General features: G+C 39.5%; 7 protein-coding genes across 10 annotated transcripts; 4 read left to right on the top strand and 3 right to left on the bottom strand.

The window, feature by feature from the left end:
• Nucleotides 1-23,140: 23,140 nt before the first annotated feature.
• On the top strand, nucleotides 23,141-35,993 carry hnrnpl2 (heterogeneous nuclear ribonucleoprotein L2). 2 transcript variants are annotated; one of them, XM_067450096.1, is made up of 14 exons: nucleotides 23,142-23,291; nucleotides 23,796-23,914; nucleotides 24,001-24,238; nucleotides 24,326-24,413; nucleotides 25,556-25,650; nucleotides 25,890-25,962; nucleotides 31,280-31,312; nucleotides 32,608-32,676; nucleotides 32,891-33,147; nucleotides 33,235-33,356; nucleotides 34,490-34,691; nucleotides 34,781-34,838; nucleotides 34,984-35,088; nucleotides 35,572-35,993. In XM_067450096.1, the coding sequence occupies exons 1-14, from the start codon at nucleotides 23,205-23,207 to the stop codon at nucleotides 35,628-35,630; spliced, it is 1,605 nt and encodes a 534-aa protein (XP_067306197.1). In that variant the 5' UTR covers nucleotides 23,142-23,204; the 3' UTR covers nucleotides 35,631-35,993. The 2 variants fall into 2 exon arrangements, with proteins under 2 accessions (XP_067306198.1, XP_067306197.1); XM_067450097.1 differs by lacking the exons at nucleotides 31,280-31,312; nucleotides 32,608-32,676 and having other exon boundaries at nucleotides 23,141-23,291.
• A 4,318-nt stretch (nucleotides 35,994-40,311) lies between these two features.
• On the top strand, nucleotides 40,312-55,621 carry chchd2 (coiled-coil-helix-coiled-coil-helix domain containing 2). Its single transcript, XM_067450095.1, has 4 exons — nucleotides 40,312-40,521; nucleotides 42,079-42,337; nucleotides 51,889-52,075; nucleotides 55,303-55,621. Exons 1-4 carry the CDS (start codon nucleotides 40,475-40,477, stop codon nucleotides 55,311-55,313), a joined length of 504 nt encoding a protein of 167 aa, XP_067306196.1. The 5' UTR covers nucleotides 40,312-40,474; the 3' UTR covers nucleotides 55,314-55,621.
• A 713-nt stretch (nucleotides 55,622-56,334) lies between these two features.
• Nucleotides 56,335-73,718, top strand: phkg1a (phosphorylase kinase, gamma 1a (muscle)). Of its 2 annotated transcripts, none has more exons than XM_067450094.1 (10): nucleotides 56,335-56,571; nucleotides 59,215-59,311; nucleotides 65,616-65,794; nucleotides 65,925-65,979; nucleotides 66,164-66,229; nucleotides 67,532-67,695; nucleotides 69,271-69,361; nucleotides 70,313-70,428; nucleotides 70,559-70,684; nucleotides 73,120-73,348. In XM_067450094.1, the coding sequence occupies exons 2-10, from the start codon at nucleotides 59,229-59,231 to the stop codon at nucleotides 73,206-73,208; spliced, it is 969 nt and encodes a 322-aa protein (XP_067306195.1). In that variant the 5' UTR covers nucleotides 56,335-56,571; nucleotides 59,215-59,228; the 3' UTR covers nucleotides 73,209-73,348. The 2 variants fall into 2 exon arrangements, with proteins under 2 accessions (XP_067306195.1, XP_067306194.1); XM_067450093.1 differs by having other exon boundaries at nucleotides 56,337-56,571; nucleotides 70,275-70,428; nucleotides 73,120-73,718.
• Nucleotides 73,719-76,055: 2,337 nt separating this feature from the next.
• On the bottom strand, nucleotides 76,056-80,204 carry rbp2a (retinol binding protein 2a, cellular). The gene is made up of 4 exons (XM_067450100.1): nucleotides 80,046-80,204; nucleotides 79,178-79,356; nucleotides 76,918-77,019; nucleotides 76,056-76,208 (listed from the first exon to the last, which is right to left on the bottom strand). The coding sequence occupies exons 1-4, from the start codon at nucleotides 80,116-80,118 to the stop codon at nucleotides 76,155-76,157; spliced, it is 408 nt and encodes a 135-aa protein (XP_067306201.1). The 5' UTR covers nucleotides 80,119-80,204; the 3' UTR covers nucleotides 76,056-76,154.
• A 2,952-nt stretch (nucleotides 80,205-83,156) lies between these two features.
• On the bottom strand, nucleotides 83,157-120,674 carry brwd1 (bromodomain and WD repeat domain containing 1). 2 transcript variants are annotated; one of them, XM_067450090.1, is made up of 42 exons: nucleotides 120,263-120,674; nucleotides 120,102-120,160; nucleotides 119,963-119,992; nucleotides 119,709-119,768; nucleotides 117,949-118,099; nucleotides 117,750-117,845; nucleotides 114,559-114,719; nucleotides 114,251-114,472; nucleotides 111,450-111,550; nucleotides 111,285-111,355; nucleotides 111,078-111,178; nucleotides 110,935-110,975; nucleotides 110,238-110,339; nucleotides 109,996-110,149; nucleotides 109,725-109,859; nucleotides 108,891-109,019; nucleotides 108,544-108,769; nucleotides 106,320-106,502; nucleotides 106,013-106,196; nucleotides 103,797-103,887; nucleotides 103,566-103,706; nucleotides 103,398-103,471; nucleotides 102,448-102,670; nucleotides 101,975-102,091; nucleotides 101,786-101,893; nucleotides 100,739-100,863; nucleotides 99,992-100,074; nucleotides 99,758-99,869; nucleotides 99,624-99,685; nucleotides 99,322-99,477; nucleotides 97,960-98,080; nucleotides 96,814-96,939; nucleotides 96,656-96,725; nucleotides 96,527-96,580; nucleotides 92,245-92,370; nucleotides 91,116-91,268; nucleotides 90,853-91,022; nucleotides 90,588-90,730; nucleotides 89,084-89,239; nucleotides 88,668-88,991; nucleotides 88,432-88,572; nucleotides 83,157-85,665 (listed from the first exon to the last, which is right to left on the bottom strand). In XM_067450090.1, the coding sequence occupies exons 1-42, from the start codon at nucleotides 120,309-120,311 to the stop codon at nucleotides 84,239-84,241; spliced, it is 6,558 nt and encodes a 2,185-aa protein (XP_067306191.1). In that variant the 5' UTR covers nucleotides 120,312-120,674; the 3' UTR covers nucleotides 83,157-84,238. The 2 variants fall into 2 exon arrangements, with proteins under 2 accessions (XP_067306191.1, XP_067306193.1); XM_067450092.1 differs by having other exon boundaries at nucleotides 89,102-89,239.
• A 1,646-nt stretch (nucleotides 120,675-122,320) lies between these two features.
• Nucleotides 122,321-125,747, bottom strand: hmgn1a (high mobility group nucleosome binding domain 1a). Its single transcript, XM_067450089.1, has 6 exons — nucleotides 125,555-125,747; nucleotides 123,929-123,955; nucleotides 123,789-123,818; nucleotides 123,663-123,698; nucleotides 123,442-123,576; nucleotides 122,321-123,334 (listed from the first exon to the last, which is right to left on the bottom strand). The coding sequence occupies exons 1-6, from the start codon at nucleotides 125,570-125,572 to the stop codon at nucleotides 123,278-123,280; spliced, it is 303 nt and encodes a 100-aa protein (XP_067306190.1). The 5' UTR covers nucleotides 125,573-125,747; the 3' UTR covers nucleotides 122,321-123,277.
• Nucleotides 125,748-126,145: 398 nt separating this feature from the next.
• Nucleotides 126,146-133,803, top strand: get1 (guided entry of tail-anchored proteins factor 1). Its single transcript, XM_067450088.1, has 5 exons — nucleotides 126,146-126,290; nucleotides 127,672-127,837; nucleotides 128,737-128,804; nucleotides 133,011-133,125; nucleotides 133,293-133,803. Exons 1-5 carry the CDS (start codon nucleotides 126,201-126,203, stop codon nucleotides 133,364-133,366), a joined length of 513 nt encoding a protein of 170 aa, XP_067306189.1. The 5' UTR covers nucleotides 126,146-126,200; the 3' UTR covers nucleotides 133,367-133,803.
• The last annotated feature ends 10,376 nt before the right edge of the window (nucleotides 133,804-144,179 follow it).

The raw sequence follows: 144,179 nt of genomic DNA, 5'->3' as shown, positions 1-144,179 counted from the left end.
TTTTCATGAGCTGTATGCCAAAATCATCAGTATTAAAACAATAAAAGAACTGATTTTTAGCTGGATTGCATGGAAGTAAACATGTCCCATCTTTCAAATTTAATCCGGATTTATTTTACTTTGGGTTTGAGACATTGTCTTTAAGTAATATAAATGGTATTGTTTTTAGTGCGTCAAATTTGTGCAGACACCTCAAGAATTTGCCTTTTTCTCCATATCAGATATGGTATGCTTTGCGAGACCGAGCTCATGAAAATGCGTATAAATAGTAGTATAAATAAGTGTGCAATCTTGTGGAATATATACGCTAAAATGAGTTTTGGTGTATGGTACACCGTTTTTCACGTTCTTATGATACACACTTTATGGCGTATTATACGTACGAACCCCCCACCCCACCATCCCCAACCTACCCAAGATCATGTCATATGCACGCCATAAAGTGCGTGTCATATGCACGCGAAAGACTGTGTAGCACGTGCATTATCTCAGTATACATTCCATACAATATACATTCCAGACGATATACATTAGACACAATTTCACACTATTGATACGCATTACTATGTGATCGTGTTAAGATGATGCATCTGAAATGCATTCAGGCTGGCTACGTGGTGACACAAGAGACAATCAGGCAATTGTTGAAAATACTGGATCAGTGCAATAGCAATGTCAAGCAGATCATAATGTTCTTTTCTGCTGTCTTGAGCTGTCTGCACAAAGTTGATGTGATAAGTGTTGATGTGATGCAATAAGCTTCCGTAAAGAACAGCTTTCAGTTTAGCTCTTAGTTTAAAAGTCCTCATATTTGGAGAAATATTGACATATCACGTTTGCAAAATATTTCGTCATACAGAATACCATTTCTATTCATTTCTCACGGAATTATTCGAGTTAAAACATGCGCAGACCTCTCTCCTACTGTCTCGGACATTTCCTCAATCTGGCTCTGTGAAGAACGGGCCTATTCTACATTTCTATGTGTGAACTAAGAAGCTAATAATCATACGATAACTATGGAATAAGGTTTTTGTGTGATTGTTCATGTGATTTCGGCTATTTTATATCAATAATGGATGTTTACATTATGACTGCTAACAGGTGTGGCGAGCTCCATATAAAATGATTAATATAACATATTATATTTATTATTATGATGACTACTGCTACTAAAACTCTATTATTACTATTTTCTTTCCCCCCCTTTTTTCTTTCTTTTTTTTCTCCTCCCTTTCTCCTCTTCTGTAAGTGTATGTATATCATTGATCCCCTACCTTGTAAAAGTTATTATTTTGTAAATTTGCAATTTTGCTCAATAAAATAATAATAATAATAATAATAATAATAATAATAATAATAATAATAATTTAAAAATAATAATAATATAACATATTTTAACATCGGGAGTTCGTGAGATATTGCAGACACTACGAGTCATTTAATTTGATCATCGCATCAAATCAGCTGGTACACGGCACGACTTTTTGCTGCTGCTATAGCTTCAGATACAAAAAATAAAGAACAATTGTGTGCAAATGATTTGTTGAAAAGCAAAAAACAGGTAAATAGTTAGATAACAGGGAAATAGACCATCTAACATATTGTAATTCAAACAGCAACAGTCACTAAAATAACTACTCAATGGTAGGCTGAAGCTCATTTAAAAATTGGGGTATTAGACTAGCGCTACATCTACTGGAGCAAGGTTAGGCATTTCATGCATTGCTATCTCCTGAATTAATTAATTAATCAGTCCCTCAATAATCATGTTAACTATGTCTGAATCCCAAGCAATTTACTAGCGTTGCCATAGGAACGCTTCGGCATGGTGAATTGTCCTATCCATTTGAATGCGCGCTTGCAGAGACGCTCTTCATTGGCTGTGTTTTTTTTTAAATCATTTTGTCGTAAATCTGGTTTGAACAAACATCTTGCGGTGGTGGGATTAAACCAAAGTGTTTCTTTCACGCGGTTGGTTGTCGTATAAAATCCAGCTAAATACAACAAAGACCAACCGTCCCATTCTGCTTGTGCAAAGTCAACAGTTGAAAACAAGCAGCATAATAACGACACAAAATAATTTAAAACAAGAGCTAGGCCAAATACTTTACATTGTATCAGCATTTTTATACAGAATCAATACAGAAACAAACTATCTGTGAAATGAGATAGGCCTAGCCTAACGCTGCCCTACCAAAACCCTCTCAAGCGCTCAGCGAGGCGTATTTAGCAGAGCACCTAACAGTTAGCGTTTTCAGATGGATAAAAACGCTTTGGTGGAAATGCGGCATAGGCTGTTTAAATGCGCTATCAAATGCCAACTCAAGCAAGAGAACTAATGAACAGCATCATGAGCTGTTTAATGTTACTTCCCCTGTTTTGTCCTAAATGTCAGGTTATGGCAACTGCCAAACTCTGAATACCGCCCCTCCGGTCTACGGGACACACATTAAACATTTACATAAAAGGGTTATTGAGTTTACACGGTCATAGCCTATACAATAAAAGAGCCTGCACAGCGACAGGAAATAACAATAAAACACATAAAAAAAACTGCCTACCTTACAACGCGCTTCCAACAACAAGACGTAACGTTATGGGAGTAAAGTTAACGTTAGAATGGACGTTGCAACGGCCAAAAATTATGATGTCACACTCTTTATTTACAAAAAATTGTAAATAAACAAAAATGTTGTTGCCTTTACAATCCTCTGAACACACTCAATATACTTTAAATGTCAACACATTCTCCACTCGTCACATATGGACGCTTGACCCGGACCCCTTGTCGTCACCCTCGCCAACAGTTACCTTTATCGTCAATTTTCGGTGCGTTGGATACTCCATTCATTTCAATGAGAAACATTTGGCGACATAGGCCTACACAGACGCACTGGGAATGGGAATATTATCGTCATGGTGAAATTTATTTTTTGAAATTATTTATTGGTTTATAATTTTGCCATTATGACATGTTGGAGTGTGCTTCTCAATTAAATCAGCAAGCATAATTTCATTTGCATTTATTTTATTTACGCTATTTAGACACATTTTAACATGATTTAATTTACATGTATTTTATTTACACTATTTAGACACATTTTAACATGTAACCCAACCCCATCCCATCCCTAAACCCATTTGTGTGAATATGATATAAAACACAGGATATAACACACGACTGCATCCACGAGTTATTCAAAAAAGTTAATTAAGCCAAGTTTTCCGATGCCAAACGATTGATTTGCATGAAGAAAATCCCCAAAAGCCATTCGGAGCCTGCATCCACAGTCCCGCACTCAGAGTCCCGCATTCTCCATTCTCAGACCCCTCGTTTTTAAGAAACAGCGCCTCCTGCTGCTCTGAAGATCGTATAACACCCATATCCAAATAAGATGTATTATTACTGTGTCGTAATAATGACTAAGAAAGTACCCAGTAGTTTTTGTTTTTTGTTTATTTAAATAAAAGAAAATTACTGATGGAAGATATACAATTACAGATTGAACTATACTTTGAAAAATGTTATGTGATATTATATTGCTACAATGTTTTTTTAAATTCCAATTCCAATGTTTCTTTCAGGTCACCTGTTGATATCTGGAATCCAAAGCAAAACTCAAACAAGAATAGACAAAACACCAATAATAAACAAATCTGTACAATTCAAAAATTGTATTACAGTAGTATTTACAGTAGTTATTATTTTACCCTATGCAATTGAAGATACAAAGTACAGTCACTAACACAATTCTTTCTTCCTTTTTTCTTTGCTTTGTCCTGTTTACGCAAGATGATGTTTAGGTGATAGTTAAAGTGCAGACTTGTTTATTATTGGTGTTTTGTCTATTCTTGTGTGAGTTATGCTTTGCATTCCAGATATAAAAAAATATGGTTTTGTAATGTTAGCATTGCGTATAATATGTTAATTAGACCATTAGCATGTGAACCTGAAAGAAACATTGAACAAAAAAAAAGAATTGTAGCGATATATCACATAATATTTTTCAGAGGATAGTTCAATCTAATTGTATTTTGTCCATCAGTAATTTTCTTTCAATTGCCCACACTCTTTATCAAATAAATAAATAAATCTACTGCGTACTTAGTTAGAGAAAACAATGACATCTTTTGGGAATGCAAAGATGTTTGCAAAAGCGTTATTTTGTGTAAATTTATTTTTAAATGAAACGATAACGTAATATTGCATCTTATTTGGATATGGGTGTTATACGATCTTCAGAACAGCAGGAGGCGCTGTTTCTTAAAAACGAGGGGTCTCTGAATGCGGGACTCTGAGTGCGGGACTGTGGAGGCAGGCTCCGAGTCTGCAGCTTCATGCTGTTGGTCTCCATCCGCCGAAGATCATGAACAAACACATCAAATTTCAAATATTGCCGCCCGTACTTCAGATTTCATAGTGAAATTGCATTGGCTCTCGTATGTCTTGTGACCAATTGCGTCATTACGTCAGCATTGATTGTAAAATGTAATTGGCTCTCCTGTGTCTTGTGACCGATTGCGTCATGTTAGAGAATTATTTGACTGAGATATGAATAGTTCGTTCACGGGGCAGCGGAATCATCATTTAAGCGATTAAAACATCAAGATCAACTCTGTTCTTCACATGAAGACATCGTATGACCTCAGAAGACTTGGAATGCAACATGAGTTAATACTTTTATACTGTTTTGGTCAGATTTTGCAATAAATACTTGTGACTGTACATTTATTTGCCTGGTATGTGTTTTATATTGTTAAGATGTGGGTAGGTTTAAGGGGGTCGCACACCGGACGCGGAGCTCAGCGGCGCTCGGCGGCACGCCACGCAGCGTCCCAGGTATCGCACACCGGACACGCACATTTTAAAAGGCTACGTTTATTATACATTTCCCCAAAATATGTTTAGACTTTATTCAAGTTGAACTCAGAATGTAAAACAAATGTGTCTTGTAGCAAAGGTTGAAATCAGTATACCTTAACGATAATATACTTTTAATATAAAGCCTTGAAATGGCGCTCTGTGGCGCGGCAGGATTTAGAACAACTTCCTGAGTCGCCGCGGACAGGCGCCGAATGCCGCCACCGGTGTGCGTACACTCATTGAAAACAATGTGTTCGAATTTTAAAGACGTGGCGCGCCGCCGAGCGCCGCCGAGCTCCGCGTCCGGTGTGCGACCCCCTTTAGGGTAGGAGTTGGGTTAGTTGCTCCAAAATATAAAAGTAGCCTTTAAATATTAATATAATCGTGTCTGCTTTTACAAACGTAAAGAATTAAATGCGTCTGTGTATGACGCCAAAGCATTTAATGAATGGAGCACCCAGCTTGTCGAAAAATGACGATAAAGGTACGCCCAGTCTGCTGTCTGTGGATGCGTAGCAGTTGTCATGGTAACTCTACTCTCTCATCTGCCATCCATAATTTAGAAATGCATCTCAACTGTTCAATGCAAACTCATTATAATACATTAAAGTAATAAAATAATTACATACATAGGCCTATGGTTACAAATACCATAAACCAAACATTTTCTTTAAAATTTGTGTGATGTTGCTGACATTTTTGGTAGAGACAGAAAATATAGACACAATTACTTTAAATATAATAATAATAATAATAATAATAATATTCTATAACAATCTGACTGGGTTGCAGTGAACTTAATTTCTTAATTTATGTCAGGAGTGCATTATTATCGATCTGTTATGAACAATATTTTGAATAGATTATCAGATGCACTTACATTCTTTCGTCTTCACTGGCTCATTTATTATATTTATTAGAAATATTGACATATCACGTTTGCAAAATATTTCGTCATACAGAATACCATTTCTATTCATTTCTCACGGAATTATTCGAGTTAAAACATGCACAGACCTCTCTCCTACTGTCTCGGACATTTCCTCAATCTGGCTCTGTTAAGAACGGGCCTATTCTACATTTCTATGTGTGAACTAAGAAGCTAATAATCATTCGATAACTATAGAATAAGGTTTTTGAGTGATTGTTCATGTGATTTCGGCTATTTTATATCAATAATGGATGTTTACATTATGACTGCTAACAGGTGTGGCGATTAGTTCCCCAGCCAACACACCCATGTGGGGCCCAAAGGGGTTGCACATGGGCTGATATCTGGGGCCCACCTGAGCTACCCAACTGGGACCCAGCTAATTTTGTCCTCAGTTTCAATGGAGGCCCTACATGGGTTAGCCCATATGGGTTGATGATGGGTCTCTTGATGGGCTCATACTGGGCCCACATGGGTAACCCAGGTCACACCCATTTGGGGCTTGCATGGGTCTGCCAATAAGGGTTAATGATGGGTCTCTTGATGGGCTCATACCAGGCCGATATGGGTAACCCAGGTCACACCCATTTGGGGCCTACATAGGTCTGCCCATATGGGTTTATATTGGGCCCACATGGGTAACCCAGGTCACACCCATTTGGGGCTTGCATGGGTCTGCCAATAAGTGTTAATGATGGGTCTCTTGATGGGCTCATACCAGGCTGATATGGGTAACCCAGGTCGCAGCCATTTGGGGCCTACATGGGTCTGCCCATATGGATTAATGACTGGACCCAGATAGGGTTTATGTAGGGCTCTTATGGGCTACAACGGGTATATATAGATGGGCTATTATAGTTTCTGTATGAGTTATCTTATAGTGAACCCCATAATACAAACATTACATGTAATCCTCTAAACCAGTGGTTTTCAAACCTGTCCTAGAGGACCGCCAGTCCTGCAAAGTTTGTATGTCTCCCTTATCAGACACACCAATTTAGTTCTTGCAGTCTCTACTAATGAGCTGATGAGTTGAATCAGGTGTGATAAATGAGGGAGACACAGGGCTGATGGTCCTCCAGGACAGGTTTGAAAAACACTGCTCTAAACTACACTAAAATGTTAAAGTTAATCAACAGAAACTTTATCATGCAAGGGTTATTTAGCATAATTTGAAAATGACTAAATTACAGTTACAACTTTATTTGACAAAAGTACCACAAAAAAGTAATATTTTTTTAGTGACATAATTTGACAAAACTTGTATTGTTTATATATGTACATCTGTACACTTAAAGTTTATGTATTTCACAAACAAAAATATAAAAACAGTGCAGCTCCTCACTCCCCCATAATCGCTCGCCCAACAGCCCTTTGAATTTTTTTTCAAAATAGTCAACCATTGTGTCCCTTTTTTTAAATTCTCTTTTTCACATTTAAAGCTTTTTGGTGCCCCACATCTAGTTGGTCTTGATGACATGGTCAGCAGGGTCAGACAAAAACAGATGGCGACGAAACGGCACAAACTGCAAAATAATTAAGGTGAAGATTTAAGTGTGAAAACATCAAACCCTTTAGTCTCCAGCTCCACCATTTTCCAGAACTGCAACCTACCTGGAGTCTCCAGAAGTGCAAGGTGTCAGGTTCTCAAAGATTTCAGCTAGTGTTGAAGAATCCTAAAAATAAAATAAAAAAAAATGACCCACTTAATAAGAATCACAAGTTAAGTGATTGGTTATTGGTGATTGCTTAACAAGTATTGGTTTATAATAATAATTAAAAAAAATAACCTTGTCTTACCACCAGCCCTGCAGATTTTGTATGTCTCACTATATCTGACACACCCAGGTTTTGAAATCTCTACTAATGAGCTCATGAGTTGAATCAGGTGTGATTGATGATGGAGACATACAAAATGTGTTAAGTATAAAGTAAAGATCCTGGTGTAACCTATTAACAATGACTCAGTATTACCTAACCCTGCAGAAGACATTCCAACTTATTTGGAACAGTATTCTAAAGACATTACTTATCGGAAACTAGTGGTTCTGTGCCTAAATAAAATTTATTAAAGATTTATTCAAAATTAAACATTTGAGAAAGGAAATATTTCACTTAATATGTACACTTTTATTATAAAAGCTAAAATGGTCCCTGTATGGCACTGCTCTGTGATCACAAAATAAACAAAATAAAATTGCTATTGTGTTGGAATTTTTAAATTTTGATTAGATTAAAGTCATATTAATTGTGTTCAAGTGTCAAAATAACAATACATTTTTTTCAAGGGTGCAAATTTGTGTACTATCTAACCTTTGGAATTGACTGTGTTTGCACTTGTCTTGACTGTGAATGAATTGGACCACCGAATAGCCCATTTTCCACCCATGTTCTCATTTCCCATTAAGCCTAGTTCACACTGCCCGATTTTTGCCCCGATTTTGAGTCGCCGACAGGTTTTGCGAAATCGCCGACAAATGCCCGAGATCACAGGCAAATCGGTGCTCGTGCACGCGAGTGACAATCACGCAGTGTGAATAATCAAAGACGCGATCAGAGAGAATCGCCGACGAGTCGCCGACGCCGGTGAGATATTTGGCATGCTAAATATCTGGAGCTGTCGGCGATTCAAACTCCTGCTGTGTGAACAGCGTTCTGACTGAAAATTACATCGGCGATGACCGACAGCCAATGAAAGAGTGAGATACAGGGCAGCAGGACGTTTAGGGAGGAGTTATAGAGCAGAATATCAGTATTTTAATAGATATATATTTACAATTCTATCAAACAGAAACAAAGGCCAAACATTTGCAGATCCAGCCACAGCAGCAGCACATTAAATAATTATTTATTTACCTCAAACTGTCTTTGCAGAACAAAATCCTGGCTCCCTCTGTCTCTCCAACAATTTCTTCCGCCATAATCTTTTTTCTTTTTCTCCACAAATCAGCGTACATACAATTTGAAGCAAACTTTGTGCAGTTTATCATTTTTAATAACAATTCCAAGTCTCGCGCGAGAACTCCGGTCTAACGCACGTGTGATCTCGCGTTGTTTACTTGTCACATCGCACGTGTGTTTGGGAAACGTAGTTTGCGCACCGGAGAGAGAGAGAGTTGTCGGCGATTCTTCCTCTTGTTCAGTCATGCAGTGTGAACTCCTCTGTCGTCAAACCATCGTGCAGTGTGAACACAGCAGTGACTGAATGACACCCCAGATAGTCATGCAGTGTGAATAGAGCTGTGACCCGACAAGTTTGAAAATCGTGCAGTCTGAACTAGGCTTTAGTGAACCAAAGGTCCCACATGAGGAGCCCAGCTGGGTTTGCCCATGTGGGACCTACTTGGTTCACCCAAGTGGGCCCCAGATGATGCCCATTTTGAGCCCATGCCCACTCTGTACCCCTGTACAGGAGCGTAGGCATCTTTTCAGAAGTGAGGGGGACAGAAATGTCATAATACCCAAAAAATATTTTTTGGGCAGATATAATTTATCTCTTGCTTTTATTTGGTAGGATATTGAATACACTGCTGAACAATAACCTCTAATATCTATAATATTTTTCTCGTATTTTTTATGCCAATTTTATGATTGGTTGATCAAAGCTGAATTTATCATCCTTACTCCAGTCTTCAGTGTCACATGATCCTTCACTAATCATTCTCAGATGAGGATCTGATGATCAACACACATTTATGATTATTATCAGTTGTGCTGCTCATGGTGATGCTTATTTTTTGTGGAAACCATCTAAACATTTGTGGTAAAATTAAAAAAGAGAGAAATTAAGACTTTTATTGATCAGACATGCATTAAATTGATCAAAAGTGATGTTTTTAATATTATAAAAGATGATAATTTATATAATAAATGCAAATAAATGCTGTCCATTGAACTTTCTATTCATCAAAGAATCATGAAAAATAAAATGTATCATGGTTTCCACAACATTTTAAGCAGCACAACTGTTTTCAACACAGATAATAATCACAAATGTTTCTTGTGGTTCTTAGGAGAATGATTGATTAGTGAAGGATCATGTGACACTGAAGACTGGAGTAATGATGATAAATTCAGCTTTGATCACAGGAATAAATAACATTTATTCGCATAGGGGAAAAGCTGTTTTAATTTGTAATAGTATTTCACAATATTACTGTTTTAACTATTTTCGATTAAATAAATGCAGCCTTGGTGAGCAGAAGATACTAAACATTAAAAAATCTGCATTATTCATATGATACTTTATTGTCAATAAATAAGCTACATTGAGATGGCTTGAAAAGCACACATAAAGCATATTTAAAAAAAGCTCCAGCGTGACAGGGTATTACTTCTACGAATACGCTTTTGGACTTTCTGTGAGAGTGCCCTCCTCCTATTTAGATGCGAATAAATGACATTGATTATTTTTTGTCTCTGAATTTAAATATTGATGTATTCACATTGGTTTCTATGTAAATACATTTGACCGTGACCTCAAGAAGCACGCTATCAACCGAGATTAGAGAAGGCTGTCTTTAGTGTCCCTGTTAATTTCAACATTATGAAGCTGCAGACTCAGAGCCTTCATCCACAGTCCCGCACTCAGAGTCCCGCATTCAGAGACCCCTCGTTTTTAAGAAACAGCGCCTCCTCTATTCTGCTATATAAAGAGTGTGGGCAATTGAAAGAAAATTACTGATGGACAAAATACAATTACAGATTGAATGAACTATCCTCTGAAAAATATTATGTGATATATCGCTACAATTCTTCTTTTTTTTTTTTTCAATGTTTCTTTCAGGTTCACATGGTCTAATTAACATATTATACGCAATGCCAACATGACAAAACCATATTTTTTATATCTGGAATGCAAAGCATAACTCACACAAGAATAGACAAAACACCAATAATAAACAAGTCTGCACTTTAACTATCACCTAAACATCATCTTGCGTAAACAGGACAAAGCAAAGAAAAAAGGAAGAAAGAATTGTGTTAGTGACTCTACTTTGCATCTTCAATTGCATAGGGTAAAATAATAACTACTGCAAATAATACAGTTTACAGTTAGTAATACAATGTTTAAATTGTACAGATTTGTTTATTATTGATGTTTTGTCTATTCTTGTTTGAGTTTTGCTTTGGATTCCAGATATCAACAGGTTTTTTAATGCTAGCAATGTATATGTTATTAGACCATTAGCATAGGTTGACCTAAAAGAAACATTGGAATTGGAATTAAAAAAACATTGTAGCAATATAATATCACATAACATTTTTCAGAGGATAGTTCAATCTGTAATTGTATATCTTCCATCAGTAATTTTCTTTTATTAAAAAAAAAAAAAAAAAAAAAAAAAAAACTACTGGGTACTTTGTTAGTCAGAGAAAACAATGACATTTTTAGGGAATGCAAAGATGTTTGCAAAATCGTTAATTTGTTTAGATTTATTTGGAAAACTTTAAATGAAACGACACAGTAATAATACATCTTATTTGGATAAGGGTGTTGTACGATCTTCAGAACAGCAGGAGGCGCTGTTTCTTAAAAACGAGGGGTCTGAGAAGAATGGAGAATGCGGGACTCGGAGTGCGGGACTGTGGATGAAGGCTCCGAGTCTGCAGGGTAACGTCAGTTCGAATTCCGCTCGGAGCGGGTCGACTAGAATCGGTGAGACCCAGTAAAAGTGCGGGGGACGAAAATACATTTTATCAAAAGTGAGGGGGACACGTCCCCCGCGTAATCTACGCCCATTCCCCTGTAGCCCATGTTTAATTCACGTGGGCCCCACATACACGTGTTGCCTGGGTCCATATAAAATGATTAATATAACATATTTTAACATCGGGAGTTCGTGAGATATTGCAGACGCTACGAGTCACTTAATTTGATCATCGCATCAAATTAGCTGGTACACGGCACGACTTTTTGCACCGCGAGCCGGCCGCGATCACACAAGCTTTCGTGTTAAACACAGACACCGGAGCTTTCAATGTTGCTGCTTTAGCTTCAGATACAAAAAATAAAGAACAAATGTGTGCAAATGATTTGTTGAAAAGCAAAAAACAGGTAAATAGTTAGATAACAGGGAAATAGACCATCTACGATAGCCTAACATATTGTAATTCAAACAGCAACAGTCACTAAAATAACTACTCAATGGTAGGCTGAAGCTCATTTAAAAATTGGGGTATTAGACTAGCGCTACATCTACTGGAGCAAGGTTAGGCATTTCATGCATTGCTATCTCCTGAATTAATTAATTAATCAGTCCCTCAATAATCATGTTAACTATGTCTGAATCCCAAGCAATTTACTAGCGTTGCCATAGGAACGCTTCGGCATGGTGAATTGTCCTATCCATTTGAATGCGCGCTTGCAGAGACGCTCTTCATTGGCTGTGTTTTTTTTTAAATCATTTTGTCGTAAATCTGGTTTGAACAAACATCTTGCGGTGGTGGGATTAAACCAAAGTGTTTCTTTCACGCGGTTGGTTGTCGTATAAAATCCAGCTAAATACAACAAAGACCAACCGTCCCATTCTGCTTGTGCAAAGTCAACAGTTGAAAACAAGCAGCATAATAACGACACAAAATAATTTAAAACAAGAGCTAGGCCAAATACTTTACATTGTATCAGCATTTTTATACAGAATCAATACAGAAACAAACTATCTGTGAAATGAGATAGGCCTAGCCTAACGCTGCCCTACCAAAACCCTCTCAAGCGCTCAGCGAGGCGTATTTAGCAGAGCACCTAACAGTTAGCGTTTTCAGATGGATAAAAACGCTTTGGTGGAAATGCGGCATAGGCTGTTTAAATGCGCTATCAAATGCCAACTCAAGCAAGAGAACTAATGAACAGCATCATGAGCTGTTTAATGTTACTTCCCCTGTTTTGTCCTAAATGTCAGGTTATGGCAACTGCCAAACTCTGAATACCGCCCCTCCGGTCTACGGGACACACATTAAACATTTACATAAAAGGGTTATTGAGTTTACACGGTCATAGCCTATACAATAAAAGAGCCTGCACAGCGACAGGAAATAACAATAAAACACATAAAAAAAACTGCCTACCTTACAACGCGCTTCCAACAACAAGACGTAACGTTATGGGAGTAAAGTTAACGTTAGAATGGACGTTGCAACGGCCAAAAATTATGATGTCACACTCTTTATTTACAAAAAATTGTAAATAAACAAAAATGTTGTTGCCTTTACAATCCTCTGAACACACTCAATATACTTTAAATGTCAACACATTCTCCACTCGTCACATATGGACGCTTGACCCGGACCCCTTGTCGTCACCCTCGCCAACAGTTACCTTTATCGTCAATTTTCGGTGCGTTGGATACTCCATTCATTTCAATGAGAAACATTTGGCGACATACACATACGCACTGGGAATGGGAATATTGTCGTCATGGTTAATATTTTTTTTTTTTTATTATTATTTATTGGTTTATAATTTTGCCATTATGACATGTTGGAGTGTGCTTCTCAATTAAATCAGCAAGCATAATTTCATTTACATTTCTTTTATTTACGCTATTTAGACACATTTTAACATGATTTAATTTACATGCATTTTATTTACACTATTTAGACACATTTTAACATGTAACCCAACCCCATCCCATCCCTAAACCCATTTGTGTGAATATGATATAAAACACAGGATATAGCCTAACACACGACTGCATCCACGAGTTATTCAAAAAAGTTAATTAAGCCAAGTTTTCCGATGCCAAACGATTGATTTGCATGAAGAAAATCCCCAAAAGCGATCAGCATCTCCATCCGCCGAAGATCACGAACAAACACATCAAATTTCATTTTTTTTTTTTAAATTTTATTGAAACATTTCAAATAACAAATTGGCATTAACATTATCAATGATAGACATTAACAATACAACCAAGCAGCCTATTGTAAACAAAATAATAAGAACATAACATAAAAAAATAAAAATAAAATAAAAAAATAAAAAACATGAAAGGAAAATTATAAGAGTAAATTAGATTTATATATTGCCAGTAATATTGCCAGTAATTTAGAGAGCTTTAAGGCACTTCTCATTTTAAGTTGTTTTAAGGATTTAAATAACATTTTAAAGTCATTTTTAAAAGCCTCAAAACATGGAGAAACTTTAACAAATCTACATTTGTGTATGTAAAATTTGGCTACAATCATCATATTATTACACAAAAATTCCATGGCTGCATTTCCCGAAACGTTCTTAACTCTACGTCATTCTTAAGTTATACCTTAAGGTATCCCTTAACGTTAATATGTGTTTCCCGAAACGAACTTAGTTAAGAATACCTTCTTTAAGTCATACTTTCGTAAGGTTGGTCTGGACCACTCTTAGCTATACCTTATCACTATTAAAAGTTAATTCCACTAGTGGCCACCACTGTGAAAAAAAGCTTCTTTATATGTCAGTCTATCCGAATATAATTCCGAAGTTGTAATATACACCCAGTGTTCAATTAGGCTAGTTGAATAGTTTTTTTTTATTTTTTTATGCAAGGATAAAAAATTGTTATACGAAATTTCATAAATTTCTTTGTCATAAAATTTCATTACAAACACTAATGGTTGTTAGCTTTTTAATGATATTATCCAAAGGTGCATCAGCTGGCAAACCATTAGACAGGAAAGGCTTAGGAGCCTATTTAAAGGGAATGATTGTGGAGGGGAGTTTAGTCAAACTTTGGCAGCGAGGCAGCGAATAGAATTGTGCTAAATCAAAGACGGCGCTGTCCGCGGAGCCATTAGCTGTGTCTCGGGGCTATAATAGAAGTCAATGGGGCAAAAACAGCCACGAACTGTAAGGCCGGAGACACACTGCAAGCGTGGCGTTTCTGCTGCGTGTCAGCCGCGGGGCGGCTGCGCAGGGTTTTCTCTGTCTTTGCACACCAGAAGTGTGTCAGACGCGGCGCTGCTGCTGCTGGGAAGCCCTATACTTTATGTTAAATATAAATATATTGCCTATTGATACAGCAAAGACAACGTCGGCAGTAGCCTATTGACCATACATATATATATGGCATTGACGGCAAAATAGGCTACAGAATATTTCGTTCTGTATTGACAGGTTTAATATTTCAAAACGATAATTATGTTGTTTTTTGTTATTACAAGTAGGCATATCTGCATTTATGTTAACCTAAAGACTTTCACACATGAAAATGTCATTTATTAATATGTATTTGTGTCAAAATGGCATATAAACTCCATTTCCTATGCTGTTTTGCCTAGAAACGCTTCCAACACGCTCGCGTGTCGCGTGAAAAATAGGCGACTCTTCTATTTGAAGCATGCACGCGTTTTCCGCGCGGCTCGGACCGCGCGTGAGCCGCTCGGCTGACGCAGGCTGTATGCAAGCGCTAACCGGTTAATATGGGAGCCGAAATAAAAACGGACATGCCACGCAGCCGAGACGCTCACGACACGCTTGCAGTGTGTCCCCGGCCTAACGGCCGTTTCACACCGCAAGCGTGAGCGGCGCGTGAGCAGCGCGTATTTTTTTCGGCGCCCATGTTAATCAATGAGTGCCTTCACACCGGGAGCAGGAGCAGCACGTGAGCGTCAAGCAGGAGCGTCGCGTGAGCAGCAGTGAAGCGGGGGTTTCGGCGGCGAGCCATATTTTTGCTGCGCTGCTGACGCTTCTGACGCTCAATTAAAGTGAAAGCACACTTTTAAAGGACAAAATAAATGTGATTTCACACAAAAAGTTCCTAAAATGCACACAGGAAGCACGTGTAGTGGATTTGAACAATAACTGGAGTATGTCAGAGAAGAAAACGAAGAATAAAAAATATCTGTGGAAGATTTTAGCAATTTAAACTTGTTTTGATTATTCAGTTTGGGTGAAAGTATGGTTATGATTATAAAAAATAAAGTAAACTAGCCAGAAAATGTAACAAACTTTCGTTTAGTTTAGTATTTAATACTCAGACAGGTAAAGGCTCTCGGTCTGCAGCTGCAGTCACGGTGTAAAGCGAAAGCACACTTTTGATGGACAAAATAAATATAATATCACAAAAGCGCTCAAAATGCCCACAAGAAGCACACGTGGTGTGTTTTAACAATAACTGGAGTATGTCATTAAATAAAACGAAGAATAAAAATCATCTGTAGAAGATTAACCCATTTAAACTTGTTTTAATTATTCAGTTTGGGTGAAAGTATTATAAAAAGTAAAGTAAACTAGCCAGAAAATATAATAATTTATTTTAGTTTAGTATTTAATACTCAGACAGGTATAGGCTCTATCATTGTGGGAGCCGCTGCTGTGACGCTGCACCAACGCTTCCAGTGTGAATACACTCGCGCGTCTGCAGCTGCAGTCACGGTGTAGTTACGCTGAAGTGCTGCTCACGCGCTGCTCACGCTTGCGGTGTGAAACAGGCGTAACAATGCATCAAAGCTAAAGTTGTTACTAATCTTTGACATGCCCAAGACTTTTATATATATATTGTATATTTAAAATAAGTCATTTTGTGTGTATGTTTTTTTTTCCAAATCTGTTTTGAAAATCATTTATGAACTTGGAAAATAAAGAGTATTATTATTTTGGTACTGGATAATTTGAACTGAAGAGCCTCATAAATTAATAGACTTATTAATAATCTTTGCGCACTCAGACAGCAACAGGTCAGCGCATGCCCGTCAGTCAACAATTTCAAAAGAAGTTAACGTTAGACGATGCGAAATTATCGGGAATTATGTGTCGTGACGTGCTACAGGCCGGTTTACTACACCAGTATATGCAATTCTGAAATTATGGTTTCTAGTTTTGGTGCCAACCCAAGATTTTAAGTGGCCCCATCTGGCCACCCCTATGAAAAATTTCTGGAGGCGCCACTGAATTCACTCCGTGCTCACTCGCTATAAATTATTTTATTCCCAACCCGACTGATCCAGCTAAATTTAGATTTTGTTTCCAGTCAGAATCTATCTTTTAAATTTCCCTTACAGAAAGAGAGACACTGGATGGGAATTGTCCGTGCAATCATTTATTTTTCTTATAGCCGGCTGTCACCGTAGCTAAAACAAATATCACAGAACAATAGGCTAAATCAAATGTGACATCTGTCACTCAGAATTATAAGAAAAAATGTAAATAAACGAAAAATGCTGACTTAGATGCTAAAATAAAGCTTTTTATATGAATGAATGAATAAACGTTCACTGACGACGGTCACCGAAAGATCAATCCTGGCTGAATGCGTGGCCGACACAGAACAATTTAAATGGCTAGGCTATATTATTAGTTTATTATTATTTTTTATGCAAGTTATTTGTAAATTAAACAAAGAAACTACGTCTATTGTTCATTTTCGTTAACTTCAAACGTAGGCTAAATTAAGGAGAAGTGGTTGTTCTGTATAGCCTAGGCTACATTGTTTATTTTTGTAATGCACGTTATCATTTTTAGCTACATTAAACACATTTAAATATGTTTATACATATATTTTCTTGTCATGTAATTTAAAATGTGTAAATGAAAATAAATTGGTCTATACATTACCCTTTTTACAACTATAGCCTATTTATAGACCAATAATATAACTTAAGTTTAACGTCAAAAACAACAGAAATTTTAATTATCAGCCAAACCAGAAGAAAAGTCTTTTCTACACTTTCATTGCGCTGAACGGGAGAAGCTGGAGCTGGACCGGGATGGGGAATAATGCACAAGAGACTCTGGTAAGGCCTGAGCGGGACATCATCTTCTGGGATGAGCAGGGCATATTTCCACTGTCCGCATTTGCGGGGCTGAATCGGTCGACGGCTGGCATGTCATCAAAAGTAGACAATGCATCTGAGATGAGTTGAATGAAAATAAGTAGGCCAACTTAAAAAGCTTGGACGTATAGGCCTATAGGCTAAATGTTTAAAATATATTGTAACAGTTACATTTAACATAAGAAATAAACTGTTAACTAATATTTGCAATATTTAGATTTACATGCTATGGTCTGGTATAATGCTATAAAGATGCATCGTCGCAGGCTTTATATATATATATATATATATATATATATATATATATATATATATATATATATATATATATATATATATATATATATATATATATATATATATATATATATATATATAAAATCTTCTCACGAACGTCCGCTCTCAGTTGTCATAACCTGCTATAGGCCATTAACGACGCTTACGCGGTTCATTGTTGCCAAGTCTGGAATGGGGCTGCATTTAGGCTACTGTTGCTTTGGGGTGTTTGTAGCCTATGGTACACAGCAGAGCCGGCCCGTTATATAGGCAGTACCAGGGCAGTATAGGCAAATGCTAAGGGCGCAATCTCGCTAGGGGGCGCCAAAGAGGCCAAGGGATAATTTTTTTTTTTTTTTTTTTTTATGTAAAAAAATTACAAACATTACCAAAATGCTGATATCTTTAGCAAACTAAACTTCGAAATAGTATTAATAATTTGTATTATATAAAAATCCAAAATAAGAGCATTACTACACCCGCCCCCAATTGATTGACACCTGGCTGAAGGATGGAGCCAGGCCCCGTGACCCGTGTGCCGATTTGTTTACTTTTGATAGCCTGTGCTGAATGAAGTGGCGACATGTCAAAACGACCTCATAAGTTATCTGGTGCGCAAGGAAGAATGCGACCAAGCCAGAGGTAAGACTGTGTGAAGAAAACACTGAATTAATTAATTGTGCGTGACGTGTGCACTAAGCTAACACACGTTAAACATAACTTTACAGATGAATATCTAGCATACATAAAAAATAACTCCAAATTAAGAGAGTTTTTGCTTAAAATAAGCAAAATAATCTGCCAGTGGGGTAAGTAAAATAATCTTAAAACAACATTATTTTACTTACCACACTGGCAGAGTTATTTTTTCCCAAAACAAGAAAATATATTTTAAGTGAGTAAGTTTTGTTTACTTGGGTTGGAGTGAGATTTTTTGGGGGCCGGGGGGGGGGGGGGGGTTGTGCGTAATGCTTTTGATCTTGATTCAGTATATACATAATAAGAAAAAATATGTTTGTTTCAGCACTAGTTTAAACATTTCTTGGGTCAAATTATATGTGCCATTCCTTAATATTCACTTGTGAGTGATTATATAAGTATCATTATTCATTAAAAATATTAGGATGCAAGTTATTCAAGTTTTGAAATTTCACATTTAAAGAAATCTAGTGTTTGATCATCATACCTAAATATTTATTAGAATGCAAAGACTGCAATACTTTTTTGAGCAACAAGATTAGATACATGGATATTTATTAAAGAGCCATAAGGCACCTACTGGTTCACCTTATGCAAGCTAGTAAAATTAAGCAAAGGATCAATGAGGCTCTCTCTGGGAGAAGGACATCTCAAACTGTGTTTCACGTGAAAAAATGTCTAAATAAATATATCACGTTGTGTAATGATGCTTTGGAAATTCAAATTAGGCCTACTCTGCTGGAAATGCCTTTGCCAGACCCTGAATACAATAAGCAACAACATTGGCTAGCACAGAAAACAGAGGAAATTAACAAATTTGAGAATGATGTGAGGAAATGGTTGGCTGACGCTGCTGAAACAAAAGATGATGAGAATCTTGATGTGTTCAATATAAGTTTATGATACTGGCCCAGTGATATATATATATATATATATATATATATATATATATATATATATATATATATATATATATATATATATATATATATATATACACACACACACATTTTTGTTTTATGTATTAGACCTATGTAGTTGTTGTTTTTTGTAGTTAAAAATATAAATTATATAGCCTATGTATAGCCTAAATACATTCAAAGGAATCTATATAAATATTGGTAACACTTTAATTTACAGTACTTAACGTTACAGTTATTCACACGTACTTACAAAAGTTACAAGTAAATTATGCACGCGCAACTACCCTAAACCAACCCCGAATCCTACCCATAGACAGTAAAAGAAAGAACCCTAATCCTATAGTCAGAGCTGCCAACTCTCACGCATTGGCCGTGAGACCATAGACTGTAAAGAGAGACACACGCATTTGATTGGTTTCACACGCTCACACGCCACACCCTTGATTTCTCACGCTGAAGTGTCCAGAGCTGCCAACTCTCACGCATTGGCCGTGAGACACACACATTTGATTGGTTTCACACGCCACACCCTTGATTTCTCACACTGAAGTGTCAACCCTGTCGGTCAAATGCCTGAAAGATAAGTTTATCTATAGATATACCTGATGAGCCCCTCGTAATCGATTAGTTATGCTTTCGGTGAGGGGGTTCAAGATAAATGTGCAACTAAATAAGTGTAGCGCGACCAAAAGCTACATTCCGTTTTGAGTTCTGACGAAAAGCTAACTTCTCTAGTCACTAGCTCTAGCTAACTATGGTCGCAAGTTCCATCATTAACGTTAAACGAGTCGGTGTTTCCCGAAACATTGTTCCAACAAACGTTTGCAAACTGCATCACAAAGTTGGTTGGAATGACAGCTCTCGACCTGTGATTAGAAGCAGAGTTTCTTGGTTTCATGACATGTGGACTTAAATGTCCATTTTTTAACTAAACAATTCGTAACGAAAATAAATAGTCAAGCAATGCGCACGCGAGCAGCTCATGACTCAGAGCGGTTCTGTTTGCGCTTCATCACTGCATGTGCTGTGAGTAACCTGCATCTTTAGCCTAATCCTGACTCTTGAGTATCTCATTTAAGTTGCATACATTTTGTTCTTGAACTGATGTTAAATTTGTAGCCATTTTGCACTTTGACAGACAGTTTGAGATATAGGCTATATTTCAGAATTTTGTGCAATAATTCAGACAGTTTTTCCCATTGAAATGACTGGGAAAAAGTGTTCCAATAAACCCGAATTCACCCCATACTCTGTGAAATCATAATTACATTGCATTATGTTGCTTGGAACCCCAAATATTACAACATTCTTCATTAACAGTTATTCAGTTATTTGTAACAGTCTCATTGTAAAAAAAAGAAGAAGAATAAAGTAGTTTCAATATAGCTAGCTACTTTTTGAAAGTATAGTGTAGCTACTTTTTCATAAGGGTAGCTTGAATGTTACTTAGCTACTTAAAGTGGTTTTACTACAAACATTTTTTTTTTAGATCAGCCACAGCAAAAAAAGAGCCGCACAACAGACAGGACAGATTTTTTCCTTTTTCTTCCCTGTATAAAGTATGCTGTAGGTTGATGATGTATAATCAATTTGTTCTATTTAGAGAAAATCATGGCTCTAGTCAGGGGGCGTAACTTCAGTGCAAACCTACCCACATTGCAAACGGGCCACTGGCGACAGTGACTCCACATGATATTGTGACACTCACATTTCAAATGAAATGCACTGGTTTCAGATTGGAAAATCACACGGCATTCGCACTCAACCGCCACGCTTAGGATACTGACCACCTTTTCATCAGAGCATGTGAGCGAAGCAGACTGGTGTGACGCTGCGCTAGATATTCCGTTGTATGCCAGTGCTCTCCACTCACACTTCCCTCTAAAATGTGAATTGTTTGATTTAAAAGTAGCAATTTCAAGCTTTCTTTAGCCGTATGTTTCATGTTTATGTCATGTGATAAGTATTCAGTGAGTTTCAGATTCTCTCGCAGACAGAAAGTGCACCGTTTTTATTTTACAAAAGCACAACGTTTTGTTGTTATTGTAAGTTTATTATAAATTATGTCTCACATTTATTTGTATGACCAAAAATGATATCCGCTATCATGATTAGTGAGGGAAAAAAAAACATCAGAACTCGCCGGCGCGATTGACGAGCGTAACGAAACCTCTTGCCTGTTTCTGGGGCCTTCCAGTAAAGCTGAAATGATAGGCTAAGTCTGTCTGTTTTTAATACATTTCTTGAATACATGTTTTAATTAGGCCTATAGATAGTTATTATATGTGTGCCTTTAAAGCAATAGGCTATGCTATATTTTATAAAGTGTAATAAATGTAACTTGTCTGGAGTGCTAAATTGCAGAGCTGGTGCAAAGTATCCATATTGATATGATCAGATCAGACGCTTTCTCTTTAAAATGTCCGTATTTGTTGTTGTTTTTTTATTGTTGTTTTTTTAATAATAATTGCACAGCACATATTCACATTTAGGCGATTCATCTAAACGGTGTCGGGATGTTCATTAACCGTATAACGCTGTGAAGGTAGCCAGTTTTTTTTAACCCCAAAGCAAAGTATGATCAAGAATACGAGCGTGTGTGTTGGAGAGAGAGATGCACGCAAAAAGAACTATACCAAACTAAGCTACTGATTTTAGTTGGTCTAAATCATGGGCGGCCAACTAAAATGGTCTAAATCAATTCCATTTGTAGCCTTAAATTAAATAGCTCAGTATTTTTTTCTGCCTGTATTGGGCATAAGATTAGTAGCCTAATGAATGTGTGCATATTGTGAATTAATTTAATAAATGTAGTTACCTTTCCAAGTAGCCTTCAATAAATTAACGTGTCTATGAAAATGATTCATAAAACATAAATATCAGTTAACCAGATTTACTTTCTTCACTGACGAAAATTGTCCCTGACATGGTTTTTAAGCTATTTTTATCAATTTTTTTTGGTCTTCAGAACATATTAAAATGCACATATGTAGATCATAGAAATCAAAATTTTCTCGGGGGTGCATGCCCCCGAACCCCCCTAACTACCTCACATTTGGAATCTCAGTGATTATAAAACCGTGTCTTTATTATGATTGAGGGATGTAGGTCCTATACAGAATAAGGCCTTAATTTTTGATTTATAAGTAGCAATAAACAGCCAATATCGCAATATAGAATTTGACGCTAAACTAAAGTGTTACCTTTTTTGTCATACCCTTACTGGCCTCACTGGGCCCGTCATTACTAAGTTACGCCACTGTCTCTAGTGCTTTAAAATGTGTGTCTATAGGATGTATATACAAACCGTCATATAGATGCAAAAAACAAACAAACAATAGTACCCCATTCAAATGCTAAGTTTTTTTGAAAAGTTGGCAGCTCTGCTATAGTAAGTAACCTACATATAGTTAGCTCCCTAATAAAGGTCGAGATCTCTAGAAATCGATTTATTTTCAGATTAAATATCGTTTAAATAAAGTCGTTCGAGACATCTAGACGTCGAGGTTAAAATATAACGCTGCCTTTTATTTTAGGGCTTCCGTATCACTTCGGTGAACGAGTGAATCCTGTAGTGGCCAATCATGGACCTCAGCGTAGTGGTACGGTATTTTCATTGGATGACAGTGGTGATTGACAGTTCCGCTTCACCAGTAATATTCACGTTTTTTGTCCGGGGGGCGTCACCCCCGCCTGTCCCATTTTCTGTAGTTTTCGTCCATTTCATTTTGCTGCGCGTGATTCGTAACGGGACAACATGGCGACGCAGACGGCCCGCTACTACAGTGAAGGCGGCAGAGCAACAAAACGCCAAAAAACTGAAAGCGAGGGAGGAATGGCTACCGTAAGACAAATATTTGCTTACATACTATCAGTTATTTTATTGGCGACTTTATCTGGCGTAGCTTTAGTTAGCTAGCTGGCTGAAACAATGCTAGTTAGCAAACCGGCTAACCAAACAATTGAGCTAACGCACAGCATGCTGGATTTTTTGCGCCAAACGCATTACAAAAACTCAAATGTAATAAAAATGAGATGATTATGAAGAACATGTTTGCTACATCCGTGTGGAATGGATGTATTTTTCACGCCACACATATACTCGAATAGGTTGCTGAATGAATGGATTATGTTGCATGTAAGCCGTGATCATAGATACACGATGCATACATTGTTAATCCAAATGAGTGGGGAAATACTGTGTATCTACACAATGAACACGATAATTAAAACATTTAGAGAATATCCTCCATTTGTACACAGCAAGTAAACTGCAAATAATATAATTGTCTTTTTATACGCTGTTTGTTTTTATGTTATAATGAACTATGCCTGTAATGTTTTATAGGAAGGATATGATGACCCACATAAGACCCTTCCCTCTCTTGTGGTTCATGTCCGAGGTTTGGTGGATGGGGTTTTGGAGGCAGACATCGTTGAAGCCCTGCAAGAGTTTGGAACCATCAGGTAACTTGCCTGCTTTATCTATGCCGTACCTTGATTTTATCTTCTTTGAAATGCATTGTGGCTCATCCATCTCCAATTCTCTGCAGTTATGTTGTACTCATGCCCAAGAAACGTCAAGCCCTGGTTGAATATGAGGACATGAATGGATCTTGCAATGCTGTTACTTATGCCAACGACAACCAGATCTACATCGCTGGACATCCTGCATTCGTAAACTATTCTACCAGTCAGAAGATATCCAGGCCGGGTGACCCAGACGACTCCCGCAGTGTTAATAATGTTTTGCTTTTCACGATCATGAACCCCATTTATCCCATTACTACGGTAATACTCACAGGGTTATTGATGCTTTTATTATAGAAATGTGTTTTAACAATTCACACTAATATTCTTATTTTTTTCTTTTTATAGGATGTTCTGTATACTATCTGCAACAACTGTGGTCCTGTTCAGAGAATCGTCATCTTCAGGAAGAATGGTGTCCAGGCCATGGTGGAATATCCTTTACTGTTTCAGTATTAAGATCGAAGATAATTGTCAGATGCCGCCTGTTTGCATAGAGCTGTAATTTGTGTTTATGAATCATTCTCTACTTCCCATGATTTCTTTTACAAAGCGTGGACTAAGAATGTCTTCCAAACATTAGCCGCTTTAACAGTCAGGCCAGTGCGAGCCATGGCTTTCAACAGGCTGGGGTAATGAGCTGTAGCACTGTCAGGGTAGACTAAAGCACTTCACTAAAACCCACCCGTAACACCTCTCTAGAACAACGTCACACAAACCCATCATTTCACTAACAAATGGAAGTTCTATAAGAAAACTAATCAGAACGAAATCACTGGAAACTAGCAGGATCGCAAAACATACACCAAAGACAGCTGTTAGTTAGCATTTTTAATGTTTACATAAAGACTTAACACCCAAGCATCAGTGTTTTACCACAATTACACACTATTTAAGAGTTGAGACATACTGACAGATTAGAAATAAACGTTTGTGATAGCTAATTTGATTTGTCTGATTTCTTCAAGCTGTCATATATTTACCATCTTTACTATAGTAATGGTGGTTAGCGTGTGTAGTCTTTTGCATTGAATATAAATATTTCTGTGGTATACAGAGATCAGAATCCACCAACAGAAAGTTATTTCAAACACTCATTGCTGTCTGATAGGCAGTTTTGAACTAAAATGATTTTAAAAGTCTTTAATGCATATTTTAGTTGGTATATGAAATCATCTGTGACGCTGCTATTTCCAGACTCAGATAAACTCCTTTGTTCGTAACATCTCCTCCATACTCTAGTATAAACTCCTCATTTGTTTCATAACCAATCCTCAAGCCTGGGCTGGCCTGCTTTGTAGTCAGTTATTCGACAAGTCAAAAAACCTAGACCGTTGGCCCCAAGGAAGCGCCGACAAGGCCTTATCAAGCCCAGGAAGTGACAGTGGAAACGCAACTGGCCCTGGCACGTGCTAGAGAGCCTGCTTTTGGCCCGAAAGTGGAAAATTGTTCGGATTTTTCTATCCATACCAATTAACTGAAACTATAGTTTGTTGCGTTCCAAGAATGCTTTTAATAATCACATCTGTAGTCATGGCACACAAGAGTTCCTCTTTATTTCTTTAATTCCACACACATTTGATTCCGTTCAAAGCGCCCAAAGGGCCAAGGCCTCACTCAATGGGGCGGATATCTACTCCGGCTGTTGCACACTAAAGATCGAGTATGCCAAGGTGAGGTTCATCTAAATTCACTGTGTGGTAATACTAAATCAATTCTATCATTATTTTCCAGACTTTAGATAATCCTGAATGCATGAATGTCTTAAATGTGAAATCAGAGGGAACATCACTGTGCCTCTAAAATCTTGAAAGCAAACTTAGTGTAAAAAAAACTTTAAGTTAATAATCAATATCTGCCGTCCCTACTCAAGTATTGAGGTTTTCAAACTTTTTTTTTTTTCCCCTCTTAGCCAACACGTCTTAATGTGTTCAAGAATGACCAGGACACGTGGGATTACACCAATCCAAACCTGAGCAGCCAAGGTACCTTTTACCCCTAAATCTGCTCTGACATTTCTCAGTGCTCTTACTGCCACTGTGGGGGAAATAATTGGGTGGGATTGGGGCATCTAATAGCTGCAGCAATGAATCCACAGTTTCACCTCCCCTGTGCTGAGAGTTAGGCATACGTCTGTAGGCCAACATCTACACCGCTTGCTGTGTATGTTTTCCTGACTCTCTGAGGGCATAGTAAAAAGCTGTATCTGTGTGATCTTGCTAAGGCTTCCTCCGAATGTTGTCCTGATATCTCACAAGCTTCCTTTTCCAGCAAAGACCGTCACATGTCAGTAATGTGAGGGGCAAGTGGCTTAGTGGGTAAGCACCATATAGGTCCATGATCTAATTATATGTTCAACATGAAACTATGATTGCAACCTATTTTACTTTTCCAGGTGAAATGATATGGATAAACATGGAGGGGAATTTGATTTTGTCCATTGTAAATGTATTGAATTTTCATCACTCGAAATGGAAAGTCTTTTTGTTGTTTTTCAGGGTAACATGCATTGATTAATTGTTCAACAAAAGACTAGTAACGTGTTAAAAGTTAGGTGGCACAATTCTAATTTCATGTTGACCTCTTAGGACCACTGATTACATGATTTTGGCCGAAGTTATTCATGGCCATCAAAGGTGTACCCAAAGATATTCCTGTCTCGGAACAAATTGCAGCTAAACAAACCGTTGAGAGAAATATTCTTTGTGCTCTCACTGGCCATTTGCTCCTCACATTTATGCGGCACATTTAGAGACAATGCAAAAGTACAGAACCTTCCAGAATATCAAGTGCTACAACAACACTCAGTACATCTGGACACTGGGGGACATTTCCTAGATTTCACTGAAGACACAAGTTCCTCAGACTTCCAACACTGTACCAGTCAACAAACCACAACTGCTTCCTATACCTGCGAGAACATTTCTCCAGAAGGACAAACACTCATTTTACTCATGTGAAACAGCAAGACATCTTGACAAACACGTGATCACGCACCATTTAGCACTCATCACCTCCTACAGAAATGACACTGCCAACGAAGACATTCTTCCTGTTGAACGGCAGTACACATTGAAGGATTTGGGGTTGTCGGTGCAAGTAGTTATGGCTCCCACACCCATTCAACTTTATCCCGTTGTTTCTTACGGGTCAAGAACAAGACACACACTCCACTGTGACACATCACCACCTTCACAACAACCTCATTGCTAACAAGGGAAGCTTTTGACATGCATCCTCAAGTGACACCACGACACAATTCAAACAGACCTCTTCTCTTCATTCATGTCAGACTGTTGACATCCACAGACAAACAGCCTTCTCTGAACCTGTCTGTCTTTCTCTGGGCTACGTCGTCTTTCTCTCGCCGTGCCGATCGTTACAACACAACCCCCCCCCCACACCGACAAATCGACATGCCAGACTCGTCAACAGCTGATGACACAAAACCACTCGAGACACCGAAGACACTGCAGACAAATTTCCAACAAGCAGACGCACTGACATGCAGACAGCCAACACGTCAAGTTAAAAAAAAACTCAGTTAAGCCCTGAAATTCTGCCCTGGAAGCTGGTGTTTCAGATACACACTCTTCCCCCAACATGTCTTCCTCCTCTAGTCCTTCCCTTTTACGATTCCTCTCTCTTTCTGTCAATATGTGACGTTTTTTCCCTTTTTTTCAGTCGTATGACTACTGTGTAACACCTTCCGTGTGATGCAGGTTGGCTTTGTGTCTCTAGTGGAAGTGCCAGTCAATCTGAATTGAGCATAAATTGCTCCAACTTTTCGACCTCCGTAAGAAGACAGGCTTTGAAATGTGAATATGAAACACATGCTGGCATCAGTGGAGCTTTGAAACCCATCTGAAACGATGAAGAGTGCTTGGGAAATCAGTGGATTGGACTGGTGGGGGAAGAAATGGAAAGTTCTTAAGTGCGAAATGGAGGAAGATGCTCAACGGTGGCTAATTTACGGCATGTTCTACTTGCCCCATCCTTCAACCCCCAACCCTTACGTTTGTACTGTAAGTAACCCCAAGCTTCTGTTGTCTTGGAGTGATGCGTTCATAGTCTGTTTCATGGGGATGTGTGACCAAATGTTTGACTAACTGGATCTTTTCCTTTTCAGTTGAGTTTTTTTTTTCTTTGTCTTCCCCCATTGGGCTACAAATGTTATGTAGTTCAGCAAGTGCATTAAAATGCATTCCTGGGTTGGGTTGTGCTTCTGTGAGCAACATTATCATACTTGTGATCCTCTGAGATGTTTTGAGGCAAGCTTAGTACCCCTTTTCAATTGGTGGGGCAATAATCCCTCCTTATCTGTGTTTACACCAAATACAAGGTGACTTCTTAAACTAGGGATGCACCAATCTGATATTCAGTATCGGTATTGGTTTCGATACTGCTATTTTTTGTCGGATCGGGTATCGGTCAAACAGGAACGATCCAATTCCAATACGGACTACTTACGGTTATTACTATTAAGCTCCACAAAAGGCAAAAAAACATTTTAAAGCACCATAAGCATTTTTGTGCACTATATTCCTACTGAAGCTTTTCAATGGCTTAACTGGGTAAACAGACGTGTGTATATAAACAGATATGTATATTACTGTGCAAAAGTCTTAGACTTGTTAGTATTTTCACACACAACTTTTTTTTTTAAGCCAGTCATTTATCTTTTCCTGCAGCGTGTCATTTCCAAACATTCTTATTATATTATTATATCATTTCCATTAATTATAATAATCCAGTTAGATTTTTGTATACACAAGGAGTCTGACAACAGTCGGTGTGATCTGATCTCGCTGTCAGAGAGTCTGTCTGTGGTTATCTGAAGAAACAGAAAAGACCGACTAAATCCAGAAGAACTGCGGCAAGAAACCTTCCTGCAAAGCTACCTGAGAAAAAGGGAGTTAGTTAACAGAAGTTAATTGATAAATATCTGTTTATAACATTATTTTTTAAAAGCATCGTCAATCAGTTCACACCGGCTGTTGTCAGACTCCTTGTGCATGCAAAAAATCTCACCAGGTTATTACAAGTAATTAAAAAACGAATTTTTGCAAATGTAAACGGATATTTTCTCTTCACACTACAGCAAAACATAAATAACTGCGTTAATACTATTTTTTTTTTAGGGGTGTGAAATACTAATGTGTTTAAGACACAGTACTGTATATATGAATAAATGAATTAATTACAATTAAGTGTAAACAAATCTATATCTATTTTAGGTTAGCTAAACATCCATTAGATGACATTTATATTTGTCCCAAATCGCTGTTACAGCACAAATAAATACTGCGTTATACTGATAAACGTAATAATATAGATCACAATTTTCCTTTTTTGTTCTGTTTTTTTCACTTTATTAATTCCTGAAGTAAACTTTCGGCTTTATGGCGATAAGATTGACAGTAATATACTGGCTGATATTTTTATTTATTTTGTGACTAATTAATATTTCAGAGGGGCTAAAGCCTCTGTTAAATAGGTCTAGCGACGTCCCTGGTATTTAGTGGATTGTATTTAACCCACAGAAGATAGATCATCAGTTCCACATACACACAGCTATAGATATTCTACAATGAGCATTTCACTGCTACCGTGATATGTATCGGCTGATATTCATTATTATGGCTATTGGATCATTTTTGAAAATATGTCATTGGTGCATCCCTACTCCTAGAGTTTGTAAAGCAAGAACCGCTAAAGTCCAAAGTGTACTTAAGTTTTTATGCATTTGTACAGTACATGGCATACATTTCTTCAACAGCCTAGTCTACGCGCATATCTTAATGTTTCAAACAGTGTGTGCGCTGTATGCTCAGTTCGCACTTAAATTATTTAATCGATAAGCTGGTCCAAAAGGTGGCAACACTTTCGCAGTCGAGAAAAAAATGGCTGATGCAGAACAAACCACAACCAACTGCAGGAGGATGCATTTGTTGATTTGTTGTGCATCACTGAGTGTGCCTCAATTTAGAAAAGTAGCCATTACATTCCAAAGAAATAACGGTAATTTACACCTAGAGCAGAGGTCTTCAACCCTGCTCCTGGGGACCGACTGTCCTTGAGAGTTTAGCTCCAACCCTAATCAAAGATAGCTGAAGCTAATCAAACTCTTCAGGAGCACATGTTGGCTGCGTCCGAAAACCTAGGCAGTTGACTTGCCTCGCTGCCTAATGAGACAATGGCTTGGCAGCGTTTTGTGCATGAAGGCACCTGACAAAACTATTTCGGACAGACTTCTAAGGCAGTGTAACACTTTAATGATCTACAGCAAAATAGAGAGAGCTTTGGTGAGAACTAAACACATTTAATTACTACATTAGTAATTTCTTGCTATAAAAGACTTCAGAAGTGGAAAATATTGGTAAAAAAACTTTACAAACTGACCCTCAAACGCAGCTTTCGGACGCCATCTTTTTCCCCAGATCAACTGTCACTGAATGGAAAGCACAGGATTGTGGGATATCAAAGGCAGCGAAGGACATGTATGCTCCCTTTAAAAATCCATCAGATGAAGGTCTCTCAGGAGACGTGAAGCAAACATTAGATTCGGACATGGCTTGATGCCTTCCTGTCTTCAAATGTGTCCTCCGAAGGCAGCATTTTCCAGGTTTCGGACGCAGCTGTTGAAAATACACAGTCAGGTGTGCTGAAGCAGGTTGGAAATGAACTTTGCAGGACAGTGAGTCCCCAGGAGCAGGGTTGAAGAGGAAAAACTAAATTTTGTAACGAGTACTTTTCTGTATTGAGACATACGATGCATGCAGCCGACAAATCCGTCCTCTAGAGGAAAAGCATTAGAAACGAGATGAGATCCACAACTAGTTAAAATGAGGACTAAGACTATCTGCTGTAACCTCTGGAGAGAAACACTGCAGACATTGGAGAAAGATGAACTTTTCTAGTGCACGTGGTAATCATCTTTGTCCGCACTCAAATAGATTTGAAGTGCTATGTGTTCAGCATTTGCATCAAAACTGAAGTATACTTTTGGCTTAAAATCACTGGTTATGGGATGGAGAAAATCTCCTAAAACATAAGTTTTCAAAACGGCTAATCAGTCTTCCTAATGCAAAACGAAATCACACTGAATTTCCCATGCTGTTTAAGAACATAATTTATTTGCTGTATATACCTTCTTAATTTGTTGCGTGTTTTGTAATAAGCAGAGTGATTTAAAGGCATGGTGCCCTACACATTTAACTCCTGAATAGAGTAAGAAACCTGTAATGTGGTATTTCATAAATGTCCGTGAGATTGATGTTTGCACTGTGTGTACCTGAACAGGTGCAGATGCTGATGGCAATGGGGGCAATCAAGGTGTGTGTCTGCAGTAGACTTTCTGTCCTCCCCCACCCTTTCACTCACTCCCAAACATGACTTACTACATTTGTCAAGGCGATTAGTTTACTCTGTTGCTTTTATTATACGTTTGATTGGGCTGGTACACTGCAAAAGAAAGACTATGTATATTACCCAGCTGACTGTGTTTGTGAGTAGTAATAAATAGTTCACATTCATTGGGTGAATCTCATGAAACCGGTTTTTCATGTGGCAAATCTCATTTCCGTAATGCAAAAACGTATTCTTAAATTCATTTAAAATGTAGACGACATGGTATTTTTGTTGATTTTAAAGAAACAAGTTTTTTACTACATTACAATACAAGACTTCAGTAATGAGTCACCTTTGGTAAGAATTTAAAAAAAAACAGTTTGGACAATAATCACATCGATACATGATATACCATTACAAAATGTGGTGATTTAAAATTGACAAGACTTAATTTTCTTTACAAATATTTGTAAAGAAATATTTCCATGAGATTCACCCTAACAGTATCGCCCTTTTTTCTGGTGTCCCCTTCTCTGCTGATCTTAAAGCACAGAGACAGAGCGACACACGTCATAATCTGAAAGCCACGCCCACCGCGGGGAAAACAAACCAACCGTCTCCATTGACTTTCTATTGCGGGAAGCAGCCTCCTTGTCATTTCTGAATGTCTTTAAGCTGATATGTGAGTAGGTGTACAGAAAACAATCTAAAAAAAAAGAGAAGTTTTTATAAGCTGTTGACCCAAAAAACATTTAAGGACACAAGTGTATACAGGCACTTGAGACGGAGCGCAACATGCTATATTACTATGAGAAGTACGCCCACTGGAGGAGAAGGTAATCAGCGACAGGAAATATAATATATAAAACTGACATTTGGATATTTGACTAAATGTTCACCGCACACGTAGGCAAACTGAGTGTCAGGAACCCAAAATTGACCCATTTTTTTCTGCTAAAGCTTCACGTGGCTGTATCCTCTTTTGTCTCCTTAAGCGCTCGTTTTTATTAGCTTGTTTGCTGTACACCTTGTCACACATCAGCTTTTAGACATTGTTCTGTTTCTTGTTATAAGTGAGAAAAGACGAGGCGACCGCTTCATGCAATACAAAGTCAATGGAGAGTGTTTCGATTGTGCCTTCGTCCTAACTATGCTCTGTCTCTATGCCAGTCCCATTAATGTTACAGTGTCAGTGTCCTGTCCTGTCGCCTCTCAGCGAACTCATCTTTCACTCTCTCTTTGCCCCTTTCCTTTCTTGGCCTTCTTCTCTCGCCTCTCAGATATGAACGCCAACCCCAACAAGCGCCAGAGGCAGCCGGCTCTGCTGGGAGACCACCCTCCAGAGTATGGTAAGACTTGCGGGGTACACGCGTCTACACATTTGCTCGCAAACAGGGGAGTGAATGTTAAAACGGCATCAAATTGGGGTGCATTTGTCACAGTGGCAGCAAGATGGTGCTGTGTTGACGTTAACTTTAATTTAAGTGAAGGGCGTGTGAAATACTCCTAACCTGCGTGCAACCCCCACCCCACGTGTCCTATATGTCATTTGTGGATTCTCAGGTGGTTATCACGGATACCAAGAAGAGAGCTATGGTGCACCCTATGAAGGCCGACGGATGGGGCCACCCATGGGTGCTCCGAGGCGTGGTGGGACCAGTCAGCGTTATGGCGGACAGTACGGTCCCCCGCCTCCGCCCCCAGGAGAATACGGCGCTCATGCAGACTCCCCTGTGATCATGGTCTACGGGCTGGATCCAGTTAAAATAAACGCAGACAGGGTGTTCAACATCTTCTGCCTGTATGGCAATGTGGAGCGGGTACGTACAACAGCAATACGTGAGCGAGACACTGCCACAGTGCAAACGGCGTCATTTGAAAGCCCTTTATTCCTCTTCTAAATGTAGGTGAAATTCATGAAGAGCAAGCCTGGGGCTGCCATGGTGGAGATGGGAGACTGCTATGCGGTGGATCGTGCCATCTCGCATCTCAACAACAACTTCCTGTTCAATCAGAAGCTCAACGTGTGGTACGTTCTGACTGCAGGTCCTTTTTTTTTTTTTTTTTTGCGATAATGGAAGCTGGATTGTACATGTTTCGTTTCATATTTTGCTGATGAGCTTTGATTTTAGTTTTTTAATCAATAAAGGCACATTACTACATCCATAGTTTTAAAATTAAAGCGCTAATGTTCTTAATGTTCACAATAATTAAAACAACTATATTTTTTAAACTAGACTTAAGTTAAATGCTAAATCTTTTTTTCCATCTGATTATGAGGTAAAATTTGTTGATTTTTTTTTTTTTTTAATTTTTTAAATGTTGTAATTTCACAGTTACTGTCCAAATTAATGTAGAAACAACTTAAAGACTGGATTTTTAAAATATTTGTTTTAATGGCATCTTTTTATGAATGAAGGCCAGTATCACTGATAGTAATACAGCCACTGGTGGCTCTATGAAATAGATTTTACATTAATGATGGATATTCAAAATAACCGTATAGTTAAAAGCTATATCAATTTCAACATTTATTAGGCTTTAAAAAATAGCAACATTTAATATAAGTGAACGTAAAATAATTTTCTCACACACCCATTATAATGTAATTTTACTTGTTACCTTTTATATATAATCAATATACAGGAATTGAATAACGTTATCAAACACTTTACAGTCTGCACTTCATAAATTATAAAATAAATGTAGATGAATCCTGAAATCTACAATTTATTTGTTTTTTTCTCTTTTACCCTTTGTTGTTTGATAAACATTAATGACAGACAGCATTAGAGGTTACTGTGACTTTAAGATCTGCCATTAAGAACATGATGCAGCGTATGCTCGTTTATGTGCAGTCTAAAGCACTCAAATCCTTACTGCATGACACAAGCTGATTGGCCTCTGCTGGTCTTGCAGCCAATGAGGTTGATTGCTCAACATATAAATAGTCTGGTTTATTTTTTGCCATATAGGTAGTCCTGCAGCGCTCTATCAGAGCTCCTCTGAAACCCTCTGCTTCGGGATGAGTGTCTACATGTTTGTTTGCTTTCTGCAGTGTGCCTTTGTATGTAATGGCAGTAGCAAGTCCATACTTGCTCTCAGCAGCAGGATGCATAATTTAGTCATTTAACTTTATATTTTTTTTCTTCTTCGTGTCAGTGTGTCTAAGCAACAGGCCATCATGCCCGGCCAGTCATATGAGCTGGAGGACGGGTCCAGCAGCTTCAAAGACTTTCACGGGAGCAGAAATAACCGCTTCACTTCTCCAGAGCAGGCGGCCAAGAACCGCATTCAGCACCCCAGCAATGTCCTCCACTTTTTCAACGCTGCACCCGAGGCTTCACCAGAGTCCTTCACCAGGGTCAGTTCATCACATCAGAGACTGTCTGGACCTTTATTGTCTTGTGATGTTATTTGATGTGTAAATTTCAAACCTTCCTCTCTTTTCAGATCTGTGAAGAACTGGGTGTAAAGAGTCCTTCCAATGTCAAACTTTTTGCAGCCAAAGGTATGTAATATAAAAGTGCTTTTGTTGTAAATAAAAGCCAAACATGGCATCAACTAATTTAATAGTAACTAGATTTATATGGGAAACTTTTGTCATCTATATGTTTTTATAATGTCTCCAATCCCGCTTTGCTCCATTTGAATAGGTTCCACATCAGAGAGGAGTTCATCTGGGCTTCTGGAGTGGGAGTCTGTTAATGATGCCATGGAGGCCCTTGCTATGATGAACCATCACCAGATGAAGAACCCCAGTAAGTGACCCCATCATTAGTGTGTGACTGTTTTGATTTTGATGGCTGATGCTGATATTTTAGAGAGCAGGGTGGCTGATGACACACACTATCACACACATTTAAAGATAGTAAAAACGCATGCATTACAATTGTTGACATTAAGCTATTTATTTTACATAACTAATTTTGGAAATGAATTGTATGCAGCGACATTTTTTTTAACGTAATGGCTAAATCTGTAAAATTAAAATGAGTTTGAGCAAGGATTGCGTGTTTTTGATTAGCTAATCCTTTTACAGTATTTTTCACTAATAAAGAAATTGGTAAAAATAGGAATTAAACCAACCATAGAGAGCTGTTGTCATGTGTAGGTATGAAACAAGCTCTGTAAAAGCTTGTATTCAGTAGTATTTTTTTTAAAAGGAAACTTTTGTTCACAACCTTTTCCCACCACCAGTCTTCAATGTTAAAAATATGTATTTATCCTGTTTCTCTCCGCAGGCGGCCCGTATCCATATACACTTAAGCTGTGCTTCTCTACTGCACAGCACGCAAACTGAGCAGCATCATGTCCCAGTATCATCGCTGACCCGTCACTTCACCTTCCTGCTACTTTATTGTCCCTTATGGCTCATTTGTGCGAGTGGGTGTGCAGACGTGTTGAGTTAACCTTATGTTGATTGAGCCACAGCACAAGCTGAGTGTGAAACTGACTGAACTCATTGTTTTTAATGGAAACGGGGAGTTAAAACGCTTTTGTACCAGTATTTTGGTTTTGTTACTGTTTTTGTTCTTTTTTTTATTGCTTACCATGATTGACTGTTAGCTTTGTGCTCAGCACCTCACTTTTAGAAATGTCACCCTGTAAAGATTGCATTTTTTTTGTTTTGTTTTTTGATTGTAAAATAAAAAGTGATAATGGGTCTTTGTTGTGATTTGCTTTTGCAAGGGAACAATTGTGACTCATGTTTTAAAATGTTTTGCAGCAGTTTCTTTTTTTCTTTATCAAAAGCTGCCTGGATGTTACTGCCTAGTATATATTTGCGATCTGGACAATACAATGTAATCAATTTAATAAAGAAATTTAATCTGCGTATTCAAAATTGGCTCACTGCCATTTGCTGTTGATTGCAGATCGTTTGCACATGGTTTCGTCAGTCATTAGCTGAGCTGAGGACGGCTCAGACACATTTAGTCTATAAAACCGCACAAAAGTATGTAGTGTAGCCCAACTTGCCGCCATACAGATATGCTCAACCGAAACTCCCCTAAGTAAAGCTCAATTTATACTTCTGCAGAAGTATAAATTGAGCTTTACTTAGGGGAGTTACTGTTCTGCTCTGTTATAAGCTGTGTTGCACCTCCAAAAATGAAACACCGCGTCAATTCTACATGGACGGTGCAAGCACTGTCCCCTCCCTCAGGGGTACACATGCTCCCTCTGTATCTGTAACTGCACATCAACGCGGACAATGTAGCCTATGAATGAAAATCGACGGCGAGGCTACAGCGAAGGTCCGATTCAGAAGTATAAATTAGGAGTAAATCAGTGGAGTGGGCCCTTAAGCCCTGAGGAGGTTAAGATCCTCTGCAGTGATATAGCATCTACAATCCGCTGATGCAACAATGGCTTTCCTATGTGTGGATTACCCCAAGACACAAAAAGCTGGCTATTATTTCTGAAACCTGCTGTCCTCTCCATGTACACATGAGGCACCCGTACTGGACATAATGGATTCATATTTAAAACTGCAAACAAAATGGCTTGACAGACAGAGCCTGTAAGTCCCTCACACACTTAGCTGCCTCCAGCGCTACAAACAGCGCAGTCTTAAGAGAGAGAACGGCTCAAAAGTGTGTTGAGAAAGGGCATCTAAAACCATCTACAAATCCCACAAAGGGACCATCTGCCTTGTCACTGGCCTCTTACGACGTGCCCCTTTCATAAAACGACTTTTTAAAGGGGTAGTTCTGTGTTTTTTTTTCTAGGCTTGGTTGTCTTTATGGGGCACAGTTTAACATGTCTTAATACTTCTTTTTTTTTTTTAAATGCAGTATTTTTTTTTATATTTCTATATACCTTTATTCCACACCGCTGTCTCCACTGTCCTTTGAACGGCTCGTTTGCTTCCTGCTTCTATGAAGCCCATCCCTCCGAAAAACGCAATGGTCTTAGATTGGTTAGATGGCCAAATGTAGTTTCCTGTATTTTTATTGGCTGAAGTGCCAAGCACAGGTTGCCGGAAACGCCACGCCCCTTCCCATTACGGGCAGACGTCACATCTGCGGAGACTAGCAAGGGTTTCTGATGTCACCAACCCAGAAGAAGCTCATTCTAGTCCAAACCGGACGTTTTTGTAGGCAATAAACTGACATAACTTTACAAGACAATATCTCCGTTTGCAATGATCTTTCAGCGCTGTAACTTTGCAGATACTGTTTATGCTCAAGCAGCAACATTACACACTAACTAAAGTTAAAAAAGCGAAATTGCATGCAACCACCCATTTAAAGGGTGCTGGCCTGCTGTCTTGTCATCAAAACCAACATGACAAGCAGAAATAGCTGCTAAATATACCTTTAAAGTCAAAAAACCTTCCCTTTATAATATAATTAAGATAATATTCTTATCTCATTGTTTCTTAATGGAAAAAGTGTCGCTTCCACACATTCCTGAGAACCCTCGGAGCTGAAGACAACCCGAATGGGATAGTTTGAAACTCGTAAGCAGTGCCTTGGTTTGCAATGTTTGAAAATACACGTTTGGGCGGATTGCTCCTCAAAGTGATCCATGTCAACATTTTGAATGAATACTTTTGTAGGTGCTTGTTTTACACTCGAAGGTCTAAGATTGGACGCAGAGATGTGCTCCCTTAGCCTGACAAGCCAGACCCACATCAAGATGTTTGGTCTGGAAACTCACCATTGACAGGGCTCAATCCAAAGGGCGGGATAAACAGTTGTCTTTCAAACTCCCTCTGCACGCGATAGGATAGCGCTACAACCAACCAGAGCAACGAAGGTGAAGCAGATAGTTGAAAGATTAAACTTTCGCCGTATCCGGACGGCAAAACTCCAAACACATCTTCCCTTTTTAAGAATGACTTCAGTGCCGTTCTTTGTTCTTTTCTCAGAGAAAAGCTTAACTCCAAGTCTTCCAGAGTCGCGGTCAAAGCTGATTCGAAAGACCGCCGTTCGCCAGTTTCTGTGTTTAATAGAAGCACGCAAGCGCAACTCGGCCGTCATTATGTTAAGCCCCGCCCACCGACTCTATACACGATGTGATTGGCCCGACCAGAGTTTGGCGTTTACAGCTAAGAAGTGTATTGAGTGTTGCTAGACGACACTCGCGGCAAATTATATTTGCTGCCGCTAGGGGCGTCTAGATTTCTAGGCTAGTGCTCCCTTTCTTTGGAATCACAAAGTAACGGGATAAGCTTTATCCTCACCATACATATTTCGTCCCAGAGTGCTGGATTCGGCACTCCTGTGTCTAGCTGTCGCCCCATCTCCTCAAAAATCTCTGCCTGGTTTGCTGACAGTAAAGTCACTGCGTTCAGGGAGCACAATGACTGATATGACCATAGCCACATATGTATACATTCTCTGATAGACAGACATAGTTAGACATTCCATCTTGCTGTGAAGCGAAATCTGTAAGGGGGCAGAAATAATAGAGCGCTGACTCGGATGGAGATGATAAGCCACTGAAGACTTCCACTGGGGGTCCAGTCAATTCCAGCTCTCCCATCCCTTGAATCTCCAGCTTCGAACATCCCTTGGCTGAGAGCGTGCGCTAAAGGGGATGGACCTTTAGTCTAGACATCTCTAGACCTTTAGTGAGACATCTCTTTCATGCAAGCAGGCAAGGTTATAAATTTATGTTGAGCAGGCTGCAGCTTTTTTCCATCGTAAAGGTCCCTCTCTGCTCTTTCTGCATCTCACCGTTGGCCAAGTGAGGCCGAGTTTTGCTGTGGCTCAATTACACATTTTGTGCAGATTACTGTCTGCCTGAGAGGCCGAGTCAGTTGTGCTAGAGGGTCTAGACTAGGGGTGTCTAATCCTGCTCCCGTAGGGCCATTGTCCTGCAGAGTTCAGCTCCAACCCCAATTAAACACACCTAATCAAGGTCTTACTAGGCATACTAGAAACTTCCATTGAGGTGTGTTGAGGCAAGTTGGAGCTAAACTCTGCTGGACAGTGGCCCTCCAGGACCGAGTTTGGACACCCCTGGTCTAGACTGTTGGACGGGGAAGGGAGAGTTGTCTTCCTCTTCTTCGTCATCCATGTATAAAGGCTACAACATACTCCGCAAGAACAGAGAAAAAAGTTCTCATTTTGTTCTCACAGCCCTGGTTTGAGAGTTCTTGCAGCTTGTTCTCGAAACATCACCTGAGCAGGAAAACTTACTTGAAAACTTTTTTGCGTGTGTCTGAGAAATATTGTATGATTGGCCGTACATTTAAAGTAGGCGTGGTTAATGCGGAGAAACGCAGATGATCGGCACCTGCTTTTCTCGTGAAGTGTATTGAGAGTTGCTAGACGATACTCACGGCAGATTAGATTTGCTGCCGTAGCGTGCCGCTAGGGTGCTTATAGATTTCTAGACTACGTCAGAAGTCATATTTGATCGAAAGAATTTTGAAAGATCATTGAAGACATTCGAAAGATATTTGAACAAGGTCAATATGTGCAGTCTGGTTACCAACATTCTTCAAAATAGCTTATTTTGTGTTCAACAGAACTAAGTAACTCATGCGGGTTTGGAACTGAGGGAATTATACCTTTAAGTAAGGATGAAACATAATATATAATGTTGCTAAAAATACTTTTATATGTGACTTAGGGTTCTCAAAATTGAATTAACACAATTTGTCTTGTATTTTATTGTTGGAAAAATATTTTTTTAAAATATTAAATTAAATAAGTATAAAAATATAATGCAAAATTGTATTAAAGTGACAAACACTTGTTTCAGGTTTTAGTCATAGGGTGCGTCTCAATCATATAGGTGTCAATCAGCTCCCTAGTTCTGTAGTCAGGACACTAATCAGGGATCAGCCCATTGACTTATCCCTGACTACAGAACTAGAGAGACACATCCATAGGAACCAAAAAAATTCAGCATAGATACGTATACATATCTATGCATTTAAGTCATAGACTGTAAAAACAATTATGTAAGTCAGTACAGTACGTTGCAGCATACCCCGGAAGTACAGCACGCGCATAAGCGGAAGTTCACCGTGATGTAATATGCTAGAAAATTCCCCGGATATTAACTGTAGTGCGAAGGTCAGTAGCGCACAAACAGAGTAAATTACTATACAGTAAGTCATATTTAAGTAACAGAAACGTCAGTTAGTCTTGTTATCTTTTCTGGAAGCAGTAATAAAAAAGCAACATGCCGAGAGGAAGCCGAAGCAGAACTTCGAGGATGAGTCCTCCGAGGTGAGTTAATAGAGAGTCTGGTTATCATGAGTTAGTGCTAGTCACGTGTGTACATCTACATCTTCACAAGACGGACACACTCCGTTTAAAACATATAACAATAAGTTATCAGCAATTATTGTGGTTATTGTTGAAGGACATAGCCTACAGTTATATCATCATTGATATAAGTTAACATCAACCACGAGCTAGACTAACTTAGTTTGTTTGCAATATGACATTTATGATGTAAGTTAGCTGTGATCATAATGTATAATGTTTTTAGTTGTTCGCTGTTTCTTTAGATGTTTAGTCTCTTGTGTAGAGATACCCTGGTATGAATATTGGTATTTTAAAATTCCAGAATACCAACAGTTTATTACATTTCTAAATTAAAATCTTGTTTTTGCTTACAATTGGTCAAAACACCCTAGCAACTCTCATGCCCCTGTAGTAACCACTTAGCAACCATCCAGGACAATCTAACAATTGCATATTTATCTGTTTGATAGACAGCACGACCTTTGCACAACATTGCCTAAGCTTTTAAAACGACTTCAATCTTTTGGCCAGCTTACAACCAAATTTGTCTTGAATAATTTTACATTTAGAATTAGACTAGGACAACCTCTTATGTAAATGAAAGGGGGAAAAAACGACAAAAAACAAAACAGGCACCATTAAATATATTCAAACAGAAATGATAATGGCCAATAAATTAATAATATTCTTACGATAAAAAATCTTATATTGATAACCCATATGGTACCAGTATTGTGCATCACTATATACAACCGTCGAGTTTTGCCATTGCAATTCCACTGTTAAAAACTCTTTAAGACCTTTTCTTTAAATCTCTATGGGAAAATTAATTAAAACAAAGTACTTCTAATGCTAACCAATGCCGTTGCATAAGGAGGCGGGCACTGTTACACTATATTTGGTCCCTAATTGGTCAAACTGCATAGTAACCACACAGAACACCCTTGTAACCACATAGCAACACCCTAGCAATTACCATAGCAACTACCCAGTACACATTAGTAACTACCGAGTAGGTAGCAGCCATAAAAAAATTGAATATTTGCGATAAGATAACCCATATGGCACAAAAAATGTATTGTGCATCCTAATTTGGTCCCTAATTGGTAGAACTGATTCACAAATCAGTTTGAATGATTCAACAACGAACCTTAAAAAATCCCTTTTCTAACAATCAAATGATGGGAATGTCATGGAAATCACTGATCAAAAAAACTGAGAGCCTTGTTTGAAGGGATAGTTCAGCCAAAAATGAAAATTCTGCCATTTACTCACCCTCATGTTGTCTCAAAACTGAGAACGTTTTTGTTTTGTTGAACACACAGTCAGAAACCAAACAGTTGATGGACCTCTTTGACTTCCATTGTAAGGACAAAGAAATACAATTAAAGTCAATGGGAACTGTTTGGTTTCTGACATGTTAAAGAACAGTTCAGGTTTGGAATGACATGAGGTATCATTTTTGGGTGGACTATCCCTTTAAAGAGATCTTCTAGACCAAGCACTCATGCTAATAACCTCCTGTTTTCCCTCTAGTTACTCATCACCTCCACCGATGGCTCGCGCAGCTCCTCCGCGGTCATATGCCCCGGCGCCCACCGCCCCTCCGCCATCTGCAGTGGCTGCTCCTGCTGCTGCTGCTCCTCGGCAGCCGGGGATGTTCGCCCAGATGGCCACCACTGCAGCCGGCGTGGCGGTCGGCTCTGCTGTCGGACACACGATCGGTCACGCCATGACCGGAGGCTTCGGCGGAGGCGGACAGTCAGAGGCTGCCCGGCCTGATGTTACCTATCAGGTAAACTCCAACCCAAACTTCTTGTTTGAATAGTTATGTTCTAGCCTGGATGCCAGCCGAACTCAGCCCCGCCCACAACATTTGAGCTCGGGTGGTTCGGTCTGGACTTGATCATTAGAGGAGTTAGTATGCTCGAACAGAAACTGTTCAGACCAATGAAATCATCAGGGCAGGGTTTAGACGATGACGGACAGATGATCAACAGTAACGTAATCATCACGTCATCAAAGGGGCTTGGATTATATTTGTTGAAATCCTAAACGGAGAGCTTGTTTGTATATGCATTCACCTTAATGATTTCTCTCTGAAATGATGATCATGCTGGCAAGTAATCTGTTTACTTAAAATCTTTTTTTAACAACACCGTCAAAGATCATTTATTCCAGCTTGCGTGCACACAGGGTTGCCAAGTTTTTACAACAAAACCCGCCAACTACTAGCCCAAAGCAATAGCTTCTTAAGAGGGGTTCACTGAAAAAAATGGCGTTTGGGGGTAAAATAGGGGTGTAAGAAAATATTGATACACGTGAGTATCGCAATATTTTGTTTGGCGATATTGTATCGATTCTCAAAAACACTGTACCAACATTTATATATTTATTTATTTACATCAAGATTCATGGCTTTGTGTTTGAATTAAACCACAGACTGTATAACACCCAACCGCTAGATGGCAGTGTAATCTCAGAACGTAACTGACGCGTGGAGCCGGAGAAGCACAAGGAGATAGTGAAGGGAAGTTCGGTTCTCTTTCATCATCTCGTTTCGAGATCCACCTATGGGAAGGGCATCCGTACCTGACCTCTGCAGAAGCATCCAATTGCACCAAGTCTGACAAGACAGGCAGGAGCGCGCAGCCAATGCCCAGTAAGGCCCCACCCCTTACCAGCGGGCATATATGGGCTGCATACGCTACTGTACATCAGTTGACATTCGCTTCTCGCGATCTCTGCACTGACACAGTTCGGTTAGATTTGCGCTGCTCACTTATTGTCTGCAGGAGGAAATATCGCCAGATCAGCCTCCACCGGGCGTGACAGTTCTATTCTGCCACATTCTGTGTCTGCATTCGGAGCCGCTCGCGCTCTCGTCCGTCTTCCTGTTCCACGGCTGCCGCCACGGACCTTTCTGAGTTTTTCGCGGGTATGTCGCTCTCTCAGTCTTCTCCTTCTGTGTCTAGCCTATTACGGGCCTGCCCGGCCGCGTGTGGGTCTCTTATCGCCGCTAAGGATTTTCACCCTTTCTGTGTGGTCTGCTTGGGCCTCAAGCACGCAGAGGAGGCAATAGAGAACCCGGAGAACTGCAGTTACTGCCTGGTACTGCCTAAGAAACTCCTGCGACACCGCCTTAAAGTTGCCGCTACTCAGTGTGGCGAGCTCGACTTGTCGTACTCGGATATGGAACACGGTGACGATAGCGCGCTACCGGGGACCTCCCGGGGCGCGACGGCTCTTGTTTTGGCTGACCAGCCCAATCCTGAGTTCCCCGAAGAGGACATCTTCACGGGTAACCTCCCGCTCGCCGACGATCTTGCCGGGTCCGGTGATTACGACGACGCGGGCCTTCTTGGAATTTCGGAGGACGAGGAGGCCATCCCGCCCTCTGTTATTCCCCAGGCTAGCGCCCCCGCGGCCTTGCCTGAATCCATCCTCCTGGATGTGTGTGAACGAGCGGCCGCTCGTCTCAACATTAAATGGCCGGCTCCACAGAGCGCCACCGACCAGGAGAGGGATATTTATGACGGTAAAGTGTTGGGAGCCCCCCCCGGCCCGAGGAAAGAACTCTTTCCCGTTCTTCCAGCGTGCGCCAAGCACATGAGGCACTACTGGAACGACCCGCTCGATCTTAAACACGGTCTCGCGGGGCTGGAGGTTAAAGGGTCATGAAACCCCAAAACACTTTTTTTGAGATGTAAACAGATATGTATAGGCTGCACATCATTGAAAACACTAAGGGTACTCATTAATGGTATGCATATGTGAAAATAGTTATTTTTGCATTTTTCAGAGCGATTTCTGTCTTCCGGTTTGAAAAGTTTAGTCGGAGCAACGTCACAAATGCTGACGTCGGCACGGCCTTTTCGGCCCAAGTATGGGCTGCTGGGCACATGCTTACGTCGACCGCTCTGAGCAATTCTCGATATATATTCATGACATAAAGCTCATTCAGTCCAATCCCTGCGCTGTAGTATGCATACAAGATAATTTAGTTAATATGCATGAGACAGTCACTTCTGTCAGGCTCGTCTTACATCATTATTGTAGAGATATGGTGGGGAAGTTTTGGAAGCAGCGTGCGGAAAAGTCACGGAGGAAAGCTAGGCGCTGTGCTGATACGAAATAACGTAAAGGGCGCCGAGCGAGCTGTAACCGGCGCCGTCTGTGGAAGCCTTTGCTACAAAGGCTCGGTAAAGTAAAATTCACCTGAGGAATCGCACGCCGAACCTGCAAGCGTTGACTATCTATGTCAGGAGTGCAAAATAACCAATCTGTAATCTGTAGGCTAATGAACAAAAGCCACGTCCTCTCCGTTTTATTTGTCGTCACAGCCATGCACTAAACCGCATGTGTTCGGGCTCTTAGTGAAACAGTGTGCTGCATATTTGGACAAATATAGATTTAGCTGCCGAGTGATAGACAGCGCGGATCGTCACGGCAATGCGCGGTCGAGACTAGCCTCAAACCTCTTCGCTTTTACCCCGATCTAGAATTACACATCTGTCACATCGCATGTTGGGTGGTTCACGTTCTCTTATCAAGTCGGCGCGTTGTTCATCTTGCCAAACAGCGTGCATATTTGGACAAATATAGTTTTATCACGTTTGCAAAATATTTCGTCATGCAGAATAACATTTATTTTCATTTCTCACTGAATTATGCTGGTTTGAACTTTGAAGAGCTGAATGATTTGCGATCTCTGCTGCACGCCACTCATAGCTCTCTCATTCGCTGTACTCATCCCTCATTTAATCTCTCTGTGGTAAACAATGCCAACGTGAACCAAGAACATGTCTCAGAACCGCTCAGCACCTACTGACAGACACTCCCCTATTTATGCAAACATTCCCTCTTTCCACATAATACCATCCCACCTTTTCACAGTCGACCACTCCCCTTTTAACAAGCTTTTTCAAATCGAAGGTGTGAAAAAACACCGCTGCAGCAGGGGGGTTTCATGACCCTTTAAAGATATGGCGGCTCGCGGCATGGGCGAACCGCCTGCCATTGAGCCCTCCATTGCCAGACACCTCAACCCAGTCCAGGGAGGGCTGCCCGCCCCCCCGAAGCCGGTCCTTCCTAACAGGATGGACCGTTTTTCTGCCTCGGTGCACCAGGCCGTTTATAAATCCTCGGCCTTGGCTGTTAGGACTCTGAATGTCTCCTCCCTCCTTTCCGCTTACCAAGCGGAGATCCTGGACGATCTGGGCCAGCAGTTAGATAAGGGATCTTCTCCCTCTCCTGCACTGTGGAAGGAGATCATCACGGTTAACGACCTCGTTCTCCGTAATGCTCGTCAGGTCGTCCAAACCTGCGGGCGCTCTATGTTGCTTTCCGTGGTAGGAGAGCGCTCGCTCTGGCTCAACCTGTCTGGTCTCCCGGATAGTGAAAAGAAACGTATCGCAGGCGCCCCGGTAGAGCCCGGCCGGGCTCTCTTTGGCCCCGCAGTTGCTATGATGCAACAACGATGCGACGACAAGAAGGAGCACGAGGCCTTCATATTGTATCTTCCCAGGAAGACGGTCCCACGCCAGGCGCCCCCTGTGCGTTTGCCTAACCCCCCGGTCCCGGGACGTAATTTTAATCAGGTCAAGGAAAAGCCTCGAAAGAAGTTTTCTGGGCTTTCTTCCTGCCCCAGAACCCCTGTCCAAAGGACGGAAGGTTCCTGCTGTAGGGTGTCCCCCTCCCGTGGCTGCCCAGCCCATATGTTTAGTGGACGATGTGTGTTCCCCCCTGTTCAAGGGGATTGTCGTGAGGAAAAGTTCAAAAGCAGTGTAACCACACCGCACATACTGTGTTCCCCTCACCCAAATAATAAAGGCTTCGGCCCCAGTGTTTCCCAGAAAACACAACACACACAGAAACACAAAAAACACAATAAATCTAACGAATCAAATGAATTCGTCACAGCGAGATACCCTCTCAATGTAGGGAAATACCCTTTCTCTCGTAATGGTGAACCTGCACGTGTCGTCCCTAGTTTCTCCACTAGAGGGCGCCATTGCATCACAAATAAGCCAGCTAGGCATGCTCGAAGCCAGCACGGCCTGGACGAGCATTCACACGAGCTGTGTGTCAGCCTGGCTTACTGTATTACGCATGATATTACAGGGCTATCGTCTGCAGATTGCTATGAAACATCCACGTTTCAGCAGCGTTCTCTTTTCTCACACAGAGGAAAGCACGGCCCACGTCCTGAAGGAGGAAATCTCCTCTCTTCTAAACAAAGGTGCGATTCAGGTGGTTCCCCACAATCTGATAAACCAGGGTTTCTTTTCCCGTTATTTCCTGGTCACAAAGAAGGACGGTTCCCTCCGTCCTATTCTGGACCCCAGGGTGTTGAACAAACATTTGAGGAAATACAGATTCATAATGTTAACCCTTGGTTCGCTCGCCCGTGTCATGAAACGGAACGACTGGTTCACATCAGTCGATCTGAGAGATGCTTTTCTCCACATAAGCATTTATCCACCACACCGGAAGTTTCTTCGTTTCGCCTATCAAGGCATTTGTTACGAACTCACGGTGCTTCCGTTCGGGCAAAAATTAAGCCCCCGAACTTTCTGTTTGCGTGTGGAAGCGGGCTTCACTCCCCTAAGAATGTCTGGTCTACGGATCCTGACATACATATGCGATTGGCTCATCATAGCCGATTCGTGGGAAAAGGTGTTGCAGGACACCTCCCGTGTGCTCGCGCACACCCGATCTCTGGACTTCAGGGTGAATGTGAACAAGAGCAGCTTTACACCCAGTCAGAGGGTGATCTTCCAGGGCATGGAGCTGAACTCAGTCTCCATGCGAGCGCGTCTCTCTCAGGAGCGCGTTCTCTCTCTGACGAACTGTCTGTTACAGTTCAGAGAGGGGGCGAGGGTGCGATATCGCACATGTCTCAGGCTACAGGGTCTTATGGCTTTAGCTATCCAGTTTTTGCCACTAGGACCCCTGAGGATGAGGGCGTTCATGAAATGGGTTTTGTCACTACATTTCAGCCCGTTACACGATCTTTGCCGCTCTGTAACAGTGACGCGCACCTGCGCTGCAGCTCAGCGCCACTGGAAGAGCGCGGACTTTTACGCACAGGGTACCCCTCTGGGGACTGTCATGTTGCGGAAAGTCGTGACGACGGACGCGTCCCTAACAGGCTGGGGTGCCACCCAGGAGGGCAGAACTGTGAACGGTTTGCGGCCGAGCAAACTACGTTCAGAGCACATAGATTATTTAGAGCTTCTAACCAATTAGAAGGCTCTGAATCATTTTCTGCCTCGTCTGCAGGGACATCATGTGCTCGTACGCTGCGACGATACCACGACAGTGGCTATCAATCGTCAAGGCGGCGCGCGCTCGCCGAAGCTTCATGCCCTAGCTTACAAGCGTTTGGTATGGAGCGGGCGAGTTTTCCTGTCGTTACGCGCGACTCATGTTCCGGGAATTCTGAACAGAGGCGCGGATCTTCTATCGAGGGGGAACCCGCTCTTCGGAGATTGGCACCTCCACCCTCAGATAGTAGACATGATATGGATGAGACTACGGGCGCCCGTAGATCTGTTCGCCTCGCGCGAAAACAGCCATTGTCCTATGTTCTTCTCGCTAAAGGACTTGGACGCGCCCCTCGAGGTGGACACACTGGCCCACCCGTGGCCCAGAGTGCTGCTGTATGCCTTTCCTCCCCTGTGCCTGATAATTCTCACACTGGCCAGGGCGAGAGAGGGGGGGGTTTCTCTCATCCTGATAGCACCCAGGTGGCCCAAAGCGCCGTGGCTGGCAGAGATAATCCCTCTGTTGTATGCCCAGCCGTGGTGCCTCCCCCTCCGCACAGACCTATTGTCTTAAGCGAACGGGGAGATTTATCACCCACACCCGGACAGGGTAGCTCTCTGGGCTTGGCCCGTGAGAGGACGAACCTAAGCGCGTTAGGGCTTCCCCCGCGCGTGGTGGCTACTATACAGAATGCCAGGGCCGTTTCTACACGGTCATTGTATGGCTGTAAGTGGCAGGTGTTCGATGAGTGGTGTGATGGGCGGGGTCTCACGTCATATCAGTGCTCAGTCGCTGATATCTTGTGTTTCCTCCAAGACCTTATGGATAAGGGCAGGTCTTTTTCCACTATTAAGGTCTATCTGGCAGCTATCTCTGCTTGTCATGTGGGTTTTGAGGGCTCAACGGTTGGGCAGCATTCTCTAATCCGCAGATTTATGAAGGGCGCCCGTCGCTCCTTGCCAGTCATTAGGAGAACGATCCCTGAATGGGACCTCTCCATGGTGCTGGAAGCTCTTTCTCAATTTCCTTTTGAGCCTCTGGGGAATATTCCCCTTAAGTTGCTGTCCTTCAAAACAGCCTTGCTCTTGGCCTTGGCGTCAGCCAAACGTGTCAGTGAGTTACATGCACTCTCGGTCCACCCCTCGTGCATCAATTTCTCTCTGGGTGGAGATAAGGTTTTCCTCAAGCCTAATCCAGCATTCATGCCGAAATGTTTCCCTGCGTTCACATCGGAGGTGTTGGAGCTATCCGCTTTTCACCCTCCGCCCTTTTCCTCCGCGGAGGATCAGAGGCTAAATGCCCTGTGTCCAGTCCGTGCGTTACAAACGTATGTGTCTAGGACCAGCGCGTTCCGGAAGAGTGACCAACTCTTCGTTTCATGGGCTCCTCCTCGCAAAGGGGATCCCCTGTCTAAACAACGCCTTTCACATTGGCTTGTGGACGCTATAATCTTGGCATATGAATCAAAGGGAGTGCAACCCCCAGGGAACATCAGAGCTCATTCCACGAGGGGCTTGGCCGCCTCTTGGGCTCTGTTCAGGGGAGTATCACTGCAGGATATCTGTTCTGCGGCCAGTTGGGCTTCTCCCCATACGTTTGTGCGTTACTACAGGCTGGATGTCACCAGAACCTCAGTAGCACATTCGGTCTTGGGGGTGGGGTCTTCCTAACCCTGCCTTCCTTATGTGTGACACACATAGCCTATGTTTCATGTCCTGCTTCACACCGCAGTTACGCGGTTGCGTCGGTGTGGCGAGTTCATGATTATGAGACGGGTCGTGCACCGCCCCTCGGGGTGACCGTCTTTTTCTGGCTAACAGGACCTCACTGTGAGTGTATTGGGCAATCGGGGAGCTGTCCATGTCTCTCCCATAGGTGGATCTCGAAACGAGATGATGAAAGAGAACAATAGGTTACTATCGTAACCCCGGTTCTCTGAAACATCGAGTGGAGAGATCCACCAGCGTTGCCCCGCTTACCGCACGAGAAGCGAATATACTTACTGATGTACAGTAGCGTATGCAGCCCATATATGCCCGCTGGTAAGGGGTGGGGCCTTACTGGGCATTGGCTGCGCGCTCCTGCCTGTCTTGTCAGACTTGGTGCAATTGGATGCTTCTGCAGAGGTCAGGTACGGATGCCCTTCCCATAGGTGGATCTCTCCACTCGATGTTTCAGAGAACCGGGGTTACGATAGTAACCTATTGTTCTTTTCCGCGAAACGGTTCTTTCGGACAGTTCGTTTCAATGATCCGGTTAAAAAAAACGGATCACCGGTTCTTTTATGTCTTTACGTAATGAAGTCATTTCTATCATCCCGGCGGATGAAAATACATTCAAACACATTCATATAAAGTATTTATAATCAAAACTTAGTATAGTAATAATTATTATTGCCATCATCATCTTGGATACGTTTTTTCATTTATGTTTTGCAAAAGCACTCAATACAGCCACTGTCGTGAAAACACTGATGTTTTACACAGATTAAATAAACTTACATTGACATAATACTTACACAAATCCTCAGTGTTCACCCGGGCTCATGTATTATGAGCATCAGCTGTCCCACTCCGAGAGAAACAGTTCGGTTACGACGCCATCACGCATGCTCAGTATCTCCACTCACCGGTTCTCAGAATCGAACATCTCCGAAAGATCGAACGTGTCCGATAAAAATGGTTCTTGATTCTGTACTGGGGATCCGAGAACTGTTGCAACCCGGTCGATCTGACTCGAGAACCGCTGTATCAGTGTGTGTGTGTGGCGTGTGCTGAGCTGCGAACTGCTGCAAGCTGAATATGTAGTCTGATATCAAACCTACTGTTTTGATTACATTTTAAAATGTGTATCGACTTAGAAAAAGCTGTTCCTGAAAATATCATGCATTATTGATAAAACAAATAAATGTTTTATTTGACCGTTTTAAATCCATTGTTTCCAAACTTTAAAATAATACAGTGATAAGACAGCTTTGTTATGATGTTTCCAAACGTGATTAGTTTTATACACTTAAAACTCCTCTGAATAAATAACACACATGCGCAGCTCAGCGGCTCTTCGGTTCTCAGTATCGAACATGTCCGACAGAAACGGTTTTCGATTCTGTGCTGCTGATCCGAGGATCCGAGAACCGCTACGTTCGGTTACACGCGCATGCTCAGTATCAGCTTCAAGGTATTAGTTTATTTCTAGTCGGAGGGACTGTCACTCATGTCAGAAAGTGAGTAACTATAGTAACTTGTGGGATCAGCGCTGATTTGAGACGCGAGCCGTTTAGAACGATTCAGTTCGATTTGGTGAACTGGTTCGACCGGTTCACTATAAAGATCCGGTTAAAAAGAACGATTCGTTCGCGAACCGGACATCACTAAAAGGTGAATGAATGTGTGGGTGTGCGTTAGCAAACCTCACCGGACGATAGAATTATTCCTCTCCCGTGCTTTACAGAGCTGAAGTGTGGACTAATTTTGGCTTCAGCTACAAAGAAGCCACTAAAGAAATCGACAAATCATTTTGTTTTGCAAAATAGGCCAAGTTAAAATCCAGTACTCGGGAAACATTGAATCGGAGAGCTCACTCCTGACGTCATCCGCGTTGCTGAGAAGTGTTTCGATAGAATATACGTTAGCACATTTTCCTCATATATATATATATATATATATATATATATTATATATTTTTTTTTTTTTTTTTTAAAGTGCCTTTTTTTCCTTAGTCATGGAAAGTGTGGTCAGTGATGAAGGTCTGCTCTCTTTAAAGTACAGTAACACTCAAATGGGCCTTTGTTTAATTTATATTATCTGCAAATGCAGTTTTTTTAGTATATGTTTAATATTTGAGAATACAAGTGCACATTCAATACTTTAAATACTTCAAATTGTGATCTTATTTTTCTTATATATTTTATTAGCTATAAAAATTGCTGTTTGTGAGTCCTTTTACAGTAATTATGGATGACAAATGAATGTATTAAGAAACTCTATGAATGTCTGGTTGATCTTGCTAAATAAATGTAGGAATTGTGCTTTAAAATGTCAGAATAACGACACCTGTTGCTTGTGTGTGTTGGCACAGGAGCCGTATCAGGGCCAGCCGGCGTATCAGCAGCCGCAGCAGGCGTCAGTGTTTCAGCCGGAGCCGCAGCAGCAGAGTCCCTGTGCTTACGAGCTCAAGCAGTTCATCGACTGCGCTCAGACACAGAGCGACCTCAAACTCTGCGAGGGCTTCAGCGAAGTACTCAAACAGTGCAAATTCTCCTATGGTATGTACTCCGAACTTAGTACTGGCAGTGGTGGGGAAAGGTCCTTTTGAAAGTAATACATTTGCTTTACTTCCTAAAAAAAGTAACTAACTTACTTTTTTATGGAATGTATTGGGTTGCATTTTTTTTCTGTTACTTTTCTGAGCTGGCTGAGTCTCGCTCTCTTCCAGGCTTTGAAGCTGTTTTTTTTAACTTAAGTTTCATTGTTACCACAGGATGCATTCAACAACAGGGTGTGTTCACACGTCAGATTTGATTCATTTGATTTGATCATATAATGTTATTTTCAAGGACTATTATTCTGTGCATTAGAATAAGTTAACATGCTTTTGTGTGGAAAAACAAAACAACATTTTTCACATACTGTACATTTTTGTAGCTCCTCTATGCCCTGTCTTTTTCTATTAAGCCCCTCCTTTTGAAAAGTGCAGTGTGGTCTGATTGGCCAGCAAACCCAGTGCATAGTGATTGGCCGAATACCTTCAGTGTGTGTTGTAAATGTAATGTCCCTTACCATATTTGCGAGTTTCAGCTTCGAAAGTAATTACAAAGACAGCTAATAATGTTGTGGTGTTTACTACATGAGTTCCAGCCCGAGTCGCATTCTGCAAATGCAGATGACCGAGCCTATCGATCAGACCTGTACTCGCATGTAGTCGCAGCTCAGCTGCACATGTCAAACGCCGCCAGTGTGAAACAGAACACGTAGTGTGTCTACGTTTGTAATCTTTTTACTACAAGTTACAAGCGGAGAACAGAAGAAACTGTATGCAACATAACATAAATCCATATCTGTTTTTGATTGTAAGAACGACAAACAAATATGCATCACACTGCACAAAGTTCCGCATTTGAACAGTCAGTAAACATTTGATCAAATAATAAAACATGCAGGTTCTGCAGAGTCATACGGAAGCTTGTTTCTGCCACAGAATAAAACATTTATATATTAGCTTTTTACCTCACAATTCTGACTTATAACTCGCAATTACACTCGCAATTTCTGAGAAAAAAAGAGAAGAAAGAAAAAAACATTTTATTTAAAATGTTTTATTGTGTGGCGGAAACAAGCTTCCTTGGATTCAGAAGTGCCAGATTGCCCTAGAAAGTTGAAATTACCCTATCTTTTTTCAGGTTCAGGAAACCTCTGTATGCATTCCTTTTTTTTTCATGTCCTTAGAAAAAAAAAAAACACCGCACACACACAAACACATAGACACACACAGCATCTCCACAAAATGACGGTGACAACACTACTACAATGACTGAAGCCACGCTTTCTTTCTTTGTCTATGCATTTGGGTGGCATTATGCAAATATTTCCACCTAGTGACGTAGGTTGGTGAGGGAGTTTCCATCGAGGCGTCTCTTTCAGATAACATTTTTTTTTAGTAGGAGACTTTCAGCTTTGTAACTTTGCAGATGTTATATATGCACAAACACTTACATAACACACTAAAGAAAAATGAAAACATGAAAGCTCATAAGACCCCTTTAAAGCGAACTCTGGTGCATTTGCTCCATTAGTGCGGTTCATTTAAATAAGTGTGAATGCTATTACTGTGTACATTTAATAATAATAATAATACGTTCAATTTATATAGCGCTTTTCAAGGCACTCAAAGCGCTTTACATTGTAGGGGGGAATCTCCTCAACCACCACCAATGTGCAGCATCCACCTGGATGATGCGACGGCAGCCATTTTGCGCCAGAACGCTCACCACACACCAGCTGATTGGTGGAGAGGAGACCGAGTGATGAAGCCAATCAGGATATGGGGATTATTAGGAGGCCATGATGGACAAGGGCCAATGGGCAAATTTGGCCAGGATGCCGGGGTACACCCCTACTCTTTATCGAAGGACATCTTGGGTTTTTTAACGACCACAGAGAGTCAGGACCTCGGTTTAACGTCTCATCCGAAGGATGGTGCTCTTTGTCAGTATAGTGTCCCCATCACTACACTGGGGCGTTAGGACCCACACAGACCACAGGGTGAGCGCCCCCTGCTGGCCTCACTAACACCTCTACCAGCAGCTCCTGGTTTTCCCAATTGGTCTCCCATCCAGGTACTGACCAGGCTCAGCCCTGCTTAGCTTCAGTGGGAAACCAGTCTTGGGCTACAGGGTGATATGGCTGCTGGGGCGGCCATATCACCCTACATTTGGGGCGGCAGTGGCTCAGTGGTTCATGTAGATTTTCTACAAACCGAAAGGTTGGTGGTTCAATCCCCGGTTCCACCTGACCAAGTGTCGAGGTGTCCATGAGCAAGACACCTAACCCCAGCTGCTCCCGACGAGCTGGATGGCGGCGTACATGGCAGACACCGCCGTCGGTGTGTGAATGGGTGAATGTGAGGCAAGATGTAAAGCGCTTTGGATGACCATAGGGTCTGTTGAAAGCGCTATATAAATGCAGTCCATTTACCATTTATAAAGCGTTACTTTATCAAAACATTATCGTAATGCACGGTATTTTTAATGCGTTACACTGCTGAGTGGCTTAACATTTGAAGAAGTTATTTAAATTATTGACTGATATTCATTAATTATTACTGAACTTATTAAAACACTTCTCTGCTTGATCATGGTGCCATCTGGAGGGTCATTAAAGAATAGAAATGAGTCAGAGATTTTTGACAGGAATGAAAACGAGGCTATGAAAGATTGAATTTTGTACAGTGTGTTCAATGGATTGTACTGTTGTTTAACAACACAGTTGTTCAGCCGACGAATCACCTTCTCCGAAAAACTTTTAGAAGACAGAAACTCCTCCACAAAGCAGTTTTGAAAGTTGTGAAATTACGGGATTTTGAGCTTAATTTCATAGCCTTATTTTCATAAAATTCAATATGTGAAATCCAAACAGCACTATATTGCCATGCGTTCAACAGGAATCAGCAGCTATCTGAAGTAGCTTTGTTCATGTTTATGACGTTATTTAAAAGTTACATTATGATTAATTAATTACATTATGATTACAGAAACCTATTTTCAGTTTTTCACTAATAATCTATTGCCGTCAAAAATGGATCGCTAATACTTGAACCCAGTTTAACACGACTCATTGCAGTCCAGGGGGTTTGCAGAATAACTTGTAATGTGTATGTAATGAATTTGCCTACATTAATTTGCTCCAACAACATTGCTTCACCAAATCTTTTTTCCCTTCCCTTAGTTTGTTTTTGGATTGGATTGTTCTTAAGTTTTTTTTTTTTTTTCCACAGGAATGTCATGAGGATTGGAGACATGAACACAACTATTCCATAGCCATTCATCTGCTTACTTCTGGGAAAAAGTTTCCTCTTAAAAATGCAACTCGAGCAAATATTAGGCCCTGCGTGAAAATTAAAAGCAGCATCTTGGGAGAAATGCTGTATTTGATGCATAGTATTTATGTAATTGGTGTAGATAACTGGAACTTTCTGATTTCTTTTGCTTGAGATAATTTCGAAGAGATCACAATGTGTATTGAAGGATATATATGTTCTTATTGAAAGTGTTTGATTCAAGTTATGTGAATTGCAAATAAAAGGGTCAGAAACATTTACATATCCAGTCATTTATGCATTTGGCAGAAGCTAGACTAAATTGATCTCGCCAGCTTCAATAATAAGTGTACTATATATCAAATCATCTTTATATATAACACATACACACACACACACACACACACAAACACGTATGCATACAACAGTGGTGAACCGGTGACAGGGTCATGGCTCATTGATGCACGTGAGGAGCGAAGGCTGGTCCGTGTGGTCCGATCAAACAGACGAGCTACTGGAGCTCAATTTGCTCAAGAAGTTAATGCTGGTTCTGATAGAAAGGTGTCAGAATACACAATGCATCCACACACAATGCATTGTTGAGTATATGGGCTTCATAGTCGGTCGCTATACTTTTGGCAGCAAAAGGGGGGCCAACACAATATTAGGAATGTATCTGATACTATCAATATTTGTCATCAAAGATTAAATTATTGTTGAGCAGAAAAAAATATACTTACACTCTTGCACACGTAAGCGACTCTATAAAGTTTGTACAAAAAATTAATGAATGAAAACAGGCATTCTTTTATAATTTGTCCCCCTAGGATAATAGTAAAGAAACATAAAAAAGAACGGGTATTCTTTTATGTATTATTTTCCCCCTAGTATGATATGATGGTAAAATCAGCAGTTTTATTTCTGATGCACTGTAACATTGTAAATAATTGATACATAAATGTAGGTGTGAACTGAATTTCTTATTAATATGGAGTGTATTACCGTAAGTGGTAATACGATATGGGACTCTCCTGTCTTTAATACAGCTTTTTTTATTTTTGGATCTTGACATTCACGGTTGCCCTTTCGGCGCTGTGTTGTTGAAGACAGCAGAGCCGTCATATCTCTACCGGTATATTCGTGTATGAATACTGGAACATGGACTGACCGCTGCCTGCACTATCTGGAGAAGGCGGCCATTAAACAAGGGGAATAATACTCGAACAGGTATACTGAATGTAGACGTTTTGAATTCGTTCTTGTAATCCGCTAAACAGATTTAATTCCGTCCATGATGCTGCAGCCTTAGACTGATGCTGGTGCGACTGTAAACATTGCGGGTTCATGAGCAAACATAAATATTTTGTAAACCAGATCATTATAAATATAAAGAAGTTGAATCGAAAAACTGTGCAAACAATAGCAGTAAAGAAAAATAAAGTAGCAGACATAAAACATGCAGTTTCTGAGCAGTACTAAAAGTACCCGGATGACCACTGAACACTTGTATCATGGTATATGACATGTACAATAGCATGGCATGTCGGAAATCGTATTGCCATTGCCATGGTGTAGAAAAACAACAACTTGGTTTTAAAACGGAAAACAAATCACACAAATGCCGAACAGAAAGTATATGAAATGTTTTTGTTTTTTTGTCATGGTATTATAGGCTACTGTAAATATATTGGAATAGGGGGTAATACTTTATTTAGTATTTATTTTACAGTGTTATTGTTACATTTACAAGTACCATAGTAATAACAGTAAATTATGCATAATTAAAAGCAACTAAACCAAACCAAACCCTAGTTGTATGCTGTTATTAATTAATATTACAGTACTTAACCCTTAAAAGCATACCTAAGATCTTAAGTGACCCGTGACGTCATTCACTATCCTCCTTCTCATTATTTTTAAGTTACACATACATTAGCCTACTTAGTATTCGTCAATCATTTCATCATAATCAATATACTAGGGGGGGGGGGGGGGGGGAAAGATTAAAAAGAATGCCTGTTTTCATTTAGTATTTTTATTTTTTTTACAAATTGTATCGTTAATGACCCGAGATTGAGTTCACGTATATTTTTAAAGAGTTCAAGTATATTTTTTTCTGCACAACAATAACTGAATCTTTGATGACCAAATAAGTGCAATTCCCCTTTATTCCCAAGGTGGCAATGTCTGATATGATGACGTGACGTTTCACTCATAGTTTTACCTCAGGCAGAAAACAAAAGAATAGAAAGATTCATCAGCAAAAACTTGAGAACTGAACAAGTCATCTTTATTTATGTAGCGCTTTTACAATCACGATTGTTTCAAAGCAGCTTCACAGTGTCAAAGAGGACAACATTGCAACAAAATTTAATTCGACTGTACAGTCTTTCTGGAGAAAACAGTGATGTTATCAGCTGATTTTAATTTATCATATAGCGACAATGTTGGCCGATCAGTATTATAGTTCATACAATAAATTTAGAACTAATAAACTAATTATATTTGGATATTTAGTTAAATAAAGATCAAATATTACTGTCACTTGATGCTGGATCTGGTGAAGAAGCTGTCAGCGATCCAAATATTGACTTGAAGATGTTAAAAATTATAGTTTTGAGAATATTCTTGAGATTGTGAATATGAGTACTGGGAAATGTGGATGATGATGGTCTCCAAAAGGAGACAAAAAATATGCTTTATTTTATTCTTCAATAATTGTTACTCTAGAAGAGTTTTATATAATCGCGTCAGGCAGAGATCCATTCGTGTTAGATATAGATGTGGGTCGCTAAAGAACCAAATATGTTATAATGATTGGAGACATATTCATGCATTTAAGGGTTAAACATATAATTACTCAATGGCAATTAAACAATGGCACCTTAAAGGTGCAGTGTGTTCATTTTAGTAGCATCTAGGGGTGAGGTCATGAATTGCAACTGCCCACTGCTCACCCCTCCCTTTCGGAGAACATAGAGAAGCTACGGTGGCCGACAGAGGACAAAGATGTGGTCGTCTGAGACAGCAGAGTGTAGCTAGCGCTCTATAGAGAAGTTTGTCCGTTTAGGGCTACTGTAGAAACATGGCGGCGCAAAATGGCGACTTCACTGTAAGCAGACCCGCGGTGAATGGAGATAAGAATGGCTCATTGTAAGGTAATAAAAACATAACGGTTCATAATGTAAGGTCTTTATACACCACTGAAAACATAGATATGTATATTATATTGCATTTCTGTCAATAGATCATCATAAATACTACACACTGCACCTTTAAAATAAAGTGTAATCCTTTATTTCAAGGTGTTATTATTATACAGTATTATTATTATACAGTAGTTAAATACATAATTACACTGTGTAATTATGCATTTAACTACTGTATAATAATAATACTGTATAATAATACAATAATAATACTGTATAATAATAACACCTTGAAATAAAGGATTACACTTTATTTTAAAGGTGCAGTGTGTAGTGCACTGTAACACGTTACAGTGTAATTATGCATTTAACTACTGTATAATAATTAACTACAGGGTTCTTTGGTTGAGGGTTAGTTAATTATTACAGTTATTACTACAGTAATTTAATAAAGTAATCTAAATAAATCTAACGACACTGTAAAATTAAGTGTTACCAAATATGGTAATCATTTACCCTCTTATTACCATCTAATCAATAAACCACTTGCATCAATTTAATGTAAGGGCTATAGTATTGTTTGTATTATTTCTTTTTTGTTATTATTTTACTATATGTTATGGTTATTTTATTTTGTTTTTCTAAACATTTATCATGTCTTTAACACATGTTAACATGTATGCGGTCTGAACTAGGTTCGTAATAACCCATTTTCTTACAGGTGAGGTTATAATAATGACCAAAGACGATGAAATTCCTGACTGGGCTGGAGCACAGGACTTCTATGAGAAGTATGATCCAAAGGAGATCCTTGGAAGGTATTGTCATATTGTACGCATATTTTAGTGAAGATGAAAAAAATGTCTTATTACTATATGTCATATTCACCCTAATTTACATAATAAACCATTATTATTTTCACTTAATGCTAATGAGAATGAGATTTGTTGATTTTTTGAAGTGTTTAATGTTGATTTTGGGCTTTTCTTGAAAGGTGTTGTTAGATTCACATTGCATTTAAAAAAATAACTGAATAAATATTAAAATATATATTATGCATTAATTTAGATTTATTATTCTAAAACAAGACAAGGATACTGAATGATGTTTAGGAATGTAACATGACAGCGCACATATCATATATTATCCTAATGTCTTGTATCCTTAAATATGGTTTCACGTGGATGGGAATATGGATGGAATAGAATATAGTAAAATTAGGCATCGTAAGCTCCATATATTGTGCATACTTTCAATCTAGACTTTGTGTGTACACACAATTTAAGGATGAAATCTATGGAAAGTTTTATAAATGAGACTGCCAAGCCTTGCTGCTTGTCTTGTTTTCCTCCATGGGCTATTTTTTTCATTGTTTTGTTTTATTTGTATTATTATTAATAAAAACCCTGTTGCTCTGCATTGAGTTTTCATCTCATCTATCACTAAACTCTGACAGATAGCCTACATCAGGCTTTATGGCTCATATAGTATGACAAAGTGAGAATCATGTTCAAGATGTTTGAGGAGTAATTTTTTTAAATTTTATTTAGAGGCCCAAACAGATGGTTATATTTATGACCAAAAAGTAATATCAAATTCTGATAGCTTGCAATGTAAATCAATACACACAGTATAGCAGACTATACATATCAGTTTATAACTCTAATGTCTTCATAATATTAGATAATATTAAAGTGTTCATCTTGAAATATTCCCAATACAAATGCTATTCTTACATTTACTTAGGTAAATATTTCACGATCTAAAGGGGGGGGGGGCATATTTATAATTATAGTGAAAGGCCTTTTACTTGCTACATAGTATAAACTGCCAATGAGATGACAGAAGGCATGTAGTCGATTGTGTTCAACCAGTTTTTCACCAAAGTGTAGCAAAGTTCGATAGTATGAGGAAGAAGGAGGACACGGGGGTCGGCTAGACGGTTGATGCTTGTTTATTAACTCAAAACTTTCAATAACACACACTGCGGTGTGGATTCATATAAACACACGATCACTTCCGGGTCGGCACTTCCGGCTTCCGGTAACTCAGTCTCTGTGGGTGTTTGGCATCAACCGTCCGAACTCTCTCTCTCCCTGGTCTCTGGTTCCGCCGAGGTTTTATACCCTCTCCGCGCTCATTACTAGAACAAGAGACAGGTGTTATTAATCTGCGTCCAACCCACTCACTTACCGCTCGTCCCGCGGCTCTCTCTCCCGCTGCAGACCTCGCTGAACCACGCCCCCCTTGCCACATACCCCCACCGCCCGACTCAGGCCGGGGAGCCGTCCGGCCTGCAGCCCCCCCCCCCCCATTTCTGGAGAGGAAATCGGCCACAGCCATCTGAGCACCCGGCCTGTGGACCACCTTGAACTTAAACGGCTGAAGAGCTAGATACCAACGGGTGATCCGCGCGTTGGTATCCTTCATGCGGTGGAGCCATTGGAGAGGAGCGTGGTCCGAACAGAGAGTGAACTCCCGCCCCAGGAGGTAATAGCGGAGAGTGAGAACGGCCCATCTGATGGCCAAACACTCCTTCTCTATGGTGCTGTACTTAGCTTCCCTCTTGGAGAGCTTACGGCTAATGTACAGCACCGGCCGCTCTCCCCCCTCCACCTCCTGGGCCAGGACTGTGCCCAGCCCCCTGTCCGACGCGTCAGTCTGCAACAAGAAAGGGAGAGAAAAGTCAGGGGAGTGTAAAAGCGGCCCGCCACATAGAGCAGCCTTCACTTGGGTAAAAGCCTGTTGACACAGCTCCGTCCACTGGACCGTATCTGGTAGCCCCTTTCTAGTAAGATCAGTCAAAGGGCTGGTGAGGTCCGAATAATTTGGTATAAACCGTCTATAATATCCCGCCAGCCCCAAGAACTGTCTTACCTCCTTTTTGGTCTTGGGCCTCGGACAGGTTGCAATTGCGGCAGTCTTATCAATTTGGGGACGCACCTGCCCATGACCCAAGTGGAAGCCCAGATACCTTACCTCCACCCGCCCAATCGCACACTTCTTTGGATTGGCCGTGAGCCCCGCTCCCCTCAGCGACCTCAGGACCGCCCTCACATGTTGCATATGCCGCTGCCAATCGTGACTATAAATCACTATGTCATCCAGGTACGCAGCAGCATATGCAGCATGGGGACGCAAAATCCTATCCATGAGTCGCTGGAAGGTTGCGGGCGCCCCGAACAAGCCGAAAGGAAGCGTGACAAATTGGTGTAATCCAAACGGCGTGGTGAAAGCTGTTTTTTCTTTGGACAATGGAGACAAGGGGATCTGCCAATAGCCCTTTGTTAAGTCCAGTGTCGAATAAAATCGAGCCGTGCCTAACCGATCAAGCAACTCGTCAACCCGCGGCATTGGATACGCGTCGAATTTCGACACTGCGTTCACCTTGCGGTAGTCCACACAGAACCTGACCGAACCGTCTGTTTTGGGGACCAAAACTATCGGGCTCGCCCAGTCACTGTTGGACTCCTCGATTACTCCCATGTCGAGCATTGCGCCTAATTCTTCCTGAACTACTTTTTTTTTGTGTTCAGGCAAGCGATACGGCCGGCTGCGAACTACCACGCCCGGCTCGGTCTCGATATGGTGCTGAATCTAGTCGGTACGTCCCGGTAGGGGCGAGAACACGTCAGCGAACTCCGCCTGCAATTTCGATAAATCAGTGAGTTGTCACGGTGAGAGGTGATCTCCCCCAGGGGCCAGCGCGACTGATTGCGCTTTAATGCTCGCCTCTGCCCCGAGATCATCCTCTCCCCCGATCACCGTTGCCAACAACACTGATTCCACCTCATTCCATTTTTTTAGCAGGTTGAGGTGGTATATTTGACGTGCCCCGTTCCTATCGGATCGTATCACTTCATAATCGAACTCTCCTATCTGTCGTGCGACCTCAAACGGCCCCTGCCACTTTGACATTAATTTTGAGCTCGACGTCGGGAGTAGAACGAGCACTTTCTCTCCCGGTGTGAATTTGCGTAGTTTAGTACCCCTGTTATATGACCGGCTCTGGCGGTCCTGGGCTTGCAACAAATTCTCCCTAGATAGCCGCCCCAAGGTGTGGAGTTTTGTTCGCAAGTCCATGACGTACTGAATTTCGTTTTTGGCCAAAGAAGGCCCCTCCTCCCAAGTTTCTCGTAGGGCGTCCAGCACCCCCCGTGGCTGCCGACCGTAGAGAAGCTCGAAGGGGGAAAACCCCGTGGAGGCTTGCGGGACCTCTCGCACAGCAAATAAGAGGGGTTCTAACCACCGATCCCAATTTTTGGCGTCTTCCTGTACGAATTTACGGATCATGGATTTAAGAGTGCGATTAAATCGTTCGACCAAGCCGTCTGTTTGTGGGTGATAGACGCTGGTTCGAATGGATTTAATGCCCAATAATCCGTACAATTCGCTTAACGTGCGTGACATAAACGCCGTGCCTTGATCAGTGAGGATTTCCTTCGGAATCCCCACCCGGGAGATTAAACGAAACAGGGCGTCCGCAACACTCTTCGCCGAGATGCTGCGGAGAGCCACTGCTTCCGGATATCGTGTTGCGTAGTCCACGATAACTAGCGCAAAACGATGCCCGCGTGCGGATCGCTCTAATGGCCCGATGAGGTCCATCGCAATTCTCTCGAAGGGGACCTGCATTAATGGAAGGGGGCGCAATGGCGCTTTTGGGGCGGCCAGTGGATTCACCAACTGACATTCCGGACAAGACGCGCACCACCTGCGCACATTGTCATGAATGCCTGGCCAAAAAAATCGGGTCATTAAACGATTCAGCGTGGCCGCCTGTCCCAGGTGGCCCGCCATTGGGTTAGAATGAGCCGCCTGGAAAAGCATTTCCCGGCGGCTCTTTGGTACTAACAGCTGGGTTGTATCTACCTTTGTCTGAGTGTCTTGGGTCACTCGATACAACCGATCCTTGATTATGGCAAAATATGGATACGAGACAGGCAAGGCAGGTTGGAGAGACTGACCGTCAATCGATCGGACCTGTTGGAAGGCATTTTTGAGGGTCTCATCTTGTGACTGCTCCAGCGGAAAGTCATCGCGGTCCGAGAGAATCAGTCTCTCGATCCCGCTCGGTTCCGCTGAAGCTGTCCCCAAGGGTCCCGTCTCAGTCTCCCCAAGCTGCACTTGCGCCGCCCCCCTCCTCGCCTTCTTCTCCCAAGCGGCATCCGCGCATAACGACCCCAATAACGCCGAAAAGGCGGGCCAATTTGTCCCCAGAATTAGCGGATGCCGGAGGTGTGGACTAACCGCCACCTCTATACTATGCTTTTTCCCCCGAAACTGTATCGTGACCGGGACAACCGGATATTCCACCACATCCCCGTGCACACACCGCACCTTAACCATGCGGCTTGTATCCAATGCCCCAGGCTGCATCAGGCTTTGATGGATCGAGGTTTGGTTACATCCTGAATCCACCAAGGCCTGATATGTACCCCCCTTGATACTTACAGGAATTTGGTACACTCCTGCTTGATCGGGGGTGGTCCGCTGGACGTCCGGGATCCGGATCATTGTCCCGATGTCCATCCTCGGACATCAGTCCACAAAATGAGCCGGATCACCGCACCGCCAGCAGGCCAGCCCAGGCTTACCCGCCACCCCTGCGGCGGGGAGTGGGTTGGAGGATGAGCGCGGAAAGGGGGCGGAACCAGAGCCATTGTCACTACCAGCCCCCAGTGGCCCCGCCCCCCTGGGCGGGGCCCGCGAACTCCCAGACGGTCCAAGGCCCATCCCACCCCGGCCTCTGGGGGGGACGCGAGGAGGGCCTGGAGGGCGGGACCTGGGGAGAGGGACAGGGCGAGAGAGAGAGAGAGAGGGGGGAGAGAGAGAGAGAGAGAAGTTAATGGGGGTTCGCCGACCCCCGGGCACGCCACCAGGTGGTCCTCCGCCAAGTTGATGGCCGTCTCCAGCGACGTGGGCCGGTGGCACTGGACCCACTCGGCGGTCTTCCTGGGGAGCCGAGTGATAAGTTGCTCCAGCACCACCAGATCGACAACATGGTCCACGTCGTTGCCGCCGGCCAGAAGCCATCTGCGGCACTCGTCCCGGAGCTGTTGGGCCAATGCGAAGGGTCGACCGGACTCACCCCACTCCAGGGAACGGAAACGCTGTCGGTGTTGTTCCGGGGTCCGGCCGACCCGCTGAAGGATGGCCCTCTTCAGGTCGTCGTAGTCCAGGAGGTTCGCGACCGGTAGTTGTTGCGCGGCCCCCTGGGCTTCTCCGGATAGTAGGGGGATGAGGTGCACCGGCCACTGTGCCCGGGGCCACCCGCAGGCCTCCGCGGCCTTCTGGAATAGATCCACGAAGGCCTCCGGGTCGTCTTCCGGCCCCATCTTCTGGAGGGGCACGTGAACCGGTGCGCTGGCCCGCCTGGCGGCCTCGGCGCGAACCTCCCGGTCCATCCAGCTCCGGAACCGCTCGCGGTCCTCTTGCTGGCCTTGGACGATCGCCTCGAAGCGGCGCTCCTGTTCGGTCCGAAGGTCCAGCAACGCCTGGTGGTGTTCTTGGTGGAGGACCGCGAGGGAGTTGATGACATCCGCAAATGGCGAGGCGGAGGGCGTTGTCATGGCGGCGGCGCTGTCCTACTTCCTTCCCGGGTTTCGGCACCAGTGTAGCAAAGTTCGATAGTATGAGGAAGGAAGAGGACACGGGGGTCGGCTAGACGGTTGATGCTTGTTTATTAACTCAAAACTTTTAATAACACACACTGCGGTGTGGATTCATATAAACACACGATCACTTCCGGGTCGGCACTTCCGGCTTCCGGTAACTCAGTCTCTGTGGGTGTTTGGCATCAACCGTCCGAACTCTCTCTCTCCCTGGTCTCTGGTTCCGCCGAGGTTTTATACCCTCTCCGCGCTCATTTCTAGAACAAGAGACAGGTGTTATTAATCTGCGTCCAACCCACTCACTTACCGCTCGTCCCGCGGCTCTCTCTCCCGCTGCAGACCTCGCTGAACCACGCCCCCCTTGCCACACAAAGATTGTGTACAACTGGTTTTTCATGGCACTTCATTGGATAATGCAATGTTTTGTATAATTTATATAGTAGTATTTTCTTCAGAAATCTTTACTGAGTAACGGTATTTCTCATATTTGATGGTGTCTGTGCTGCAGAGGGGTCAGCAGTGTGGTTCGACGCTGCATCCATAAGCGCACCGCTCAGGAATATGCCGTGAAAATCATAGACATCACGCCATCCGATAAGATGAGCCCTGAGGAGATGGAGGAGATCAGAAATGCCACCATAAAGGAGATCGACATCCTCAAGAAAGTGTGCGGGCAGGAAAACATCAGTAAGTATCCAGGAGGTTAGAATAGTAGCAGCTTTAAAGCATGAAATGGATCAACATCTGATTAAGATCAATATGATTATATCTTTAGACAGTCGCATGTGATCTGACACATTAATTCTTGCTTCTTTAGTTCAGCTGAAGGATTACTTTGAAACTAATGTTTTCTTCTTCTTGGTGTTTGACTTGTAAGTATTGATTTCATACGTTATGTGTGTGTATATATATGTGTGTGTGTGTGTTGTGTACATGTACCAAATACACGCACATAAGAATACAAATATTCCACTTTTTTATTAATCAGATTGCTCTGACATTTGAGTATGATATTATTTGTAAAGTAAGTAAATGATATAAATACTGTTCTCCCAGGATGAAGAAAGGTGAGCTTTTTGATTATCTAACTGAGAAGGTTACGCTCAGTGAAAAAGAGGCAAGGTTAGTATCATTTAATGAATCAAATGAATCCGGTCAAGAACATGTGCAGGTCATATTTCCTCACAAAATTAAAGAAATAAGCGTTACAATCGTTCCAATTGTTTTGCATTGTGACATTATTTTCATGACATTTTTCTCACATTCCCTCCTCAAATCTCATTACCTTACTTTGAGGTGTTGACTTGGCCTCCAAATTCCCCAGATCTCAATCCAATTGAGCATCTGTGGGATGTGGTGGAAAAACAAGTCCGATCCATGGAGGCCCCACCTTGCAACTTACAGGACTTAAAGGGTCTGCTGCTAACATCTTGGTGCCAGATACCACAGCAAACCCTCAGGGGTCTAGTGGAGTCCATGCCTCGAACGGGTCAGGACTGTTTTGGCAGTAAAAGGGGGACCAACACAATATTCGTTGCACATAATATACATAATTGATTATTGTAACAGGGTTCTTTGATGGAAGGAAGGAGGCGGGAACCGCCGAACGTTTAACAAACTTTAATTCCAAAATAAACAAAATGAAAGTAAACCGCGGGCAGCCCCTCACGGACGACTGCCCACACACACATAATAAAACGTACACAAAACATAACATAAAATCCAGGCCTGGTCCTCTCTCGTCTTCCGCTGCCTTTGCTTCTCCTTTTATGCTCCCGTCACATGGCCGCGAGATGAGACCGGTGTGTCGCGCAGCTGGTACTCATTGCCACGCTCTCGCGGTCCCTCGCCCCGCTGCTTGCCACAATTATATTGCTAAAAGTGCCAGATTTTTTATATACAGTATCAACAGTAAAATATGTAGCTTGGCTTCTCTTGAGACTTTATGCTAAAGCCCACCGACACTTTGATGTGATTAGTTGCAAGGTAATTTGTATATTTATGTATTATATACATAGATGATGTATATATTCAGTGATGTAAAGACTTTCGATCGGGATTAACAATATATTTTATTATACTAGATGGATGAAACTATCAAATTAATTATGAGGTCTATGCTGATAAATATACTATTAGTGTCTGGACACCATGATGTTATTTTTTGTGCATTTTTTATTGTACATTTTGGATATAGCTTTGGTTTAGCAAGTCAAACTTTTCCCCCTTTTTTATCTGAGAATCTCCTTTGAGAATATATATGGTTATGAGAATATAACGTCTTGTTTTGTTATTGTTTTTTTGTCTTGAGGGTTAAACGTGACCTGGACATGTTTTTGTGAGATTCACCCCACTGTATGTAGCATAGCTTAATGTACGACAGTACATATTGCATATTTGCAGTGCTCTGCTTTCATTCTGCAGGAAGATCATGCGCTCCCTGTTGGAGGTGGTTCAGTTCCTTCACTCTCAGAACATTGTGCACAGAGATCTTAAGCCGGAGAACATCCTTCTGGATGACAATATGAGCATCAAACTCACTGATTTTGGCTTTGCTGTGCAGATTGCACCAGGACAGAAACTCAATGGTAAATTCAATTCAGTACACATTGCAATACATATTTTTCAAATTAGCTTTATAGAAAATGCATACATCTACATTCAATTTAGAGTGATTATCAGAGGTGACTGTGTCCAAGTTAGATCGCACTCTTATTCACAACCATGAACGAACAATAACACACAGAATTATGCCATAATGCCCATTTTTTTGTGAAAATGAGATGCGCATGACTGCGTCAGATCTGCATCATGTTTTTTTAGATCTTAAAGTGACAGCACCCTAATAAACCAGTTGCTGTGATGTCTGTCATTAAAGTTAAAGGACAACTCCGGTGAGAAATAAACCTAGTTGTAATTAACAGATGGTTAACGAGTAGATCGTTCTCTGGGAGGCGTTTTCATGAAAATCAAATGTAAAGAGTTTTATCTCTAAAAACAGATTAGCTTATGACGCTTGTCTAAGGGACACCGGGTAGTGAAATTAAATCGCTAGTTAATACCACTAACAAGGCTCAAAATAGCCTCACACTAACACGGCAGCATAATGAGGGTCCCTACATGCAAACCGAAGCATTGAGAACTTTGTAAGTGTACAAACAGTTTAATAAGAAGATACTTTGTAAACACAGCGCATTACGCGTTCACGGACAGCAGCCATCTTGGAAAACAGCCTCGACGAATTAATCCACGAGCGCTGTTCTAAGTGAGCTGGTCGATAGGAATTAAGTTTGTGAAATGTAATAACATGGACATTTTTATTTTTATTTATTTATTTCCTCTGTTGCGTTCAGTGTTTTCTTCTGGAAACAACGGACCATATGAGCTTCCAAGTCACAGTTCATCACTTAGCAGAGCGCTCGTGGCTCGTCGAGTCAGTCATGTGACTGTGTGCCAGTCATATAATGCATGTGAATGGGTAACAATTTTATGAGAGCAAAACAAACATGCTTAGACGACATGCATAAAGAGCCCTGTGGCTCATGGGGACATATTGATGTCTTAAGACACAAAACGATCAGTTTGTGTGAGAAATCGAGCCATATTTATATCATTTTTTACCTCAAATACAACGCTATATCCAACAGCCTGGAACGCGCTTCACTTCTGGTAAGAAAGGTCAATATACACACTCTGGCGTAGTTTACGCCAATGCCAGAAGTGAATCTCGTACACGACGCCAGAGCGTGTATATCGACCTTCCTTACCGGAAGTGAAGCACGTTCATTTTTTTCAAATTTTCATTTTTGGGTGAACTATCCCTTTAATATATATTTTTTAATTGATCAACTAGTACATACAAATTACTGAATTGAATTTGAGATATAAGAAATTCCTCAATCGAGCATCTGTGGCATGTGCTGAACAAATGTGCTGAAGATTCGCTCTCTGTTCCTACAGAAAATAAAATTAAACTTCTTGGTCTATATTTTATTTTAATTTTAGGGTGAAGTAAGAACCTTGACATGATATTAAACCAAATATTGGTCATATACCATAACATGTTATGACCACAAATATATAATATGTTGTGCATGGAGTATTAGATAACAGGCAAATATGTTTGATTAGAGCTTCCTGTGATCTTGTGTTGTCACACATAGAGGTGTGTGGGACGCCGGGCTATCTGGCACCAGAGATTATCGAGTGCTCTATGGATCCTCACCACCCAGGTTACGGGACCGCCGTTGATCTGTGAGTAGACCCTTATATACGGGGACGAGCTTTTCACAGCATTCATATAAGAGATTGGTCTTGATGGCCAGTGACAAGCTCATGAAACCAGTTTACATTATACTTTTTTAACCTGTCCTTTTTTTCCTATCATATATTTGAGTAATTATCATAAATTAGGTATCATTCGAAAGCTTTCGAACTCGAAGTTCATCCTGTGAAAACTGTTTTGAAAGCAAATATTGCGTTTCCATGGAAACGCTACTCTAAATTCTTCTAGCGGGCTCCTCCTCTAGTGAGCGGTGTCATTTTTCATATTATAAAATGTATTTGAACTACTTTATAATCAAAATCTTTTCTAATCTTGACAAAGTACATATCATTAAAAAAGGTCTGAGTCTCAAGGTTCCAGATTTGGTGACTGTTTTATGATGGAAGTGATATTTGGACAGACATTTAAAGGAAAATGCATAGAAAAAACAATCAATGGAAATTGAATGACACCCGGTGGCTATTTATGTTTTAGCGCCTAAACAAAATCTTCAATTTTGTGATTTCAACATCAAATTTGGAACACAACTTGGATAGACATATGGCTTTGATTTTATAGTAATTTTAGAGTATAATTTTTTTTTTGTAAAATATATATTTTATATAAAATAAAAAATATTTAGTACTGTATTTTTTTATTTTCAGTAAATTTAAACTCCCATAACTTTTTCATTCTTTCGTATTTGTATATTTTATTAATCTGCTGATTTTCTTCTTTAAATCAAGACCAAACTTAAGTCTATATTTCAAAGCATTCTTGAATTACAGCCTTTTTAAGTTTGGATAGTGCATTTTCATGACTATTTTTAAAAAGGGGGGTGACAGTTAAGGGGTTAAGTTGGACTAAATCAATAAAAATCTCACCGTTTGTTGTCTTTTTCAGCTGGAGTGCAGGGGTGATCATGTACACCCTTCTTGCAGGTTCCCCTCCATTCTGGCACAGGAAGCAGATGCTAATGCTGCGTATGATCCTAGCAGGAAGCTACCAGTTCACCTCTCCGGAGTGGGACGACCGCTCAGACACTGTCAAAGACCTGGTGCGTCTGCCGCAGACCTGCGAATAATTTAAAATAGAGGAACACTTGTTCATCTTACCAGCCAATGCAAGCCTACAACAGATCTACTAACCTGCACTCTGTGGTGTTCATGGGCTGTTTAAACTTTCAGATCTCCAGGCTGTTGGTGGTGAATCCCGAGACACGTTACACTGCCACAGATGCCTTAAACCACCCGTTCTTCCAGCAGTATGTGGTCGCAGAGGTGCGACATCTCAGCCCATACAGGAAGTTCAAGGTGGGCTCTATGATTGAGAGAAATTAGTAATTATCTATTTATTTCGCTGCTTTTCTTGCATATTTATGTGTGATTGGGGGGGGGGGGGTCACTTCACATCCCATCGTTATACGGGATTAGTAAAACAAAAAATATATAATAATGAATTAAAATATAATGAATTACACTTATCAGGCATAATGGCATTTATGACCAATGATCCTAACATTGTGCTGGTCCCCTGCCAAAACCAAGATGTTAGCAGCAGATCCTTAGATCCTTTTTAGTCCTGTGAGTTACGAGGTGGGGCCTCCATGGATCAGACTTGTTTGTTCAGCACATCCCACAGATGCTCGATTGAATGGAGATCTGGGGTATTTGGAGGCCAAATTGTGGCAGGACGCATTATCCTGCTGAAAGAGCCGCAGCCATCAGGGAATACTGTTTCCATGAAAGGGTGAACAGGGTCTGCAACAACAACAATGCTTAGTTTGATGGTTTGTGTCAAAGTAACATCCACATAGATGGCAGGACCCTAAGTTTCCCAGCAGAACATTGCCCAAAGCATCACACTGCCTCTGCCGTCCTTCTTCCCATAGTGCATCCTGGTGCCATGTGTTCCCTAGGTAAGCAATACACATGCACCCGGCCATCCACATGATCATCAGACCAGGCCGCCTTCTTCCATTGCTCCGTGGTCCAGTTCTGATGCTCATGTTAGGCGGTGGACAGGGGTCAGCATGGTCACCCTGACTGGTCGGCGGCTATGCAGCCCCATATGCATCAAACTGTGATGCACTGTGTATTCTGACACCTTTCTATCAGAACCAGCATTAAAGTTCAAGTTCAAGAGTTTTATTTGTCACATACACAGTTATATACAGAATACAACCGGCAGTGAAATGTAAACAGGTCCGCTCCATGGACAGCAAATAACAATTAACAAAAAAAAGCACAATAAATTGTAAAATAGGAATAGGATAAAGGTGCTATATATATACATATGTAGAATTATGAATAAATCAAGTAAAAGAAATAAGAGATGTGGAATAAAATAAGTGAGATAAAGTAAACTGGAGACTATAAAAATAAATACGTGGATAACAGAAGTGCAGGAGTGTAATGTGCAGACAGCATTATAATGAGAAGTTACATGGTAACAACAAGAATAAAGTGCAGAGCAATATCAGTATGTGAGTTTGTTAATACTGAAGTGAGGTGAAGTCACATGTAGTTAAGTGACAGCGTTCAGGAGTCTGATGGCCTGTGGGAAGAAACTCCTCCTGAGTCTCTCAGTTTTGGCCATCAGGCTACGGAAGCGCTTACCAGCGCATTAAAGTCCTCATGAAATCAAAATGTACTCTATTTACATTGTTAGCACATATTACAGGTCTTAGGGTGAACAATTAATCCGTGCAAGTTAATACAAAGAAAGAAAAAAATTGTTGCGGTAATCGTTATTCAAAATCCTAAAAGTTACTTCCGGTCTAGAATGATGTTTCTTCTCAGATGATCTCAGTTTGACGGCTCAGGTTTGAAAATGCTTCACCGCTCCCCTCCAACCGTTAGTCTGCTATGAGAACGAGATGGAGAGTAGGAGACTCGAAGCAATAAAAAGTCCCGCCTGAAAAATCTTCCCCTCACTCTCTCATTCCTGTCAAATGGAGGGAGGGGGAGATGTGAGGGAGGATTTGTCAGGCGTGACTTTTCTCTGTCTTTTCAGAGACTTTTGTGACTTTTCTTTTTCTCTCACAGAAATGAGAGAGTGAGGGGGAGGTGTGAGGAAAGATGTTTCGGCCGGGACTTTTTACTGCACCGAGCCGAAGTACTCTCAGAAGTGCTATTCCACCATACACTGTAGTTCTCCTTTTTTATCCGCTTAGAAAAGCGCAACGTTTTATTTTATGTCACCATACTTGATCGTTTAACTATTCGTGTAACTGTATTTAAATAGGGAAAAGATGGAGGTGTTTGGTACTTCTAACTTGATCTCTGTTTGGTACCGTAGTGAATGAACTGGGCTTAGTGGGCTAAGCTAAATGCTATCAGATCATCACCGCGCGTCAGAGAGATTAAGTGCACGCACTGAGACGAGAGAGGTATGTGTCAACTCGTTTAAGTTAAGGGAATAACAGTTTAATATGAAAAAGCGGTGGAGTATCCCTTTAAGAGTAGGCTATAATTTCATTTTCCCAATCATTTCCATGTTTCTATATTGATCATTTCATTTTCATAATATCAAAATATGCATTTGTTTGTATAAATACATGCCATTCAGTGCAGTGCCAAGATGGATTTTGTTGATACTGATTTCATTCGATTGGTAACCAAATTGATTAAATGTAAGAATTGGACTTAAAATAGGGTGTTTACAGAAAAAGTTTGCCCCAAATAAAGATAAATAAAGTGCCCCTGGAAATCCATGCGGGTTCATTTCAAACACTTGTGTTTTTCAGGTAATCTGCATGACCGTTCTGGCAACGATGCGCATTTACTGCAATTATCGACGTGCCAAGCCAGTTACCAAAGAAGTGATCAAGAGTGACCCCTATGCAGTAAAACCGATCCGCAAGCTCATCGACGCCTGTGCGTTCAAGATTTATGGACACTGGGTGAAGAAGGGCCAGACACAGAACAGAGCGGCCCTGTTTGAGAATAGTCCAAAAGCCATCTTGCTTTCTTTAGCAGTGGAAACAGAGGATTTAGCCCTCAGAATGATGTAATAAACGTAAGCACTCTCACAGAAAATGTGTATTATGACATGCTTATAAATATGTGCAAAATGTGTATTCATTTCGCCCTGAAGAGTTACATAATGAGCCAACAACATTTAAATGTTGTTATTAAAAGTAATGTTCTTTATTTATTCTGTATGATATATTATTTTAAATATTAAAACAAACTAAATTAAACTAAATTATGGAGACAAACTCATTTTATGGTGTTGTCTATAACGTGGAACGAGATCTGCTATAGTACATCCAGATCCAGATCTTTCAAATACCTTTAAACCAAGTCAAGGTTTGATAGAGCGCTGCAGGACTAGCCTATACAGCAACCAGACTATTTAAATGTTGAGGGATCAACCTCATTGGCTGCAGGATCAGCAGAGGCCAATCAGCTTGTGTCATTCGGTAAGGATGTGAGTGCTTTATACTGCATATAAACGAGAATCAGCCGGCGCCATCTAGAGTTTCATGATGAAACTAGATATCTATAAGCTAAGATTTTGTAAATGTTTTAAAAGAAGTCTCTTTAGCTCACCAAGGCTGCATGTATTTTATTAAAAACACAAAAACAACTCCAAAAAACTGTAATATTGTGAAATATTATTTAAATCTAAAATATATGTTTTCTATTTAAATATTTAAAATGTAATTTATTCTGTGATCAAAGCTGAATTTTCAGCATCATTAATAGAAAGCTTGTGCAACAAAAGTTTTGGGTTGGTAAGAACTTTTTATTTAAAAAAATTAGGGAAAGAATTTATTAATTAATAACATAGTAATATTTTTTTCATCAAGGATGCATTAAATTGATCAAAAGAAATGTATAATGTTGCAAAAGCTTTCTATTTCAGATAAATGCTGTTCTTTTCAACTTTCAAAGAATCATGAAACATGAAGATTCATGAAGATTTAAAGAATCATGAAACAAATTGTACAAACTGTTTTCAACATTGATAATAACCATAAATGTTTCTTGAGCAGTAAATCATCAACATAGAATGATTTCTGAAGTATCATGTGACACTGAAGACTGGAGTAAAGATGCTGAAAATTCAGCTTTGATCACAGAATAAATTACATTTAAAATGGGTGTCAATTGGTGTCTCCTCTGAATTTGCCTCACCGGCACGTCATCCTCAATAAACCCGTCTCCGGCGCAATACCTCAGATCTTTCAAGTATTCATACTCTTGTGTAATCGATGCACCATCCTTAATAAACCCGTCTCTTGCGTGATACATACCCAGAAATGTTGAATATTCTGATCTAATATGATTTCTGACCTGTAAGGTTGCCAGAATAATAATCATACACTGTTTAATAATAGGCCAGAGGAGAACTGAGTCTGGTTTCTCCCAAGGTTTATTTCTCCATCATGCCCTGATGGAGTTTTGGTTCCTTGCCACTGTCGCCCTTGGCTTGGCTTGCTCAGTTGGGGACACTAAAATTATGATCAAAGTTATTTAACTAGTTATGCAGATAAAATTTAGGATTTAGGTTTTAATTAAGTCTATAAACTATAATACTGATCTGCCAACATTGTCGCTCTATGATAAAATAAGCTGATAACATCACTGTTTTCTCCAGAGTGACTGTACAGCTGAATCAGATTTACCTGTTTAACACTGTGAAGCTGCTTTGAAACAATCGTTATTGTAAAAGCGCTACATAAATAAACTTGATTGATTGATTAAAAAAAAGAATTCAAATAGAAAACAGTTATTTCAAATTCAAAAAATATTTCACAATATTACTGCTTTTGCTTAGCCTGACAAGCCAGACCCACATCAAGATGTTTGGTCTGGAAACTCACCATAGACAGCTCAATCCGAGGGGCGGGATAAACAGTTGTCTTTCAAACTCCCTCTGCACGCGATAGGATAGCGCTACAACCAACCAGAGCAACGAAGGTGAAGCAAGGCTCACTGATAGATTAAACATTCACCGTATCCGGTCGGCTAAACTCCGAACACATCTTTCCTTTTTAAGAATGACTTCAGTGCCGTTCTTTGTTCTTTTCTCAGAGAAAAGCTTAACTCCAAGTCTTCCAGAGTCGCGGTCAGAGCTGATTCGAAAGACCGCCGTTCGCCAGTTTCTGTGTTTACTAGAAGCACGCAAACGCAACTCGGCCGTCGTCATTATGGCCCCGCCCACCGACTCTATACACGATGTAATTGGCCCGGCAAGAGTTTGGCGTTTACAGCTCAGAAGGGTATTGAGAGTTCCTAGACGACACTCGCGGGCAGATTAGATTTGCTGCTGCTAGGCTGCGTCTAGATTTCTAGGCTAGCTTTTGCTGTATTTTGGCTCAAATAAATGAAGCTTTGATGAGCCACTCTTACTGTCCAATAACTTTAGACTGGTAGCTATTATATTTTATATGTTCTTGGGTAATAAAAAATATGCTGTTATATCATAATTTATTTATTTAAACGTTGAAAAAATGTCAAAATGTCAATTTTATTTGTGTTTTTGTTTATACACACTAAACGCACATACGCACACAGCTAAATCCTATCAAATTATGTCATTTATATGAACTTTGATGTCATTCAGATGTCAATCAACATGAAGTAATATTTATTAATAAATAGTGCTGAGATGATCAGAAATCTCTTTATTGGTTACTTGCTGCATTGAAATCCTCCCACATGGAGGACTAAATGAATGTATTTGGTTGAAGATGTTTATTAAAATAGCTTTAAAAAAATATGGACAGCACAACTCCAACCCCGGAGTGAATATTCAGTTATTTAGGGAGAATTAATTTTTCTTCTTGAAGACTTGATGGCAGACTTTGTCCTGACAATGGATCTCCTAAAAAAGAGAGAGATAGTGTGTTAGTTAGTATGATAACTATTCACACATACACTGAAACATTTGGTAACACATTATTTCGATGGTTCACATTAGACGTTCAACTAACTCTAAGTAACTCTACAACTTTGTCAGCTAACTGTCAGAGTAATAGTAAAGTATTAGTATACTTTAAATGGTTAATTGCTAACAATTTATTTTGATGCTCCTTAGATATTATACTGACTATAAGCAACTTTACAACATGTCAACTTATTCTACTAACCCTAACCTAACAGTCTACTAATAATACTCTAATGAGAGTTAGTTGACATGTAGTGCTAATTTAGGATTTTTAAGTGTTCTTTTGTAACGTAAGTGCCATGGTATTACCATGTTTATTTGGGTATGTAAAATGATATATCCTCTAAAATATGGAAAATAGAATGATACATCAATATGTTAACAATTTAGTACCATGGTATTAAAAATACTATAGGTTTATGGTAACACTTTATTTAAGGTGACGTAGTTACATGTTACTACATGTAGCTACTTACTAATAACAGTCAATTATGCATAATTTCAAGTAACTAACCCTAACCGTAACTCTATAGTAAGTACATGTAGTTAATTATTTGAGTAAGAACAATGTAACTATGTCACCTTAAAATAAAGTGTAACCCATATTGATCGATAGGTTTATTGATGGCCTGAGGTTGTTGTTTACCAGGTGAAGCAGGTCTCCTTCAATCCACTGCCTCCAGCCACGGTTCTCCTTCTCTCCCTTCTGCACACAAACCAGTTTATCACCGTCCCACGTCACCAGCGTCTGAAAACAAACATTTCAACAGATGTAAAAGACGTATAAGACGCCACATGCGCATTCACAACATTAAAGCAGTTATTATTTGGTTAAATTTGCTTATCTAGAACACAAAGTGTATTAAATGAGCAAATGTTATATTTATCATTCATAACGGTGCACTCAATTTTTAGGTCCAAATTTAAAGGAGCACTATGTAATTTATGTCATAATAAGTGAATACATCGTCAATCCTTCTTCCAAAATATATTTTTGTCTTACCCAGATTCAATATGGTAAGCCGATTATAAGCGTTTATATTTTGGATCTGATGGGATGGTTATAGTGGGAAATTGTGACCATGCATCACTCGCCCGAGCGTCTCGTCTTATACACAAATAGAGAAAAGCTGTGGTGTGGGAGTGACAGAGGTTTGTTGTCAGAACGAGCGAGAAAGGTTGGCATGGAGCAGCTAAATCTCCAGCCTCTGGGAATCACTCGTTTTAAACAAACGCTGAACAGAGGAGAGTCTGCTGGCAGAAAGAGAACGCGACAGAGCTCGTAATAAAACAAGAACCAACATCGGTTTGGCTTTTGAGATGGCGAGGTCTGAAAGGTTGTAAAAGTGATGTGGAGATGGAGTTTTTAATAACTCAACAGGTGAGTAAGGTCATTTATTGAACACATGAATTGCTATATGTGGCTCTCTATGCACTCAAAATAGTTTATTATCAGCGATTTCATTTTAATCATATTTCTTAAAAATGTCTTATTCAAAACACTCAGCACAAATCTGTTCATGGTGAAAACAATTAATATGGCTAGCAGTGGAATATATACATTTTATGAAACTGAAACCAATAATTATAATATATAAACCCTATTTAAAACACATTTAGTGTATTGATTAAAGACATTGTACCTGTTTAACTTATGACTGGCAAATATGCATCACATTATTTGTTTGCTTGCGTTAAAACTGTGTAATAAATGGAAATTTGATATGCAGTTCAAATAAAAATCTTAAAATTGGGCCTAAATATATATAGTTGAACAAATATTATCTAATGATTGTTACCGCAAATCAGTATCAGCTTAGTAACAGACTAAAGTCCAGTTTTGAGTGGAGCATAGGACACAACTGAGATTTTAGAGTTCTGGCTAGCTCTTGGCATTAGCTCAAGTGTACTTAGACTGTGAATGCTAAAAAGGGACTTTCCATTTAGGACAACAATTAGGACAACTAGGGTGACGCTTACCTCTGTTTAAGTGTACATGAGAAACCATGGCATGACCAAACCAAAGCAACAATCAGAAGAGTAATGTTGGTCAACTTATAGCTGTAGTGGTGCTCATGACCTCTGATTAGAGATAATGTTCTTTTAATCCAAGTGTACACAGATCTATGGGGACTCAGTAAAATACTTTTAGAGAAAGCAAGCATGAGGGTGGCACTCTAAAACAGTATAAACTGGTACTTCTGTTTAGTGACCAAGACTGCCAAACGTTTTGTGACCGCGAGCCCGCATAATGAACGGCCGGGCGCGTGGACCCTGTGCGACTCTGAGAACCGAATGAATCATTTCAATAAGAGTGAAGAGTTAAACAGATGAATCAAACACTATTATACGAATGACCAAATAACCAATTGGCATTCTAACCTAAATTCGAGGTCATGATAAAATGGAGTCAGATAAAGATAAAACGTGCAAGAAACCTTCACCCATCAATCGTAAGCCGTCTTTGGGATGATTGGACGGGCCTTACAAATAAATTTAAATGTCATGAAGTTCATCAAGCCAGAGGTCAATAAACGATTATTGTCCATTTTGGGACGACTTGACCTTACAAACGAGATCATTGACGTGACTGCACTGATGCTATTGGATGAGAACTGAACTGAACTGCTTTATTGATGAATTAGGCTCATTTCATAACTCATGAACTTCACAGTTAATGAACTGAACTGATTAATGACTGTTTACTGTTGCCTTTTAGAGCCGTTTTACAGCAGAACTAGACTCTGTTTGCATTGAATCATTATTTTCCCGTATTGTATAGTGTAAAAGAAATAAAGATGACTTGACTTGACGTGTATAGCAGATTATCATCTCAAATTGTATATTTTTTTCATTTCTGAGAAATGTGATCCTGTTTTGGACTTTGCTATATTTTGGACACCTACTTTAACAACTCTGTTGTCCAGGGCTTTTGTGTGCTCCTCGAACTCCTCTCCGATGTTGAAGTTAACTTCATAGTTTCTGAAGGTGCTGAGAGTTTTAGTCTCAAATTTGTCTCCATTCTGCACGATGACCTTAGTCTGTTTGAGATGCACTGCGATCTTACGGGTGGCAAAGTCAATGTCTGTAGGGAACACAATCAGATGTTAAGACCTTGCCCAGGAGAGATTGTGTGAACAGATCTTACAGCACGACTGTGTGTGAAACTAGTGAACGGACGCTTGTGAATCAGTCCCATGATGCAACAGAACTTAAAATGTAAGATCTGATCAGACTTTAGCTTTGATCAGACTTGACCTCATTCACACAAAGGTGGCCGATGTGTTCAGGTTCACTCTTCTCTCTCTCCTTTATCAAACCGACTGATAAGATACTGTCGTCATCTTTGACCCTGGAACAAGCACTACATTTCTTTATTCATTTATCACACTTTTTGTTCATTATACCTGAATTAAAAATTAATTCAGTTACTTTATTAATTAGTAATTAATTAACAATATTAATTGTCCTTTAGCTAAAGTGTGACCAGCCAGGTCTTACAGGTCTTAGGTACAATGAATTCATGCATTCAAATCTGTTGCAAAATGAATATTGCTCATGTAAGGCTGAATGTTTTGCAACCCCAAACGTCTGACTCTGTCACTTTACTCGGCATCCTCTTCTTTATTCTGAGATTTTCAACAACTGCACGTTCACTTGAGCAGGATTACAGCGAGCTCGATATAAGAGCTCGATCTGCAGATCTGCAGCGTAAAGGTCCTTTTGATAACTTTATGATTCAGTTCAGACACACAGTAAAAGAAAATCTCTTACCCAGAGCCTTCATGACGTCTTCAAAGCTGTCATTGCTGACCATCTCCCACGTGCCATTGAAATCAGCCGGCATTGTGAAGCTGTGTGTGTGTGTGTGTGTGTGTGTGAGAGAGAGAAGAATAGGACGAGGAGAGCCACGGCCTTTTATAGCCGTGTGTGTGTGTGTGTGATGAAATGATCCGTAGGGACAGAGTTCTTGTGATAAGACCCTTTATCTTCATTAATATAAGGGCTGGGTTTTAGAAATGGGATGTACTCGTGTCGGCTTTAACACGGTCTGAGAGAAACATACAGAAGCTCTGCAGATGTTGCAGTTGTCATGAAATTGTAAAGTCTCTATACTGTTTTAATCCACAGTTTTTAAGTACCTCTCATTTTTGTGCATTAGCCAATTCTAATGATTAAAACAACTCCAACATTTTCTGCAGAACATCAAATGTCCAGCACTTCTGGAGCTCATGTCAAATACTAACATGACAAATAGTCTTGAATTCAGCTTTTCACTCAAATTGTTATTCAGATAATTTGATTTGCAATCAATACTTTGCATTAAATCAGAGAAAATAGATGCAATTTGTATAAAGTGAATTTGCACTAGTATTGGTGGTTGGTACTGAATCTGGGATTTAAGCTTCAAGGCTGAATTACATCTTAATTACTATGAATATCAATGAGTTTCATTAATCAAAATGTCAAAAGATAAATTCAGCTTCTCAATCTTCAGAGGAAAATGAAACTACAGTTTGTCAATATGCATAAATTAATTCAAGCTACACTACAAATGTGTTCTTCAATATTGATATTAGGTGTGCAGGAGCAAAAGCCAGAGATAAGCACAGAGCTGACTGTACGCATGTACTACAGATCACACAGGCTAAAGTTCAGTTTGCGGTCGGTGATATGTACTATTGCACAATTCTTCTTTTTTTATTTTTTTGTTTAAAGAAAAAATAAACAAAAAAATTAAGCTTCATTATGACAGAAGTGCTATGCAATGTTACTGCATCAGTGTTGACAATGTAGCACAGTTCAGTTTTGTACTAGTTATTAAAATCAGACCAATGATTATACTGAATTGTACCATGTAATCTTGCAACATTGGTCACTGTAAATAGTAAAGATATGGACATCTGGAATTGTATGCTTAGATGATACTTACAAAAGGTAAAGGGGCAAGCCACTTCATTTGCTTAATGAACCAGTAAACAAATACACTCACCTAAAGGATTATTAGAAACACCTGTTCGATTTCTCATTAATGCAATTGTCTAATCAACCAATCACATGGCAGTTGCTTCAGTGCATTTAGGGGTGTGGTCCTGGTCAGGACAATCTCCTGAACTCCAAACTGAATCTCAGAATTTTTGTCAGCAATTTTGAGTGTGGGATGGTTGTTGGTGCCAGAAAGGCCGGTCTGAGTATTTCACAATCTGCTCAGTTACTGGGATTTTCACACACAACCATTTCTAGGGTTTATAAAGATTGGTGTGAAAAGGAAAAAAACATCCAGTATGCGGCAGTCCTGTGGGCGAAAATGCCTTGTTGATGCGTGAGGTCAGAGGAGAATGGGCCGACTGATGGGCTACAACAGCAGAAGACCCCACCGGGTACCACTCATCTCCACTACAAATAGGAAAAAGAGGCGACAATTTGCACGAGCTCACCAAAATTGGACAGTTGAAGACTGGAAAAATGTTGCCTGGTCTGATGAGTCTCGATTTCTGTTGAGACATTCAGATGGTATCCATACATGGATCCATATGACTTTCCACTGTGGTAAGGCAAGGTGGTGGTGGTGTAATGGTGTGGGGGAAGTTTTCCTGGCACACTTTAGGCCCCTTAGTGCCAATTGGGCATTGTTGAAATGGCACAGCCTACCTAAGCATTGTTTCTGACCATGTCCAAATAGCCTAATTATCAATTAATAAAACATGAATTTTGTTTTATGGGATGAAAACACTTTCATCTTTTCAAGTAGCCTATTTCACGTTTTATCATTAAAGCTTTTTTTTTTGCATTTGTCAAAAGATATTATTTGATATATACCGGCCTGTCTGGCACCAACAACCATGCCACGCTCCAAATAATGTATATTTAATGTATATTTGATATTAAATATCAGGCTATTTTCTCTCAGTATTATTTGTAACATGAATGTGAGCAAAAAATACCATGAATAATATAATTTATCTATAGTCAAATGGGAAACACTTTACATGTTATGCATTTATTCATATTTTAAAAAAGAAAAACTGTATAGTTTCCATGAAGTATAAACCACTGTCTTTGTATTAATTGATTTCAAGCATGATAGGCTATGTTTTAAAATGTTGATCAATGTTCATCATGACATGTATATTTAATGAACAGAAAAGTGATTTCATTTAAGTATTGTTGTTAAATATTGTAGACACCAATCCCATCACTGGACTGCAGTGGGGACGTGTTTTCTATCTGGCAATCAGATAGACAAGTCGAGGGAGGGAGGAGGATTATGGTGTGGGGTTGTTTTTCAGGGGTTGGGCTTGGCCCTTTAGAGTGAAAAGAACTCTTAATGCTTCAACAAACCAATATATTTTGATGCTCCTAACTTTGTGGGAACAGTTTGGGGATGGCCCCTTCCTGTTCCAACATGACTGAGCACCAGTGCACAAAGCAAGGTCCATAAAGACATGGATGAGCGGGTTTGGTGTGGAGGAACCTGACTGGCCTCAACCTGATAGATCAGCTTTGGGATGAATTAGAGCGGAGACTGAGAGCCAGACCTTCTTATCCAACATCAGTACCTGACCTCACAAATGAGCTTCTAGAAGAATGGTCAAAAAAATCCCATAAACACACTCCTAAACCTTGTGGAAAGCCTTCCCAGAAGGGCTGGGAATATGATGTGTTGCTTACAAATGATATAGAAGCGTTACAATAATAATAGAGCATCTAACCAATCTTAACCAATATATAGACTTCTTCAGTAAATTATGTACATGTGATCAGGGACAATATTTGCTAAAAAAAAAAACTATTTGCCTTTCATTTTTCCCGCGGCAACTCGTTTAAAGATTTCTTAAGCAAAACAGATGACTGAAAACAAGGAAAACAAATTCCAATTCCAACCTGAAATAGTCCTTTATTCATAGAAAGTCATCCCTCTCTCACTTCAGCAGCCAACAGGCTTAACATCCTCAGTGAATCTTGTATTCAAGAAGCTCTTATGAAAAAGACATTAAGCAAAATGCCAATTGACAACTGCATTACATAAACTGCGATGCACAATTCAAAGACTGTGTACAAAAGTTCATTGCTGTTCATAAGTTAGGTCAGAAAAGGAATTAATACTGAAAGTATGCAACACAGATCACGAAAACATCTTCCCAATATGAGAAATCACAGGACTTTGCTGGAAGTACTCATCTGATTTACTGTACTTAGCAAATAGGTACCAATTCATATTTCATGGCATGGCAATTCATTTTAATTGAATACAAAAAGAAAATTAATGCTCGACAGAGGAATTTAAATATACAATGCTTTGCTACAAACTGATTCTCAGAAACCTGGAAATATGGTCAAAGAAATCCAAACAAAGAGGAACCGGATGACCGGAAAAAGGTTTGTACATTTTGGCTCAACGATCCCTTTAACAGTGATAATACAGAATTTGAGAGTCAGAGTCAAAGATAAGCGACTTGTTCTTTTTTGCAAAGGGAGTTTGGACCTAAATGCTCATGTCGACAATATGACACTAGATTCCTAGAACTAAAAAGAAACAAATGCAAGTCTGAGAATATGGTAAACGTAGTTGACCCCTGAGTTTCTAATGCAGACTTAGTGTATAAAATACCTCATTACAGTGTGCCTTTAGTGCAAGCCAGCAAATATGCTCAATTAATCAGGAGGTATATTAAGATAGCACCCAAGCAAACAATGCTTCTCTATGCAGTCTTTTCCTGTTGGCCGAATCACAGAGCGGGGCTGGTTTGAACAGCCAAACGAGTAGATCAAATGCATCTTATTCATAATTCATTAGTTTGTTTTGTTTTTTTTCATAGAAAATATAAATATCCCTGAATGGAACTGATTCACAGTATATTGAGGACTCCAGTGCTACTACCATTGTTTTTTTTAATGTTTGGACAATCAAATGTCTTCAAGGTCTCCAGTTAGTGTCTTTTGCATGGCTCGACCGTCCGAGTCCTTCATTCACTGTCTTGGTAATTCACAGTCCGCTTGCCTCTGTTTCTGGTTCGGATGCGCGTGGCCCGTTGAGGTTTCCCATACGACACGTCGCTATCCTCGTCAGAAGCATCCCGCTGACGTTTCCTCGAGCGCGAGGTTCCTCGGTTCCTTAGCCTTCTCTTTGGACTGCTCCGTGAACCTGAACTGGCATCCGATTCAGATTGGCCAGACTCTTTGCTCTCAGAGTCAGGACCGTCCCCATTGCTGGCTTCATCCTTGCTTCCATTGTCGCTTTCGCTTTGCTTCCGCCGTTGTAGGGCCGCTTTGGGATTCTTCTCCTGAGTCCTTTGTTCTCGACCGTTCTCCGATTTGAATATGGTTTCGGAGTCGCTCTCAGAGTCCGTCGAGCCACTCAAGCACTTGAAGCGTTTCGCACTCTTTCTTTGAGGTTCCATGCACTCGTTCTCATCACTGGTCCTACTACTTTTGTTGTCCGTCTCTTCAGACTCTGAGGAACCACCACGTTTCCTTTTGGAGTCGCTGCTCGATGGTTTTCTTGCCTGGGAGTTGGTTTGCTCCTTGCTCTTTCCATTCTTTGATTGCATCTCCATCTCAGGACTGAATTCTTCATCCGAGTCTTCACTAACGTAGCTCTTCTTAGGAAGAGTTCGAAGTGATTTTCCTTTGGATGCAACTGTAAGGCAAGGTTTCCTCCTTGGACGCGTCTTCTCGTCTTCCTCTGATGCGTCACTCTTTGACCATTCATCAGAGGACATGTCCACTTTTTTTCTCCTCCTTCGGTCTAGCTTCCCTTCACTGTCCGAACTGGAGGCAACCGACCTTGCATTACGTTTTTTGCGAGTGTTTGATGGCCATTTTCTATTTCTGAGGGACCTTTTTTCTTCTGCATCATTGCTGTGATTCCCATCATCTTCTGATTTTAATCTCTTTCTGTGCGCAACAGATTTTTCCGAAACATCACTGAGTTCTTCGGAGTCCTGGGTTGTTGATGCATTTGTGGCTAAGGTTTTTTTGTGGGTAAATTGCTGTTTTGTGGCAGAAGCTTGTTCTTGGCTTTCTGATGATGCTTTGCTTTTCTTCAGTTCTTTCGCTTTTACCTTTCTTCCATTTTGATGAGGGTGCTTTTGAGTTCTGGGAACCTCAACATCCTCCTCAGAGCTCTTATCAGAACCCTGCTTGCTTTGCCGATGTTTCTGATGTCGGGCTTTGGAGCAATTTTCCTCTTCTTCAGCATCAGTGTCATTCAGTTTCTTTATTTTACTGACAGCAGCTTTTGCAGTCTTCCTGGTGGACTTCCGTCTGACAACGAGGTCATCATCCGACTCCTCATTGACACTTTCATTCCGACTCCCCCCATCATTTGAGTTGTCCTCACTGTCCTCCCATTGATGTTTGGTGCTGTGTCCATTAACGAAAGGAGACGTTTCTAAAAAAGAAAAAGAAAGAAGTCTACAACTTCCTCGCCTCAATGTAGATATTGACCTCTATTTTCAGTGTCCCAATAACCTATTCAAGAGTTAATTCACCCAAAAATGACAATTCTGTCATCAATTACTCATATCAACCCAAAGATGCAAGACTTTCATTAATCAGGGATGCAAACACATGTATGGTCAAAAAAGAGAGAGGTATACCCCAGGTGATGATAACGGCGAAATGACTGGTCATACGGTAACGCTCACATGCATTGAACAGTTTACAAAGAGACCGTTTTGCCCACGTTTTTCTTTGATTATCGCTATTGTTTTAGTGCAGGCTATCACTGAGGAGCCAGCACGTGTATCCATCGACAGAAACATACATAAAGCATTATTTTCAAGTTACAACCCATATTAAAGATGCGTCATCCAAGGTGAGATGAACCGCAGCCCTTTATTTACAGATCTATAGGCAAATGGGAATATGATCTTCGAGAGAGTTTTACCTGCTGACTGTCATAACCGAACGCGACGCGCAGTTTGAGTGCTGAACTGAGATGATGATTGACAGCTGCAGCGGAGGGAAGACGAGTTTCCGTCAAATTAATTTAATGATGGAAATAATATTAATATAATATCCTTGTCCCACACATTCAGCTAATAGCTTTAGATGACTTTGCAAGAGTGATTGCTGAAGGATCATGTGATGATATATAATCTGATCATCACGACAGGCTGAATCTGAGCAATTGTCTGCAGTCTTGTAATTCTCTATGGTGGAAAAACCCTCTATAACATTATAAACCAGCAATATCTAACCTGCAGTGATCTTACCAAAACGTTGCCAGTAAGACGGGAAGGCGCAGCGCCGAACTCTGGTCTCAGGGAGAACTGTTGCATTGGCAGATACCACAGACGTTAAAAGATGCTCAGCTAGAAGAAACACTAGTGGTTCACCCGCGCTCATTGGCGACCAGTGTTCTGATTTTCTTAGCTCATATTTACTGTTTGGTGCAGGCAATTCAGAACTACTGTTGGTGAAACTATAAATCAGACGACCCCCCAATAAAAACTCTTCGGATCTGCACGATTCACACAAGTCACCCAAAAAGCAGGAGGCGCCAAAAAGCGCTCTTTTTGCATCCCTGATTACTCTTCGAAACATTCATCATGTGACTTCTAAATTAAACTACATTTCATGAGTAAAGACTTTTATCCATCAGGAATTGACTAGACTTTAAGAAGGCATCCATACTAGAACGGGGATATGACAGTTCAGCTAATAGGTCCTAGTGATCAGTGATGAGCAGTGTTGTTTAAGCCTAAACAAGTTATTATCATTAGGGATGCACTGAATCCAGGATTCGGACGAATATTGGGCTTTTTGACTGGGTTCGGTTTCTGCCGAACCTTAGAATTTTTTTCCACCGAACCGAACCCACTTGCACTACGCGATACTGGTTGAACATGATGCCGCGGTTGATTATGGCAACGTGTTTACCAGGTGGACCGTTCGAATGCAGTAGGCTGTGAGAAAGTGAAAATGGAACTTGTGAACAGAAAATGTGTTGTTTGGCAGTACTTTCAGTCACGAGAAGGCAATTCAAGTCGAGCTATATGTTCAATTTGCAATGCCGATTTGTCTCGTGGTGGCAAGAACCCTAAACAATAGCCGCTGGATGTCCGGTTCGCAAGCGAATTGTTCTTTTTAACCGGATCTTTTTAGTGATCTGGTCGAACCAGTTCACCAAATCTGACTGAAACGTTCTAAACGGTTCGCGTCTCAAATCAGCGCTGATCTCACAAGTTACTATAGTTACTCACTTTGACATGAGTGACAGTCTCTCCGACTAGAAATAAACTATCTTGAAGTATATGTTGTAACTCCAACAGTCCACTGAACTGAGACATGTTCTGCTGTGAGAACCGGTGAGCTGAGATACTGCATGCGTGATAGCGTCGTCTTGAACAGAACTGTTTCTCTCGGAGTGGGACGGCTGCTGTTTCTCTCCGAAAACGGATGCTGATATTATATGAGCACGGGTGAACTGAGGATTTGTGTAAGTTTATGTTATGTCAATGTAAGATTATTTAGTCTGTGTAAAACATCAGTGTTTGCACGACAGTGGCTGTATGGAGTGCTTTTGCAAAACATAAATTAAAAAACGTATCCAAGATGATGATGATGGCAATAATAATTATTACTATACTAAGTTTTGATTAAAAATACTTTACATGAATGTGTTTGAATGTATTTTCATCCGCCAGGATGATAGAAATGACGTCATTACGTAAGGATGTAAAAGAAGCGGTGATCCGATTTTTTTAACCGGTTCATTGAAATGAACTGTCCGAAAGAACCGTTTCGCGGAAAAGAACCGAACATCCGAGACAATAAGAGTTGTGCATAAAGGAATCTACAGACAGCAATACGGCACAGTCATCCTGGCATAATGTTGCCTGTTTTTTAAATTAAAAATACACTGCTGTGGACGTTATGTCATTAATGTGTTTACTGTGATAATGGACTGAGGATGGGAGTTGGATTCGGTATTCGGTTTCGGCAGAATCTTAACCAGTGGATTCGGCCGAACCTCAAAAATCTGGATTCGGTTCATCCCTAATTATCATTAAGATTAACTTGTTTCTTCTTCAGAAAAGCATGCACTTATGAACTGTGCAAAACAGGGACATGTAGATGGATAAACGTTTTGATTTCATAATGCCTGTAGAGCTCAATAATTCAACAATGAAGAGGACACCACCAAACTTACCCTTTTTCTCTACTGCTGATCGCCTACATGGTCTGCGCCCAGCAGATCTATGCTCTTGTTTGCTGTGAGAAGAGGAGTCACTGTCCACGCTGACGCCACTTTTCTCTTCTTCACTAGCTGAAGCATCACTTTCATTCGACTCTGTGAGAACAAAATTAATAAGAGGGACTTTACATTGGAAAGAAGTTTAGTTTTTACTTAAAACATTTCAAGGTAAGCAATGTAGATGTTTATACCCTCCTGAGAAGCTTCCTCTTCGTCTGAATCTGAACTGCTCTGAATGACAGCAGAGCGTTTGCTAGCACGGGTTGCAGGCCGGGTGCTGCCTCCACGATCCTCCTCATCTGAGCCGTCACCGTCTTCCAGGGTATCCATGAGTTTCATCTTATTGACTGCTGCCATGGCGGTCTTGCGGGTCCTCGGTCGGCGACTGACAGAAGATGAAGACTCGTTTTCTGAGGAGTCTGAACCCTGCGACGGCTCTTGTTCAGAATCGCTGCAGGGTCGTGGCTTTTGACGCTCGTGTGACCTGCTGTGTCCATTCATCTTAGCATGGCTCTCTAGGATACAGAAGAAAGTCACTCCATGAACGAAAAATCTGCATGTTAACCTGTCATATTTCTTCCCTAGATGGACAAAGCTGAAAGATCACCTGCACACATCGTCTCACCATGTTTGCGCTTTGCTCCTTTATTCTGTGCAGCTCTTCTCGCGGCTCTAGTCTCTCGTCTGAAGACACGAGACGAAGATGAAGGTTCTTCATCCTCTTCTGACTGACTCATAGATTGTTTGCTGTCATGATCAGACCCTATAAATGAAAAACTATGGAATGAACATCAGGGTAGGGTTGCACCAGTCGTTCGTAAGTTCTTTCTTAAATTGGAACATAGTCCACACTAGAGGCTTGACAACTAGATAGTTTGTAACTAACTGTACTTTTTTCAGTTGCACCATTTGTTCTTAATGCAGAACATAGCTAGTAGGTTGTAAGCTCTCCATAAAGTAATGCGTAGTCGCATAATATTAAGTTTACCCTCAATGGTCCAATGGCAGCCTTTAGATACGAGAGCAGAAGTTCTGTTGAAATTAGGGATGGGTATTTGATAAAATTTTCTTAGTCGATCGTTGGGAGAATTAATGATTGACTATCAATTAATCATTAATAATTTTATAATAAATTAATTTTATAATTCTTTAATTTTTCAAAAATTCTAAAATGCAATGAATAAAAAAATAACTAATCGTGAAAAGTGTTGCATTACAGTTAGATCTATGGCATTGCAAGTGTTAATTTCGTTGACAAATGTACATTTTCTTCAACAACCTTTTTTCACAGATGAAAACGATATGATAACAACAATGACGGAAATCTACTGTCATTTTTGTCAACGAATAAAAATGAGATGAAAATGTTAGGGAAGGGATCAAGTCAGAACTGATGTCCTGTGTAAAACATTCGGACATTTGAGGTGTAACCTCAAATACAGCGATTCAGAACGGTTCAATCAATGAATGGCGCACATTTATGCCAGGCAATCATTTATGAACTTATGCTGAAGAATAATGACAATGTTTACTTTACGATGTTTATATAGTTATATGTTTTAGACAGTTGTAACAATGGATATTTGATCTCCCTCATCTGAACTTGAATGAGCATCCTGCAACTGCAATAGAGGCTCATGCATTTCAAAATAAGAGTCAAATGTGTATTTCAAGCTTGTTTATAATTAAAAGTCACACACTATATATATTCAGTTTTTTTTTTAACATAATAAACGATTTAATTTAATTGCCATTTACTTCATAGTCAGGAGGAAAGATCAGTATATGACATATTCAATAAAGTATCAGGGTTATAATAGTTAACTATAACCGTTAAAATTACTTGAAATTAAATAAATATTAACTGAAATAAAAAACAAATGAATAAACTTATTCAAATACGTTCTTTAGATTTAGTCAACTCAAATTTTATATTTAGTCGACTAAAACTAAAAACAATTCAGGTGACTAAAATATGACTAAAACTAAATCAAAATTTGTTGTCAAAATTAACACTGGTTTTGAATCCGTTGTAACCTAGTGCCCATTTACATCAAAACTAGGCTAATTTTAACCTGAGCAGTTTTTTTTGTGCAAATTGTCCATCTTACCGGATGAAGATGAGCCACTCTGTCTGAAGGTATCGTTGACTTCATTGACTCTGCGGCGCTCCGGTCCTGACACTTTGGCTGAGGTAGATTTGGCTGTAGACTGTTCTGTATTTTCCTGAGTTTTTATAGTAGCCCTCTTTTGACTAGGGCCAGGAGGAGGAATAAGCACAGGTTTATTGTCTTCTGCATGCAAACTATTAATGGGGAAAACAACAAAACAAGAATAGAATAAGAGAACATGCAGAGGCCAGGAGATCAGGCCTACCGTGTGGATCCTTGGTTGGAAAAAGCAGAGTCCTGATGCTGCAACTTCTTCCTGAATCTCTGACTGCGTCGCAGCTTCAAGCTACTTTTGACAGCAGTCTTGTAGTCGGAAATTATTTTACGTATACTTTCCTCGAAAAACGCTGAGAGTCGCAAAGTCATGCTGTAAATCTGTAAAATAGCACAAGGACAGTCTTAAAGAATTACACAAAAAAAGCCACGACAAAGTAAAAAATACAATTAGTAGAGACATGAATACGTTACCTTTGACCGTTTGTTTGGCGTGTAGGCTTTAGCATTGGCAAAAATAAGCCTGGTGTCCTTGCAAAAGTCTATGGGATTTTCATAGCGGTCTTCTTCAAGAGTCTGCCGCACTGTTCCAAGGTCCATAGGCATGTCAATAATATTACCGTAGTCCTAGAGACACCAAGACGCAGTATTATAAAGACTTAACATCATCGGACAAAGTTAGACGAAGAGGTGAAACTTTCCAACACTACAGAGAAGCGACACTTCTGGTTTCACATATACATAATTTACAAAAAATACCCCCCGCTCCTTCTGACAATGCTTGACCTTCATGTTTCAATCCATTTGTTTAACTGGGTTGGAATTATAAACTCGCTAACCGAATTAGTCGCAAAACATACAGTTAACCATTTACTTTCACCCCAAACAAGAATATTCAGCATGTACAATATAAAAACCCATAGCTGACAAAAACATCTTTCTTTGGGGTGGGAATTGTGTCATTTTATGGTGATGAAAATGTGCCAACCAATAAGCAGCTAACAGGTTCGGTGTGCTCTGCACAAATTATATGCTATTCTTGATGTAAATAAGACATTTTTATCAAATTATATATTTTTTTTGCATCAGGGGCCTCCAAATTAACTCTTTCCCCACCATTAATGAGATTTTCCATGCTTCTCTGCCATTGAGGAGTAATTCCCTGTTTTCACTGTTAAATAGTAGTGGGCACTGTTAAAGATCCTATGAAATTGTACAGCATCTCCCGAATCAAAAAAGGCAAATATCTGAGTAAACCAGAAGGAGCAGATAAAAGTTACATATGCACAAGTAAGCTAATGTGATCACCAAAAAAATTCAACAGCATATAAATCGAAATGATGACCCAAAGAAAGAAAGAAAGAAAGAAAGAAAGAAAGAAAGAAAGAAAGAAAGAAAGAAAGAAAGAAAGAAAGAAAGAAAGAAAGAAAGAAAGAAAGAAAGAAAGAAAGAAAGAAAGAAAGAAGCTAGAGTACTTTTTTGTTTGTTTAAAATATTAGCGGCTCTGTCAGTTACTGAAGAAAAGAAAGTAAGAAAATACTGGAGTTAAGAAAGATGACCACTTTCCTAACATTATTCCATTGATTGTTCTTTGGAGACTCACCGGATAATCTCTTTGATCTACGGGATCCCGGAAAGGCTCTGAATCCTCACACTCAAACATGTAGTCCAGTAAACGTTTGCAGTAATCCTTCCACGCATCCCTGTCCTGTACGACCTCCATTGATGGCTAGCGAAATCAAGACAAGAGGAGAGCCTTTAACAATCATTTTTCCATTTTTCTCATTTAGTGTTAGATTTGTAACCATGGGGCATATACACTGATCAGGCATAACATTAGGATAACATTACATTTTGTGTTGGTGCCCCTCTTAATGCCAAAATAGCCCTGACCTATCAAGGCATGGACTACAACAAGACCATGAAGGTGTGCTGCAATATCTGGCACCAAGATGTTAGCAGCAGATCATTTAAGTCCTCTAATTTGCGAGGTGGGGCCTCCATGGATCAGACTTGTTTTTTCAGCACATCCCACAGATGCTCGATTGGATTGAGATCTGGGGAATTTGGAGGCCAAGTCAACACCTCAAACTCGTTGTGCCCCTCAAACCATTCCTGAACCATTTTTGCTTTGTGGCAGGACACATTATCCTGCTGAAAGAGGCCACAGCCACCAGGGAATCTCTATCTCCATCTCTAAAATAGTGCTCACACGCCAACAGTGGGGTGCGTGTGCGTCGCTTAACTGAGGAACCAAGCGGCAACTTTTTTGTATAACTCATTCGTTTACGTTATATATAAAGCCTTAAAGTTCTGCATAATTAAGGGTGTGGTTACTTTGAGTGACAGGTGGATAGCCATTGTGTCACCTAAGCCCCACCCACATCCCGCCTTTTTGCCCATTTTCTGTTATCTGGGATTGACACACGATGACTCGCTCGCAAGATGGCGACGCCCAGCTCGCCCCTACTTTAAGCTTCAGAACGGCTTATGCCCCAATCCTATGGGTGACGTCACGGACACTACATCCATATTTTTTTACAGTCTATGTGAGGAACACATGGCACCAGGATGCATTATGGACAGAAGAGTGCTTCTTCCCATAGTGCATCCCGGTGCCATATGTCCCTCAGATAAGCAATGCACACGGCCATCCGTGACGAAAAACAAAACAAAAAGATTCATCAGACCAGGCCACCTTCTTCCATTGCTCTGTGGTCCAGTTCTGATGCTCACGTGTGCACTGTTGGCACTTTTGGCAGTGGACAGGGGTCAGCATGAGCACTATGAGGCTGAGGCTATGCAGCCCCATACTCAACAAACCCCATGGGCAAGCCTTTGCTCCCCACGTGCATCAATGAGCCTTGGCCACCCTTGACCCTGTCACTGGTTCACCACTGTTCTTTCCTTGGACCACTTTTGACAGATACTGACCACTGCAGACCGGGAACACCCCACAAGAGCTGCAGTTTTGGAGATGCTCTGACCCAGAGTCGTCTAGCCATTTGGCCCTTGTCAAACTCCTCAATCCTCAAATCCTTAAAGGGTTACTTCAGCGATTAGCATATGGCTTTGTATCAGTAGAAACCCTGGAGTATATTCAAATTATTGTGCTTTCCCCCCTCATATCTCCCTGAGACAAGAGATTTATGCATTTTATTTCTGGAAAAATTCCTCCTATGATGCAAATTGACAATTTTTGCATCATAGGAGGAAGGTTTAGCCAAAGGCTAAAGACTACAGCCAGCAGAGGGAGCCATTTCCGCATGTTTTGAACTCGCACATGGGGGATGGGAGATAACACTCAGCTTGCAGGGAGAGCTCAGCTGGCAGGCACTAATTTAAACAGAGCTATAGTGAGCAATGTAAGTCTTTTAACTTCTCAAATTAATTTCTATGAATGTTAAGCTTGCAAAGGCATGAACTGAAGTGCCAGACTGAACTCGCGTTGTGAATGTATGCCGCGAGTGTAGTCGCGATTACCTCAGCTCTCATCACTCGTGCAGTTAGTGCTCAGCAGTGTTGCCACAGTTACTTTGAAAAAGTAATCTGATTACTGATTACTCCTTTAAAAAGTAACTTAGTTACTTTACAGATTACTTGATTTTAAAAGTAACTAAGTTAGATTACAAGTTACTTTATTAGTTACATTCAGGAGTTGCCGACAACACCCCTGCCGCCTCAAAATAGAAATGACAACCGTTTTTGGCAACACACTTTATTGCATTTATGCCAGAGCCTGACGGCCCCGACTTTTTTACGCCCCTTTTTTAGGCTTCTCCTTCGTTTTATATTTATTTTAATAATTAAAATGAACAATGAGATGTGCTGGTGGAAACAACATGAGACCATGATAGCTTGCGCCACTGTCGAGATATGGCTCGCGCAGGGTTAAAGAGTCCGTTTCTTCAGTGCAGCTGCTAGAGTTATGGCCTTTTTACAACCGGTTCCTTCATTCGTTTTCTCTGAGCAGGTATCTATCGGATTGCTAAATGACCAGGAGTAACGTTAGGCCTAAATGCCTTCCGAGAGTCTTTCGAGACGTATTTAATTCTGATCACTCAAACAAACCGATTCAGAAGGTGCATGAAAGCATTTCAAACTAAACCGGACAAATGTAAATATATCTGGTTGTTTAAACCACATGTGTAAATTTTACTCCTGGCAAATAATTAAGAAATAAATGTGTGAGAGCGTGTTATGGTGTAGTCAGATAGATATGACGGTGCTACTGCTACATCGCTGCAAATGAGTAAAGCAAGCCAACGCAAATGGCCGTTAATGAAACTTTAAAATAAGTCACACAAAACACACTCATCTTCAATATAAATTAATGAGACTAATGATCTTACCAGTGCTTAGGTCGCTCTCTCTCATATTGCGATCTTTGAATTTGAAATGGGCTGCTGAATAAAATGCTAGAATCTTTTGCTTTGATGTAAACTCCGTTAAATGAGCATATACTGCGGGAATTGAAGATCGGATTTATATTAATTTAGCTGAAGTCTAAGGTAGGCTATAAGACAACCTGCATGTCCTTTTTTTTTTTTTAGATTGTGTAGCCCGTTTCGTTATTTTGAGCGCCGTTGCGAGCAATAGGCTAATCTATCAGCCTGCCTCAGCTCGTCAGAAATGCCTTTGTGGTGGTATAATAACTAGCCTACTTTGTTTTTAATGTCAAAGTGGTTATATTTCGTTTCATTTCTTTATTGAGTTCATTTAGAAAAATGTTTAGAGCAATTTTTGTTTGTTAAATTAAAGTTTTAATTTTTTTATGTGACGACCCAGTGAGTTAACCGCATGAGTCTCTCAAACCAACTCTTGAATTGTCTTGCCTATATAAACTTTAATTTAACAAACAAAAAATTGCTCTGAACATTGTTCTAAATAAGGATAAAAAAGAAACGAAACGAAAAATAACTACTTTGACATTAAAAACAAAACTGAACTATTTTAATGGCTGCAACAATGTAAAAAGTAAAATAAATAAATAAAAAACACGGCTCCAGCCGGACTCGGGCTGAGAATTTTGATAAGCTGTTGGTTTTTACAAAGGAAAATGACTAAAATAGTAACTCACAGTGACTTGGATAAGTAACTTTAATCTGATTACTGGTTTGGAAATAGTAACGCGTTAGATTACTCGTTACTGGAAAAAAGTAGTCAGATTAGAGTAACGCGTTACTATGTAACGCGTTACTGGCATCACTGGTGCTCAGTGCTGTGATACTCGCGCGGTGACTCACTCATTATATTGAACAGACACGTTCAGTTTTTAATTGTAGTGTCTTCTCTAACTCAGTCACTGTAATCAAGTTGGTGGCGTTGGGGAATGGCACAGGGCAGCAAAGCATTCTGGGAATTGTAGTCTTTCATCCCCATGAGACAAAAATACATTTTCTGTCTTTTCTCAGTCTAGAAAGCACCAAATTCAAAAATAATTTCACATTTCTACTACATTGAGGACCCAGTTTAAATACAGATTCATCTTCCCAGCGCTGAAGTACCCCTTTAAGCTTGCCCATTTTTTCTGCTTCTAACACTTGCTGCCTAATATATCCTACCCACTAACAGGTGCTGTGATGAAGAGATAATCAGTGTTATACACATCAACAAAAATACTATGGAAGTCAATATGGACCATCAAATGTTTGGTCACTGACATTCTTCAGAATATCTTGTGTTCAGCAGAAGACAAATTCATATAGGGCAGGAAAAACTTGAGGGTGAGTGAGTAAATGCTGACCCTTTTTTGTTGAATATTGTCATCATTTAAATTGAAAATTTCCAATCTCGTGTTTTTAACAGATTTTTTTCAATGTACGGTATATATTGTCGTATAACTATACAATTGTACTATTTAAGCATAATAAAGCTTACACTACCTGGCGAAGTCTTTGTCCAGCAGAGGGTCCAGGTGCATCAATGTCATCCATGTCCTAAAAGCCACATGAATCAATCTCATGTTTTCCAGGAAAAGGCAGAGAAGATACAGGTTGAACAAATACACTCACCTCATCGTCAGAGTACTCCATGTTCTCAACAGCATTATAGATCTCCATAATATCTGTACAGTGTGGTTTACTGTGAACAGAGAGGGTGAAAAAAAAGTTACAAAGCTCAACATTACAATATCACAAATAGATCATAGCCACAAATGTCCAGTACCAACCTTATGAACTTCAGAAGAGCATTTGCTATGATTTTTGCGGACTGTGCAATCTTGCTGCGGGGCTCATTGAAGGTCTTGGCATTTTGATCAATGTGTTTAACATCCCAGATCAGTGCAGACAGCCTCCTAAAAAACCCAACACAAAAGTGGGCAAACCACAAAAATGGTCACCCCTCAAAAATAAAACTGTCAACCTCATTCCACTTTCTTTCTGAAGAACATTTAAAGGGGTGGTTGCATGTGATTTCGCTTTTTTAACTTTAGTTAGTGTGTAATGTTGCTGCTTGAGCATAAACAGTATCTGCAAAGTTACAGCGCTGTAAGATCAATGCAAACGGAGATATTGTCTTTTAAAGTTATGTCAGTTTATTGTCTACAAAAACGTCCGGTTTGGACTACAGCGAGCTTCTTCCGGGTTAGTGACATCATAAACCCTTGCTAGTCTCCGCAGATGTGACTTCTGCCCGTAACGGTAAGGGGTGTGGCGTTTCCGGCAAGCTGTGCTTGGCACTTCAGCCAATAAAAATACAGGAAACTACATTTGGCCATCTAACCAATCTAAGACCATTGGGTTTTTCAGAGGGATGGGCTTCATAGAAGCAGGAAGCAAACGAGCCGTTCAAAGGACAGTGGAGACAGTGGTGTGGATTAGTCTCATATAGGACGCGTTTGACTGAGTTTATTAATTCTCTAGCAAAGCTCTGCGGGGTGGTGTATTCACAGTTTCAGCTCAAATACAATGCCCGATATCATTGACTGGGTTATTTGAGACAGTTATGTAGCTTCTTTTTCTTTAAGACATTTATGCATCATAATCTAGCAGTTATTTTTTCTAGTCATATTGTTTATATTTGCATAGACATCTCATGTTTTTGTCAGCATAAATTTTCGTAACAGTCTTAAAATGGTTTCATATTTCCATAATGGAGACCCCCGCACAAGCCCCGCCCACGGTTAATCGATTACTCGTTTTTGAGACCTATCGATGATCGAAATGTCAAAAATGCCCATCCCCAGAACAAACACGGAATAAAATTTCTACTTTAGTGCACCATGAAAAACTGATGTCATAGGCTTAAAAAGATCATAGGGATGAGCGGATGACATTTTTATTTTTAGGTGCACTATTCCTAATAAGCCACAAACCTGTAGAACTTGTGCTTGAGTCGGAGTTTGATGGTGTTCAGGTCAGTGGGATATGCAATGACAGCACAATATGTAGGATACTGAGCGAGGTCGACCGGACCAGAGAAAGGAGCTGTGATATCTGTTGAACAGGACAGAAATTGACATTTGATAAGCAAGAGGATCACATTTAAAGGGTTAGGTCACGCAACAATGAAAATTCTGTCATCATTTATTCACCCTCATATCGGTCCAAAACTATAAGCCTTTTATTTTGAAAATTCTCTCATCATTTTCAAGCTTTAAAATGTACATAAAAAAAATAATCCCAACTGTATTAAGTGGTATAATCCAAGTGTTCAGAAGAGACACACTTGCTTTATTTGACAAACTGATTTTTTTTAGGCTTTTATTAATATATAAACATTGATCAATGCACATACATAGTGCACATCAAACATGGTAAACGTAAGCTCAAAACATGAGAGAACCAATGGGGTCTCTTCAGACGTGGATTATACCACTCACTTCATATGGATTACATGTATGAGCTTTATGAACTTTTTGCAGCTTGAAAACTACATATACTGTCAATGGATGAAGAAAAAAAAAAAAAAGTCAACAAAAATCTTAGGGGTTTGATACAAAATGAGGGTGAGGAAAAAGATGACAACCCCTTAAATTCTAATAGATCATCAAAATCTGATTTGCTTAACGGTACACCATGTAATTTTGTTGTTGTTGTAAAAACAATCCTTCCAAAATATATTTTTGTCTTACCCAGATTCACTATGGTAAGCCGATTATAAGCGTTTATATTTTATCCCTGATGGGATGGTTATAGTGGGAAATTGTGAACATGCATCACTCGCCCGAGCGTCTTATCTTATACACAAATAGAGAAAAGCTGTGTTTCGGTTAGTTGTCAGAACGAGCGAGAAAGGTTGGCATGGAGCAGCTAAATCTCCAACCTCTGGGAATCACTCGTTTTAAACAAACGCTGAACAGAGGAGAGTCTGCTGGCAGAAAGAGAACGCGACAGAGCTCGTAATAAAACAAGAACCAACATTTTCAGAAATGGCGAGATCTGAAATGTAGTAAAAGCGGCATGAGATGGTGTTTTTATTATTCAAAAGGTGAGCAAGCTATTTAAATGGAACAGATAAATTGCTGTTTCATCGTAAAGCATTATCTAATGTGAAGGGTCATATTCATCCAGTCACAGAGCCAAAGCACAACCAAAACAATGTTCTTCTGCAAAATATATGCAGTTTTGTTTAACCACTTGAGGGCTAAAATTTACACAGTGTACCTTTAATGAAATGGCAAAAAATTGATAAAGAGTGTAAACTCTGAATAGGATAACTGTGAAATCAAACGCACCCACAGTCACAAGCTGTTCTATGCCTGCAATGATGCGAGCGCTCTCTTGGTCTCGACCCCTGTCCCCCCATTCACCCCCCTGAGGTTTATACAGGATATCAATCATCTCCTCATCCGTCACTGGCACTCCAGCACTCTCCGACTCCGGCTGCTCAGCTACAATCCAATAAACAGACCATTTGCTTTATTAATACACAATAAATTACCTTTCTGTTAGAAATGCAGGAGTAAACAAGCCAAACACCCCGAATTTAGTGCAAAGACGGCTGATTTGCAAAATTTAGTGCTAGTGCTAGAAGTACCGTTTTCAGGAATAGCTTCCACATCCCATGGACTCAGTTTTTCTGTTTCGCCATTGTCCCATCTGCAAAATCAGAAAGTTAAAAATCACAACCAATGCCTAAAATCCATGCCACAGCGCCCAATAATTACTTACTTGACTTTAAAGCACTGAAAATGGCTGTCAGGATACTCAGACTGATATGGTTCCTGACAAACTATGGTCCCAAACCACCAGGCATCATCAATGACGGAGCGAAACCGATCATCTACAGAAACCAAAGCACGAAAGCCAGACATGACTGAATGTTTAATTTCTAGACAATGTCAAGACAATCACTGAACAGATGCACTCTCCCGACTATATTCTCAGGTCATGCCTCCAACTTACTTGGTCTCCACACTCGGTTCCGCGCCTCGTCGTAGCTTTGACGCAGCACCAGAAAATCGATTACATCCGGCATATCATGATATCTAAGGAAAAACAGCAACAAAATTACTTTTGCTTAATTTATGAGAAAATTTGATTTTTTTTGTGTGATCATTTTTATTTAATCATATCTTGTCAACAGTGCGGGGTATAAAATGATTACGTGCAATTTGAAATTTAACCAAATTAAATGCTTTTAATTTGATTATATTACATTAAGAAAATCATAATCAGACTAGATTGATTGATTACACGTTTACTTAATATTCACAAAATGGCAGTAAATTATTCCTAATTCACTGATTGTCGCCATTTAAAAAAAAATATATATTTTACATCGTCCTTTCTAAAACAGCCTATTTCTTTAATTTATGTTTGTAAAGGATATAATTGCAAGGACAAATTTAAGCCACACAGCATAAAATATTCCATCTTTGTTTTGTTTTCAAAAAAAATTATATTTTTAATTATTTTTAATAAACACAAAACACTTTTTTAAACTTTACATTAATTAAATATTACTTTAATTTCTTATTAATAATTATTACTGAATTACCCTTTCACTCAACTTCCTGCAGTTCCATCATCAAAACCCTGCACTTGTTGATCAACCAGACATTTATTAACTACAATTTTAATCAGGTTATGTGCATTCATTAATTGACTACATTTTGTATGTAATTTACCCTGCACTGCTTGCCAACTTACTTTATTGAAAAGGATCGGTCTGTTATTTTTCCTGTTCCAGGGTCAATCTGGGTCAGTTTCAGACAACACAGGGTTGGAGGGCAGACTTCATACTTGATCCCTGTTATTTTCACAAACTCTTGGTCCTGGTAAAAACATGATTTATATTTTTCAAAGCCAAACTTGCTGAAAACATTAAAAGGTTAGCTGAGTTGCATGCATTTTTTATAAGAAATGTTCATAGTTAAATACAAGGAAATAGAACCTTAGGACAGCATCTTTGGCCTGTTGTTGGTCACTACAACAAATAAATGCAGACAAATAAAAATAGCCTTGCTGCACTAGCTATGCTTCCATCCAAACTTGCAAATTAAACTTTGTATTTGCATAAAACAGTGGCGGATAAAGTATCGTTTCCATTCCATGTGCTCAAGGGAACAAAATCTTCCTGGGAAACTGGCACAAAGCATCAGTAATAGAATACATTTGTTGGTGAAGTCAATGAGACCTTTCCTTATCAAATAAATGACTTGCACCTCAGAGCGGCAGATGAAATGCAATAAAAGCCGTCATATCTTACATTCAAATGCCTTGTGTTTGGGAACACATCAAGAGAGAATGACAGTTCTGGGAGGTAATTATATCTAATCATTCTGATGACAGACTTTCAGCATGACTAAAATAATATTTTAGATTGTGAGAGATGAGATTGGTCCACTGGTATCAGTTCAGTTATCAAATTACATAATCTGTTGAAAGTCAGCCTTGAGTTTTTTTTGCTGCACACCCAGGAATCAATTTGGTTTCCATTTGCAGTTTATGGGCAGGTTCTCTTAAAGAAAAAAGTGAATTTTTATGCGCAGATTTTTTAGAGCATTTCCGTCCAGTATATTTTTGAAGTGACATCAAAATATGTGGATGAAAAATAGCTACTGACAAGTTTGTGCGCGTGTGTATTGTGTATGTATGTTTACTGTTAAAATCAGATCAGCGCAAAGTTTTACAGATTTTGAACAGATGTATAATTGTAAAAGTGTCAGTAAAATCCCAGGATTGTTTTGATCATACTCTTAACTCCATCTTCTTCCATGGCTGTCTGTCCAGGTTAATGGGGTACAGGTTTGTCCTACAGACTGCATCCACATACGCCTCATGACCCTGACGGAAATAGATGACCTGTGTACAGAAAACGGGACAGTGGATTTAGACATGAATCAGTTGAACGTTAATGCAGATGAGATGATACTTATTCCGTACCTCGTCTCCCATTTGAGGGACGAAGGGGGACTTTCGGGGAATGACGTCAGTAATCCAAGCTGGGGGACGGAACTCATTTGAGATTTCTCTGTTAATGGGCGGCCTCGGTTTTGGTGGCTAAGGATAAGAAAACAAATTGGATTGAATTTTAAACTTCCATAGATTGGAAGTTCTTCATACCATTCCTTCATGAATACAGACACAAATTAAGTGCTAGCCAGTAGTAAAAAAAAAAAATCAATTTCCTGCTGTTTTCTCACCAGTTATTTTTTGTTGTTTATTTCGGTATTGAGAGGAAAAGCGCACAGGAGACAATTATCTATACAGCGTGGGCAATAGGATATTCACTAACAATTTACTGCTAGTCATGCATTTCCAGCTTTTTACCCCTTATTCAAAGAACGAAAATGTACTTCGCCATGAGTATATCGGGACCTTACAGTAATGGATGTGCTGTATAGCCCAATACACACCTTTGGCATTTTGCTTTTGGCCTTCTTGTGCTTTCGGGGTGAAGACACTTGCTCCTCTTCATCTAGAGTTTGCTCCTCATCCGCTACCTCGTCATCCTCCTCTTCTTCTTCCTCAGAGCTGCTGATCCTGCGGCTAGCACGTCGTCGTGAGGATGGAGACGCGGGCGGTCGCAAACTAATTCCTGCATCTGCCATCCAGTCGGAGTAATCACTGGAGGAGTGGCTTCGGTTATGAACAGAGACAATGTCAATATTTTCTACACGGATATGTTAGCGATGACAACATGAAATGAAATTACTACAAAGAAGACTTAGTCCGTTTAAAAGTGTAGCTTATAATAAAAATCACCAGCAGGACCAAACAGAATTCCAGAAATGTGCATTTTTCACGTAAACCGTCTGAGCAGATTTTGCTTTCACACTGTTCCTTTAAAAGTGGACTCAAGTGAATTTAATTGGATCTTATTACTGGTACTTAGTACAATACATATTGTAAAACATTATTATGATTAATAAAAACAACAATAAATTCCAAATAGGCATTGTAATTTTTACTCTGCAATAATTCTAGTACTATTTAATTTTACTAGCATTCATGAGGCATTGCAAGGCAGTCAAAATGCCTGTAATTATGTGAATATTAAAAAGTGAACCTAATGTGCTTTACATAAAGCCCTTTCATTATAGCATGTAAGGGCTGAGATATCAGAATATTAAAGTGATAAATTAATCAACAGGGCAATCAATTAGATATCACTGCCTCAATGTTTGCAATGGTTTTTGAGTATGATTAAAAGTGGTTGTGACATGCATTAAATCTTTCATTTAACATTTTCTTCTAATTTAATTTGATTAACTGAGGTATTTTTGGAAGCTATTTTTATTGCAATTATGCTTGGTGCCACTTGCAGATAATACACTTACTTTTTAAAAAACAATTATGAAAGTACCTTGAGCTATCACTCCTCCATTCCTCTTCATCCTCAATGGACAAATCAACATCACTGCCCTCCATTTCACTGTCCTGCACCAACACACACACACACACACACACACACATCGTTACTGACATGTCTGATATGGCAGCTCTTTTAAAAGTAAATGAACAAACGCTCAACCTCGGAAGACGCGGACTCCTCCCCTTCCTCACATGATAAATCGATGTATTCTTCAACCAGACTCTCTTTGCGCTGCTGGTTTTTCTGCCGTTTGCGTGACTGTGCACGTTTGAGACAAGGCCCTTCGTCATCAGAATCATCCTATGGGGAACATCTCACCTTAATGACGCTCACTCAGTGTTAAAGTCAATAGCCATAATGCGGCTCATGAGGAGGAAGGAAGAGCCCTACCCTGAAGCTGGCGTGGATCACTCTTCTTCTCTTGATGTTGTAAAGGTTGACCTCTTCATCACCCTTGGCTGCTCTGAACGACTCCTGTGCCCTAAATGAAGCCATTTGTATTGTTAAACAGACTGAATGCTTTCATAACCATGCTTAACCACTGCCACCAAATTATTATTATTTTTTACCAGAAATTTTTATTGTCTGATCAACATGAATAGCTGATTCACTTTTGAGGTATCTACGAGCTCTGCATTTTAATGCTCATGATGGTTTGCAACCTATTTACAGCTCCGGAAAAAAAATTAAGAGACCACTTAACATTGAGAAACCCTCTTTTTTCGTAGTGTAGGGCTTGGTTCTGCCCCTGAGGGATGACTAATAATGGGGTCTGCTCTTTTGATTGAGGTCCATAGACCAGCTAAAGCGCTCTCTCGATCAGTAAATTCAGCATTGTGGTAGGTTAGGCCTTTCCACAAACTTATAAATAAATCACATGATTAGGAATGGTGACAAAAAGTTATTAACCCAAGATGGGTAAGCCTGTTAAGTCTGTGATTGCATTTCACAACTTGGTACGGCCACTTTCTTTGAGAACCACGGCAGTTTAAAACCCATTATCCCTCATTCTGCGAAGAGTTTCTTTGAAGGCTTGGTTTTCCAGGGCTTGGTTCTAGTTCAGGAATACATTTCGGCATGCATGCAGGCTTCATGAGGAGAAGACAAGTGGAACACTGGACACCTCAAAAGAAGAACTTTCCGTGAACTTGCACAGAAGACATGTTTGAAGTAGTAATGGGCGATATAAATGATACAAAATTGGCCTACGATACCGCGATAACTCATGTTGATGACGGAATCTATACGTGAAATTTAGAGCCACGAGCTGCAACTGATTGCAATGCATTTTTGTATTCGTCATCGTGAGTAAACACGGCTGAAAGCGAAACAGATGAGCTGTGAAAACATCCATTATTTGGTTTTGGTTTGGATCGAAGGCGTCCAACGTGCAGATGTTTGTACACACAAACACACACACTCGCTGTCTTTGTAGTCTCTGCCGTGTGTCTATACTAGGACACGAATGCATAAGCCGTCACTTCATGAGAATTTACATTCGAGTAAACTGTGACATCATGAAATGAACAAACTCAAAAGGTCTTCACGGCAACCCGTCATAATAAAAGTTTAGTTGAACGCGAGACTTTTCAGAATATCAGGCTACTGTTGTACAGTAGATTTACCAGTCTCTATGTAACCTTAATAATAATTCATCTACTACTAATAATAATTATAGGTGGTTGATTAGTTTTCATTTGATCTTTTTTATAAACAATTTTTACTTTTAAACAGCATAGAGCCTTTAAATGTTTATGTATTATTTCCTTATATAATAATGATTATTATAAATAATAAATGTACAGTTTTTTTTTTTAAATAGTTAAATAAATAAAAACATTTTGTGGTACCTAAAATTTGTATGGTATTGGTACCAACTACTGGAATTGTGGTATTGTGTCATCCCCATTCCCTGATTCACAGTATCCGTTCCTTTATTAACAAGACACTTTTTTTTCTTTTTTCCATGTTTTTATTTTATTAAGAGAACAAAACGTTTAAAACCAAATGTTAGGCTGCAGGTAAGAAACTGTTTGAATGTTTTTATTTAAAGTATCTGTGCATTACACGAAAGGATTGTCTTTGCCTAATACGGAAAGTATTGTCAGTACAGTGTCGGTTCTTAACTAAAAAGACACCAGTTTTTCCTGTATCTTCTTATTCTGCCTTTTGGGTGGCATTTAAGAACCAAGGACATTCAAGCTGAATTTTTCAGAAGGTTCTATTGTAATGTATATATCGCAATATATATCGTTATCGTAAGAGGCTGCAATGTATATCGCAATATGGATTTTAGTTCATATCGCCCATCCCTAGTTTGAGGGGAATGTCACATTCTTGTCACCTGGTGTGAATTCACATCTATTTGAGTCTTTGCATTGACTTACATCGTCCTTGCATTGGCATTACTCATGCAAATAATTTGCATTTGGTGCACACACCATAAGGTTACAATACAACATACATATGTAAAAGAAGGCATTAAAATTAATTTGATATTTGACAAAGGAAGTCAGAGCTTCACCAGGAGTATATAAAGGGGCTTAATTTGTACATAGATAAAATAAGATGAATGAAGAGAATACAATTTTATTAATAAACAACACCTGTAGCCACTTGTCGTAAGATCAGGTACCACCACCCTGCGTCTCCAGGCCTGAAGGTCCCTCTCTGTTGCCATCTGACTGCGTGGAGCATTCTGGTGCATCTGCCGAACTCCCTCTACCTGTCCGCTGCGCCGTAAACCCACATTAGGAGGTGACTGCACATCCATACGATCGTTCAGCGACACTGTGCAATCAAACACAGCTATATTAGATGAGACTTGCTGGAATGGGTGTTGATCTAGGAGTACAAGGCTCGGCTTTAAATGCCAAAAGAGTTCAATGTATAGCAATGCAATGTTCAATGCACCTCTGCGGGGAGTTCCAGGCACACGGGCAGCAGCAGGAACGCCACCACCCTCTCCATGAGCTGTAACCTGTCTGTCATGATGCTGTTGAAGCTGGCGAATAGCAAAGTCCAGGGCGCTGGGACGAACCTCCTCACTCTCCGCGGACTGCTGACTGATCACCTGCTCCACGACCTCACCATCACCTGAAACACGATGAAGGCCATTTCTCATAGGTGCAAATCAGAAACACTCGGTATGATAACGTTTTTACTGATGCGTAAGAATACAGCAAAAAGGATTTTCGCTAAAACTATTTTAAGATGACAGTTACATGTACTTACTATAACAGTACTGTAAATTATGAATTGGGCAAATTGCAACTAACCCTAAACGTATAGTATGTATTTATAGTTAATATTACTAAGCACTTATGAGTAATTACACTGTAACAATGTCACCGTAAAATCAGATGTAAATGAATTTCCGAGTTTGGCCAAATCTGAAACGGAATGACGTAAGGATTACCTGTAGGCTTATGGTAAAATTATTGAAGCGTTTGTCTTGTTGCTATAACAATTTTTTGTAAACTGTAGTAGTAAGATAATAAACAAGTAAGAGCTTAATTGTGTGATATGCCTTAAATGTACGTCTTGTTCCTAACGATCAGCTTTGGGTCTAGATGAATGAGCAAGTTTAAAACAAGTTTTGCAATTAATGAGCTAATAGAACATTTTACCTTAAATCAATATTGTGTCTAATTATTTACTTTCGTGACAAGGACCCCCACTGTGAAGCAGCTACTCATCACCAAATTAAGGTTTATTCTGCAATAACCGGTTGGATGTATATGGTAAATGGACTGCAATTTATATAGCTTTTTCAACAGACCCATGGCCACCAAATCGCAAGTGGCGAGTGTGTGAGTTTATGGACCCATTTCATATACTCTAATGCTCTAAACATGAACTAGATGCGTGTATGTGCACATATTTCATCACATCTTCTTCAAATGAAATTTATGCAAAGGACACTGATAAAACTGTAGATTGAGCAAAAAAGTAACAGCTTTATTCTTTCTGTGTTAAACTTGTGTGCCATTTGTTCTTCTAAGTTTCTACCTTGTTTGTTGTTAAATAGTAGCCTAGAAATCTAGACGCACCCTAGCGGCAGCAAATCTAATCTGCCCGCGAGTGTCGTTTAGCAACTCTCAATACCCTTCTGAGCTGTAATCGCCTAACTCTTGCCAGGCCAATCACATGGTGTATAGAGTCGGTGGGCGGGGCCATAATGACGACGGCCGAGTTGCGTTTGCGTGCTTCTAGTAAACACAGAAACTGGCGAACGGCAGTCTTTCGAATCAGCTTTGACCGTGACTCTGGAGTTAAGCTTTTCTCTGAGAAAAGAACGGCACTTAAGTCATTCTTAAAAAGGGAAGATGTGTTCGGAGTTTAGCCGACCGGATACGGTGAATGTTTAATCTTAAAACAAGCTCTGCTTCACCTTCGTTGCTCTGGTTGGTGTAGCGCTATCCTATCGCGTGCAGAGGGAGTTTGAAAGACAACCGTTTATCCCGCCCCTCGGATTGAGCCCTGTCTATGGTGAGTTTCCAGACCAAACATCTTGGTGTGGGTCTGGCTTGTCAGGCTAGTTAAATAGGGTTAGATTTTTAAAATGCTTAAGGTGCCCTCAACTCTTTTTTCTTTCCGTGGTCATATTTTAATATTCACGTGTCTGTAATGAGTGTGTTGCAGGTCTGTGTATAATAGGTTGTTTCCCCACAGCATCATTTTATGAGGTTTTGCAAACTCTGTATTAACTCTAGTGTTGAATCTTTCTACAATATTCAATCCTCATGACAGTAAAATAGGGGATTCTAGTCAATCTACTGCAGTATTTCCTCTCTCAGTCAGTAGAAAATGTGGTTAACGCCTGGCCATGCGAAGGGGGAAAAAATACCATCACACACCACAAAACCAATATAATTTAGAAAAATATACTGTGATATACATTTTTGGTCATACCACCAAGCACAACCATCTACATGAACCACTGAGCCACTGCTGCCCCAAAGTATGTGCAATTTAAATTACGCCGTTTTTTTATTGAGCATTGATATTTAAATCGTTTTAAAAAACGAAAACTTATTTTAGTTTTGTTCATTTAATTTTGGTGCATTACAATTCTTTAAATACAATGAATAAGGGATAGATCACAACAATTTTATGAGAAGAGTAGGGAACTAACTTGTAGCGACATAACCCAGTTGAGGAACTAGATGCTCATCTGCAATGTTTTCTCTTCCTGGGACCAGCCTTTGGAATCTGGGAGGGTGAGGGTTCCCATCCACATCCACCAGGAAGGGAGGAGGCATCAGGTGTGGGGCCTGCTGGGTCTGCTCATCCAGAACAAACCCATTTGAGTCCCGGATCAGTGGCCGATAGTCAGTGTGGAAAAACACCTGGTCTGGAAGCTATGGATCATTTTGGAGACATAAATTAAAAGATAGAGAAGGTATATTTAGGAACTTCAGTTGTTTTATACCATGTGCAACAGAGGTGGCCAGAAAGTCTATGACCAGAAATCCTACAAACCTTCTCATAAGGCTTAGAGCTCCCAAAGCCAAAAATAACCAGATGCCCATGAGAGTCTGTCATTGCAAAGCGATGCCCATCGGGGGTGAACTTACAGTCAAACACAGCACCATGTCCTTGACCTTCAATCTACAACAACAAAAGCAAAACCACAAGGACAAATGTTTTTGAATGTCTAATATATGAATGATAGGGCCTACAGTAATATTCTGTTTAATCATTTGGCAGATGCATTGTGATACCGTTTGAAACTTGTGGTGGTTGTTTAAAAAACAAATTGTTCAGCATAGACCCATAAATTGATCAAAATCAAAACAGCAGAGACAGCACAGATTTATAATGTTACAAAATGCTGTTTGAACTTTATACTGTCCAAAGGACCCTGAAAAAATATATCAGGGTATTTATCATTATTGGATTGCAATAATGTTTAATACACAATTCAGCTCGCAAGCTTTCTGCAGGTAATCATTTCTATAACAATTCCGATCTTTCGCCTTCTCGTCACATTCCACGTGTTTGGTTGTGAAACAAGTTTATGGCAGGACAGGGTTGTCCTTGATTCTTCCCATTTTAAATTTAAGCAGTATGAAATACCGTTGCCGATCCATTGTGCAGTGTGAACAGCAGCGACTGAATGCAACCACAGATAGTCATACAGTGTGAAAAGAAATGTGATCATAATTTGAAAATAATGCAGTATGAACTCAGCAGAAGCCTTTTCTCGATCACGAACGTTTAGTCGACTATTAGGGGGGCAGCCCTAGTGCACACTTGCTGTTGTGGCTGTACAAGTTCTGGACACGATACTGAAAAATCATTGGGATACTTTACCATATTAAAGTAATGCATGGTTTTAATGCCTCTGATGAGGTCCCATATGAAGACATTCCCATCATGCCCTGCAGACAGCATGATGCGAGGGTCATAGGGATGTGGCTCCAAAACATACACCTCTGCCTCGTGACCCTGTGAGAAGGTGAAGAGAGATTCATTCAGAAAGGTCTTAATTCTTAACCTGGTCTGAGCACATAACTTTGGTATCAGACAACAGAACTAATTCCTGTACTAAATCTCAGGATCTGTGCGATGGAAATGGTCTTACTTTAAGGATATGTAGCAACTGTCCAGTATAGGAATTCCACACTTTGAGAAGATAATTGTTGACGGCAGTAATGACTGTAATGTCATGGCGGTCCCAGGACACCATGGTGACTTTGGGTTTGAAGAAGTTCTCTTCCTCTGTTAAAGGTGCAGACCTTCGGTAAACAAGGAAGAAATGCAATTAGCAGTTCAAATCGGCTTCAACTATACCCTTGTCTGAGTTTTCCCAGAGGCTTTCCATACCCTGGAAGAGTGGCAGACATATTCAATAAAATGCTCTTCCATTGGTGTTTCTGATGCAGTCGCCACACACGAGCAGTGCCGTCTCGACTGCCACTCACAAACCTAAAAGAGAGACATTACAGAAAAATATAACACAAGAACAACCTGAATTAAAAATGACTAATGCTCCAACACTTACAAAGACAGAGATAGAGGTTATATTTATACAAAAAACATTTACTTAATAAAATCAAAATGAGCTGCATTTAAACTGCACATAAATTGCAGTCTGAAGCCCTGTAATATGCAATATAGGGGATAGTATTTATTATTTATATCTAATATTTATTCTAGCCAACATTCAAGCTGAAGACACTGGATGGCTTTCCTAATGTAAATGTAACGGTACTGTAATTGTATGTAAATGGTTAAATGTAAATGTCACATGACGGTTTACAAGCCGTTTTACTGATAAATGAACTGTGCATAGACAGTAAAAAATAAATAAAATAAAAATAAAAAATTATATATTCTAGTCAACCCAACCCTAGCCTCCACACAGCTCACGTTCACCTGTTGTGGCTAATCCACATTGAAACATTTGAGTAGTGCTAATTAAACAACCATTTCGGTCAATGATTTTGGCCTTTCAAAATTGTTCCGCTGACACCAACAAACCCCAAAAAATCATTGGTATGTAGTAAACCATCAATATTACCTTTCCCCTGAATGACAGAACTGAATGCTGTCCACCTTGTCCTACAAATGAAAACAAGTGTTCTGAATCAGGACACACAATACAACATATTCCCTTAAAATCTGTTGATTACTAAATAATTCCTAAAAACTGTCCGTTCTTACAGTGTGTAAGCCAAGCTCAGCTAATTTTTCTGGACAGCCACTGCCCATGTAGTATATCCTGATAACATCATCTGTGCTTCCTGTTGCAAGGAACATGCCACCTGTATAAAGAGAAACAAATGCACACTGAAAAAGCCTTACATAAACATATGAAGAAAAACTAAAAAAAAACCTCTAGCAGTATTTCAAACAGTTGCTCCATCTCACCAGGGCTGAAGGAAGAGCAGACTGTCTGAACGCCAGGCCTCGGCCTCTCTGTGAATTTGTGTGGACGATCACTGATGAACATTAAAGGAAAGATGAATTAACCTCTGACTTACACAATAGACCTACTCCTCATATTTTAATTTAAACTTGGTGAAGAATCCTCACCTGAAACAGCTATTATTCACATCCCACTGCCAAAAACACACTGTTGCATCAGTTCCTGTGGACACCATGTACCTTTTGGAGCCCTTGACAAACGGAGAGAACTACACAGAGAAAGACGAAGTAGAAAAACCTGTTAGAGCAAGCGAACAACATGCCTGTATGAGCAACATTCAACACACTAAAGAATACAAGCTTAAGCATTATCAGGTTATGTACGCTAAGGGTAATACACTACTGAGAACACCGTTTACATAAACACAAGATATCATTTGGCTCATAGCAGACATAAAATGTACACACATCTCCCCCCCCAAAAAAAAGTTTACTAAAGAAAACAGAGCAGCCGCACAACTGATACATGCTGTAGTCTAGATGGAATGAGCCTATGGTCACACTTATCAATCACTGGAGAAAGAAATACACCAAGCACTTAAGGTTCACTTTATCTTAACATTTGCATAATCCCATGGATTAGGGCTGCTCGATTATTATGACAAAAATCATAAATCTGGATTATTTTGGTCAATATTGTAATACTGATTAGTGAACATGATTATGAGTGGGCCATATGACCAAAACTTTACATGAGCATGATTTCTGAAGGATCATGTGACACTGAAAACTGTAGTAATTCGTTTAACGGTATGTATCTTTTTTTTTATAATATAGGGTTATAGGATTAGAATGTTGTATGTATTTGTGTTGTGCGTTGACATTGCAGTGTTTCTCTAATCTAAAACTCCCTTTCTCCTAAGGCAGACAATAAATTATATCTTGACCTTGAGTAATGATGCTGAAAATTCAGCTTTGCATCATGGGAACAAATCACATTTTAAAATTTCAAATAGAAAAACCAAAAACCATCATTTCAAACTGAAATAACAGTTCACAAATATATATATAACTATTTTTCATCAAATAAATGCAGTCTTGGTGAACATAAATTACTTTAAAATGTATATGTTTATATTTTTAAAATGTATATGTTTATATGCAATATGTTTTGGGGGAACCAAAATAAATCCAATAGGGATTTATTTATAGACACTTTATGTCAGTAAGATATATACGAGGTTGTTAATTAATTTGCCACGCCCATCCACTGAATCAACATTAATAAAAACAAAGCATGAAAAGTAGAGGTGGAAGATATGGCACAAAATATCACAGACCTAATGCACAGATCTAACATACTGATACATGTGTATCATGACTTACTGACATGCATCCAAACGGTTTACATTCAATTAAGATATAAATGACTGGGTTTATGTAAATCTTGTGGGATTTTAGCAGTTAAGTGCAATAATATCTAATAGAGCATTACATTAAGAGAGTTACTTGAATTAAGAGAGTACTCGAGAGTTCAGGTGTGCACACATTCGGAAAAGCTCATGTCAGAACAGCACGCGAATGAGGCTTTAAAGGGGTCATAAACTGCTTTTATAAAATTATTTTATGTTTCGTGAGTAGCACTTATAATAGTGTGATTTTTACATCTAAAATGGTCAATTTATAAATAAAAGTCAATTTCTAGGCCAAATGCCCACTTCTGTGAATGTCTTTGCATATGAAATAAGTATTTATATGTGGAACTCAAACTTTTACTATGTTTTTATTATTACAGCTGTCGATATTAATGAATCATGAAAAGTGTTGATTATAGCATTATATTCAGATCTATTCCCGTAGAACGAAAGGTTGCAGTGATGAGCATATAGACGATGACAGTCTGCTGAGCGCATGACTGCAGCGATCTGATCATTGCACACTAACGAATGCTTTCATAATTAACACTGCATACATGATGCGAATAAGAGGTTAATTGTGCAGTGTAGACAGCATCACTGATTATAACGTTTTGGTGCCAGTCCAGAACTCAGTCACTGATAAATTCGGCTGTTTGATTGACAGCTCCAGTGATTGTAAAGGAAGCATTCTTTGATCGCTTTCTGTGCATAATTTAAATAAATATTATTTTCATACTACTAAGAGAAACAATGTGAAGGTGAGCATATAGGCACTTGCTTACTGTTGCATAAACAGCATTAAACCATTTTGAGAAAAAGAAAGTCTGACTGGAACATCTGGCCCTCTGTCCGTTTGCGATTGGGTTACGGTTACTTACATATTGTGGGATTACTGTCAGTAAAAGTACAGTCAGTTTGTAAAGCCTACGCCAAAATTGCTACCAATTTACCAAAAAAATCCACAGTGAAATACCAAATGCAAATAAATAATGCTCAACTGAGACATTCACACTGTTGAGAATAAATAAGCACATTCCTAGCATTAGGATCCTTTGGAAGGTAAAGTTATATTTAATCCAGTGATCCTGCATCTCACTAATGCACTAGTGGGCGGGGACAAAGACGCAATGATGTAGAAGGCGGTGTTGATCTGATTCTGCAGAGGCGTCTTTTGTCGCACTATAAGGTTATAAGACGACATTTCCAGAGCTTGGTTTCAATAATAGATGTTTTTAGATTACATTTTTAATAGTTCAATGACCTCATATTTCAAAAGATCAGGGAAAATGATCTCTCAATTTATGACCCCTTTAAAACGCATGCAAATTATAACGTTTCACGTTGACGAAGAACTGCTTTGTCACGTGACCTTAACTCTACCGCTGTGTTGCCAAAATGTGATGTTGGGACGGGGTGACAGAACTGAAAGCTTGTGCACTGTAGCACGATACTACAATCGCTCCTTTAAGGCAGATCATGGAGACATTTTAATCATTCACAGCCTAAAATTGTGATATCGCACTCCCCTAATAAGCCATACGGCACTCTCACCTGTAACGAGGTAATAGATCCACTGTGGCCCTGCAGGACCGCAACTGGGGCACAAGTACGAAGGCACCAGACTCGAATGGATTTGTCGCAGCTACCGGCCGCAATAAGGGTATTTTCAAAGTTAACAGCGAGGTCTGATATCTCAGCACAATGTCCTCTGAGAGTGGAGTGAAGCCTTCCGTCAAAGGAGGACCAGATCTTCACCAAGGCATCGTCGGAACCCTGTGGGTCAGAAACGAACAGGGTCAAGCATGGGACAACAGAGAGGAGTAGCAGGGGGCATCCCCAAAAAGATTGATGGTGCTCACCGTAAAAATCCTGGAACCCGTTCGATCAAAGGCGATACAGTACACGGCAGAGAGATGTCCCAGGATCCTCCTGTGCATCCTCATGTGCTGATAATTGCTGACAGGGTTGATAGAGTTGAAGCACTGAGCTCCTGTGAGTTCTCTGCCTCGACACACCTCCACTACAATGACAGTGAGGAAACCACTTAACATTTCATTTCTCTGAAGGCTGAGAATAATGTCAAAATGCATTAAACGTGGATATGGGATGGCTATAATCATCCATCGATTTCAAATAAGGCTTTTCATTTGAAACAAGTAACTTGGCCGCCAGCTCTTACGTGAAATAAATGCGCATTATTAGCCGCATATCCAAGTGTTTTGCGGAGTGTGGAAGCTGAAGTATAAGCGCGCTTCCTGACATGGAGGAAGCCGGTGAGAATTTTTTCCTGGTAACTTGTCTTACAGATAAGAGTAATACATCTTTCAAAAGAGTCAACTTATTTTTGTAAACTCAACCAAATATTGTGCTTTTGTAAAATAAAGACAACTAACAGGGTGCGCTTTCTGCCGTCTCCGTGAAATGGAGCAGTCTCACAAAAATGTGAAACTCAGCATATAGACTACTTGCCTCACAGAAAAGAAATATAAATATATAGAGAAAACTTGAAAGGTCTTTATTTTACCAATTAAAATCTAACCCAAACACTGCCTTTCTTGTCCTCTATAGAGATGCTATTGAGCGTTTTTAGGCCACACCCACACTTGGGCATCAATCCAACACTCTCCATTGACTCTGTATTGCATGAAGCGGTGTCCTTGTCATTTCTGACCTATAAAAACAGAACAATGTCTAAAAGCTGCGATGTGACAGCGTGGACAGCAAACAAGCTAAAAAACACAGAACTACCTTTTATAAGCTGTCGACCACCCCGAAAACAAGCGTTTAAGGAGAAAAAGAGTGGATACAGCCAATAAAACCTCAAGCATCAGTAGGAAGAATACATTTTAGGATCCTTGGGATGTGCCTGTGTGTGCAGTAAACATTTTGTCACTGTTAAATCAAATATCCAAATGTCAGTTTTATATTTCCGGTCGCTGATTACATTCCCCTCCAGTGCGCCTAGTTCTCAGTGTTATATAACATCGTCACCCTTGGTCTCAATTGCCTGTATTCACTTTTGTATCCTTAAACGCTCAATTTTTGGGTCAACAGCTTATAAAAACTTCTGGGTTTACTAGCTGTGCACCATGTCACATATCAGCTTTTAGACATTGTTCTGTTTTTGTTATAAGTCAGAAATGAAGAGGCTGCTTCACGCATTACAAAGACAATGGAGACGGTTTGATTGTTTTCCCCCCAGTGGCAGTGGTTTTCAGATTATGACGTGTTGCTTCGTCTCTATACTGCAGATGGCACTGGGTATTGGGTAGGAATAAAGGTGCACTATGTAAAACATTTTCAGTAAAATATCCCAAAAAACTTCAGTTAAATACTCTCAATATACCAAATGTTTCCAACTATTTGTAAATAGTGAGAAAATTGCCATTTTAACTAAGGAACTGGGACGTCTGACAGAGTCGCCTGTCAGTGACGTCATATCTGCGTTACTCTCGGTTTCATTGGCAAACGCCTTACTCTCACTGCAGTGCAACAAGTTTCACAGCAGCCGCTGAGCGAACGCACAGAGTAACATCATAACATGATTTTTCACACTCAGAGTTAACTAATATGATGAACCGAGGTGCGTTACCTCATACTCATGACCAGAAAAGCGGAAATGGTGCCGGCAACTGTGGCATAATAAAAGTCCCGGTGCGTGTGAGGTGTGTGTTGCAATCATCTTAACATCTGCTCTGCTTCTTACTACAGTAACGTTAATAATTGCATTAATGAACATGATTTCTGCCCGAGTCCTATCCTGATTCTACAGCCAATAGTCTATTAATACACATGATAAGCAACTAGTTAATCCTGAGAATTGGACCATACAATGGTGTTAATAATTATGTATATTAATGTTTATATTAAGAAGCAAATACCCAAACTCTCGCAAACATCTCAAGTAGGCCTATGGCAGAGCAGTTTATGAGGAGTGAACACACCAGTATCCTGGAGGGTTTGTTCATTTACACATAGAAGTGTAAATATTAAAATATTGTTAAACACCTAAAACAAATAAAGAAAAGTTGACTTTTAAAATAAATTTTTATTGTGTTTTAAATGTTTTACATCACCCATGTCTCAGGCACTTATCAAGTTTTGGACTCGAACCTGCTCGGGACAGACTTTAGGTTTTCAGATTCATTCGGACCCATGAAGACCTATTTCCCACTAAATGAAGGCTCAGCTAAATGATGTTATGGTCAACACGAGTTTGACTCCTTTGTCATAATATGAATGAGAACAGAGGGGGAAAAAATAGTGATGGTAAGTTAGGTATAGCTTAATTGTCCATATCGTTGTTTGGTATAGCATTTCAGTTTGCTGTATAGCCCATTTACTTATTTGTTTGTTTATAATTTATATGAATGCCAGACATTTTAAAAATATTTTAGTTTCATAATCCATAAGTTATTAATTTTGTTGGCGTTTAGATTTCAGTGAAGTTCATGCAATGTGTGTTGGTGTCACTGCAGCAAGCTAAAGGCCTATGTGCACACTAGAGCACTTTAAAACGGCTATTTTAAATGCTCATTATTATGGATTACTAATGCCCCCCAACTTATCGACTAATAATTTAAAATTAAAGACTAACAGTCAACTAGGAAAATCTTAAGTCGTGGGCAGCCTTAATTTTATTTAACAACATATCTTGTTTTTAAAAGCTTTATTTAATTTCTCCACAAAATGAAAATTGACAATTCTATTTTTATGAAACACGTGTTTATTATAAGTGATTTTTCCAGGAACATCATTTAACGTACCCTTGCAACCTTTCAACAAAAAAAACAGTAATGAAATATAAAAGCCTTCCCTCCCCGCTAAAACCGCATCTCTTCTCCAATGACACGCCAATCATTTCCCAAAGGACATAATGAAGTCCTGCCCTACCGTTTCACTCAAGCATAGAAAAGGGGATCACAATTTTCATTTCATGCCGATAAAAGAAAAAAAGCTATTTTTTATTTTACTCCGAGACAAGAACATTTTTAAACTAAAAATGGTCATTGTTGAGCTTTGTTACAGGTGGATAACAGACAGTGCTCACCTATATTGGCATCCCTGCAGTTTAAAGGCCTCTCTGGTGGTCTCCCTCTATGAAGGGCCGCGAACGTGGAGGCTTTCCATCTGCTACTGCCGCAGTCTAGAGATGTGGAGAGCAGGCAGACGGTGGTGACATTTAGACTTGGATAACTGACAGACTCACACCAAGGTCGAAGGGATTGAAAGCTCCAGCCTGATCTCACCTTTTGACCGCCGCAGTAAAGAGTGTTTCCCGGCCCCCAGGAGAGAGTGCACTCCTGGCACACCAGACGGAGCCTCTCGGTCCAGAATCGGGCCGATCTGCTTGCATATCTGCAAAAGGTGGTCTGGTGCGATATGTCTATTGGCAGCAACCTAACAAAGAACAAAGGATCTTTACACCGTGAGGATGCTATAAAGTCGCTTGGTTTACTAATGTCATGTATTTTCAATGAAAAACAGTCACCCTTTATATTACGTGTATTAAACAACTTTGTACTTACATCAAATAAAAATTAATAGTTAGAAACATATGTATTTGTTTTGATGTTGCATTGAAGAAACATGTGTGCTTCTGAGATGGGATTAGTGACCCTGCCTGGACCACAAAACCAGTCCAAAGTCACACAGGTATTTTTGTGGCAATATCATTAATAGCAATACACTGTATTGGTAAACATATTTTTTCCTTTAATGCTGAAAATCATTAGGATATTAAGTAAAGATCATGTTCCATGAAGATATTTTGTACATTTCCTACTGTAAATATATTTAAAATGTACTGTTAGTAGTAGTAATATGCATTGCTAAGGACTTCATTTGGATTTCATTTGTCAGGACTTTAAAGGCAATTTTCGCAATATTTAGACTTTTTTGCACCCTCAGATTCCAGATTTTCAAATAGTTGTATCACGGCCAAATATTGTCCCATCCTAACAAACACATCACTGGAAAGCGTTCATTCAGCATTATTCAGCTTTCACGTGGTGTATAAATCTAAATAAATAAATAAATTAAATAAATAAGACCAGTATGACTGGTTTTGTTGTCCAGGGTCACATATGGGTACAGTTTGGACAGGTCTGGTGCTATGGGTAAGGTTTAAGAATGGGTAAAAAGGGAAGGATTAACTGTAATTATAGATGTAATAACAGAAATAATTTACAGTTGTAATTAAGTGCACAATGCACATAAATACTTTAAACATGTACACAATAAGCGCATTATATCACATGACTAATTTAAATCTCAGTGTGTATATATATATATATATATATATATATATATATATATATATATATATATATATATATATATATATATATATATAGAACATTTAAAATAATGGTAAGCCAAAAAGTATCAAATAAAACTATAATAGTGGATTATGATTAATAGCAATATTGGTCCTTAAAACTTCAGTGTAATTGCTCTTTCTTTCGTTTGTCTTTTTTCCTGCTAATGTATCCTTTCTCTGGCTTTTAACTAAGCAAGCAGACAAATAAAACAACAATTTTAAGTAGCTGTCTTGTTAAATATTGACCTATTATTCCTTTCAGGAAAACATAAATAAAAGCCCGTCTCATGCGGCTGAATGCAAGGAGTTTATGTAAAACGTGCCATTTATCGGCCAATCAGAGCGCAGGTCACATGCAACATAAAAAGCCGACGCCAAATCCTGATATCTGATTGGACGGTTTAATATCCTGACGTAGCCACAACCCGACGAGGCCCCACCTTAACTGCAATACAGCACTAAATAATAGGGAAGCAGTCAAAACACACCGAACCCCAAAGAACAGCTCTAATAATAACGCGACAAGACCTAATCAAAGATGCCAACAATATCACGGATGTAGAACAGAACGGGAGGAAAGAGTTCAGATGCCTGTCATTTAAAGTCGAGACTAGATCACAAAACAAACACGTGTGAGAAATTAAACAAGCCATGCACATGCTCCAGAAACAAAATCAAAACACTTACCAAATCTTCGTAAGATCGCGGGTGTTCATTTCCTTCCCAATCCAGTCGACGTGGAAGAAGCTATCAAAAAAATAAGCCGGTTAACGAGGAATGCGAAAGGAAAGCGAACAAGTTCTCTTAATAATATTAGGTATAAGGTAAACAAAGTTCAAGAGGAGAGATAATGAAAAGTAGTATATCGCCGAATCCATGTTTCAATCCAAGAGGGAACCAAACACACAGACTGATGGACATGAAGAGCTCGAGCAACACACCTGATTTTCCTCCAGCTCACACACAAGAGCCTGCAACAGATGAGAACGAGCTGTGTTCAGGGCTCTCATCCACACGAGCATCATTTACACACACAATAAGTTACTCGTTTTAAAGTCCCGACGACTGAAGACAACTCACCTCGGCCGCTTTCCGACACGGCCCCGTGCTCAAATAGCGCGATATCAAGTAATATAACTCTGCGAAAGGACACCGCGAGATCGTTCATTATTGGATTTAGGATACAGATACTATCAAAGTACCTTAAATAACATTCCTAAATGCTACTTTTTGTGGCTTACCCGATTCAAGGGGTGAAATACTCCCATTTCTGGCTGCAGATTCGGCCATAGCTCAAAGAATTCGGTGCTTGGAGACGAACTTTATGTGTAGTTGGTAAATTAAATAATTATTTAATGTCGATTGTACGCTTCGTACCCCTCCACGATTGCTCCCGCTTTCTGTTCGGCCAGTTTTCGGTCGCCATTGGAAGTATGAGGCCTGAGCTCACAGCTACTTCCGCCCGCACAGCGGAAACAGGGGGAGGGTGTACAACCGCTCGTCTTCTTCAGCAAAACACACAAGCCACGCGGACATTTAAAAACGCAAACGTTAAATGTTCAGGTGCACAGTTTATTGTCGTGCCATTAAAAGCAAACCATTTCTCGAAGAACGACGAGACCGCGCGTTCCCGTTCGAAGCAGGACGAACGGCTCGCTCGTGACGTCACTTTGAATGGCGACAGTAGAACCGTTTATCTTTTGTCTTTAAAACAGTCTATGGTTTGAATATGCAAACAACTCATATTCACCACCCCTACTTATTATTATCACATGCATGCGGGATTTTGTGATGTATATTATATTAAATGTGCCAAATTTACTTGATTTACTCCACTGACAAAAAAAAGGAGATCCTCCAAAAAATCTCCCTCAAAACTGGAGCAGTTGCCCCCCAAAAAGTATGCATACACTTATGCATGAGAAACCAAACAAAATATCAAACAAAGTGACTGAGTTTGTGAAGTACCTTTCATGAAAAACATGTTTTTCAAAATAAGCTTGTTAGGTTTTATATGATATAAGAGATCATATCAGATTGCCTAGCTGGATATCCAACTTTACCAACATTTAGAGTAAAGCGATACCATAGGCCAAATCTCAACTGCTTGATATCGTTGCATACTGGAAACTATATGTAAACCCAGCTCTAAGCAGTTGCATCATGGAGATAAAATATTATTAACGTTATGATTCACGGTAAAGCTCTATCTGCTAGCCTATGTGAACATCCACTTAAATCATCGGCTCATATAATTAAAACACACAGTCAAAATGTATAATTCTGAGGTTTAATCTGTTTGCAGATGCCACTTGCTTTATGTGCAATTGGCATCTGAGAACTATTGACATTTTTAGTGCATCTTGAGTGATATATAGTGTGAAGTTTTGATAATAGTTGTAGTAATATGAAGTACTGATATTCACTATAGCTGGTGATTATTTGCCTACAAAACTGTCAACCGGTGTTTATGAATATCGGTCACATACTTTTAGCCTGACCTTAAGACACTAAAACAAGCTTTCAATAACGTAGATCCTAAACCCCCATTAAATTGCATGGATATTAAAATCTTTATAATAGAAAACACAAAAAAACTTTGATAAGATTCATAAAGAATACATTGTTCTTCTGGCTCTTCTTTGGTCATTTTGACCCCAAAATTTTCTTTTAATTTTTAAAAATGGAGTGTTCATTGGTCACATTTGAAATTTAGGCACACATAATGAATTCAAGAGTTTTTTGGGTTGTAAAAAAAAGTAACAAATCTCACCTTGCAGATTCCCTCAGGTCCATCCCCACTACAGAACACTCACATGCACACCTGGAAATACCCGTTAAAATGAATGGGTACCCTTACCTTAAAATGAATGGGTGGCATATAATGGGGTGAGTTCCCCCAAAAATAAAAATCAATCACTGTCAATGCAGAACAGTGAAATAAGGATTCCCTCAGCTTCATCAATGAAAAGTTTATAATAGATATAAGATTGAGTTTTTAATCAGGTCTGTGTACATTTTATTTTAAAATATCAAAAAATGTCAAATTATTTTAAATTCTTGAAAAAGAGACTGAAGGGTTTCCACACATCTTTACAATTATTTTCCAGGATTTATAAATATATCCATATAAACTCAGAGACCTTTCTAGCCAATGATAGAATATGAAACACAAAAACTATTTCTCTCAATAATGCAAAGAAGAAATACTTTTCTAGCTCTCTTCCACATGGAATTTTTTCTGTTGGATATTATATCTTTTGTTCGTTTATCATAAAGGAAAACCAAAGGGCAAAATATCACGGTGAAATTACACCCATTTTATTGGCATATCATACCACTCATTACAGATACAGCTACATAAAAAAGGAAATAAAAAAAGAAACTGTACATGTGTACTTTTAACCTAAAAACCTTGAGTGATATAGCTACTGCTGACATGTTCACGTGAAAGAAATTACAGTAATTCTTATAACATCAGCTACAACCTGCATGTTTAACACTGTAACATAGCTGTTATTAGCTTTGCTAACACACACGATTCCTTTTTTCATCCTCTTAAAGTACCATCACATACTGCATATAGAAATCATGAAAACCTTTTTCACAGCAGCTATACAACAAAGTTATTGCAATGCTATCACCACACAGAGACAAGTCAATGTAAATCACAAATCTGATGAGTGTTCCAGTACTAGTGAGCAGGATCATTATCAAAGCTGTCGATTCATTAAACGGTTTGAATAAAGAGGTCTCAATTTATAGAATACAGCTTATAATAAAAAACAAAACAAAAGCATTTCCTTATAGAACCCCCTTCCCAGACAATACAGGCTACATACAGACGTCCATCACATTGCCTATGGAATGTTAGTGTCTCAGGCAAACGCTCCCAGTTTCAAGAAATTTCATTTTTAAAATTTTAAAAATGGCACAATCACATTATCTGTTGCAACCTGTTCTGCTCCCCTCCCTTTTAAAAACAAAACAGAGTCAAAAAATAATAAGAAGTAGTCATTAGTTGTTTCATGACTGCAATTCTTCTTCAGGAAAAACTGGAGTGGGAAAAGATGGAATCCCTCTTCTAAAGCTTTTCTCTTGAAAGTTGTCTATAAAATGAGCATCTAATATTGAACTACTAAAAAAAAAAACTGCTTTTTTTCCTCTCTTTTTTTTTTAGAAAATAGTCAATAAAAATATTCCTCTGTATTGTACAAGAAAAGAGGTATGGGAGCTCTGGTGAAATGTAATCAACGTTATTTAGCAGCTCCCTCTTTCTCCTCCTCGCCTTCTTCTTCCTCTCCATTGTCCTCCTGTAACAAACAAATAAATAAATAACCTTAGCAACAGACAAAATGGACTAATGAGCAAGCAAAATTATACAAGACCTCAGTGGGTTGGATTAATTATTCGGACTTACTTCATCAGCTTTGGTCTCTCCATTCTCCGCTGGAGCTTTCTCCTCAGACTCGGACTCGGCCTTTGCATCCTCTTTCTTGTCCTCTGGCTTGGCCTTTTCTACCTCCTTGGCCTTCTTGCCCCTCGCAGGTGCCTTCTGTGACATTTCAGAGAATACACGGTTAAGCTATTGCAGATAACATTCATTGAGAGCATTAAAGCTTATTTTGGTAACCGATGTACCTTTGGCTTGGGCTCAGACTTTGGCGTATCGGGTTTCTGTAAAGCAGAAGTCAACATAAGACATGTGCATCAAAAACAGGTAATTGTGTTAATATGAATTCAGGAGGATTGACAAAACCAACTTACACCTTGAAGTCTCTCAGACCGTCTTTTGGGCTGTTTGATGAGGACAAGATGGGGAAAGGCAACAAAAAAACAAGCATTAATTATCAGAGTTTTATGCAAAAAACGTGTTATATATGTAACACTAATGGACTCAAACTCACCCCAGCTGCTTCAGTGTCATTGTTAGCCTGTACCAGAGGAAACAGAAGCTGTTAGTAAGTGTACATGGCTGACTGAGGGGGGAGGTGTTGCACCCCCCACACCCCCTCTCCAAATTAGGTGCAATTATGTCATCTAAAAGGAAATGTGGGGGAGGGGGCCAATCCAATTCCTTTATTGACCCTTTTCACATTTCCGGTTTTCAGCATAGTTGGGTAAACTTCTATAGCGGTGAATGGGAGACTATATTAAATAGATTTTCTGTTCCCATTTGCTCAACTAAAAAAGGGAAAACTATTCACAACTTAAAAAAAATAAATAGATAACAGCAGTCACAGTTAACCATAGACAGTAGCAGTTAACTAGATAGAAACACCCTTACAGTAAACTAGTTTTTTTTTTTTTTTTGTAACTTGATGCAAAGGCAATATAATAAGAAAAGTGTTATACATTTTTTTTTTAATATAAAAACAACAACGTTTTTCACGTTTCATAATTTAGGATGCTGATGACCGGTAAAACGCGTCACCAGTCTGTGAAAAAGGGCCATTATATAATCTAAAAGTAAATGTGGGGGGAGGGGTCATCCAATTTCTTTACTGTAGTTAAATGTGTCGTGAAAACGCAGCTAAATTAAAATAAAAAGTAAACATAACTAAAAGACGGTGCAAATTAACGACATAATTTGATAACTTTTATCGATATTAACGACAAAATTCCGTGCCGAAGGAAGGAGGGGAAGAGAAGCTCCGCCTCCACCGACACATTTCACTCACCTTCGACGACCAAACACAACACATTCGAAGTTTGTTAACATAAATCAGCATTGGCGTCGAAATTAAAACTGGAAAACGAGAATTCCTTTAGGAAGTTAGTTAAATACGCGGGTAAAACTTTCTCAAGCCAGTTTAACGACGTCCGCTTCAAAGGTCAAATGAAAAACACAGACGGGCTAGTCACATAAAAACCTAATTATGAAATAAACCTGGTGGGATAAACTCGTTTGGGTGTGCAAGGCTTGAAATGCGTTTAGTGAAAAGGCAGCCATGACGCTCAAGCCTATGGTGTGTGTGTCCTAACGTTACACGAGGGACCATATGGATTCGAACACATGTATTTACAGTTAACGTTACACAAGGGGCAAACAAAGATCCCACGATGTTCCTCAAACACACAACTTTCATTAATTTATTTGTATAGGGTTATACAGATATTAAAACGCCGCAGTTAAAAAGGAAAACATTTGCAGGACCAAGCTCATCTCCATGGAATAACATGCCCAAACGTTACGAGGTTACACCCCTTTGTCTGATTATTACTTTGCGTATTCTCTACAAGATTGAAGTGTGAAAGTAAAGTCGAGAATGCTCTTTGTGGGGTGTTTTTGGTGGTTTTTTAAAATGTCCACTCGCAGTCGACACAATTGCAGAGCTCTAAGTAAAAAGGCGCCAGATTCATGCCACCGTCTCGCCTGCCCTAGATTACCAGTTAACACATGCACAAAATGCAGTAAACACTCAGATAACTTCACATAAAGCTTACTAGCGACGTGCATATTTAAATATTGCATGCTTTTGTGAAAATCACACTATAAAACAGAATAAAACATTCAATATTTTTGAACTTACTTTGCTCCTTTTCGGCATGGCTGCTTAAAGCTTGTATGCTTTTAGAACAAAAATAGGAAATAAATAAAAATAGCTTACGCACTGGTAAGTAAAGTGTAAAAACCAGGTCTAGGAAACACTGAAGCAAGCATTAATGGTCTATCGGAACAGAAACTAGCTGGAACCGGATTGGATCTCGCCTTTCTATATTCTTTTCATTATAGCACTAACCTGATGCAGGCTACGCTCCGCCCCTTCTCAGCCGTGATTGGCTGAAACGTCTTGGCAACCATATTTCAAACCAAAGCAAAGTGCCCGTGTGGATAGGTTGAGGTGTCAATCATAGATTTGCGTGTATGTAGTTTAGGCGCCACTTTCTGCATTTGTTGTTTCCGTGAGCATGTAAATATATCCTTAGTACTGCTTACAAACATATATATTAAGTGCGTTGCATATCATTGCAATGCATTTAAAGAAACATGTCGTTTAATAAATAAAAAACGTGTTTTGTCTTATAAACATTACTTTTTCAGATAATTGAATGTCGTTGCATATTTTTTCCCCTATAATATAAGTATACTTTAAATATGTAACTTGAAGAACCGGTGAAAAGCAGCGCTATAGTGTGTTATTATTATTGGGGGAGGATCAGGGTGATGAAAAGAAAATGGCTGCCGGGTTTAACTGGTTCCTTGTACTGAGCTGTGTGTTTCTGTGCAACCTCGTCAAAACATTCCTCCCATCTATTTCTTCATTTGTAAGTATTGATTCAAAAGAGTTTTAGGGACGCGTAAGCACATCTATATTTTCAAAAGTGTATTCGTCGTGATGTGACGCCATTATTAGTGTGAGACAGCATGTCTGCTACCCCTACAGGAGCTTCATGTAGCTAGTCACAGCAAACAAAAGCTGCTCTGTTAAACTACCACCATTCTCTAGCTTTAACTAAGTAAAACCCATTCATGAACACCAATTAGCGGTCAATAGTACTAGTACCAAACAAACGTTTGATGTGGGCTATTAATATTTTCACAAACCAGTAAAAATTGCCATTTCATGAATTAGACAATGTTACCTGGATGTACACAATGGTACTGATTGTTCATTTATTAATATAACATGGCATTTCATGTACATGGTACTCCATATGTAAAAACAACATCATATAGTTTTACTATGGTACTGTATATATAAAAAAAACATTGCTAATGTCTGGTTTCTTAATGTCTAGATCACTGTTGTTATTGCAATGTCATATAAATATAAAAGTGTTATAGAGACTTGTTGCAGTTGTGAGGAGGGGAAAACGTCAGAATTGTGAGATGTTAACTCACTATAAACTTCCAAGTGAGAGGAGAAAAGTCAGAACTGTGAGACACAGAACTGATAAGGAAAAAGTCCAAACTTGAGATATAAACTCGCTATTGAGAGGGGAAAAAGTTAAAACTGTGAGGTATGAACTTGTAATTGAGAGGGAAAAATTCAATTCTGTGAGATATAAACTCGCTATTGAGAGGAAAAAAAGTAAAAACTGTAATATAAACTTGTAATTTATATTGTCAAACATGTGAAACATATATAAAAGTCAAACATGTGAGATATAAAGTTGTTGCAGTTGTGAGGAGGGGTAAAAAGTCACAATTAACTTTTTATTTTGTTATTCCATGGCAGGGGAAAAAACATTTATGAGATGTAAACTTACAATTGTGAGGAGAAAAGTAAAAACTGTGAGATAAACACAGAATTGAGGAGGAAAAGGTCCAAACTGAGATATAGACTCGCTTTTGAGCGGGGAAAAAGTCACAACTGTGTGATATAAACTCGCAATTTAGAGGAAAAGGTCAAAACTCTGATATAAACTTGTAATTGAGAGGGAAATGTCAAAACTGCATGCGAGATATAAACTCGGATTTGTGAGAAATGAGTCAAAATTGTAAGGTAAACATTGCAATTTTGCCTTTTTTTAATTTCTTTATTCCATTGCAACAAATGGAAAACAAACTTTTATGTCTTTCATAGGTCTTCATAATAACAATAAATATCCCTTGAGGGATATTCAGTGTAAAAGCTTTGAGTACATTCTAATGCATCGAAAATTATTGAGTGTACAATATAAGATTTTATGTTTGTTCTCGTAGCTGTCGAAGATCTTTCAGAAAGATGCTGATCAGGAGATGGAGATGAGGACAGAGATCCAGAACATGAGGATGGAGCTGTCTTCCATCAGCATGATGGACGAGTTTGCCAGATACGCTAGACTGGAACGCAAGATCAACAAGAGGACTGATCAGCTGAAGACTCTTGGTAAACAAAATTGTGATTGCTTTCAAACCAGCACAACACAGAAAGGAGCCCACAAAACAGCCAAATAGTGTCGCAACATGTGTAATATTGATATATTGAAACCAAGGAGCAAAGGGCAGCATGTGTTAAGATATTTACAGCCACCCGCACATCTGATGAAAGTCAAACTAACGTTAAACTTTCTAAAATTGCTTTGGTGAGCTAGTTTGTGTGATTGCCATAGTGGGGCGAGAACTGAGGAACCAAAAGTTTCTTCACTTGGCAGTGGAGAATTCAAAGTCTCAGGCCAAGTGTTGAAAATGGCAGGTGGGTTTCAGATAACGACTTCAGTATTCATGAAGGAAGACAAATGGCTCAGCTGCTGCCTGTCGCTGTCCTTCATGTCTAGTGTAGCCACAGTTACTGGTGTAAAGCATGGTCATAACTTGTTAAAGGATTTGTTTACCCAAAATTTAAGAATCTATCATCAATTGCTCTTTCCAATCCCATAAGACTTGTTCATCTTCAAAACTCCAGTGAAGAGACTAAAGCAAGAGTTAACCCAAAAATGAATATTGTAATTATGTAAAGCGCTTTGAGTGCCTTGAAAAGCGCTATATAAATTGAACGCATTATTATTATTATTAATTAATTTCTCTCCCTCCTGTTGCTCCAAAACCGTTAGACTTTCATTCATCTTCAGAATACAAATGAAGATCTTTTTGATGAAATATGAGAGCTTTCTTTCTCTCCATTGACCGCTACACAACTACCACTATGACACTTCAAAAAGTTCATCGCAAAGTGATCGTAAAACTAATTTATATGAATTTAGTCATTTTCAAAATTTTCTGAAGAGACACGATTGCTTTTTATTCACAGAAACCTTTGTTTATAATTGTTTTATTTTGTTTTTACAGTCAAATCAAGAACTGCACAGCAAGCAAAAATGAAATGGATTGTGAATATCGTATTTTACATTTCACAGGTGAGTTAGGATCACTTTTAATTTGTGTATTAACCCCACATAGCCTACTGTATCTTTATTTATATGCAAATTTTAACATGATCTTGAAACCTGCTGTACACAATCTAAGTAGGAGGCCTTTTAATATTTAAAAACACCTTCACATTGTGCTAAATTCATCTTTTTTGGTTTGAAAAAATATATACATATTTTTAAAATAGTAAATGTAAGAATAACTTTTATATTGCTAGTAATGTTTCAAGATGAGCATTAAAGAAAATTATCCATACACATTTTTTTTTAGAAAAATCATGTGGAGTGACATTTATGTCCATTTTATGTAAGTAGTCTGTTATAGTGTAATAAAGATTTCATTGACTTACATCACAAACGATCGGAATGTCGTCTTTTGGCTATATACAGTGAGGAAAATAAGTATTTGAACACCCTGCTATTTTGCAAGTTCTCCCACTTGGAAATCATGGAGGGGTCTGAAATTGTCATCGTAGGTGCATGTCCACTGTGAGAGACATAATCCCCCCCAAAAAAATCCAGAAATCACAATGTATGATTTTTTAACAATATTTATTTGTATGATACAGCTGCAAATAATTATTTGAACACCTGAGAAAATCAATGTTAATATTTGGTACGGTAGCCTTTATTTGCAATTACAGAGGTCAGACGTTTCCTGTAGTTTTTCACCAGGTTTGCACACACTGCAGGAGGGATTTTGGCCCACTCCTCCATACAGATCTTCTCTAGATCAGTCATGCTTCGGGCCTGTCGCTGAGAAACACGGAGTTTGAGCTTCCTCTAAAGATTCTCTATTGATTTTAGGTCTGGAGACTGGCTAGGCCACGCCAGAACCTTGATATGCTTCTTACAGAGCCACTCCTTTGTAGGGTTGTGCACAAATAGTTGAATATTCAATCTGTAATTAGTATTCGAAAACTAAAAATAATATTATAATTTTACGGCGTTGATTTGCTGTCTGTAAATGCACTGAATCTATGATAAATCCCTCTAAATCTCGCAGTTATAAATAAATCCACTGGCTGGCACTGTGGAGCATGTTAATAAGTTGAGTGAATTTGATCACAGTGTTGTCGTCTGCCTCGCGATTTTTGGAGTTACTTAGATGAAAATTGAAAAGGATCTTACAAAATAGAGTTCTGATTAAATCAATTACTGAAACTGAGTTATCATAATATCACCACCACAAATGAGAAATACATCCAAACACCGGCCGAATGAGGAAAGACAGATCACTCCATCACAAGTGCAGGTAAGCGCATCTGTACCCCGAGTGAGAGCGAGATAACTTATGATAGCAAAAAGATCTCGAGACAAATGTTTCCTTCAAGTCTGTTGAGGGTTTAAGAACAGAAAACACAAAGTGCTTCACTTAAACTTCACATAACTGTTATCTTTGTCTCCGCAACGTCTCTCAGCGGGGCGCATTTTCTTACCCGAGAATAATATCATTATAGTTTCTCTCTCAACATGAAAATGTAAAACAATACATACAGATTTGCGCGCGTGTGTGTGTGTATGTACGTTTTGCACGATAACTGCAGCTCTGCTTTATTAGGCCCCGATCACACATAACGCGTTTTTCAGGTTCGAAAACGCGAGGCGCACTGCACTCCCTTTTTTGGTCGAAGTTTTTTCTTTCAAAAGAGCTGTGCGCTTTAATGTTTCTAGGCAACCCTCAAATCACCTGTACTGTCAGTCAAATCAATGTAACGGTCAACACAACGGAAGGCCCGCCTCTTCATTCTTTCGATTGGACAACAGAAAATAAGCGCGAAGACTTTGCACGCTTTTCCGCTCAGAGTTGACTTTTTTTCAACTTCATGCACTCGGAGCGCTCCTTCAAAAACGCGAGGCGCAGCAAGCGGTTAAAACGCGAGGCGCCCGGGGCGCATAAGCAGCGCGCATTACGCTCTCTGCCTACCGAAATCCATTCAAAAAAGGCGCCTCTCGCTGCAAAAACGCGTTCTGTGTGATCGGGGCCTTCGTGTTTCTTTCAGCTTGCACTGCTTGAGCTTATGATGCTTTTGTTCTTTAGGCATAGTTTTTTTACAGACTTTTTAATGTTTTGAAAACCTTAAGATATAACGTAAGCGTGTTGTGCACATTGCCTAATCATAAGCTTGTCCAGAAATGGTGACGACATGTTAATAAAAAAAAATCGTCTCTCTCATTTTCTCAAAATACCATTAAAATATTTGATTTTTATGAGCCCAAATATTCAAATTCAATATTTTGGGAAAATGCCCATCCCTACGCCTTGGTTATTCTGGCTGTGTGCTTCGGGTCATTGTCATGTTGGAAGACCCACCCTCGACCCATCTTCAATGCTCTAACTGAGGGAAGGAGGTTGTTCCCCAAAATCTCACAGTACATGGCCCAGGTCATCCTGTCCAATGTGCAGAAAAGCACCCTCAAAGCATGATGCTACCACCCCCATGCGTCACAGTAGGGATGGTGTTCTTGGGATGGTACTCATCATTCTTCTTCCTTCAAACACGTTTAGTGAAATTTATGACCAAAAAGTTATATTTTGGTCTCATCTGACCACATGCCTTTCTCCCATGACTCCTCTGGATCATCCAAATGGTCATTGGCAAACTTAAGACGGGCCTGGACATGTGCTGGTTTAAGCAGGGGAACCTTCCATGCCATGCATGATTTCAAACCATGACTTCTTAGTGTATTACCAACATTAACCTTGGAAACGGGGGTCCCAGCTCTTTTCAGGTCATTGACCAGCTCCTCCCGTGGAGCTCTGGGCTGATTTCTCACATTTCTTAGGATCATTGAGACCCCACGAGGTGAGATCTTGCATGGTGCCCCAGTCCGAGGGAGATTGACTGTCATGTTTAGCTTCTTCCATTTTCTAATGATTGCTCCAACAATGGACCTTTTTTCACCAAGTTGCTTGACAATTTCCCTGTAGCCCTTTCCAGCCTTGTGGAGGTGTACAATATTGTCTCTAGTGTCTTTGGACAGCTCTTTGGTCTTGGCCATGTTAGTAGTTGGATTCTTACTGATTGTATGGGGTGGGCAGGTGTCTCTATGGAGCTAACGACCTCAAACAGGTGATCTAATTTAGGATAATAAATGGAGTGGAGGTGGACATTTTAAAGGCAGACTAACAGGTCTTTGAGAGTCAGAATTCCAGCTGATAGACAGGTGTTCAAATACTTATTTGCAGCTCTACCAGACAAAAAAATAGTTAAAAAAATCATATATTGTGATTTCTGGATTTTTTTTTAGATTATGTCTCTCACAGTGGACATGCACCTACAATTACAATTTCAGACCCCTCCATGATTTCCAAGTGGGAGAACTTGCAAAATAGCAGGGTGTTCAAATACTTATTTTCCTCACTGTATATACCAGTAACTCCACCAAATTGCGTCATACTACATGAGCCACAATACTATCATACTGTATGAGACATAATACTATATATTCTTATACTGTGTGATAAATAAGACTATACTCATACAGTATGAGCCACAATACTATATATTATCATACTGTATGAGACACAAGACTATATATTCTCATACTGTATGATAAATTAGACTATACTAGTACAGTATGAGCCACAATACTATATATTATCATACTGTATGAGACACAAGACTATATATTCTCATACTGTATGATAAATTAGACTATAATTATCATACTATATGAGCCACAATACTATTTATTATCATACTATATGATAAATAAAACTATATATTATACTATATGAGCCACAATACTATATTATTATCATACTATATAGTTTTATTTTTCATATAGTATGATAACATACATTTGTATTTATCATATAATATGATACAGTATTGTGGCTCATATAGTATGATAATATATAGTTTTATTTATCATATATTATCATACTATATGAGCCACAATACTGTATCATATTATATGATAAATACAAATTTATGTTATCATACTATATGAAAAATAAAACTATATATTATCATACTGTATGATACCAAAATATGATATTCCTCTACCACTAACACACATGCAGACTCAATTTTGTCTAAAGGTTGAATTAATGCTTTCATCTCAAATTAATTATTTCTGACTATTATTTCAGAATATATGTCACTTTACAGTGTTAATATGATTGATGTATCTGCATGTATTCTCTCATAATGGCATGATGTTCTATTTTTTACTGTCTGTTGTTAGGCGGCCCTCATGATCTCACTCATATTGAAGTATTACGCAGATCCGGTCACAGTTGTGCCCAATAAATGGATTGCTCCACTGGAGAGACTAGTAGCCTTTCCTTCTGGAGTTGCTGGTATGTCCCAGTCACTGACGGTATTCAATGGCCACTAAGATTTAAATGATTGATTTAAAAAGTATAACAATTTGACAGAAATAATTGCATGATTTACATGCTGTCTGGATAAAATTGAGTTTTTAGAGTGTTTTAAATAGTTTTTTTGCTTCTTTTTTTAATCTCAGGTGGTGTTGGAATCACATGCTGGCTAGTAGTCTGCAACAAGGTGGTGGCCATCTTTCTACATGCTGTCAGTTAAACTAACAGCTTTACATCAACATCTTTACACAGTCACTGGATTTTCAAGAGTGGCCTAAAGAAGAGGTCTTCAACCCCCTGCCGCAGGCCTGAAGACCTCTGGCCTAAACTCAGTGATTCTTTTAAAAACTAAAAAATAACATTCACTGTTCCGTTAAACAGTTCACATCTGTTTTACATTTACAATTTCTTGTTTAATGGCATTCAAATGCTTTTATTTGTATTGAGCTGACATGTAAACATTCCTAACAAATAGCAGGACACTGGTTTAAGCTTTATGATCATGATGCCATCAACAGATTTGGTGTTTATTTATTACTTGTACCATAATTGTATATTTTGGCTTGTGTTGTGGTTAATTGGTTTTTGTCAGTTACAAATCTATTTATTGATTGTATTTCAAAGAAAAATGCATTAATAAATGTGCAATTGAAAATGTGCAGTTTTATTGCTTCATTTGACTGTATAATGGCAAGAATATTTATGTGAACCCTTTTGAAAATAACAGCATTTCTGCATTGATTACTTATTAAATGTGGTGCAACTGGCTAAACTAATGGCACACAAACAATTACTCTTTTTACGTTTTTATTGAATATGCTGAGTAATCATTCAAAGTGCAGGGTGAATTAAAAAAAAATATAAAGGTCCCGTTCTTCGCGTGTTTTCGAAGCTCTGATTATGTTTACAGTGTGCAATATAACATGAGTTCATGTTTCGTGTGTAAAAAGACAGTATTTTTCACACAATTGACTTATCTGTACAGCGCTGTTTCCTCTGTCCTAAAAACGGCCTGATGATTTCCTTGTTCTATGAAGTCCCTCCTTCAGAAACACGTAACGAGTTCTGATTGGGCCAGCGCTTCCCGTGTTGTGATTGGACAGCAGCTTAGCGCACTTTGCCGGAAAGGTCCCGCCTCTTACCATAACGGGGAGATGCAAGCGCTGAATGCGCGCTCTTCTCCACGTGGGGGAGCAACGAGACCACGCCCCCTATTTTGCGTGTTCTTGTGGGCGGAGGGTTAGTCAACAAACGGTTCTAGTGACGTCATTACATCCCTGCACTTCCTGCTGTAGTCCAAACCGGCCGTTCGCTGTGGGCTTTGAAAGGGAACTTCTGTTAAATAAAATAACACGCTTGGCATTGAACTTTGAGCGTTATAATTTTACAGGTTTTATTTATGCTCTAATAGCAACATTACACACTAACTAAAGTTTAAAAGATGGAATCGCAAAGAACGGGACCTTTAATTACTAAACTTGCTGTAAAAGCATTTCGTTGATTTATTTGTGTGATTTGGGTAATAGGGTGATGCTACAATAAAATGAGCTGCTGTCCTGACATTCCTGCATGTAACATGTCTTGATACACTTTTGAATGTATTTTTCCTTCAATGATGACAAAGTGTCCAGCTCCTGGGGTAAACGGTGGTGATCCTTCTATGTTTCACAGTTTTGAAGGTTTTGGTGCTGGTGTTCTTTTCCCTCTAAACCACAGAGCATGTTCCTGCACGCTACTGGCACATTCAGCTGACCTCGATCAAACACAAAACATGTCTTAATGTTTTAGATTTTGGCAGCAGGGGTTTCCTTTATGTTGTCCTGAACACCATTCTTGTTCAGTTTTTTTCTTCTTTTCTAGCGGTCTTTAGTGATAGTCCTTAGGTCTTTTCTTGCCTGTTGTATTCATGGATTCATGAGCCCCTTCAGAAATGCCTTTTCCAGCTTTGTGCATCTTTGTAATGCTTTTGGGGTTTGGGCATGGTTCGCACCAACCAATCACACAATGCTCTGGTATCATTAGCATAGCACCTGCTGAATGAGAACCAGCAATATAATACATAAAAACTAAGCTCATGCACCACTCGTCACCATGATGGTTACCCTCCAAAACACAAAAAACATAACAGAAACTCTTCTAAACTACTATATCTCCCACTTAATGTTAATCTTACACAAGAAACATAATACTTAATTTTGGCCTTTTGATTGTCATGGCAAAGCATGCTGGGAAATAGAAATTCCAGCCCAGTTTCAGTTAAATTAAAGTTTGTCTAAATAATAATAAATAAATAAAAAACAAGTTCATAAAACTCAAAGCAATTGAATAATTACGTTATTTTCAGTTTTGAGAAAATGATCTCATCCAGCTCATTTCGAATTATCATGGTGTCAGTGCGGGCGGATCAGTAATATGAACTGAGCCAAAAGCCAAAGGCTACAGAGGTGACAAGGAACCAAAACTCCATCGGGTGACATAATGAAGGAGAAAACCTTGGGAGAAACCAGGCTAGTCGGGATGCCAGTTCTCCTCTGGCCAAAGAAAAAACAGTGTTTGATTATAATTCTAGTGACATTTCAAGTCAGAAGTCATATATCATCATTATATGACATCAATCATTATAGTTTTCAGAATATTTGTCCAGTTCCATTGAAAATTAGAAAGTCATAACACCAGAAACGTGTCACAAATAAATGCGTATAAATAGTACGAGTGTGCAATGTCGTGGAATGTATACGCCAAAACTCATTTTGGCGTGCATATGATACGCTGTTTTTCGCGTGCATATGATATGCACTTTATGGCGTATATATGACACGCTCTCTTGGGTAGGTTAAGGGTCGTGGGGTGGGGGGTTCGTATGTATAATACGCCATAAAGTGCATATCATATGCACGCAAAAAACAGCGTATCATATGCACGCCAAAAGGAGTTTTGGCGTATACATTCCACGACATTGCACACTCCTACTATTTATACGCATTTTTCGTGAGATCCGGATATTGTGTCGATGGGCCATCACAGAGGAAAGTAGTTGAAACAGTCTCTCGCAGACACTTCAGGCTGCGTTGGTCGTGTATATCGCAGGTACACCATTTGGACTGATCTGGATACGGCCCGGATACGGCCGTATTTTTTGATATAATTTTTTATATCAGCTATGAATTCCATTAATCTTGTGAATTGGCAATTTTCATCAGGGCGTGAAGAAATATAGAGCTGAGTATCGTCAGCATAACAGTGAAAACTAACGCCATGCTTCCTAATGATATCTCCCGGTGGTAGCATATACAGGGTGAAAAACAATGGACACTGAGACTGATTATGGTCAGATAAGTATGATTTAAACCATGTCAATGCAATTCCACTAATGCAATATAATTTGACTAATATCATTAATTAATACTAATATGATATGGTTCAAATCCTGACTGGAAATCCTCTTCTTTCTAAAAAGGAGCATAGTTGTGATGGCACTGCCTTTTCTAGTATTTTTGACAGAAAGGTTAGATTTGAGATTGGCCTGTAATTTACTAAATCTGTAGGATCAAGTTGCGTTTTTTTATTAAGAAGTTTAATAATAGCTAGCTTAAAAGTTTTCGGTACATATCCTAATGACAAAGATTAATTAATGAGGATCTATGACCTCTGGAAGCATCTCTTTCAGTAGCTTAGTCAGTAGGGTCGAGTATACATGTTTGTTGATATAGATGATTTAATGAATTAGTCAATTCTTCTACAATTCCTCACAATGTGACACTTTTTCTTGAAGGAATTTTTTCCTCAGTGACTACAATTCTCTGTCTGATGCTATCTTGTAGTAGACGGTTGCATAGTTAAAATCTTTCCCCTTATATTAACAATCTTACACACAAAAAAGTCCAGTTCATTCACTATGGAACCAAACAGAGATCAAGTTAGAAGTACCAAACACCTCCATCTTTTCCCTATTTAAATAGTTACACGAATAGTTGAACGATCAAGTATGGTGACAAAATAAAACGTGGTACTTCTCTAATCGGATTAAAAAGGAGAACTATAACGTATGGCGGATTAGCACTTCTGAGAGTACTTTGGCTCGGTGCAGTAAAAAGTCCCGGCCGAAACATCTTCCCTCACATCTCCCTATTGACAGAAATGAGAGAGTGAGGGGGAGGTGTGAGGAAAGATGTTTCGGCCGGGACTTTTTACTGCGCCGAACCGAAGTACTCTCAGAAGTGCTAATCCGCCATACATTATAGTTCTCCTTTTTAATCCGATTAGAAATGCGCCACGTTTTATTTTGTCACCATACTTGATCGTTCAACTACTTGTGTAACTGTATTTAAATAGGGGAAACGTGGAGGTGTTTGGTACTTCTAACTTGATCTCTGTTTGGTACCATAGTGAATCAACTGGGCTTAGGGTGCTAAGCTAAATGCTATCAGATCGTCACTGCGTGTCAGAGAGATTAAGTGCATGCACTGAGACGAGAGAGGTATGTATCAACTCGTTTAAATTAAGGGAATAACAGTTTAATATGAAAAGGCAGAGAAGTATCCCTTTAAAGGCTCTTTAGTTTAAAAGAAAAGCACAATGGCGAGCACGTCCAAAAACGGACGAAAGAGGCGCGCGCTGCTGAGCCAAACTAAACACTTGGGTGAAGATGACAGAATAAGACTTCTGCACAACGTGGTTTTGATTTTTTATAGTAATAAAGTAATTTAGTTCAGTTAGAGAACAGGCCGTTCAAATAAAAACTGAAGATGTATGCTAAGAATCATACGAAAGAGCATCGCAACAGGAGTCAGATCTTGAGCTGACAGATGATCGCGGAACATTTGGTTTTAAAGTGAAATGAAAAATCGCCTAATAAAGGGAGTTTGTCATTGTGTTGTGTTTTTCATTAAGAATAATAGGCTAATTTTAAACCGAAACTAAAATCTGCTTGGCCGCACAAAGCACGCATTTACTGACGAGCTGTCATTCACCGTGTGCGCGCACTGGCGCGTTTTCAGTTCATATCGAAGCATAACTTTCATAGGAATTCATTAGCTGTGTCTCATTTCAGAAGGCTGCGTCCTCCAGAGGCCGCATTTGAAGGGTGCATACGTCATAAGGCCGTCTCATTTCAAAAAAATGAGTAGGACACTTCAAATGCGACCTTCGAATGCAACCTTCTTTCACAGGATTTCGGAGTGTGCATGAGGTGTAGCCTTCGCGGCTGGAGATAACCAATAATTCTTTGCGTCGCCGTTAACAACCGTCATATATATATTTTTATATTATATGAAAAAACTGCACCACTGCCAGATATACATGCGAGCGTAGGTGTGGTGTTTAAAATATAATTCAAGCTTGTTTTTATTTTTAAGCTCTATTACCTCAAACTGATAGTTGTGGTGAACAGGATTAAAACGCTTTAGTGCTTTTTAAACGTTTAGAACAGCACATTGCTGTCAAGACAAGAAACATTTCATAGTAATTTTCAAGTTATAAATAATTTTCATTCATATAAACTGGCGTGAGAGCGCAACGAGGCTGAATGTGTTGGCATAGCAACGTGATACTTCCTGCCTGTGTGTCCTACGAAGGACATCTCGTTTAATTCTGATTGAGGACACTCCGTATACTGCATCCTACACAGGATGTGTCCTCCGGAGGATGCAGCCTTTAAAATATAACGAAATGAGACACAGCTACTGAAAGCACTAGCTTTGAAATGAATCCGGCCGTTATTAATGCCTGAGCGGCAGTGTGCATGTTCCTTTCGGTTAGATATAATTAGTGATTTAAAAGCCCAGATACCGTTATTACCGATGTTGTCACATCACACTTTGATTAACCGTGGGAAAATGTCCCCACCTTCACTACTGTACATTCGCGAAATGGATGCGCATTGCTTAGTTTATCACAGATAAGAACAAAAACGTAGGCTAATAGTCAAATGTAAATGCAGTCAAATGCAACCTTTGTCTAAAACCGAAATAACTATCAATGTCTCAACAATAAGAAAAGAACAAATGCACATAGTCATAACTTAGAGTTTACACACAGTTCTGCTGTGTCTATGAACAGAAGCTATTCCCAGATATGCTTTCACTTTACCTCTACAATACTTAGAACAGAATTGGATCATTTGTGATTCTGTCTGTCATGATTTCTTGCATTGCCTTGAGACAATTCTCTATTGTTAGCCTAGGCCACAGTCATTATGGTTCATCATATCGCCTGGTAGCATACATCTTAGCATGTTAAGAGCTACTTCTGTAGTTATTTTGGTGAAAGTAACTCAAAAGTAATAGAGGAGTAATGTGACGCATTACAATTCTGAGACAGTAATATTGTAATGTAAAGAATTACTTTTAAATAGTAGTAATAAGTAATCTATAATATATTACAGTTTGGAAGTAACTTGCACAACACTGGTCCTTACTGCATTGCTGTTTGGAAATGTCAGAAGTTGAAGCTTTATTTCTTGATAATTTAACCACTGTATCAAATAAAACCTCTTTGTTTTCGTTTAAAGAGTCAAAAAATAAGTGTTGGATCATTTTTAATCTTCTATGTAAAAAGCACCAATGAATCAATCACAATAAGACCAGGAATGTGTATTAATTAAAAAAGTTTAATTTATTGTTGACTTCAACAAACCCCCTTTCACACTGCACGTCAGACCCGCAATATTCCCACAACATTGCCGAGTCGCCTTCTGTGTGAAAGCAACCACGTCCCAGAATTGACTACCGAATTGAACCCGGGTCGGGGACCTAGTAACATTACGGGGTTCGATCCGGGACGAGCGCTGTGTGAACAAAAGCCAAAACTAATGCTGCAACGTGTACGTAGTTATCGTGCGACTCCTAGAGCTTGTTTTTTCAATAATACAACCCTGCAGTGCCAGAAGAGCTAGTCGGTATTTTAAACGCAGAGAGTGTTCGTATACAAAAGACACTAAAAAGCAAACTGGACACAAGTCGAGACCACAGAGCTCCTTACTATCCGTGCTGAAGATGAGATTGCTCGCCGTTATACTTCACATCCAGATGTGACGTGTCAACTTGACCCGGGACCGTTACGGGTTGTGTGTGAAAGCGCACATATTACGCCATTTCGCTGGCAGTGTGAATGGACCAAATCTAGAGGCCCGGGAACAAATGCCGGGTCGCATTATCCGTGTATTTGCCGGAATCGAAGTGTGAAAGGGGCTCAAGTCATTTGTGTAGTGATGATGTTTTATATGTTTAAGTGTGAAGCGTTGTTGAGTATATCGAGAAGAGGAAAGGTCCAAGCACCGAACCCTGAGGAACCCCAGTGGTACTTACTCTCAAAAGTTTGAAAGAAATTCAATTATTTTCAGTTCACGAGTTCACACTTACATCAAATTAAATAGAGTAAGATTATGCGTATTTGGCGTGCTGTCCGGGGGAGGGCTCCGGGCTTGGATTTTTGGCCGAACCCAGAGTATCCCCCCCCGTGATAGGGATGGTCTAAAACTGGTCTGTATTAGATTGGTTTAGTAGAAGTCTGATAAAAGTTTTATTGAATCATAGTGAGGAGATGGGGTGGTGGAGGGATGCTAAGAAACTGTCAACTGGAGGAAGGTAAGGCAGCTGTATATATGCGCTCCACCTGATGATGATGATTGATTAGTTAAGTATGCTCCACTCGTGTTGGATTAATTTGTCTGGACGTGCTCCACCTGGCTTGATTAGGTTACGTTATCAGACATGCTCCTTTGTTTAATTATCTGATCGTGCTCCTCCCGAAATTAGTTAATAAAACTTCACTTCACGAGTTCACACTTACATCAAATTAAATAGAGTAAGATTATGCGTATTTGGCGTGCTGGTTGGATGATAATTTGAAAGGCCTGGCTGCTAGACCAGGAGAGCCCGTGTTGCCTCGCTGCATTGTAACGGATTCACAGAGGCAGGATTCAAAAGCAAGTAATTCAGTTTATTTGACGGATAGTGTCACAGAAGTCAAAACTCAGAACAGTGAAGAAGTCCGGATAAGACAGAGCAGTGAGAGAGGCTCTGTTGGCGACACGGGCAGGCTGTGAGCAGCTGTGACTCGGGAGGTCGGTACAGGTAATCCGGGAAGGGATCCAGCGTTTCACGGAAGGGGGAAACGACAACAGTAGTAATAGGATGCACCTTATGACAAAAAGATTTATGGCTTTGACCTTTTGACCTTTTGCCCGATTGAACTTCCGGGGTCACGGTCATGGAGGGGTTTCCGGTATGATTTATGACGTGACCTTTTCACCTTCCGGGGGTTATGGGGATTAGGGGTATAATTTATGACGTGCCCTTTGACCTTCCGGGGTTTATGGGGATTACGGGTATAATTTATCACGTGCCCTTTGACCTTCCGGGGGTTATGGGGATTACCGGTATAATATATAATGTCTTGACAGATGGTTTTATCCTTTGAAGTGGGTATGATATATTTGTGACGGAAAGTTTTATCCTTTGAAGAGGGTATAATATATGATGTTTTGAAGTCGTTAATAATATATGAAGTCGTTAATAATGATAATATATGGTGTTTTTTTATCCTTTGAAGAGGTTATGATATATATTTGTGACGGAAAGTTTTATCCTTTGAAGTTCGGGCTATCAGGACCCTCCTCCTCCTCATACCATATTATCATGCTGTACTGTGAAGTGTATCTCTCACAAGCATTCTCTTCTTTTCAAATAATATAAACGAAAATCTACCCCGCAAAAGTTGAATGTTTATAAAATAGTTTAATAAAAACAATATTTAAAAAACCCTGAACCAACCATTTCAGTTTTAAATAAAATGGAGTCACAAAAAAAAAATTGCAAATTGCATCAAAAAGCGTTTATAGATTCGAAGTAAAAAACACACTGCTTATAAAGCAATACAATGTATGAAACGGTTCACACAAAATCATTTAGAGATATTATTTAGTAATATTTAGACAGTCTGCGTCTAACATTTCACATCTTTTAAAAACAAAGTTCCCATATCATCCAGGCATCCTATTTCCTGAATGTCTCCCGAAGCAGCCGCTCTTACCCGTGGGCTGGGGTTTGCGGGTGTGTATTCCTGACACCTTGTTGCCATCCGCTTCAGACCTCGCCTAATATATGGCACAATTATCCATTTTGAAACGTTCCTCATCTGTTGGAGTTGGACTATAGGGCCTCACAGGTCATGACACAGGTCAATTAAATGACACAGGTTAAATGTTTATAGAGTTGAAGAAAAACATACTGCTTATGAAGCAACACAATGTATGAAACGGGTTCACAAAAATAATCTAGAGATATTATTTAGTAATATCATAATCATAATATTTAGAGAGTCTGCATCTAACTTTCCACATCTTTTAAAAAATAATTAAATAATAAATTAATTAATATAATTTATAAGCTGTTTTGCTCATGGGTCAAATTTTGATCAGGGGAATACCTGAAACGCACACGCACACAAACACGGTAATTGGTTCTATAAAATTAACTTTTCTGTATTTTAAATGAATAATAACAAATATGTTACAAAATTATTTGAACACTTTTAGTTAAAGTTTTAGCGAAATATAATAATAAATATAAAAATAAATAAATATAAAAATACCTTTCATTTTTAGAGAGTTGAAGAAGATAAAAAGCAAATAGTTTAAGCCAAAACCCCCTCCGTAGTGTACATCATGTTACAGGACATGTTAAGTTTGTCTGCCAATGCCTTTCCAGAGCCAATTTTTAGTTTGTACTAATTTTCTTTCAAAGTATAATCTTTAAAGTTTAAATGAGATCTAAATCCAATCTTTAAAGTTTAAATAAAGTCGTATCTTCTTTATCTACCTATGAGACAACCGTATAAGATCTGATGCCACATTGTAGGAATGATTTCCCTTAAATTCAACCTAAAGTATATTCTTACTAAAATCGTCTGTTCAAAAAACTTTAGCTTGTTTAAAATGTAAAATCTTAGATCTTATTTCTACAAATATTCAAAGCAGGTCTTAAACTATTAACCTTGTATGAACCCCATGCTATAAAACACATTGACAAAGTTTGTCCTCCTCCGTGGTCAAAGACCCAGCTTAAGAAAAGTTTAATTTTACTCGTCTTATGTCTAAGCACGATCTTACTTTAAATTTTAAATAATAACCGGTCATATCTTATACTACTACAATAGTCAAACATTTTATGGTAGCTTGATCTAGGATTGTAAGTGGCATATGATTTTGATTTTCTTGTGTCTTCCAAACTGGTCTTCATCAGTGTGGAAACATACACTTTACATAAAATATACTATCAGTTATCTACTCAAAATGTGTAGAATTTTGAAAATATAACCATGTCGTTGAGACAGTTTGTCTGTTGGCCAGCATGAACAGACTTTGGAGAGAGCGGATGACTAGCAGGGAGATTGTCCTTTGACCCCAACGATTTTGCAGGGTGTTAAAGACAGTGATTCATTTCAATTGTTATTCACAAAACAGCCCAGAGTGAATCTTTAACATTTAAAATTGTGCTTAAAAACCTTACAATTAAACTTACATTTTTAAGATGGTATGTCTTATGGATCTATATTTTACTTTTCTTAGTTCTACAAAGTTTCAATATCAGTTAAACTCCTAGTTGACAATAATGTTTGCTGCATGCACACAACTGTAAGATACACTGCATATGTAAGAGAGCAAAATCAAACACTGTATTACACTTTTCCAAAAGATAATCTTGCTTTAAAATTTGAAGAAAAAGTTTATCAAATGTATCTTCATACCCGTTGTGTTCGGACACAATGCCATTAATTGGTGCGTTTTGTTTTATGAAATGTACTTTTCTTATTTCTGCAACGTTACTTTTACCAGCCTGATAAATATGTAGTTAATACATTATGAAACAAGACAATCACGCTACCAAAAACATTTGATTTTAAGGAAAAAAAGCGATGTTTTAAAATACAACTAAACCAGTTTATTTTCTCTTTTGACAAACTATTCGAAAAAAATACTTTCTCTGTGATGTTGGAATAGGCCTAGGTCTTTTTTAAGTATCACATCAGGCATG

Source organism: Pseudorasbora parva, chromosome 8, assembly GCF_024679245.1.
Source record: "Pseudorasbora parva isolate DD20220531a chromosome 8, ASM2467924v1, whole genome shotgun sequence".
NCBI lineage: Eukaryota > Metazoa > Chordata > Actinopteri > Cypriniformes > Gobionidae > Pseudorasbora > Pseudorasbora parva.
The sequence above is the reverse complement of the archived record's forward strand: the minus strand, read 5'-3'. Positions and strand labels throughout refer to the sequence as shown.

What these genes read in the sequence shown, in the direction of transcription:
- get1 (XM_067450088.1), top strand. Translation starts at nt 126,201, where the DNA reads ATGGCTGCCGGGTTTAACTGGTTCCTTGTACTGAGCTGTGTGTTTCTG. An exon ending in TCCCATCTATTTCTTCATTT is followed by an intron (nt 126,291 to 127,671) that starts GTAAGTATTGAT and finishes TTGTTCTCGTAG; the next exon opens with CTGTCGAAGATCTTTCAGAA. An exon ending in CTTTCCTTCTGGAGTTGCTG is followed by an intron (nt 133,126 to 133,292) that starts GTATGTCCCAGT and finishes TTTTAATCTCAG; the next exon opens with GTGGTGTTGGAATCACATGC.
- rbp2a (XM_067450100.1), bottom strand. Translation starts at nt 80,118, where the DNA reads ATGCCGGCTGATTTCAATGGCACGTGGGAGATGGTCAGCAATGACAGC. An exon ending in AGACGTCATGAAGGCTCTGG is followed by an intron (nt 79,357 to 80,045) that starts GTAAGAGATTTT and finishes TGTTCCCTACAG; the next exon opens with ACATTGACTTTGCCACCCGT. An exon ending in AAGGAGACCTGCTTCACCTG is followed by an intron (nt 76,209 to 76,917) that starts GTAAACAACAAC and finishes TCTCTTTTTTAG; the next exon opens with GAGATCCATTGTCAGGACAA.
- hmgn1a (XM_067450089.1), bottom strand. An exon ending in ATGACACTGAAGCAGCTGGG is followed by an intron (nt 123,819 to 123,928) that starts GTGAGTTTGAGT and finishes CTCATCAAACAG; the next exon opens with CCCAAAAGACGGTCTGAGAG. An exon ending in AGTCTGAGCCCAAGCCAAAG is followed by an intron (nt 123,577 to 123,662) that starts GTACATCGGTTA and finishes GAAATGTCACAG; the next exon opens with AAGGCACCTGCGAGGGGCAA.
- brwd1 (XM_067450090.1), bottom strand. Translation starts at nt 120,311, where the DNA reads ATGGCCGAATCTGCAGCCAGAAATGGGAGTATTTCACCCCTTGAATCG. An exon ending in AGGAGTCCGCGTCTTCCGAG is followed by an intron (nt 103,472 to 103,565) that starts GTTGAGCGTTTG and finishes GTGTTGGTGCAG; the next exon opens with GACAGTGAAATGGAGGGCAG. An exon ending in AGAACAGCTTGTGACTGTGG is followed by an intron (nt 98,081 to 99,321) that starts GTGCGTTTGATT and finishes CCTGTTCAACAG; the next exon opens with ATATCACAGCTCCTTTCTCT.
- phkg1a (XM_067450093.1), top strand. Translation starts at nt 59,229, where the DNA reads ATGACCAAAGACGATGAAATTCCTGACTGGGCTGGAGCACAGGACTTC. An exon ending in GTGCGGGCAGGAAAACATCA is followed by an intron (nt 65,795 to 65,924) that starts GTAAGTATCCAG and finishes TTGCTTCTTTAG; the next exon opens with TTCAGCTGAAGGATTACTTT. An exon ending in GCCCATACAGGAAGTTCAAG is followed by an intron (nt 70,685 to 73,119) that starts GTGGGCTCTATG and finishes TGTGTTTTTCAG; the next exon opens with GTAATCTGCATGACCGTTCT.
- chchd2 (XM_067450095.1), top strand. Translation starts at nt 40,475, where the DNA reads ATGCCGAGAGGAAGCCGAAGCAGAACTTCGAGGATGAGTCCTCCGAG. An exon ending in TCGAGGATGAGTCCTCCGAG is followed by an intron (nt 40,522 to 42,078) that starts GTGAGTTAATAG and finishes TTTTCCCTCTAG; the next exon opens with TTACTCATCACCTCCACCGA. An exon ending in GGCCTGATGTTACCTATCAG is followed by an intron (nt 42,338 to 51,888) that starts GTAAACTCCAAC and finishes GTGTTGGCACAG; the next exon opens with GAGCCGTATCAGGGCCAGCC.
- hnrnpl2 (XM_067450096.1), top strand. Translation starts at nt 23,205, where the DNA reads ATGGCGACGCAGACGGCCCGCTACTACAGTGAAGGCGGCAGAGCAACA. An exon ending in CAAGAGTTTGGAACCATCAG is followed by an intron (nt 23,915 to 24,000) that starts GTAACTTGCCTG and finishes AATTCTCTGCAG; the next exon opens with TTATGTTGTACTCATGCCCA. An exon ending in TGTCCAGGCCATGGTGGAAT is followed by an intron (nt 24,414 to 25,555) that starts ATCCTTTACTGT and finishes TTCCACACACAT; the next exon opens with TTGATTCCGTTCAAAGCGCC.